This window comes from Sabethes cyaneus, chromosome 1 (genome assembly GCF_943734655.1).
Source record: "Sabethes cyaneus chromosome 1, idSabCyanKW18_F2, whole genome shotgun sequence".
Classification (NCBI taxonomy): Eukaryota; Metazoa; Arthropoda; class Insecta; order Diptera; family Culicidae; genus Sabethes; species Sabethes cyaneus.
The window spans coordinates 96513632-96629804 of record NC_071353.1 but is presented as its reverse complement, the minus strand read 5'-3'; the positions used below and the strand labels follow the sequence as shown (position 1 = coordinate 96629804).

At 40.0% G+C, this 116173-nt stretch overlaps 2 protein-coding genes across 4 annotated transcripts; one reads left to right on the top strand and one right to left on the bottom strand.

Annotated features, from left to right (window-relative positions):
• The first annotated feature begins 23806 nt into the window (after window positions 1–23806).
• LOC128733081 (uncharacterized) lies at window positions 23807–98625 on the top strand. Of its 3 annotated transcripts, none has more exons than XM_053826682.1 (9): window positions 23807–23983; window positions 24198–24537; window positions 60583–60966; window positions 67630–67830; window positions 67949–68068; window positions 89560–89668; window positions 89725–89984; window positions 90205–90267; window positions 97207–98625. In XM_053826682.1, the coding sequence occupies exons 3-9, from the start codon at window positions 60624–60626 to the stop codon at window positions 98067–98069; spliced, it is 1959 nt and encodes a 652-aa protein (XP_053682657.1). In that variant the 5' UTR covers window positions 23807–23983; window positions 24198–24537; window positions 60583–60623; the 3' UTR covers window positions 98070–98625. The 3 variants fall into 3 exon arrangements, with proteins under 3 accessions (XP_053682657.1, XP_053682655.1, XP_053682658.1); XM_053826680.1 differs by having other exon boundaries at window positions 23807–24054; XM_053826683.1 differs by lacking the exon at window positions 90205–90267 and having other exon boundaries at window positions 23807–24537.
• Window positions 48466–55799, bottom strand: LOC128745983 (uncharacterized). The gene is made up of 3 exons (XM_053843038.1): window positions 55582–55799; window positions 48584–50043; window positions 48466–48515 (listed from the first exon to the last, which is right to left on the bottom strand). The coding sequence occupies exons 1-3, from the start codon at window positions 55797–55799 to the stop codon at window positions 48466–48468; spliced, it is 1728 nt and encodes a 575-aa protein (XP_053699013.1).
• Window positions 98626–116173: the final 17548 nt, after the last annotated feature.

The window sequence follows — 116173 nt, the reverse complement described above, 5'->3', positions numbered from 1 at the left end:
GTAATTAAGCAAATGGAACCAAATTTGGCATGTGGGTGTTTTTGGAGACAAATTTTTTTTCTATGATGAATTGGGACCCCTCCCCGTTTTAGGAGGGGGGGATCCTATACACATGAAATACAAATTGCCTCATAACTGAAGAACTAATCAAGCAAATGGAACAAAATTTGGCATGTGAAAGTTTTCGAGGGCAAGAATATTTTGTATGGTGAATAAGGACCCCTCCCCACTTTAAGAGGGGGGGCTCCTATACAAACGATATACAAATTTCCTCATAACTCGAGAAATAATCAAGCAAATGGAACCAAATTTGACACGTGGGTGTTTTTGGAGACAAAAATTTTTTCTATGATGAATTGGGACCCCTCCCTACTTTAGAAAGGGGGGCTCCTATACAAATGAAATGCAAATTTCCTCATAACTCGAGAATTAATCAAGCAAATGGAATCAAATTTGGCATGTGAAAGTTTTCTAGGGCATGAATATTTTCTATGGTGAATTAGGACCCCTCCCCACTTTAAGAGGGGGGGCTCCTATACAAACGAAATACAAATTTCCTCATAACTCGAGAAATAATCAAGCAATTGGAACCAAATTTGACACGTGGGTGTTTTTGGAGACAAATTTTTTTTCTATGATGAATTGGGACCCCTCCCCACTTTAGGAAGGCGGGCTCCTATACAAATGAAATGCAAATTTCCTCATAACTCGAGAATTAATCAAGCAAATGGAACCAAATTTGGCATGTGAAAGTTTTCTAGGGCATGAATATTTTCTATGGTGAATTAGGACCCCTCCCCACTTTAAGAGGGGGGGCTCCTATACAAACGAAATACAAATTTCCTCATAACTCGAGAAATAATCAAGCAAATGGAACCAAATTTGACACGTGGGTGTTTTTGGAGACAAAATTTTTTTCTATGATGAATTGGGACCCCTCCCCACTTTAGGAAGGGGGGCTCCTATACAAATGAAATGCAAATTTCCTCATAACTCGAGAATTAATCAAGCAAATGGAACCAAATTTGGCATGTGAAAGTTTTCTAGGGCATGAATATTTTCTGTGGTGAATTAGAACACCTCCCCACTTTAAGAGGGGGGGCTCCTATACAAATGAAATACAAATTTTCTCATAACTCGAGAGCTAATCAAGCAAATGAAACCAAATTTGGCATGTGAAAGTTTTCGAGGGCAAGAATATTTTCTATGGTGAATTAGGACCCCTCTAAACTTTAAGAGGAGGTGCTTCTACACAAACGAAAAACAAATTTCCTCATAACTCGAGAACTAATCAAGCAAATGGAACCAAATTTGACATGTAAGTGGTTTTGGACGCAAGATTTTTTTCTATGGTGAATTGAGACCCCTCTCTTCTTTAGAAAGCGAGTTATGGCCCATCTCCCCTTTAGAGGGTGGGCTTCCATACAAATGAAATGCAAATTTCCTCTAATATCGAGAACTAATCAATCAAATGGAACCAAATTTGGCATGTGGGAGTTTTAGATGGCAGAAATTTTTTCTATGGTGAATTACGACCCCTTCCCCTTTTAAGAGGGGAGCTCCCATACAAATGAAATTCAAATTTCCTTATAACTTGAGAACTAATCAAGCAAACGGAACCAAATTTGGCATGTGGGAGATTTTGGAGTCTTGAATTTATTTCACGATAGTTAGAGACCTCTCACCCCTGTGGTAGGGGGATATGGACTCTCATACAAATAAAACAGAAATTTTTGCGAAACTCAAAAACTAATCGAACTCGAGAAATTCGAGACTCTTCCATAAAACATTAGTCAATACAAGACCACAAAAACTATCTATAGTAATAGGGGCTTGCAAAACTCGAGATTGTGACAAAGATCATCCGAGATTCATGATTTATGTACAACACAGGTTAATTTGTGGCAATACGAAGTTTGTCGGGTCAGCTAGTATATAATATAAAGGTATAGAAATCACTCGGAAAACCGAAAATGGAAAGAAGGTCCTGCGGGCCGAATGTCGTACCATTCGACTCAGTTTAGAAGTGTTTTTAGTGTGTGTGTGTGTGTGTGTGTGTGTGTGTGTGTGTGTGTGTGTGTGTGTGTGTGTGTGTGTGTGTGTGTGTGTGTGTGTGTGTGTGTGTGTGTGTGTGTGTGTGTGTGTGTGTGTGTGTGTGTGTGTGTGTGTGTGTGTGTGTGTGTGTGTGTGTGTGTGTGTGTGTGTGTGTGTGTGTGTGTGTGTGTGTGTGTGTGTGTGTGTGTGTGTGTGTGTGTGTGTGTGTGTGTGCGTGTCAAACGCTTTCAATCACTCACTTTTCTTGGAGCTGGCTGGACCGATCTCAATGTTCTTAGTGTCAAATGAAGGGTTTAGGTGTCCCATAGGTCGCTATTGAATTTCATACTGGCCGGACTTTTAGTTGAAAAGTTATGTATAAAAATACGAAAAATATGGGACCTCATGATCTCATAGTATTGGAATAGCAACATTCATGGCATCCCTGTTATGTGCACGTACAGCAACGTACCTATGTGTGTGTATACGCAACTACGCGCTTATCTGCGAAGCAGACTTGGCAACAGAGCAGCAGCAGCGGAAACAGTGGTGGTAGCCATTTTCTATCTTTATAACTAAATGTGCTTTCAATATGATAAGTTCGTTTTTCATTAATAAATCTTTTTTATGTTTAATTAATTAACCTTGGCTTTTAATTCTATTGCGACTTTAAACCAATAGGTTATGGGCCCAGTTGAGTGAAAGTGGTTAATTTGAATCTGAAACGTCGCGATTAGTGGTTTTTTGTGGAATATCGGGAAAGACTAAAGTGTGCTGTTGGAAACAAAATGGCTGACATGAAAGTTTCGATTGAAAAGTTAAACGACCAGAACTATGGTATCTGGAAGTTTAAAATGCGGCTTTTGCTAACTAAGGAAAAAGTGCTGAGTGTGGTGACCGAACCGAAACCTGAAAATGCGGATGCGACCTGGGTATCAAAAGATGAGATGGCGCAGGCATTGATTGGATTGGCGCTAGAGGACACGCAGCTTATTCACGTTATGCAGAAGACGACGGCGAAAGAGATGTGGGATGCACTGAAGGATTACCACGAACGTGCATCTCTCTCTAGCAAAATCCACGTAGTGCGTAAGTTGGTGTCCATTCGTATGTCGGATGGTGAATCCATGGCAGAGCACTTGAAAGCGATGGCGGAGCTGCGACTTCGGCTCTCGGCGCTGGGTGAAGAAATGAAAGATCACTGGTTTGTTGCTTTGATGCTTTCTAGCTTACCTGAATCGTACGATGGTCTGATAATGGCCCTCGAGAGTCGTCCGGATGAAGATCTCACAGTTGAGTTTGTGAAAGGAAAATTACTCGATGAAGGTCGGCGACGAGTTGAAAAGATTCCCGAAGAAGAAAAAGCACTTGCAACGGGATCGAACAGTGAAAAGCAAAAGTTTTGTGGTGCAAAGCAGAAAGTGAAGAAGAACTAAGTGTGTCACTATTGCAGCAAAGAGGGGCATTTTCGACGCGACTGTCGGAAATTTGCGCAAGATCGGCAAAATAGAGAGCGGGCTAATGTGACTGTCGAATCAGACGAAAAATTCGAAATGTGTTTAGTTGCTGGAAGTTTCGGTGAAGCTGGTGTTTGGTACCTTGACTCAGGTGCCACCTCGCACATGACAAGTGATTCGAAAATTTTAGCTGAGCTAGACAGGTCCAAAGAAGCTACTATTTGTTTGGCTGATGGAAACACGATTAAATCAACCGGTGCCGGTTCTAGCAAGATTAGTTGCGTTAATGGTGAAGGTGCTCGAGTGAAGGTTGGATTAGAAAATGTGTTTCACGTACCGTCGCTCGCGGGTAATCTATTGTCGGTAAGCAGAATCGCTGATCTTGGTTTCACGGTGTTGTTCGAAAAGTCTGGATGTAAAGTGCTCAAAGGAAACAAAGTAATGTTGATTGGGCAACGGAAGGGTGGCCTGTATCATTTGAAGCAATTTCATGATAAGGCACTCTTGAGTGAAGCAAAACACAGTAATTCGTGCGAACATTTGTGGCACCGTCGCCTGGGGCATCGAGATTCAAATGCCATGAAGAAAATAGTGAGTGAGAATCTCGGTCATGGCTTAAAGCTTAGTCAGTGTGATGCTACTGCGGTGTGTGAACCGTGTTTTGAAGGGAAAATGAGCCGGGAGTCCTTTCCGAAAGCGTCTACGAGTCGTGCAAGTAAAGTTGGGGAACTCGTTCATAGTGATTTGGGCGGGCCGATGGAAGTGGCAACGCCGCGAGGTAATCGTTACTATATAATCTTGGTGGACGATTATAGTCGCTATTCGATGCTTTATTTACTGCAACGCAAATCCGATGCTGAAGAAAAGATTCGTGAATATTGCAACATGATGAAAAATCAGTTTGGGCATTATCCGAAGTGCATTAGGTCGGATGGTGGTGGAGAGTATTCGGGCCGTGATTTGAAAGTTTTTTCTGGCAAATGGAATCGTACAGCAGATGTCGGCGCATTACTCGCCGCAGCAGAACGGTGGAGCTGAACGGAAGAACCGTTATCTTAAGGAGATGATGCGTTGTATGCTGGTTGAATCAGGTTTAGAGAAAAAGTTCTGGGGAGAGGCGATTAATACTGCAAACTATTTGCAGAATCGCTGCCCATCGGCATCGATTGTGTGCACACCGTACGAGATGTGGTCGAAAAAGAAACCGTCGTATAGTCATCTGAGAGTTTTCGGTAGTGAGGCATATGTGCATATTCCAAAAGAAAAGCGTAGAGCGCTGGATTTCAAATCAGAGAAGCTAGTGTTTGTTGGCTACGCGGAAGGGCGAAAAGCGTACCGTTTTTTGAACGTGCATTCGGGGATCATTACGATCAGTAGAGATGCAAAATTTCTTGAGCAGTGCAGTTTGAAAAGTTCCGTGCCTGTGCAGTCCGTACCGAAAGAAGACTGTTTGGATGTTCCGCTTGTTTCGCATCCTGTTGAACTGACTTTAGAAGAAGATTCTAGTGATGTTAGTGATGTTCAGGATGTTACCAGTGATTTACAAGATGCAAGTGTTACCGATGAAAATTCTTCGTTCCATGGTTTCCCGATGGACGAAATAGCAAGACGCTCTCGCCGTTCGACACGGGGGATTCCAGCAAGCAGGCTGATCGAAGAAATTTTCGCAGCTGAGACTGTAGCAGTGGAACCCAAGAATTTGAAAGAGGCGATGGCCTGTGAGCAAAAGAAAAAGTGGAAAGCGGCAATGGTAGATGAGTTAGAGTCCCACTCGCAAAATGGAACGTGGGATTTAGTTGATTTGCCTGAGGGAAGAAAACCCGTTGGTTGCCGCTGGGTTTATAAACTGAAGCAAAATGGGGCTGGCGAAATAATCAAATATAAGGCTCGCCTTGTAGCGCAAGGTTTCTTGCAAGTTTACGGTGAGGATTACGATGAGGTTTTTGCACCGGTAACCACGCACACAACTTTTAGGCTTCTGTTAGCATTGGCAAGCAAGAAAGGAATGACGTTGAATCATTTTGATGTAAAAACGGCCTACTTGCATGGTAAACTAGACGAAGAGTTGTATATGGTGCAACCGCCTGGATATGTAGTCAAAGGTAAAGAGAGCATGGTTTGTCGCTTGAGGAGGAGCATATACGGTTTGAAACAGTCGGCAAGATGCTGGAATAGGCGCCTGGATGCTGTGTTGAAAAATTTGGGTTTCAAGCAGAGCACAGCGGACGCTTGTTTGTACACGAAAAACTTAAAAGGAAAAATAGTTTACTTGCTCGTGTACGTAGATGATATTCTCGTGGGCTCCGTGGACGATTCCGAGATCAAAATTGTTTACGAACAGCTGAAGAAGCAGTTTGAAATGACTGATCTTGGGGAATTAAGTTACTTCCTTGGAATGGAAGTGTACCGTGATAAAAGTGGATATAGCGTGTCTTTGGAAGGCTATGTTAACCGGATTACTGAAAAATTCGGACTTCGTGATGCCAAAGAGGCTAAGACCCCGATGGAAATTGGGTATGTAAAAGAAGAAAACAAAAGCAGTGCGTTTTCTGATGGTACATTATATAGAAGCCTCGTCGGTGCGCTACTTTATATAGCGGTCTGTGCTCGACCTGATATAGCAGTGAGTGCGTCGATTCTAGGACGAAAGGTGAGTGCGCCCACTGAAGCAGATTGGGTGGCTGCGAAGCGTGTTGTACGCTATTTAAAGGCGACAAAGGATTGGCAATTACGGTACAGAAATTGTGGTAGCGAACTGGTCGGATTTTCTGATGCGGATTGGGCTGGTGATATCTGTTCCAGGAAGTCAACCACAGGTTTTGTTTACCTGTATGCTGGTGGAGCTGTGTCATGGTGTAGTCGGAAGCAATCAAGTGTAACACTTAGTTCGATGGAGTCGGAGTATGTGGCTCTAAGCGAGGCAAGTCAAGAACTTCTATGGCTACTGAAGCTGTTAAGAGATTTTGGTGAACTATATAAGGGACCGGTGACCATGATGGAAGACAACCAGAGCTGTATAACATTCGTGGGTTCAGAACGAACAAGTCGGCGTTCGAAGCATGTGGAGACGAGGGAGCATTACGTCAAAAATTTGTGTAACAATGAAGTGCTGAAGCTGGAATATTGTCCGTCGGAGCACATGGTAGCAGATATTCTAACAAAACCGCTTGGTGTCGTCAAACAAAGGAAGTTTGCTGAAATGATGGGGTTAGCTGCACGTGATGGCAACCAATGTTGAGGAGGAGTATTGGAATAGCAACATTCATGGCATCCCTGTTATGTGCACGTACAGCAACGTACCTATGTGTGTGTATACGCAACTACGCGCTTATCTGCGAAGCAGACTTGGCAACAGAGCAGCAGCAGCGGAAACAGTGGCGGTAGCCATTTTCTATCTTTATAACTAAATGTGCTTTCAATGTGATAAGTTCGTTTTTCATTAATAAATCTTTTTTGTGTTTAATTAATTAACCTTGGCTTTCAATTCTATTGCGACTTTAAACCAATACATAGGTCCTTGAACCGATTTGAAAGGGGTGCCTTTCAAACCCTTAACTTCCAAATTTCATGATGAATGGGCTTGTGGTTTGAAAGTGATAAAGAATAAATAAAAATATAAAGAAATGTTTTAATTAGACAAATTTTAATTAAATTTTAAGACAGATTTTAATATTTTCAACCTTCTTTTTTTCTTTTTTTTTATTTTATCTCAAGCTGTGTTTAGTTTACAAACCTCAAAAGTTATAAAGACTTCCAAGCCGCTACCTACATCAATTGCAGATTACCACCGAGCGAGAAGTTTTAATCTAACTGGTTTTTTACTGGCAGGACGACGACACTATGCCAGTCCTTACGACTTGCAAGGTACTGCACGTGACGTTGTTCGTCTGTCAGCGTGTGTTAGCCGCGTTTCTCGGTCGTCCTGAAAGTAAAAACTGGTTAGATTTAAACTTCTCGCTCGGTGGTAATCTGCAATTGATGTAGGAAGCGGCACAATATGTGTCGAGAACCCAACCAAACGCGTCGCTTTCTTGATAAGTGGATTTTGCAGTCTCCTTTTGTCCAGCGCCTTAATGGTTCAAAGGTACAAGTACCAGCGAACCACATGCCCTGGCGGGTGTTGTGGGTTCGAATCCGGTTATAATCTCAGATTATAGCTTGGTTCGACTCATGCACCTTCCAGCATTGGACAATAGGTAGGAGTCAAAATGACTACTTGTCAAGCGTAGTTACCAATACCCCCCCCACCCTTCCTTTCCGCTCTTCCTCTCCTTCCCCAAAAATTTTCATTTTTTCCCCCTACCGTCCCTACATCAATTGTAGAACCATCGTTTCAAAAAAAATATTAATATATATGTATGACCGCATTTTAAGGTCAAGACTGAAAACTTGAGATTAGTCTACTTTATATGACATATTTTGTTCAAAATTATACGTAGAATTTGATTTTGTTTGAGTTTTATCGAAAGTGAAATTTGGGTATTTTAGAAAAATTTGTCAAATTGATTTTTTTTAAATTCGAAGGAGTGTTCATCGATTACACTTCACCAGATTTTAGAGCATAATTTAGGCTATCTTAAAAAAAATATGTAAAATCTGAGGGGACATGTTTTGTGATAATTCACATTTTATGATCTTTATCATGATTTTTCATGAAATCAAGAAGTTTTTTCTGTCAGTGTAATTTTTTATTGAACATGCACTTAATTTCCGGCAACTTTCTTTGACGTCATTTTGAACAAATAAGTAGTTTTTGAGATCTGTTTTGTTTTTAAATATTGACCTCATTTCTAAATACGCTCTTTTGAACAGTTACGCTTGACGAAAAAAATTAAGTTCATGGAAAATGAATCCTTACATGGTATCCAACACATCAGCAAAATTTCATTTCAATTAAAAATAGTCGAAACAAAAATAGCTCCTTTTCAAGCGTTTTAAGCAGCAAGTGCTCTGAAACATTTCTGTTCGGGTAGCCCCTCTAACGCTACTACACAATGGGAGAAGGTTTGTCGACATAATTGGTAGCGTTGATATGTCATCGTCTTACGGTATCGTCATCAGTGGAGAAAGCTCTGGCCTCACTTCGAGTTGCACCTCACTCACGATCGGGTGTTAACAATCAGTGCCCTGATACAGATTCCTTATCGGTATTAATATAGTAATTAGTTAATTGTTACGTGTACGCCTTTTTATTATATATCACAACGTAACAAAGTGGCGACGAGAATCGTGACGCGTGTTAATTATCGGCTTAAGTTCGCGAGAAAGTCAGATTAAAATATCGATAAAAGTGAATACGGCGTCGTTGGTTACAAAACAAAATGTCGGTTCCGCCATCGCATTCCGTACATGCGGACCAGCCTTTTAAGGAAACGATCCTGCAAATTCTCAACAATCAGCATGCGTTGATGGCCCGCTTATCGGAACAAATGACGGCGATTCAAGGAAATGTCCAGGTAGCTAATAGGAACGAGCTTATACTCGACTCTTTAACATCGAATATCACCGATTTCGTTTACGACGGAGAAAAAAGATCAACGAGACGAACAACATCACCCTAGAGAAGGTAGTTGAAGAGTGCAAGTCCCTTATCAATCTAAAACGGGACACGATTCTTATCGGAGGACAGTCTTCAAGCTCCGTTGTGACCGCTGCAAAGGCCGTCAGATCACGCTCACCGCACGGCCAAGGCCATTCCAAATACAATACAGGCAAGAGTGACGAAGTTAGAACACCTTGCTGGGGATGTGGCAACATGCATTTCTTCAAACAGTGCACTTGCAAAGACCACAAATGTCGGGACTGCGGTCGAATAGGTCACAAAGAAGGCTACTGTGGCTGTTTCAAGCAGCGGCAACAGGCATACCAGGGGAAGAAGCAGAACAAACAGCACTCAAATAAGATCGTGATCGTGAAGGACCTTAAACGAAGTCGGAGATACGTCGAAACATGCATCAACGGGGTACCAGTTAGTCTTCAGCTGGATTCCGGCTCCGATATTACCGTCATATCAAAGCAAAATTGGATGAAAATCGGGGCACCAAAGACGTATCCACCAGACTGCGAGGTGCAAACAGCTTCCGGTAGCATACTGGAAATCGACGCGATGTTTCAAGCTACAATCACCATCGCCGATACACAACGAGAAGGTAACTGATACGTTTGTAATTCTAACCTCTCTCTGAACGTTTTAGGCTCAGACTTGCTCGAAGAGTCTGGGTTATGGGACGTACCGTTTTCGTCCTTTTGTAAGTTGATTGGGACACAACGAGAGGACAGACAGATTACCGACCTGCAAGCAGATTTTCCAAACATTTTCTCTGATCGCATGGGCCTTTGTTCGAAGACACAAGTACAGTTTACGCTGAAGGAAAATGTCCGGCCAGTGTTCAAACCCAAGCGACCGGTCTCATATGGAATGGAATCAGTCGTCGAAGGTGAATTACAGAGGTTGGAAGATCTTGGCATCATTACACCGATTACGCACGCAGATTGGGCTGCACCGATTGTTGTGGTGCGTAAACCGGATCATTCCGTTCGAATTTGCGCAGATTTTTCGACCGGATTAAACAACGCGCTCGAGGCAAACAGCTATCCGCTTCCTCTTCCCGAGGATATATTTAATCGAAGGGCAAATTGCACAATATTTAGCCACATCGATTTATCGCACGCTTATCTACAAGTTCCCGTCGACGAAGACAGCCACAAGCTGATTAATATAAACACACATAAAGGTCTGTACCAGTTCAATCGGCTTTCTCCTGGAATCAAAAGTGCACCAGGGGCCTTCTAACAAATTATGGACACGATGTTAGCGAGAATCCAATGCACCGCTCCTTACCTTGATGATATCCTGGTTGGAGGTCGCACTGAGGAGGAGCATAAACGCAATCTACGTCAAGTCATCCAACACATCTAGGAGTATGGGTTCACGGTGAAGTTCGAAAAATTCAAATTTTTCATGCACCAGGTAAAATACCTGGGACAGCTTCTGGATTCGGAGGGCATTCGCCCCGATCCGGATAAGGTGAAGGCAATAATTAACATGCCTCCACCGCATGATGTTTCTACTCTCCGGTCATACTTAGGAGCAGTAAACTACTATGGTAAATACATTCGGGAAATGCGAAATCTTCGGCAGCCGCTGGACGTACTTCTAAAAGAAAGGGTTACTTTTAACTGGTCGGAGGTTTGTCAATGCTCTTTTGACCGTTTTAAGCAGATCTTGCAATCCCCTCTCATGCTGACATACTATAATCCTCGCCTTCAAATTGTGGTGTCGGCCGATGCATCAAATGTGGGTATTGGAGCCCGTATTGCACATCGCTTTCCTGATGGGTCAGAGAAAGCTGTTTTCCATGCATCTCGAAGTCTAACGCCAGCGGAGTCTAGATACAGCCAAATTGAAAAACAGGCACTGGGCCTCGTATATGCAGTCATAAAATTCCACAGGATGATTTACGGCAGAAAATTTATCCTACAGGCGGATCATAAGCCGCTTTTAGCCATATTTGGCTCAAAACGTGGCATTCCGTTGTACACAGCTAACAGGCTCCAGAGGTGGGTACTTACGATGTTATTGTACGAGTTTGACATCGAATATGTTTCCACGGATTGTTTTGGCTATGCGGATATATTATCGCGTTTGAGCAATAGTCACGTAAAACCAGATGAGGACTATGTGATCGCGTCCATTGAAATAGAACGTGTAATGAGTATCTCCCTGTTTCTTACAAACAGATAGCAGCCGAGACTACTCATGATGAAACATTGCAGCAGGTGATTAAGTACGTGATCGATGGTTGGCCCAGCGACAAGAAATCTATCTCCGGCGGACCGGAGGTTCAACAATTCTTTGTACGCCGGGAATCGCTATACGTAGCCCAGAAAGTTCTTATGTACGGAGATCGCATTGTGGTACCAAAGAAATTACAGCATAAGGTACTGCAACAGCTGCATAAGGGCCATCTTGGTATAGAGCGAATGCGTTCCATCGCGAGAATGTATGTGTATTGGCCGAACATTGATGATCATGTTTCGGCTTTAGTGCGATCTTGTTCTGAATGTGCGTCCGTGGCCAAAACCGATACTAAAACGAAACTCGAATCGTGGCCTATCCCTGAAAAAACTTGGCAAAGAGTGCATTTGGATTTTGCGGGACCAATCAATGGAACATATTATCTCCTGTTGGTAGATTCATTGTCGAAGTGGCCAGAAGTGATCTCCACGAACCGAATCACTACGACAGCCACTATTGCTATTCTGCGTCAGATTTTCTGCCGATTCGGTATGCCTGAGGTTCTAGTGTCCGATAATGGAACCCAACTAACAAGTGATGCGTTTGAGAGATTTTACGAAGCAAATGGGATCATGCATCTAAAAACGGCACCTTTCCATCCCCAAAGTAATGGGCAAGTGGAACGGTTCGTAGACACATTCAAGCGGACCATGAAGAAAATCCAAGCCGGCGGAGAACCACTAGAAGAAGCGCTTGATACATTTTTACTTTGCTATAGATCCACACCATGTCGAAATACACTCAAGTCGCTTTTTACGCGCAGGATACGTCCCGCGTAAATCAAAATCGCGTAAAAAAACCGCGTAAATTCCGAAAACCGCGTAAAAAACCGCGTAAATTCCGAAAACCGCGTAAAAACCGCGCAAATTCCGAAAACCGCGTAAAAATAGTCGCGTAAAAAAACCGCGTATAAAAAAACCGCGTAAAAAGCTACTTCAGTGTACTCCAGGGGGGAAATCTCCCGCCAAAGTGCTTTTGGGCAAACCACTGCGGACGTCGTTTGAACTTCTTCGTCCGCCAAGCAGATTCTTCAAGGATAACAATCTGAAACAAAATAAACAGTTCGATGCTAAACATGGAGCAAAAAGTAAATCTTTTGATGTGAAGAGTAGGGTGTACGCTCAAGTGCCAGCTGGAAACAAATGCAACTGGATTCCAGGAGAAATTGTCGAACGAGTCGGCAGAGTAATGTACAATGTGTGGCTTCCGGAACTGCAACGGCTAATTCGCTCACATAGTAACCAGCTACGGAAACGCTATGGAGATGAAACGAGTGACTCGCGAGAAGCAGAACCGGTCGTTCCACTGGACATTCTGCTTGGTGCCTGGGGGTTCAGTCCTACTAAGCCAAGTGATACTACGGTCGAAGTTGGACCACCACCAGTTGCAGCTGAAGAATTAAACGAACTACAGCGAGAATTCTTAAGAGAGCTTATGGGCCTGCAAGACGACAATCCTCGACCTCGGTTACCAAAAAGGCAGCCTGTTTTAGATCCAGAGTCACACCGCCGATCGACATGCCAGCGTAGGGCCCCAGTTCGTTACGAGCCTTACCAAGTCTACTAAAAAGGGGAGATGTTCGGGTAGCCCCTCTAACGCTACTACCCAATCGGAGAAGCTTTGTTGACATAATTGGTAGCGTTGATATGTCATCGTCTTAGGCTATCGTCATCAGTGGAGAAAGCTCTGGCCTCACTTCGAGTTACACCTCACTCACGATCGGGTGTTAACAATCAGTGCCCTGATACAGATTCCTTATGGGTATTAATATAGTAATTAGTTAATTGTTACGTGTACACCTTTTTATTATATATCACAACGTAACAATTTCAATCGTAATTTTCTTCTCTTAAGGCCCGCGCAGAATTGGTACTTTATGGTTGCGTTTGCGTAGATTTGACAGATAATCTGTCAAATTGTATGGGAGAACTGTCAGATTTGCGCAAACGCAACCGTAAAGTACCAATTCTGCGCGGGCCTTTACTGTTATCCGCAATCGGAAATGTTTGTGGCGCTACTTTTGCAGTATTTCTTTCAATCCAGCAAGCAATCTCTTATTTTTATGTAAAACTAAGAGCAAAATAACTTTTTCTTGGAGCAGTGATTCTCTACGCAATGTTCAAGTAGTTTAACATATCGGGAAAACATTTATACAGTATATAAAAAAGTTTTCCTTAATAGTGTTGCCAACTTTTCAGTTTCCCGCATGATTAGTTAAATTATTTCAGGGAATATTAGTCTCTTAGCAACAATAAACAAGGAAGGTAAGAACTCATGTCTATTAGCGAGCTGAAAACATTTTACAAGGCTAGCATAGTATAGCATATGTCGAATTTGTTTATTCAATCCGGATAGGAACTGGATGAACTTTTTGTGTTCATTTGCTCCTATCTGATAGATAAAATTCATCCAGTTTCAACCCGGATTGAATAAACAAATTCGACAATAGTTTGACCGCCCGTGAGTTGCCCGCGGTTGATCTAGATCAGCTGAGATTGCACAAAGACCCATCAGAATGATGCTTAGGAGTAGCAGATCATTCTCAGTGTGCATTTTCTGGGGATCTAATTCTTTGTGATGATCAATAGCAAAGCTGGCCATGCCCATGCAGGTCAATTTGGGAGGGAAAGGAATGTTAGTCCGACACTTGCTGCTACTAGACACCGAGGAATTCTCTGCATCATCCACAAGTGTCACAGGAAGGAGTTGTTGTTAGTAGAAAGGATCACGATCACTGTTTCGATTCGTTCGAAATCGCGCGCGGTCAGTTATTAAATTCCGATAGACATTTGTTGCTATGCACAAAAGCTGTCCTGAGACAAATGTATATGGCAATTCATTAAAATATTCACTGTGCGAATTTTGGCATCCTTCGATCATAGAAGTTGCTTAAAAACTCTGACTACTTTATTAGGAAGCTGTATAAAAGCTATCAAGCTTTTGATATTTGATAATCATAAATTGATAGAAATAACGCGCGATGTTCCTAGGTAACCGACTTCACGATTAAAATGGACATTTAGGCCATTACAAATATTTTAAAAAGTTTTTGTCCCTCCGGTGTTCGGGGGGCGAAAAAAAACAGAGGATTTTTTAATCGAGCAAAAAAAATTTGGATTTTAGGCATTTTTATTTTAAGTTCAAACGTGAATATCAAATATATTCTTGCTTTCAATATACCGTGGACTCCCGTTCGTTTGACCATTTTTAATCTGAACACTTTAATTTGAACCCCGTTGGTTTGCACGACGTGCAAAATAAAAATGGTTCAAATGTCATTCTCAACATGACATCATTTGTTTATGCAGACAATGCACATAAACACGATTTGTTTGTACTGACCTAGCGTGTTTAATCAGTTTCACATTTCGTTTTCCTAACGATTAAGATAGAAATCCGATCGGAAAATGCAATATTCGCACTTGCAACTGCTAACTAAAACAAACCACCAAAACAATAACAATGAGCAGGGCGGTCAGTTCACACAGGTTTCAGCATATTTCGGGTTACCAGTTGTTCAAATTAAAAAGTAACCCCGTTAGTTTGCATGAGCAATCGTTCAAACGAACGGGGGTCCACTGTATACATTATTAATTTCCATGTAAAAATCTACGAAAAAAATTTAACTCATTTCCTACAAATTATTTTTTTGCCCCCCGATTTTTCAAGAGAATTTCCCAAGGGGGGGGGGGGTAATTTTGAAATGATTTGCAATGTCCTTATAAGGTTTCAATAAAAGTTCCGGTTTGTAAACGCACCATTGCTTAGTGTGCTCAAATGAATTCAAAATGGCCTTCTAAAACAACCGCTGTCAGAAAAATGCAATGAGCGAGACACGAAAGCAAACGATGCTAAATTACCATACGAAACGATTCTCAGTATGTAAGCACCGGTTGTATGAGACTAACCTGGATATTCGGAAATTTCCGTTAAAAGCCAGTAGAATTAAGAAAATTAAGATCAAAAATACAACTTTTTTTAAAATGAAATATAATGGTAATGGTACAACTAATGAACCATCGTTTGGAAATTTATATCGAGAAATATTATGCACATGCGAGATTTACGGTGGATCGAAAACCTCACGACAAACTTAAATTTATTTAAAATCAGGCACAATAAAGCGTGCCAATATAGTCCCTAAGTTGATAAGCATTTCCTCCTATCAACACTAATATGCAGAGATTGTGTGGTATGCTGCCACCTGATAAATAAGTGTATAACACGTATCGTGAAATATACGACAAACTGCGCATCAGCATATCCCTCAGCGCCAGCCCGAAGACGTGCTGTTCGTTCTTCGGTTTTGGATGCGCTGTGAGTTCGGACATCTTTCGGGCATTATTCGGGGATGTTGCCATCGTACGATGATCTTGTCCCTCATTGTGTAGTTAACCTCCTTGAAGGTAAGTTGTGTGTTTTAGATGCTGCATGTTGGGTGATTCCCAGCGAATGGCCGTTTTACACATTTGGCGACCGTGACAAGTTTTTTGCTGCTAATCTAATTAAGGGGGCATAGTACTTTTTCAATTCTAAAAAATCGAAATTTTTTTTATTGCATATATCAAAAGATTAACATTTTTACCATATGTGTTTGAAGCCGTTTCGATGAATTCCAAAAAATGACAAAGTTACAGTTATGTGTACCGCGCATGTCTGGAACGATTGCACAGCGCATAAAAACTTCAAAGCCGTTTTTCTCGGAACCAGGTTTTCAAAGTCGGTACCATAAATATCTCAAGAACGGCTCAATCAATTTTCACGATTCTTTTTTTGTTTTAAAGCCTACAAAATTATCTAGTGTTTGACCCATCCTTTTTTCGATATTGCAATTTTTGTAGATTTTAGAAATGTTTAAAGTCAATTTTTTCGACGAAATTCCTTACTTTTATGTTTGAATGTCCGCCATTTTGTTATGCGTTCGAATTTTAAAAAAAGGATGGGTCAAACACGAGATAATTTAGTATACTTTCATGTAGTTTTGGAATTTTTCAATTCGGATAAGCCCCCGAGCGCCAATCCATGGTACCGCAATTCATGTTTTTTTCGAATGATCATGTTCAAGGCGCCGTAGGGGAGGGGGGAGGAGGTTCCCATACGTAAACAAAAGTGTAAATATTAGTCTAAAATACAATGTTTAGAATGCAAAAAACCCGAATCGATTCGCCTTCCGCGTTATCGAGAAAAAAATATTTGAAATAAGGCCAAAAATATGGTGTAAAAAGTACTATGCCCCCTTAATAGCGTAATCTTACCAAACAGCGGCAAAAATGAATCATGGCTTCTGGGAATCACTCAATGTGTGGCTGTGGGCCCTATTCTCACAGTCACCTCACCTCACTTCTTTCACTTTCCTCTTACCACACCTACAGTCACCTCACCTTACAGGCCCATTTGATTTGTACAGTCACCCAGGTTAGCGGAGTCACCCAGGTGACTGTGAGGATCGCAAATTGTCACCTCACCTTAAAAATTTAGGTGAGGTGACTGAGAATAGGGCCCTGTAATAAACTCTGAAGTATCCGAAAAAAGTGAATGTGCAAATTGAACAGGGAATATGCACGAGAAAATGGCAGCCGCATGTGGAAAAGTACTCGGTACGGCCTGCGCCATTTCTTTTCTCTCTTTCTCCCAAGAAATACGATGGTAGTGAGAATCGATATCAACTCGGAACGAGCAGTGGTAGTTTTGGTGCACAATGGCACAAAGATTGTTGATACATGAAGACGCAGGGAGCTGTTCGTTAGCTCGGGACGAGCATTTGTAACAAGTTTTTTTTAGCTCGGGACGAGCATTTGCAGTGACGTTATATAACTCGGGACGAGTATTTGTAATGTGTTTTTTTAGCTCGGGACGAGCAATTGCAGTAACCTTATGCTTGTAAAATTGATTTTTTAGCTCGGAACGAGGAATTTTCAAAATTGTTTGCCAGCTCGGGACGAGCATTTGTAAAATTAGTTGCCAGCTCGAGACGAGCATTTGAAAAATTAGATGCCAGCTCGGGACGAGCATTTTTCAAAATTAGTTGCCAGCTCGGGACGAGCATTAGCAAAGTACTTTGATAGCTCGGGACGAGCATTCGGGGTATTGATCAATGGCTTGGGACGAGCATTGCTAAGAAATTTTACCTCGTTCGTAACGAGTAAATCGTCGCCCATGTTGTTTTGGGTAAATGAGCGAGAAGGGCGAATAAAGCACAAAAATAAATTGCATGGAAGCCATGGCAAGGAAGCAAATTTTGCGAGAATATCAGGATATTATATGCATTCAGTTACTTTATCTTGCGCTGATGATTTTTTTTACGCAAATAATGCCTATAACGCTGGAGTTCATTCGGTCATAAAAGTTTCGCCAGAAGAAGTCATGATGGGCCGGAAAATTAAACGAGGTTTGCCGTTACTGGTATACGAAAAGGCGGACTATGAAGATCAACAGCTGGATGCAAAAGACCGTGAAGTATAGGTGAAAGGGAAAGCACGTGAGGCTCAACGGCGAGGTGCCAAAAATAGTACAGTCAAACCTGGAGATACTGTCATTGTAGAGCGTCTAGTAAAAGGGAAAGGCGATTCTAGATTCAACATGAAACGTTTTACGGTTATGACGAAAAAAACGGCAGTTTGCTCCTTGCCGATGATGAAGGTCATACCGTGAAGCGACATGTGTCGCAAACAAAGAAAGTTCACAGTTGGAGGGACAGTTCGCGCATGGGTCACGCTATGTCTGAAGGGTGCGATTATGCAACTTTGATGTACATAAAATTTTCTTTCACAACGTGTTAGTACACGTCTTCACGATTCAGAATATGCTAATTTTAAAAAAATCCATCGGGAAAAAATTGAAAGAAGTCTATTTGATTTGAGTCTATGTTTTAGTTGTACCCGGTTGATACAGGTGTACGCACTTAGTAATTCCATGATAAAAAGTGCTCCGATTTTGTTCAAACTTTGTAGATTTGTTCTTTTCATGAACATTTTAGACACGTGTTTTTAATTTGGTGCTTAGGGTGCCCCCGCTTGATTTGGGATGGTCCAAAAAATCAGCATCATAGTCATGACACCTTCTTTTGAACACGGAACACAATTTTTAAATATTTAAATTTTCGTGCTTGATTGAATAAAAATTGTTAAATATGGAGAATTTCACTTGAAATAACTCGAAAACTCCTCGTTAGCCAAGTGGCCAAACAGTATTAAAAAGAGTTGATTTTTGGCGAACTTCAACATTTTTATCGTGTGATATTCCCTAAATTTGCTATATAAACAAATAACAAACGACACAGAACTTTGTAAAAAGAAAGGATGAGGCCTTCAAATTAAGTGAAACCAAGGTGAGTTAAAATAGGTGATCTAGTTTTCACAGTTTGTAGAACAGAAGTGCGCGGAACAATTGGTTTGCAACCATCGACGTTGTTTATACATTCAACAGTTTCCGCTTTGAAAATTTCGGTGATCCTCAAGGGTAACCCAAAGGGGGTGAAAAACAAACTTGAACATCAGAAAACCTCTCTTGACTAACCTTGAGTGAAACATTGACTTTTTGCTACATCAATCGATTTTATCTAAGATCTAAGATGGCCGCTCACATTATTTCCACTTAATTTGAAAGCACTATCTTTCTTCTTTATAAAACTATACTGTTTGTTATTTCTTTCATAACAAATTTAGGATATTTTACATTACGAAGATGTCAGGATTCGCTAAAATCAACTTTTTTGAAAACTGATGAGCAAGAGGTTCACTGTTTCCACTCCATTGAGGTCCACTGTTTGGTGAGCGAGAGGTCCAGTTGTTAAAAGTGTAATTCTTAGCTTTTAGTCATTTCCAGTTAACCAAGCATAAAAATTTCAATATGTAAAGACCCCTTGCCCGTAGTGGTCTCGTTTTAACTCCCAATTGATACTCATTCTATATTTTATTGTCTGATTTCGGTATGTGTCTATTCAATCGTTTGAATAGAAACATTGCAGAAGAAATTTGGGTTTTGGACAGTCAAAGTCTGATCAATCGGGTTAGATCTATCGGATATAGGCGAAACCACTTATCAAACTGTATCTCCAAAACAATCAAACAAATAAACGTGTCTAGATTTTTGACAAGTTTTATACAAAATTTAAAGCTTTTAAAAAATATAAAAGCAGGGATCTTATTGTTGTAGGTTTTTGTAATTATGCCATGGTTTGGATGGTTTGGATTTCAGACCAATATTATTCATAAAAGCTAATATAGATTACAATGCAACATTTTTATTAGATACTCATTAATGTACCTTTCGACTACTATCAAAATTGTTGTAATCGGTTGAGCGATTCAAAAGTTAACTATTTAAGAGAAGGTGTCATGACACAGATGATGATTTTTAGCACTACCCTAAGTGCTCCACACACCCTATCCCAAGAGCATGTACCCTAAGCTTCAAACAAAAACTACAGGTCTAAAATTTTCATAAAAAGAACAAATCCTCAAAGTTTGAACAAAATCGCAGCACTTTTTATCATGGAATTACTAGGTTCGTACACCTGTACCCAGTTGATTATAGCTAAAATATTCAAATTGACTTTTTTCAATTTTTCCCCGATGGATTTTTTTAAAATTAGCATATTCTGAATCGCGAAGACCTGGACTAACACGTTGTGAAAGAAAATTTTATGTACATCAAAGTTGCATAATCGCACCCTTCAGACATAGCGTGTGGGTATCGAGGAGCAAGCAGTTACTGAACCATTCAGGCGGTCAGGAAGGACCACAAAAGCACCATCATATCTATCGACTATGTTCGTCATATGGAAGATAAGGAATGATATGCTTTATCTTTTTTTTTAGTTTTAATAAAATCAGTTGTTTTTTCCCTTGTGGATGGTTTAATTTGCAAGTAACTTTTTTTTGTTTTTTTCCTGAGAGTAGAGGGAGGATGTGTGGTATGCAGCCACCTGATAAATAAGTGTATAACACGTATCGTGAAATATACGACAGACTGCGCATCAGCATATCCCTCAGCGCCAGACCGAAGGCGTGCTGTTCGTTCTTCGGTTTCGTATGCGCTGTGAGTTCGGACATCTTTCGGGCATTGTTCGGGGATGTTGCCATCGTACGATGATCTTGTCCCTCATTGTGTAGTTAACCTCTTTGAAGGTAAGTTGTGTGTTCTAGATGCTGCATGTTGGGTGATTCCCAGCGAATGACCGTTTTACACAGAGATATAGCGCTCTGCACGCGTCGAGCTGAAAAACGTTTTACAAGGCTATGATCAAACAACTAACATATATTTTACGCCTTTTTGAAGAAATGTTGCCTCATCAACATAAAACAAACAAAAACCTGTAAAGCTAGCAACACTGCTAAGAAAAACTTTGTTATTGTAACTTTCCTGATATGGTAAAGTCTTGTTACATTGCATAGAGAATCACTGCTTCAATAAAAAGTTATTTTGTTCTTAGATTTACATAAAAAATAGGGGATTGCTTGCTTTAAAACGCTGTATCTCGGGATCGGCAAAAAATACCTCGGGGCGAATATTTACATGCTATCCGCTTTATTTTATCTGGCTAAGCAATGGGGGTAGTGGTTTTCTGCTTTACCGTGAGGAAAAAACTGCCAATTTGTATATTAAACTACCCATGGTTTCATAGTTACGTAAAACTGCCAAAATGACCCATCTAACGTTGAACTCCTTAGAAACTTGCAAAACTCAAGATTGCGACAAACGTCATGAGATTCACGATTTATGTGCAACATAGTATAATTTGTGGCAATACAAAGTTTGTCGGGTCGGCTAGTTATGTATAAATATCTAATGCGTTTAATAGTGAAAATGTACGCAATTTCAAGGTCAAATTTCTCCATACATTTTCCTTGCAATTGCTTTGCTCCACAGATACTGACGAACAATTTGGTACACCAACTGATTCGGATCCAAATGATATGGCATGATACCGCTTTGTAAGCCACACCCCTTTTCAAAACGTGCCATGTTTTCTGCTATGTAACAAGCGGTAAGCTGTGAAAGTAAAACTAGTAACCTTCTCGGAGCAAGAGACAGTGAATCGACGCCGCTAGCTTACGTGTCTGTTACCATTCATGTGAAAAGAAAAGGACATTCAACTGGCACGTCATATTTGCGATGAACGTGCTTTGGCTTTAATGTTAGTTGTAACCAAAGGCCCTTTTAAAGGTCACAAGCGAGTTAACGTAAGATTATTGAAACATGTCAAGCTACGCGTAATCGTATTCAATACAAAAATCTGTGGGCTGGTTATTCATTACTATTTCAACCTTTGTGATGTACACAATTGGTTTTTAAAAGAAATCTCTATGTCTCAATGGTTGCATGCGTTGTAATGAAGAATTGCATCTGAATATATCGCTCTTCTAATTCACATTCACTTAAACAATGACACTCACAGTTCTTATAAACATACATATGCCAGAAATGCAGTTTACATTAGTCTTTGATCTAATGATCTGATACAGTCCTATGTTACTGTTTACCTTAGGGCTGTATGCCTTGAAGTTTTTGAAATTTTTATTGTTTGCAGAGTACATCTATGCAAAAATCAGGGGCGTTGTGTACAACACAACGGCTGCATAAGTGATGTAAGGACTACGTAAGTCTCTTTGTAGCGATAGTAGCATGTATCCTTGCATGTAATACAGGTATACCTCGATATAAGACAATTTATAATTTCTAAAAGTTGTCTTATATCGAAACATGGTTTTTTCAAAAAAAAAATTGCATTAGCGGTCGCCAGTTTTGCTCTGTTTTATGTGTTTACGGTTTTTGAACTATTTATTATTGTTTGAGCTATTAGTTTTTTACTATTTTTGGGGTTATTTTGAAATAATGAACAACTTCATGGCACCGATTCCAGAATGGAAAACCAGCTCTAGTATCGTTACCAGCTATGTCAAAGGGATTTGTTTCGATATAAGACAAAATTGTCTTATATCGAATTGTCTTATATCGAGGTTGTTTTATAACGAGGCTGTCTTATATCGAGGTATGCCTGTAATTCGATTCTTCATGTTTACATGCTACAGGCAGGCAGGTTGCAGAAATTCGAAAAAAATCGATTATTTTTAAATGAACGCTAATAGCGCCTCAAATCTTACTTCAACACCAAACACTATTTACATATATATATCTATTTTGATGATATATGTTAAAATGGTTTGTCTGTACTGCAGGTTGAGAAATCCAAATTTTTGCAATTTGATTATTTTTACAGTGTTTTATTCATTTTCATGATTATGATTCAGCTTTCATAATTCAGCTACTATATAAGTAAGTTAAAGTTGTTTGCAAAATGTTTGCAAACCCTTTTATTTGATACCCCATTTGCCATATTTCTGATTAAAACTCAAAACGGTCAATTTTGAGTATTACAGAAGAGAATTCAAAATGGCCAATTTTCAGTTCCGGTAGAACCGACAACGGATATTCCGGAATGTCCAGATCGGGTCAATATACTTCCAAAAGCCCACCTAAGAACTCGCGTTGAAAAACCCTTTTATTTGATACCCCATTTGCCATATTTCTGATTAAAACTCAAAACGGTCAATTTTGAGTTCCGGTAGAACCGACAACTGATATTTCGGAATGTCCAGATCGGGTCAAATTACATCCAATAGTCCGCGCAAGGACTCGCGTTGATATATCCTTTGGTTTGATACCCCATTTGCCGTATTACAGAAGAGAATTCAAAATGGCCAATTTTCAGTTCCGGTAGAACCGATACCGAATGTTCCGGATTGTGGGACATGAACTTGCGCTCTACAGGATAGTGTAAGATTCATTCTTATTGATCACAAATGAAATGGATAACTTTTGCGCACTATGTTAAGCAGATTTCAGGTTTTATTTCATATGCTACTTATGACGTCAAAAAAATCCCACTGCGATCTGGAATATCTCCAGGAAAATGGAACCAAAATTTATTAGCTTTTTTTTCGTTAAAGGCCAATCTAATGTGGTTCTTTTAAGACTAATTGCATAAAAATCGAATTTAAACAAGTGGAGATATAGCGAAAAGTGTAACTGCAAGTACCATCATTTCTGATGTCGGGGACGTAAAGGTTAAGGAAATAGCAACATTGCAATAAAATGATCTCATAGTTATGATGTCATGGTTTTTACAAGAATATGTCTCTCCATTCACTTTTACACGATGGGATGCAGCAAATTTGATCGAAGGGGAAACGACCAGTACGCACTAACCACTAAGCACTGCTGTTTATATGCTGCAGTTCGGATATTGTATGTGTGCGATTTGAACTGTGGCTGAGTTCGCCTAACGAGACGGGTATTTTTCTGCTCCTATAGTGAAGTTCAAGTGTTTGGAATTACACATTTACTCTAAATCCGAACATGATGATAAATGAGAAAATAATTTTAGGCAGCAATATTTTTCGCTTTATTATACTTCTGCTGCAAAATTCATCTGAACAAGAATAACTAAATGAGTGTTTGTTAGGCAACATTTGTTCAGAATACAAGCCTTTTTTACAACCAAAGCGTAAAAACGTTCCCTATGCTAGTGTAATGACGATTTATAAACTCGCTTGGCTCACAGCTGAAAATCGGACATATTAGTCCAGTGAGATACGTCGCGTTGTACGCACATAATAGTGTTTTCGTTTGCTGCTATCGGTTCAGATTTTAATTTAAAAACAGTTCATGGTTTTCCGGTGGAAACACATAGGTTAATTTTATATGTATTCTGACGACTGTGGTGCAACCGTATCAGCGCATAGAGCACAGAAACAAGTGAATGTATTGTTATTTAGATTTGTCGTTTGCAAACTGTATCTGCTGTTGCCAGTTGCCATTCGAAGGGAGCCGGTAACTTTTGGTTTGGTGTTTCTATTTCCCTGTGCTCAGTTCAAATGAATAAGAGATTCGGAGTTTATTTTTAGCGAAGCGGGCAGTGTTTGTGATCTGGAAAGTTATTCAATCGCATTGCGAAGTAGGCCGAATGGCTGTCTATTATATTTATCAAGACGCGCCATAACACACCAGAGCCAACAAAGGAGTTATCTACTAGTGTTTGATTTAATAGAATATAAACAAGTGTCTTTCTATCAGTGATCCTGCCACTGCCTGGGCACATATTGGTGGTTGAATAGTGATAAGAAGCCAAAAATATTTCTTCAACTTTTTATCGCGTGTTGTGTTTAGTTATTGGTTTCGCTTGTTTGAAGTGCATTGTTAGCTGTGACGCCATACATAAATTACATGAAATAACGATCATTTATGGTGAGTTCAGTTTGTATTTTTACTTGAAAAAATAATATTATATTCTAAATTATTGCACACAAGATATATCTTGTTTACTACAAAATAATTAATTACATTTTTGGGTATATATTATCATGTTCGATCACATTTGTTGCGGTCCCGTGATATACAGTTGGATTTCGAATTTGGCAACAAATGTGTGTCGCCTATGTTGCCAAAATCTAAAACCGTGCCAAAATTGAGACCCTTTTTTGGTATGAAAAAATTTAATATAAATGCGTTAAAAATTGAGTAAATATTATTAATCAACGATTGCATCCGTCCGGTGCAAGTAAGTTTTTGGCAACCTGCGGTAAGACGTAGTTCTACGGCAATAAAAAATTTATTGTTAGAAACATTCTATAACAGCAAATTTTTTTTCATGAACACACTGAGGGCATCATTTTTGCGTCATTTAAAGCATGCATGTATTTATGTATGTATGGGGACTACCACCTATTGCAGCACTGTTCATAGCAATGGGCTTATCTGACAAGGGGAATTGTACAAACATAACCATTGGTCACGTTCACCGGGTCCTGTATGAAGGGCCAAAAGGGAATCGGTCGGCAACCAACATCGCTTGCACGTACCAGGGGTGTTTAAGAATCTCCTTCCAGAAACTAGATCGCATGAGTCAATCGTTAAGTAAGCCCTCCCAACGCAGAATGGCCCCAATAGGTGGGGAGAAGGGCCCGCTCATCATCCACAATGTGTTGTTAGCCGGGCCAAGGTTAACCTTAGGAAGTTGACCACTTCACTCTCCCTAAGCACACTTCTTCAAACAAGTACCCTGTTGGACCCTCCCATTCATTGATGTAATTGTTTTTGTGTACTTTAAAAATTTGATTTGGTTAAGTGCTCTTTCGTGGCAATTATTGGGTTATAAGTAATATTGTATGCTCTTTTTTATCATATTGTTGTGTTATAATTGAGTATTATTGGATCATAGTTATGGATTAACTTTTAGATGCTTTCTATTTTCTTTTTTTAATACTTGGAGTGGTTATGTTTTTCTATTTTAGGAAAACCGAAATATTGATATAAGAAAAAACTACGAGAATTCAGTTTACCGACACCGAAGATTATGTGCTATCAACTTATTCGATCCGTCCGAAATCGCGCGCAATTAGTTATTAGACACCGATTGACATTTGCTGCTATACGCGAAAGCTGTCCTGAGACATACGGGTTTATTTTGTCAATTAAATCGAAAACGATTATAACGCTTCAATATAAGTCTCGATTTGTAAACACGTCATTGTTAGTGTGCCCAAGTTAATTCAAAACGATTTTTAGAAACAACCGCTGCCAGAAAAATTCAACGACTCTATGTAAGCACCAGTTATATGAGACCAGTCTAGATATTTAAACATTTTCTAGTAAAGCTAGTATTACGAAAATTAAGATATAAAATATACCTTTTTTAACAATTTAATACATATAATGGTTAAGGTTACTCATAAACAGCATAATTCATATCGAAAAATATTATGCTCATGCGAGATATACGGTGGCTCAAAAACCACATAACAACTTAAATTAATTATTCCTGAAAATAAAAATCAGGCACAATGAAACGAACCAATATAGTCCCTAAGCTGTTAAGCATTTTCTCTTACCAACACTAATATGTATGCAGAGATATAGCGCCCTACTCGCATATTGCGTCATTTAAAGCATGTATGCGGAAACTGACTGATATTTAAGCATATTTTTCCAAGGGAAATATTTTGTATTGCCAAAAACGGATTCTTTTGTTGTCAAAATCGAGGCATGTCAAAATCGAACCATGCCAAATTCGAAGTCCTACTATATAGCAAAACAATGTGCTATAGTTTTATTCAAGTTTTAATTAACACTAGATTTACCAGCTATTTAGCCATTTTGACTGGTATTGGTATAAATGTGAATAACAAAAAAATATTTCTTACTAATGTATATTAGTACGTAACGTAACATTAAGTTATAGCTACAAAAATCTTAACATCATTTCTGAAAACAAATGTTATACGTTGCGAAGTTTTGAATTGAAATTGCACGCCCAGTCAAAATGAGTGGTCTGGTAAATCTCGTGTTAATTATATGATGAATAAATCAAATATTAAGGATTTTCACGTAGCGCTTGATATTCCGTGTATATACTGCCGCTATTTGCATTACAGTCCCACTTCCTATGGAGATGGAACGTTATGTGAGTAGCGGCAGTATAACTACGCAATACGCCGTATACGCAATATAGCAAACGCTACGTGAATATTTGTCAAATCCAGTAGTCTCTTAATCGAAACCGAAATTCAAAATACCATAGATTTTTGAACGGTTTGTCAGATAGAAATCAGTGGCTTTATTCTGTGAGTTGAGTAACTCAATACGCACTGTCACGCCGGTATCACTTCGCCAGGAGGAGTGAATGACGTGATTGTTCATTCAACTGCGGCGTGGCGACTGCTGTCGATAAATGGGTAAAAAATTCTCGATGCGATACGTCACTACAACTTAAAAGTGCTTTATTTGTCAGAGAATAATTCAATTTTTGGTAGCATACAGCTGAAATTTGTTAGATTTTCTACCCAAAATTTGAGTTTGTACAGTTGTTTGGACATTTTGAGTAGTTTTAAATAAGTTTTAGCTAAATCCAACATATTTATATCTCCAGGGCAGGACAAGTCGTAGAGGGAACAGAGCAGAAAATTAAATAAAGGAAGGTTGAACCAGTTTATAATAGGAGACAATTAACTTTGTTAAAGATTTGATACGTGTTTAACAAAATCATGAAAATAGACATCTATGTTTGCTTATCAAAACACACCATTAATATATTACTTCCGTTCTTTCTTTTCTTCGTTTTCATGCGTTCAATCTAATTTAAATGAAAATATTTGCACCGCTCAAAATATGGTTTAGTAGAAGTACATAATAACGTATTTGATGAGTCACTACGCTTGGTTACTGCCATTGATTTAAATAAAGACATTCAATGTCTAACTTTTACCCTGCCATGTACCACTGTTATCTTTTATGAGTAACTTGAGTAAGAAGATAAACACATCAATCTACTGCAAACGTGGAAACATTTCCCCTTCTGCTGGTGAAACACGTTGCGTTGACAGCGGCATTCAATTGAATTTGAAAATAACAAAGATAAAACGCATGGCCAGGTTGCATACAATATTATTTATAATAGTGAACATTTTGATCTAACCAATGAATATCCTTCATGATTTAATGACTAATCCTTTATAACTTTTTCGGCCATATCAATACTACTCGTATGATTCGTATGGGTTGTATGATTTTCAATATGATGACATCATCAGCGGCTTGTGCTCTCAATGGTGCTAAACAACTTATTACTATCAAGCACGCATTGCAACCGATAGCGAATACATTCAAGTTGCCCCTTTGTTGTATTATTGTATTTCAATGCTGAATACGGTCAAACAAGCTGTGCCTAGTTTATGTGAATTTCAAATGAGCTTCGATCGGTCGAGGCCGCGAACATTTAGATTTAATTTAGGTTGTTGTTCTGGTGAATAAGTCACTCGTTCTGCGGATCGTTTCTAGCAATCGACCTTCATCTCATAGTAATAGGTTGACTGGAACATGCCATTTTTAAACTCGCTGATATTTATATTAACCACCATTTTGTAGTACCATTCGGTTAAAAGGTTATTGAATAAAAACAAATAAACAAACCGTTTTGTAGACTTTCATTTTATTCATATTATTGTTTACATTTTTCTTAGTTTGAATTGTTACATGTAACATTATTGAGTTCGTAGCAATTTGCTATAAACAGCAAACATTAGCGACATTTCCTGTCAGGATATGCGAAAGCAACCTTGGGTGCGGTACAAGCACAGAGGATAAGTTTACCTATTCTCTCCTATATGGTAACACAGGTGATTCATGACTTCCAATACTAAAATCAACCGATTGAATTTTTATAGCATTTAAATCTGCAAATGTCGAATTCAGAACGCAGTTAAAACGGTTGTGAATCGACTCTGGAAAAATAAGTATCAGACAATAAAATACCGAAGAATATTCCCCAGAAATAATTATTCTCCAGAAAATCAATCCTTAGAAGGTGTTAAATACTAGAAAACCAATGCCCAGAAAGAACTAAATTCCAGAAAACCAATACATACCTAGAAAGTTGTTAATTCCAGAAAACCAATACCCACAAAATACTATTTGCCAGAAAGTTATTGACAAGAAAGAACCATTGTCTAGAAAAATATTTAACAACGAATATCCCTAGGTTAAATATATCTGGAGTAAAACTATTCTGCAGTATCTATTATAATCAATGGCGACTCGTCCGCATGTTCAACCTGTCCATAAGACAGGTAATAAAATTCAGTCGAATAAAAATATTTTCGTCCTTTTTGCTTGCTCCGACGTACACGCAGTACGAATTTTATTTAGATAGCATAGGGCACGGGAGGATATTTTCGGCCCATTAAGCGACGGCATCTACTTTTTCGGCCTATAGCCTAGTTCTAGTGGAAGAACAGGTTGTCTTGACGTTCTTTGAATAAAAAATAATAGATTACTTACGGTCTTGAGAAAATAGTTATGACATATTAAAATTGTATGTCGGCAAAGTATTTTTATTGGCGAAAGAAAAGACAAACAGGCTGAATTTAGAAACCTGCTGAAAATACCCTCCCGTACCCTACTTTCTTAATTAAATGCTTCTTATATTGATGCAAACACGCTATAGAATTTCTCATTAGCTGTTTCAGGGACTCCACTGTATTTCTTTTTCTTCTTCAGCAGCATAGAGCCGGGGTGGCTCGTGCTGTTTCAAGCACTCGTCTCCATTCAACTCGGTCTTGGGCCACTCGTCGCCAATTTCCTAGTCGTCTCAGAAGTCGCAAATCGATTTCGACCTGGTCGAGCCATCGTGCACATTGGGCCCCCCTGTTCCTGGTGCCGGTGGGGTTGTTGAAGAGGACTATTTTCGTCGCACTGTCGTCCGGCATCCTTACGACGTGTCCGGCCCACCGTAGCCTGCTAACTTTCGCTAGATGTACGATGGGAGTCTCCCCAAGCAGTGCCTGTAACTCGTGATTTATACGCCTCCGCCACTCTCCGCTTTCAGTTTGTACTCCGCCAAATATCGTCCGCAGCACTTTCCGCTCAAACACGGCAAGGGCGCGTATGTCCTCCGTAAGCAGCGTCACGGCTTCAAGCCCATAAAGAACTACCGGTCTAATAATGGTTTTGTACATTGTTAGCTTCGTGCGGCGGCGTATGCTTCCTGATCGTAGCGTTTTACGAAGGGCAAAGTAGGCCCGATTTCCCGCTTGGATGCGCCGCTGGATCTCCTTACTAGTGTTGTTGTCCGCGGTCACCAGCGATCCCAAATACACGAACTCCTCTACCACTTCTAGTTCGTCGCCGTCAACGGTTACCGTCCGTGGGAGGCACGCATTTGTTTCCTTTGAGCTCCTTCCTTTCATGTATTTGGTCTTCGACGCATTTATTTTTAGCCTAATTCTCCTAGACTCCACTTTCAGTCTGGCGTAGATTGCCTCCGCCGTCGCAAAGTTCCTGGCAATGATATCGAAGTCATCTGCAAAGCCTAGAAGTTGGCTACTCTTGGTAAAAATCGTGCCTGTCGTTTCGATGCCCGCTCGTCGGATCACCCCCTCAAGAGCGATGTTGAACAGCATGCAGGATAGACCGTCACCTTGTCTCAACCCTCGTCGCGTCTCGAAGGGACTCGAGAGTGTCCCAGAGATGCGTACGAAACACATCACTCGATCCAATGTAGCTCTGATCAGTCGCGTCAGTTTGTCCGGAAAACCGTATTCGTGCATTATCTGCCATAGCTTGTCTCGATCGACTGTATCGTATGCTTCTTTGAAATCAATAAAGATGTGATGCGTGGGCACGTTGTATTCCCGACATTTCTGCAAGATCTGTCGGATAGTAAAAATTTGGTCCGTAGTTGCGCGAGCCCCCATGAAACCCGCCTGATAATTCCCTACGAAACCTTGTGCTATCGGTGACAACCGGCGTAACAGGATCTGAGAGAGTACCTTGTAGGCGGCGTTTACCAGCGTAATACCACGATAGTTGCAGCAGTCTAGCCGATCACTCTTTTTGTAGATGGGACAAACCACTCCTTCCATCCATTCCTCCGGTAGCTTTTCCTCCTCCCAAATCCTAGAAATAACCCAGTGTAGAGCCTTTGCTAGCGTTTCTCCGCCATGTTTATAAAGCTCTGCCGGTAGGCGGTCCTTCCCAGCGGCTTTATTGGTCTTCAGCAGCCTGATTTCTCGTTTGACTTCTTGGAGATCAGGTGATAGGACATCACTATCTTCCATGGGCGCTCCTAGGTTAATTTCCGTTCCGCCTCCTTCTGCGACTTCGCCATTGAGGTGTTCATCGAAGAACTGCTTCCACCTGTCGACCACCTCGCGCTCGTTTGTAATTAGATTCCCTCCCTCGTCCCTACACATGTCAGGTTTCGGTGTGTAGCCCTTTCGAGTTTGGTTCACCTTCTCATAAAACTTGCGCGTGTCATTAGCTCGGAATAGTTGCTCTAATTCTTCACGATCTCTGTCCTCCTTTTGGCGCTTTTTTATCCTCAGGATCGTGGTCAACTGGTTCCTAGCTCGTCGGTACTTGGCCAGGTTCTCTCTAGTGGCAATACTTAGATAATTTCTCCAAGCATTTTTTTTCTCTTCCACCGCTTGTTGGCATTCCCCATCAAACCAATCATTTTGTGTACTCCGAGGCTCAATACCTAGTGCCGCGGTAGCGGCCTCTCCGATGGCCGAGCGTATTCTGCCCCAACCGTCTTCGAGGTTTGAAGCACCTAACTCCTCGGAAGAGGGCAGTGCCTCATTCAGTACTCGCGCGTAGTTCTCGGCAGCATGTGGGTTGTCTAGCTGCCTGATGTTCAGCCGAGGAGGGCGGCTTTGACGTGTCCGGTATACAGTGGACAGCTTTGAGCGCACATGTACTGCTACTAGGTAATGGTCAGAATCAATATCCGCACCCCGACGGGAGCGTACGTTCGTGATGTTAGAGAAGAACCGGCCTTCTATGAGAACGTGGTCAATTTGGTTCATTGTACGTTGGTCAGGTGATCTCCAGGTGGCTTTGTGGATATCCTTGCGCGGGAAAAAGGTGCTTCGGATCACCAGGCCTCGGGAAGCTGCGAAGTTTATACATCGTTGGCCGTTATCGTTTGTGTCGGTGTGCAGGCTATGGGGTCCTACCACCGGTCTATACATTTCTTCCCTACCGACCTGGGCGTTCATATCCCCGATGACGATCTTGATGTCTCGTGACGAGCAGCTGTCGTACGTTGCCTCCAGCCTCGCGTAGAACGCTTCTTTCTCATCGTCGGGTCTACCTTCGTGCGGGCAGTGCACGTTAATGATGCTATAATTGAAGAAACGGCCCTTTATCCTCAATACACACATTCTCTCGTTGATCGCCTTCCAATCAATCACGCGATCCTGCATTCCGCCCAGCACTACAAAACCCGTCCCCAGTTCGTTGGTAGCGCCACCGCTCTGGTAAAACTGGGCCTTTCCGCCACGGATCTTCCATACCTTCTCTCCTTTGCGACAGATTTCCTGCAGAGCTACGATGCCGAGTTTGCGGGGTTCCAGCTGTTCAATCAGCACCCGCTCGCAACCTGCGAAATTTAGCGATCTGCAGTTCCAAGTCTCCATTCGTCGTCCTTATTCCGTCGCCTAGGTCGATGCCGAATATTCCGCTCCGTATGTGCTTGAATGTTGTTAGTTTGTGTTGTTTAGGTGTGTAACCGTACTGGGGCAACACTACCGAGTCTCGTGATGGGGCTGCCATCTTATAGTGCCGAGACTCACTACCTCCTTCCCGGTTAGTATACGACCTTAGTTTCCACCGGGGTTGGTTACCCGATCTCCGCTAAGGTTGCTCGTATTCCGGCTGGTACCACGAGGAGGTCGGGATCGGAGTGGCTGGATAAGAGGCTAACGACCACTATGGGGTCTATATTCCGCATTATCCAACCGTTTACCAACCACTGTATGCCTTACTAAAAATACATATTCCTATGGCCTGCGCTTTAATTCTATCTAATTTAGCTACATAGCTGATAAGAAAAACGTTCAACATGACGGGAGCGTTGGTTCAGCGATCTCATTGAACAAGCAAACCAATAACCAACAATAACCATATTCTGTGTCAATAAAGGAGGTAAAAAATAGTATATAAAACGATTTGTGCTCGATATGAAAATAGAGCACGGTTGCCTCATCTGCATGCAACATTCGCAAAATTCGCATTTTTAAAGATATTTAGCAGCGCTGCCGCTAAAAACTAGGGCACGGGAGGGTGTTTCAGCCCATTAAGCGATTGCATATATTTTTTCGGCCTATTGCCGTACAGGTGGTTTTGACGTTCTTTTAATAAAAAAAAAAATAGTAGATTACTTACAGTCTTGGGAAAATAGTTATATAACATATTAAAATTGTATGTCGGCAAAATACTTTTATTGGCGAAAGAAAAGGCAAATAGGCTGAATTTAGAAGTATGCTGAAAATATCCTCCCGGACCCTAATATTTTTTTGGATTCCTTGGGCAATTTGCTTTGGAAACATGATAATATTGTTTTTCTAAGCCTAATATTTCCAGAGATATAAGCAAAAGGAAATAAGAGGATTTGATAAAAACGTGCCTTTTCTTAACAAATGGAAGTTCTGCCGATCGAGGGGACGTCCAATCGGCATCAAACTTTGGGTTTTTTTGCTGACCTGTCGATAACATGGCACTCGGACACCTGACATGGAATGACCCATAACATATACATTAAAAAAATTAACTTTTAAACTAACGAAAAATGAAAAACTGCTGTTAAAAAATCTATAAGGTATACAGTCCCTAAGGGTTGTAAGAAAGGGTGACGTAGGCCTATGTTAGCATTATTGTTGTATTGAAAACATGTTTTACTCGATGAACTATCCCTTTATGTCAGTTCATTAGAGCAAGGACTAATGCAGACTGCAGAGTATGTTTATGAGTATCTATTGTCTATAGTTACTATATATATAGTTCGGCGGATAGAAAACCAGTCGAATTGGCATCCCTGATTTTTGAAATTAAATTTGAAATTATGGAGAAATGTGCAGGTTTTCACGGAAAATAATCGTTAGCGGGTGTTGAAAATGACTAGTTCTATGAAAATAAAGTGTGTTTATTAACATTACTCCCGCAATGCGAATTTTCAAAAACGTTTGGCTCCGCTTTTGACGTTTGATTGGCTCCCGATTTTTGTATCCGCCGAACTATATATATATAGTAACTATACTACATTGCCTCCCGCTTGGTTCACTAAAATAGTGAGCACGTGCGCTACGGAAACCACCCGAAGGTTCAGACCTTTGTTTGTTTCGTGTTGCTGAGTGAATTAGCCAATATTCCGTCTCAGAAGGTACGTAGTTATCATGATATTCTACACACTTAAAAAAAAGTGCCGAAATCAGCAAAATTTTGCCGAGATTAGGACAGCCGAGCGTTCGGTAAAATTTTTTATAATGCCAAACGTTAGTAAAGATCCGTAAACGTCGAATTGCAAAACTGAACTTTTTACCTAACGCTCGGCTGTCCAAATCTCGGCAAATTTTGCTGAGTTTTTTAAGTGTGTAGTTCCTAGTAAATGTTTCAGGCTAAATGTGAATATCATTCATCAATCGGCATTGGTGACCTTCAACAGCAAGTAATAATTGAAGATAAAATTGAATTTTCTTTCAGATAAAAATATCACTTCGATGTTTATTTGTTTATTTGTTGGTGTAAAAATCATCGGACATCTTGTGGTCTTAATGATAAAAGATACTACGTATAACATAAAACACATAAGGATATATTAGATTATCCACGCAGTCGCTGTGCCGTTGCTGTTATGTGGAAGTCAAATGAAGTCGCCACCGCGTTGAAGCTTGCCGACATGAAGCGGATGGGGTCATGTTGTCCATATGACACATTACGCTGCGGTAAGAATAATAGATTCCTGGGCCGTAATGATCTTTCTGGTGCATATAAGTTAAGCTGCTGCAATATATTCGGGGCATCGGTTTCACCGCACAAAATTTTCCCGACAAATACGGTTTGTGCTTCGAATCTTTTTCGCTCTAATGTTTGTATTCCGAGTAGCTGGCAGCGATCCGCGTATTCTGGCAACTGGTGTTCGTTACGCCATGGAAGAAAGCGTAAATCATACCGTACAAATCTTTGTTGCACGGCTTCAATTTTCGCTGTCCAGTTAGCGTTGAATGGACACCAAACCATTCAGTTAGACTCAAGAATAGAGCGCACCAGCGCACAATACAGTGATCGAAGACAAATAGGATCCCGAAATTCTTCAGTGATCTTGCAGATAAATCCGAGCTGTCTATTAGCCCTGGCAACTATTTCGTTGTAGTGTGGCCTAAAGGTGAGTGACGTATCCAGAGTTACACCCAGATCACGAACCGTATCTACTCTAGCTACAATCTGATGACACATAGTATAGTTGAATATAACCGGGTTGGACTTGCGATGGAATGAAATCGCACAACACTTCTCGATACTGACGCACAGTGGGACATAGCACATAGCAAGACATAGCATAATAGTAACTTCAGAAAAGTTTCTTCATTTATAAAGCACTTTCTAGTGGTGAAAATATATTCGGACGTTAGGGTGTCCCTAATCAGATACAAAAAATATTTTCTCTATTTTAAGTCAGAAATGATTGTTACCTACCGAAAAGTTGTAGCTAAACTATTTTTGAGAAACTTTGTTGAATACTGAAGATTTCTATCTCTTATATGAAAGAAGTTATAGAGCCAAACTCTTAGGGACACCCTTCAAAACAGTTTTTACGATCTAGCTCTTTAATAACGCTTCGTATGCTTTTCAAATGTTCTAAGAAATTATTAATCACATTAAATTGCATATTTTCGTTGAAGACAGTAGAGTTCTATCTTTTTCCCTTTAGCAGCTGTCACTGCTTTTTTAATTTTTACATGAAATCTTTAAGGGGGTGTAACTCGGGGGAGAGCAGCTATGAGCAGCTAATCTCACTAATTTTTTGTGAATCAATTCATGCTGTATCCTATCATGTACAACTTAGGGCGGAACATCTGAGAAAAGTTACCATGAAGGCAACCGTTTCTAAAGCTGAAAACTATGGAAACCATAGTTTTGTACCGCTTTCGCATGTTCTTAGAAATAAATCAGCAAATTTTCTTATGGTAATCTGGTGACCAGATACAAAACCTGTCAAGGCTTTAGTCAATTGTTTTTTTCGCGAAAAACTAGTGATCGTCAAAATATATAACCTACGGCAAAATGTGTAACCCGCCAGCGCACACCGCATTTTAATCCATGAGGCAGCAATCGTTCTTCCGATTAGTACTTTGTCGAAAAAATCGCAAGATTGTCGAAATAAGGACATCAAAAGGATTTGGGAACCCAGAGCAAGAATGTGTGCACGGTATGAATGTTTGATTTAACATGGTTTTTGCCTTTCTACTATATAAATATATAGTATAAAGGTATAGAAATCACTTGGAAAACCGGAAATGGAAAGAAGGTCCTGTGGGCCGAATGTTATATACCATTCGACTCAGTTTCGAAAACTGAGCATTTTCTGTGTGTGTGTATGTGTGTGTGTGTGTGTGTGTGTGTGTGTGTGTGTGTGTGTGTGTGTGTGTGTGTGTGTGTGTGTGTGTGTGTGTGTGTGTGTGTGTGTGTGTGTGTGTGTGTGTGTGTGTGTGTGTGTGTGTGTGTGTGTGTGTGTATGTGTGTGTGTGTGTGTGTGTGTGTATGTGTGTGTGTGTGTGTGTGTGTGTGTGTGTGTGTGTGTGTGTGTGTGTGTGTGTGTGTGTGTGTGTGTGTGTGTGTGTGTGTGTGTGTGTGTGTGTGTGTGTGTATGTATGTGTGTGTGTGTATGTGACGCTTTTAATCTCACTCACTTTTCTCGGAGATGGCTGGACCGATTTTAATGTTCTTAGTGTCAAATGAAAGGTCTAGGTGTCCCATTGGTCGCTATTGAATTTCATACTGATCGGACTTTTAGTTCAAAAGTTATGTATAAAAATACGAAAAATATGGGACTTCATTATCTCATAGGTCTCTTAACCGATTTGAACAAAATTGATTGCATATGAAAGAGGAGCCTTGCAAACCCTTAACTTCCAAATTTCATGACGATTGGACTTGTAGTTTGAAAGTTACATAAAGAAATGTGAAAAAATAGTATTTAAAACATATTTATGTAACATATAAGGATTAATTTAATGAAAAACATCACACATTTTATGATTATTTGAAAATTACTGCTGAGATCTATCAAACGAAACCGAGTTATTTAAAATCGGACGGTTCATTCAAAAGTTATTCAAACTTTAACACTTAGGCACCATATATTAAACCGTTAAAACGTGTGAAATCAAAACATATCATTCAAATGTTGATTGTATTCAATGTATGAGATGTTTTTTTTTGTATTGTTTATGCAGGGAGAAAATCTTCATAGACAGCACCTTCACGATGCCGAATAGGATTCACATGGTGCCAACATGCGCCTACCTACTAAAAACTATCCTGCTGCCCATTCCTGAACCCCTCCCGGAACTACCGTTAGGTTTTACTTCAGGAGGGAGGACGTGCCGAAGCACTCCGACTTGTCCGTTGCGTGTGTGGGTTCACACAACACCCTTGCCATTTCGTACCGCCACTACCTTTCACTTAGGGCCTGGGCTGCCCAATCAGCCAATTACTGACCCTAGCAAGCTATGTCAGGCCCTGTCGTTGCAAACGTTCTAGCCGTTGCAACTCCGTTATCACCGACGTTGCCGCCCTATCGACGGCACCCCATGCGCGCTGCTCAGCGCACATTCTCTGCACAATGTTGTCGGCGTTGGTGTCTTCCTCAACAACCGCAAGCATCACCCGCCGAGTGGACGTAAACCGCGGGCAGTGAAAAATCACATGCTCCGCCGTTTCCTCGGCTACCGTGCAAACGGGGCAAAAGGGTGAATCTACCCGCCCGCATGTATGTAGATACTTCTTAAAGCATCCATGACCCGACAGAAACTGGGTAAGGAAAAAGTTTACCTCACCATGTCCTCTGCCGATCCAGGACGATATGTTCTGGATCAGCCTATGGGTCCACCTACCATGGTCGGTGCGATCCCATTCCGCCTGCCAACGCCTAATAGAGTCCAGCCTAACTCTGTCCCTAGCGCCCCTGACGTTCCTCTGCCTATGGCACTCGATATCCTCACCTAGGAGTATGCATATTGGAATCATGGCTGCAATAACCCCAATCGCATCCAACGATATGGTACGGTAGCCGCACGCAACGCGCAATGCTAACAGCCTGAACACCTTGTTCAGGCATGCCTGATTGCGCTTACTCTCCAAATCCGGGGCCTACGCCGGTGCACCGTATCGTAGCACCGACATGGCAACGCTGGCCATCAGGCGTCTCTTACTGCTGCTAGGACCGTAGCCGTTCGGCATGATCTTAGACAGCGCAGTGACCGCCGTTGACGCTTTACCACAAGCATAATCCACATGGCTGGTGAAGTTCAGCCTGTTGTCTGTCATGACAACCAGGTAATTCACACTTCGTTTGGAGACAATCACCTGTCCCCCAACGATTATTTTTGCCTCTAGGGCCGACTTACGGTTGCTGACCATCACAGCTTCCGTCTTATGGTGGGCCAATCGCAGATTGACGCCCGCCGTCCAACCCTCTATTATGCTTATGACGTCTGATGCCAGCATTTCCACCTCCTCCAGAAACTCGCCTACCACTGTAAGGACGATATCATCGGCGAAGCCAGTGATATCGACCCCAGTGGGTAGTTCGAGCCTCAGCACCCCATCGTACATGGCATTCCAAAGCGTGGGGCCGAGAATCGAACCCTGTGGAACACCCGTTGTCACTTTGTACCTCTTCGCCCCGTCCGCCGTGTCGTACACTAGCGTCCGGTTCTCCAAGTAACTCTTAAGCAACCTGCATAGATGATCCGGTACCCTCATCCTATGCACCGCTAACGCAATTGCACGCGTTTTTGACATCGATTGTGACTATGGCACAATACCTGTCGCCTCGCCTTTTCCGTTTCATAGGCTTCTCGGCCCTCTCCACCATGGACTTTATGGCATCTACAGTGGACTTCCCCTTACGGAAGCCAAACTGCGTGTTTGCCAGTCCCACATCATCTTCCGTCACAGGCGTTAGCCTGTTTGGGATTACCCGCTCTAGCAATTTGCCTAGCGTGTCCAATAGGCAAATTGGCCTGTACGACGAGGGATCGCCAAGCGGTTTCCCCGCCTTTGGCAGAAGTACCAATCTTTGGACTTTCCATTTGTCTGGAAATTCGCATGCTTCTAGGCAACTCTGAAGCGTCTCTCTAAACATATCGGGATATGCTTGGATCGCCACTTTGAGTGCCTCGTTCGGAATCCCGTCAGGACCGGGCGCTTTCTTCGTTTTTAAACCCCTGGCAATTACGATGAGTTCTTCATTCGTGACCGGAGTGAGGACATCATTCGATTGACCATACGGGGTCGGAGGCCACCAAACTGGATCGTGTTGCGGAAAGAGCCCTTCCACGATGACTTTCAGCTTTTGGGGGCAGGTTTCCTGCGGCGCAGATGTACCCTTCATCTTTTTCATTACCACCTGGTATGCACCTCCCCAGGGGTTTGAGTCCGCATCGCGACATAGCTCCTGGAAACAGGATTTCTTGCTACGCCTAACCTCCTTCTTAAGCGCCGACCTTGCCGCTCTAAGTTCGACTCCCCGAGCTTCAGCATCTGCATCGGTCCGGGCCCTCTGCGCTAGCCTTCTCGCTCTGTGGCACCGGGAACGGAGCTGGGCAATGGTATCACTCCACCAGTATACCGAGCGACGACCGTTCATTGGCTGCCCCGTCCTAGGCATAGTGGTATCACATGCCCGTACTAGGACGTTGGTCAGCTCACGAGCACTCAGGTTCGAGCGGGTGCTCTCTGCACTGAGTGCTTCAACGAACAGGTCTTTGTCGAAGGACTTCACTTTCCACCTCCTCCCTGTCGACTTCGCCCCGCGTGGCCGTAGCGCCCGTCGTTCAATCGTGTACCGTATAGCTTGGTGATCGCTATGCGTTTACTCATCTGACACCCTCCAGCCCATGTTGGCAAGCAACGTTGGGCTGCAGAAGGTGATGTCGATGATCGATTGTTGTACCCCCCTACAAAAGGTACTGACGGATCCCACGTTAGCCAGACTTACATCCAGCTTGGACAGAGTTTCCAGCAAGCTTTGTCCCCTCGGAGTAGTGCACCTGCTACCCCATTCGACAGCCCAAGCATTGAAGTCTCCTCCAATGACAACGGGCTTGCGGCCCGTGAGTTCGTCGGTGAGCACGTCTAGCATCCGGTCAAACTGCTCCGGCGACCACCTAGGTGGAGTGTAGCAGCTACAGATGCAGACGCCATCGACCACCGCAATCACGAACCCCTCTTGGTCGGACGACACCACCTCCTGGATCGGGTATCTACCCATCACGGCGATCGCTGCCATGCGACCCTTGTCGATTACCCAGTTAGTGCCGCCACGGGGGACCCGGTAGGGATCCGCGATAATGGCAATATCGCACCCCGTTTTGGCTGCCGTTTGCCAAAGCAACTCCTGTGCCGTCTCACAGTGGTTTAGGTTAATCTGTATAACCTGCACCTTTATCGTTGCAATGCCCGCCTATAAGCCGCACACAGTGGGCCACCTGTGGCATACTTATTTCCCGCTTCGACTGTGCAGAGCAGGCACCTGGGGGGTTTGCTACATCCCCTGGCGAAGTGGCCATCTTCGCCGCACCGCCTGCACAGCTTAGACCGATCGGGGGCCTTACACTTGGCCGCCCGATGGCCAAAGCCCATACACCTGAAACAGCGTTCGATACGCCGTTTCGACACCAGTGTACACACTGACCACCCTACCTTAATTTTGCCGGACGCCAACATCTTGTTGGCGATTTCCTCCGGCACGTTTAAGGTCGCGGTTTGCATATCTCCATATGCCTTCCGCAAGCGGATGTCTGCGGGTGCCACATCAACCTTAAGCTGATCCCGCTGAGCATCACTCAGGTCAACTGTCGTCGTAATCTCGTCGAGGTTTTTACACTCGACCAGAAGGCGCTGCGACAGCGCCTTTACCTGGCCCGCTTCGTCCAGGGACTGCTCAACCAGTTTCTGGTAATTCGAACTCTGGACCGTTTGGTCCTTTTTAAGTTCGAAGAGCATATCCCCTGCCTGGGTTCGGCGGGTCTTTACTACGTTGGCCCCAAGCTCCTGCAACTTGGGGTCCACCCGAACCTTATGCAGTAGTTCAGCGTACGACAGCTTACCTGTCAGCTTCACTACTAAGGCGTCGCCCTTATGGACGCGCCTTGGCTTTGGCTTTGCAGCCGCAGCCTCGCTCGGTTTCGGCTTCGGCGGTTTAGGCGGTTTACGCCTAACCACCCGCCATTCATCCTCCGCGGTACCGGCAGCACCATCCGGGATCGCCTCCGCGCGTTCGCTGGTAGAGGCGCGAGCCGAAGTCCGCTGCCTCTTGGCTACCAGCGTTGGTCCATGGTCGGGCGTAGCCACCTTGCGCTTGGCAAGCGGCGTACGCGCCTGACTAGGCATGGCCACAGCCTTAGCGGCTATGACCAGAGCTTCGATTCAGCGATTTCGCATCGCTGCAGAAGCTCTTGCCTCTCCACCTCTGCAGCTATGACGGTAGAGCGGAGGCTCACCGCCAGCTTTTTAATGTCGAGGTGGACATTTGACCTAGAGTTGATGAACGAGTACAACTCGTCCACCAACCTTTTGGCTTGCTTGCTACTGGCTGGAGGAAGCCCAACTTCGCCCTCCAGAGGGTGCACCACGCCCTCCGTTGACATTTGCCTACCGCTGTCGCTCGCCCTCTTGGCTGAGCTAGCAGCGGTGGCCACCTGCGTTCTAACTGGGGTGTTAGACTTTGGTGGAGTCAACTTCCTCTTCGGTATCGCCCCCGTTTTCGGGGGGCTTCCCTGTATGGGCTGTGCCCCCGATTTCGGCGGGCTTCCCTTCTTGGGTCGCGCCCCCGATAACGGGGGGCTACCTGTCTTTGCTGTTGGTGACCTTGCCAACTTACTACTTTTGGCAAAGATATCATCTTTGCCACTAGTAGCACCCGTATTCGATCCCTCATTAAAATTTAAAAATTTTTCCATTCGAAAGGGTCCCAACTCTAGGCCGCTATCTCCACTTGTAATTGTGTAGTCGCCTTAACGATCCCATGGTGATCTATGCAAGCAGGGAGGCCATGGCTAGGGACACTCCCCCCTACCCTTCATGGGGGCAGGGATGTCAGCATCCGATCAGCGTTAGTCAGGAATGTATCATCTGAGCCTACACCACCGCACTTTGACGTGAGTGACGAGCTTTGAACGTACCTAGAGACCAGCCACGGTTTTAACGGGACGGAAGGCAGCTGTACCATTAGCCTACTCGCCGTTTCGGGAAGGTACCACCCTTCCTTACCTAAGGTAGTAGAATAGCACAGCCGTTAGCCCTGTAGCGCCGAATCCAAACGTTTATTCCCGCCTGGACGGGCCTGGACACCATAATTAGGATCTTCCTGGAACCGATCCTAATGTGCCCATGGCACTCCTGACCCGGCTTTTTTGCTTAAAGTTCTGAGCTCTAACAGGACACTACGGCGTCCGCAGCCGGCTTATAGGAATTGAGCCCCGCTCGCCTCTTTACACCACTGTGCCACGCTATCCGCAAGCACTACGGCGCCCGCAGCTGGCTTATAGGAGTTGAGCCCCGCTCGCCTCTTTACACCACTGCGCCATGCTACCCTCAAGCACAACGTGCCCCCCATTTCCCTGTTAGCACACAACTGAGGGTGCAACCAAAGACGGGTATTTGGTCGACCCTAGGCCCAGTTGCGTCCCGGCCGGTACCGCGTGGAGGTAGGGATAAGAGTTCCCGCTCCCATCTTAATGGCTATACGGAGTCGTGCAAAGTCGAATGCGACTTTGTTCGGCACCTTAACCTCGCTGGGTTAGGGCCTTAACCGGCCAATGTATGAGATGTGTGTGATGTATGTGTGTATGTTACATGTATGTATGTATGTATGTATGTATGTATGTATGTATGTATGTATGTATGTATGTATGTATGTAGGTATGTATGTATGTGTGTATGTGTGTATGTATGTATGTATGTATGTATGTGATGACAATTTGCAATTTTAAAATTTGCAATGAAATTCAAGAAAAGTGAGAATCATGGCAATTGTCTGAAGTTTTTGAAGCCTCTTAGTGGAATACGAACTCTGAAATTAAAGAAAAGAAAAAACTTTTACCGACTAAATTGCACTATTTAATATTTATTCGCGACAGATACGTATACGCTTTGAAATAAGACACTGATGAAGCCTGCAGGTCGTAGGCGAACTACGTATCTGTTGCAAATAAATATTAAATAGTGGGATTCAATCGAAAAGTTTTTTCTTTTCTTTGATTTTAGATTTGAATTGTCATTTTGTTCACTTGCTGTTACTCACAATTGTACAAGAAAAGCAAAAAGCGAAGAAAAGCAGTTAATTTAAGTATGTAGGTATAGTAGTGTATAGGATTAAAAATACTAGTGAGTCGATTTTCCAAATAAATTTATACAAATTTCAAACAAATTCTGTTTGATCAATAGATGCTCTTTTCAATCAATAGATACTAGAGCTTAGAAATGTTATATGAAAAATAGGAAGTAAACGTTGCACGGTAGATATTTTGTAAGATTTGTTTTCGTTAGTGATATTTTAAAGGACAGATGTCTTATGTCATGTATCATGTTTTAATAAATAAATCAAAAAAAGACAAGCACTGGGAATCATATCGATCGTATTTCCCATTCTCAAGCATGTTCATGGCGCAGCTTTGGCACTATTTTTCGACCTCATCTTGTTTTCCTAACCCTCTAACATTGTAAAAACGATGCGATCAAGCTAATGACTATCTTTTCATGAAAGTACATTCAAAAGAAGCTTAAGTTTTGATTTTCATGCAAAAATAATTATCTGAAGGAGCGCTAGCTAAGAAATAGTTCCATTTCTCGTCATTTCCATTTCATATCTAATGCTCTATTCAGTAATTTTTTTCTAATTCAGATAGGGTAGTTGATCCAGTAGTTGTGGTAGTACGAATAGTTGCCCTACTATTCATTATTAATGCATATTTTCGTCACCGTAGCATTTTAGATAAAACAATTACATTCATTATATAAGACAGGTTTTTAGAAGTATTGGTAGTTAGACCATTTAAAATTAAAGCATTATTTGCTAAAATGCCAATTTTCCAAAATCTAACGCACAGTTGGAGCGCACAACTATAGGCGCACATCTATAGTTTTGCTACGATGTTTTTTCACTTAGCAATCTAGCAATGTATATGGAATAACACAATTAAAGGAACATCAAACTTAATTAAGGAAACATTAGCGCAACTGTTGGTACAATATTATTGAATCGGAAAATTCATTTTTTCTTTATAAAGCTTCTCGTACAACGTAAGCATTTGTCTTACCTTGTGACAAATACCTTCTATTTCATTAATTTATATCCCACAAGCATTAATTGAAGCATATACCTCAATAAACAAGCAAAATGAAGGTATATTGTGCTTAGTGGCGCAACTAATAGATCATCTACCCTATATTGCAAAATTGAAGCCAAGCAAACCAATAGTAAAATTTTGAGGTCAATCATTTTGTTGTAGATATCCTTTTTCTTCAAAAGCGAAATATAATAATAATTTTTCTGAACTCTTGTTTTTCAAAGATGCTAACTTTTGAATGCATGGTATTAATATCAAAATATCAAAAAATCTGCTATGAACAAATACTTCATATTGTCAATTCAAAACAAGTTTCGTATGTGGCTCTGAAGCCTGAAAGTTAAAGCCGTCTGTAGACCCGTTAGAGGGTTAATTTCTAATTTTCTATACATATTCATTCAAGTCTGTAAAAATTATCTTTTGTGTTTACATTATTTTTCTATAAATATTATAAAACTAAATAAGGTGTTCATCAAGTAACATAAATGACGCTTACATGTATTTACGCACCCAAGGAAAGAAAATATAATTATTCTACACAATACGTTGTGAATTTTACTGGCAAATAAGGATTTTGAGGAATACGGAACGGATATTTAAAAATATAGTCTAATATAACATCTATACATCTACAATTAAGTTCCTGTGAAATTAAATAATGATTATTGTGGCAGTAGAAAGGCTAGGTCACGCCGCTAGGTGGATTAATTCGGGTTTTTACCTTTGTTATACTATAACAAAGGTTTAAAAATTGGTCGAAAAACACGAAATTGATCCGAGGCCCGGAGGGCCAAGTCACATATACCAATCGATAGGGTTCGACGATTTGAGCAATGTCTGTGTGTGTGTGTGTGTGTGTGTGTGTGTATGTATGTAATGATTTTTTCTATCGCCTGTTTCTCAGAGATGGCTGAACCGAATGGTTCGCTATTACTTTTGTTTGAAAGGTGTTATTGTCTAGTAGATCACTATTGAGTTGTTTCGTGATACGATGTTTCGTTTAAAAGTTATAAGCAAAAATGTAAAAAATACGTGACACGGGTTTCTTCGGAACTACATGACCGATTTCAACGATCCTAGTATCAAATGAAAGCCCTTATTAAAGCTAAATTGTTCAGGAATTTTTAATTGAAAACAAACAAGTAGTTTAAAAGTTATGCTTAAAAAACCTGTTTTGACAAGGTAATAATTATCGCCTGTTTCTTAGAGATGGCCAAACCGATTTATGCGCTATTAGTCTCATTTGAAAGATAATATATCCTAATAGATCACTATTGAATGGTTTTTTGATTGGACGTTTAATTTGAAAGTTATGAGCAACCGTATACACCACACCAAAATTAACAATAATTTATAATGATTTTAACCAAGATAATTTACCTAATTTGAATTATTTTAATATCAAACGAAAGGTTTTGACACTACGAATATATATGCAAAATTTCATAAGAATTGGTTTTACCGGTTAAAAGATATTACCCCTCGAACACTCGCGCCAACTTTTGTAACACAGTTACTCGCGCGCACAATAGCCTCAAACCAAAGAAAACGTGTGCACTAGAGTTTTGACTGGGAAAACTTGGTTTTAGGTTTATCGAACCTTTGGAAGAGTTTCTTGAAATTAAAAGCTCGATCGTCTGGTGGATTTTAAATTTTGATTAATCCCCCTAAAAGTGAAATAAAAAAATTATTTTTCTTCAGTGTCAATATAACACATTGATGTGTTCTGCAAAGTTATAGAACATATTATTACAAGAAATTTTGCTAAAGACAGTAACCATCTATCTCTGCAGCGAAGATAGAAATATCTTATTTATTGTATATTAATTTGTAAAATCAGTTTTTCTATTTTTGCTCTTTTTGTAATTGTTGTATGACTTTTTCATGTACTACAAAATTGTACAAATAGTAAAAATACACAACTTTGCTGAAAATACTATACCTCTATGTTTGCTTGTTTAGGATCTGTAGAACTTTGATTATAAAAAATACCCTAATTTTGACTCCGCATTACTCGACTACCAGCAGACGGATACATTTTAAACATTTTACATTTGCTGATAGATTTGCTGCATACATTTTCCCAACAATTTAAATTATTAATGCATTGAATAATTATGATATTTTGCTCACAATAAGTTTGTTGAAGAATATACGTTAGTTAAACAACGATTTGTAACTTTATAACAATATGGCGTTGAAAAACCTACACGTGTTGTATAAAATGCAACAGCGTGAGTTAATAAAGTTGATGAAAATTATTCAAGAAAACTCTATTGATGTGAGTCAAATAGAATGGCGTTACAGGAAACTATGCATAGTTCAAAAACCTATAAACTAGACCATTACTAGACAACGTATATGCTAAAGGATAAGATTTCCTCTTACAACTTACTTTTATTTGCACACTCAGGTTAATAACAACTTACTTATCCTAACTCGGCAATTTCATGAACAAAGGATTTATCAAAATTTAAAAGTGTTCCTATTTTGTTCAAATTTTGTAAACTTATTCAATTTTCAAAAATTTTATGTAAATCAACGCACTACGCAACGATAACCAATAGATGAATTATGTTCCGAAGACGTGTCGATTTCTACCTCAAATAGCAAGTAATACCGTATAACAAAGGTTCCTTTCACCACTAGGTGGATTAAATCGGGTTTTTAATGTGCTTTCCATTCTCAATAAGGAAGCCACAAATCGAAATAATTTTAACAAACTTACGGTATGCTCTGATCCGTTGATATCTTCCATACAGAAAGTCTGTAAAAATCTATGCCGTTCAGTGAAACTGCACCGACACTGCTAAAAGAACCAGTTCTTTCAATCAATACTATAAATGAATATAAACATCTTCATCTCATCTTGAGTAAGGTGAAAATAAAAATATAGAAAAAAGAAAAAAAAAATACTAAAATTACAAAACTAAACTACAACACATTCATCGACTTATATATAATGCTATTTAACTGCAATATATTGATTGTTTTGCTTTGCGGAAACAGAACAAAACTATGGTTTCCATAGTTTTCAGCTTTAAAAACGGTTGCTTTCATGGTAACTTTTCTCAGATGTTCCGCCCTAAGTTGTACATGATACGATACAGCATAAATTGATTCACAAAAAATAAGTGAGATTAGCTGCTCATAGCTGCTCTCCCCCTAGTTACACCCCCTTAAAGATTACATGTAAAAATTAAAAAAGCAGTGACAGCTGCTAAAGGGAAAAAGATAGAGCTCTACTGTCTTCGACGAAAATATGCAATTTAATGTGATTAATAATTTCTTAGAATATTTGAAAAGCATACGAAGCGTTATTAAAGAGCTAGATCGTAAAAACTGATTTGAAGGGTGTCCCTAAGAGTTTGGCTCTATAACTTCTTTCATATAAGAGATAGAAATCTTCAGTGTTCAACAAAGTTTCTCAAAAATAGTTTAGCTACAACTTTTCGGTAGGTAACAATCATTTCTGACTTAAAATAGAGAAAATATTTTTTGTATCTGATTAGGGACACCCTAACGTCCGAATATATTTTCACCACTAGAAAGTGCTTTATAAATGAAGAAACTTTTCTGAAGTTACTATTATGCTATGTCTTAAGGTTTCGATGCTATAACTTATGTCTCACTATTTTTGAAGCCGTCCCACTGTGTGACGGTTAGTAGATTATTGGAGCACCACTGCAGAAAAATGTTAACTAAGTGCTGGAGCTCTAAGCAGTCAGCAGTATTTCTGACAGTTTTAAATAGTTTGATATCGTCTGCATAAAGCATGCGGCAATCTTTTGGAAGCAGGAGCGATATGTCGTTGATAACCAGCATAAAGAGCAGCGGACCTAAACTGCTGCCCTTTGGAATTCCGGAGAGGTTGGAGAAATACTCGGATTGCACTTTACCAGGCTTCACGTAGAGCATTCGATCTAATAGGTAGGATCGAAACCATCGTACAAGGCTGGAGCTGATACCTAGTTTATCCAGTTTAGCCAGTAATATGCTGTGGTCAACACGGTCAAATGCAGCTTTTAGTTCGGTGTAGACAGCATCAATCTGGGCACCTACGCTCATGGTTTGTAAACATTTTGCTGCGAACTGCACAAGGTTTGTAACAGTGGAACGTTTTGGATAAAACCCATGTTGATCCAATGAGATGTAATGCCTACAGCTGGCGAAGAGGGCATCACGTATTATTATTTCAAATACTTTCGAACATGCGCAAAGAGATGTGATGCCTCTGTAGTTTTTTACATTTCTTTTGTCACCCTTTTTATTCACTGGAAACATAGCTGAAAACTTCCAAGTTGTAGGAAATAGGCTCTGTTGTAGTGATAAATTAAACAGTAGGCATAATGGATGGATAAACACAGCAGCACATTTTTTCAAACTACATGATGGAATTCCATTGGGTCCGGCGGCAAATGAGCATTTAAGTTTGTTAATGGCAGCTTCAACATAACGATCAGTAATTGCGGGTAGACTGAAATCCAAGACGTCCGCAGGAGTGTTGCATAATACTGTATTGATTTGCGCGGTTATAGCAACGGAATCACGGCAATTGTGCTGAAAATGTTGGGCGGAAAAGGCACATTTATCTGGCATACTGCTGCCATGACTATCTCCCAAAAACATATCTCTAGGCAATCCTTCCTCTTTCCTTTTGCTGTCAACGAACGACCAGAAGATTCTCGGATTTGATCTGATATTATGTTGCATTCGATTGGTGTACCGTTTGTATAAATACCGGTTGTATTTGCGATATAGGTTACTAGCACGATTGAAATTCTGTTTCAGTGAAGCATTTCGCAATCTGCAGTATTTCCATAGAGTCTGAGCTCGCTGCCGCTTGAGTTGTCGTAAACGTGGATTCGACCACGGTGGTTTACGTAGCGGTCTGCGGGGAGGAGTGCAATGAACTAGTGCATTATTAACAGCATCGTTAAAGATTGCATCGTTGACAGCGGGATTGAATTCCAGAAATAGCCAATCATTACGAGACATGACATTGCTCAAAGACTCAAAATCAGTTCTGCGAAAGTCCAAACACGGTTCAACTGAAGTATCTTCGAATTGTATGGGCAAGTTCTGGTTTACCGTTACATTCAGCGCTGGGTGATTAGGATAGAGAGGTACAAGTGGCTCAACAGCTTCGAACAGTTCACATAGAGTCTCGTTTGTTAGAATTAAATCAAGAAGACGATCGTTGGAATTGATCACGTGATTGATTTGTGATAGACTGTGCAGATTAAAACCATCTAACAAATCGGAACTAGCAGCAGTAATATTTGAATGGAGATAGTCAATGGAAGTGGCGTCATTATTCAAGCGAATCCATTGCAGTCCGGGTTGATTATAATCTCCAAATAACAACGATAAATCATTAGGCTGCAAACTAGACATAACAGAGCCGATGGAATTAACATGGTCTTCGATAGCGTTGGCGTCAGTTCGGCGATCCGGGGGCAAATACATTACACCGATACTAATTTTGCGAGTTGGTGTTTTGATAATCACCCACAGTTGTTCGATTTTGTCACTTACTGGAGTCGGGTCAACGTAGCTAATTAGCCGAGTGGAGACAGCAACTAAAACTCCTCCACCACGTGTCTTGGTACTGTTAAGGTGATTGCGATCGCATCGGTGAACGTTAAAAAAACTACCAAATAGTTGCGCAGAGTGAAACTGGTCGTCTAGCCATGTTTCGGTTAATACAATGGCGTCATAGTCACATTCGGTAGCGGCCAAGGAAAAGTAATCGATTTTGGTCCGAAGCCCGCGGACGTTTTGGTAGAGAATCCGAAGCCCAGGAACATCATTGTCGGATTGGTTGAGGTTAACTGATGAATGCCTGCAAGGTGCGGAGGGATCAGGTACCGAATTACTTTTGAAAGTAGTATACTTGCCCGTAGTAGCAAGCTGGAAGACCCCTTCTCCGTACTCAAACACTGGACCGGGACGGCTGATGAGCGCTGGCAGCAGTGACGCGACTGTGATGAGCGGATTAGGGGCTTCCAATTTGCTTAAATCAGTGCGTCCCGGGTCAGATCCAGTCAGTGGGTATTCAGAATTAGTTGAATCAATAACGGTGCGAGGCGAATTCATAATGGCGATTAGTTTACAGGTGTCGAACGAGGGCTCGTTGAGGACTGCGGTGGGACTGATTGTACTATTCGTGGAAATTTTGGTGCTTTCGGTCCCCGAAAATCCTTTGAGCTAGTTCTATCTTCAAATTGACGGAAATAGATCCATTTCGGCCAGTTGTTAGCGTCTAGTGCAATTTCTTTAAAGTTAAGGTCAAAGCCGACTTTAAAAGAAATGAAAGCAAACGAATTTAAATCGGCTTCTTTTTTACAAGCTTTCGAACCATTGCACTATGGGCAAAAACGAGAGAAAAAACGGACGCAATTAAGATACGGCCTGCAGGCTTATAAAATGTAGGTGATCTTATGTAAAATTTTCCGGAGAATCACGTGGTGCCCACCCTTTTCCTGTTCGTCATCGGGAAGTGCCCCATTTTGCACATTTACCCCTATTTTTAACATTTTTCACCCTTATTGGATTATTCCAAGCAAGGTTTTGACAAATCAAACCGCAAAAATCTACTAATTTTGTGTAAAAAAGTCCGCAAAATCGAATAGGGTTATCTCATTTATTTTAGAGCACATTAATTTTTTTGGTTGAATTCTCGTTTGGTATGGTCGGTTTGATAACGGGAGCTCAACTAAAAAAAAAAATAATGTGCTTTAAACTAAATGGGCTAAGCCCTATTCGATTCTGCGGAGTTTTTCACACCAAATTATTTAAGTTTTGTTTTCTCAAAGCCTTGCCTTGCTCCAATAAGGGTGAAAAATATTAAAAATAGGGGAAAATGAGCAAAATGGGGCACTTCTCGATGATAAACAGGAAAGGGGTGGGCACCACGCGATTCTCCGGAAAATTTTACATAAGATAACTTACATTTTATAAGCCTGCAGACCGTATCTTAATTGCGTCCGTTTTTTCTCTCGTTTTTGCCCATAGTGCAATGGTTGTGCACCAGGCACGCATTCCTTTACAAGTGCCGATATATCATCCTCAGACACATGCGGAGCAATGCGCGATATATAGAGCCAGAATTTTTCCGCCGGTTGGGGTACCGTATCCACCAGTTTTGGAAAATTTTCTAAATCCTTTGCTCCACTAATCAGATTGCTTTGGATTCTTGATCGCTTAGGGGTGTTATTAGGCGAGATAACTCTCGGGCGTTTATTTCTACGGTTGATAGGCATGAAATCAGGTGTCTGGTTGTCCGAAAGCTTATTAGAAATAGATCCAATAAATGCATTACTTTGAGCAAGCTCATTTTTCACTTCATTCTACAGCCGTTGATTGATTCAGTAACAGATGATACAACAGCAACAGCGTTATCCGGTGTATTCGCCTTGAGATTTTCGACAGAAGGCAAACACTCGTTGCAAAACCAAAGTAAGTTCATTTGTTCGTTGAAAAAGTCCCAATTCGAACGAACCCAACCGCAGCATTTCATGTGAGCAACACAGTCACATAGATGGCATTTAAGGGGAAACCGAAAGTGGCTCAAAGATGGCTGGATAAATGGCTACCATTCGAAGCATGTATTGTTTTGCGCCTTAAAAATGCATCTGTATTGGCAGAGCACGCTTTCGCCACGTAACCAGTGCTTCCAGCGCTGTTATAATTTCCTAAAACTTGTAATTCAATTTATCGATCTGCTATAGTGCTATGTATCAATAGACGCTCAGCAAAACATAATTGCTAATGGAAAATAAATTTAACTGAACATATCGATCATTACGTCTTCATAAAAGCGACCAATGTATAATTTGGAATTAGTTAATAGATATTAGGTTACGCACATATTTCGTTGAACTAGCGATTTCCGAAAAAGCAGCAACACAGTATCAAACTTTCGTCACATCAATGAGCTTTTAAAGAGCTTTTAACTTTCGCCGCATCGATGAGCTTAGAGTGAAGTAAACAAACAAAACGCAAACGCAGGAATCAAAAACGCAATCCGATGCAAGCGGATTAATTAAACATCCTAGTGATCCTACGCATTATTCAGTTGCTGCTGTTAATTTTGATTGAATCGGAATGCCTTGGTAAAGAAAACAAACCCTTTTTCGGGATGTTTGTAGTCAGTGCGGTTGGCTGCGGATCAGCTGTTTATGTTTGCAAGCTCCGCTATTTGACATATATTACCAATACTAATGCAATATCCAAATAAACGTTTAGGTTTTTAACGAACACATGAGATGTACAGTACAGTGTTTGTCGCACTAACACAATAACGTTAGCCACTTTCGGTTCCGCCTTAACTAGGTTGAGGTTCTTAATAGGCTCGGAACATTTATAACAGCTTTTTCTCATCTCTGCTGAAGCTTTACGATTATCGGGTTGCATGGATGAAGGCGATATCAAAATATGCTCGAAACAGTGACTTGCTATGCGAAACCACAGGCGGCGCTTCCGTAGAATAAAAGAATTGACGAAGCTTTCAACTTTTACCTCCAGATGGCGCTTCAGGAGAAAAAATGCGCGTAACGGTAAAGATAAGTATATGTCAAAATAACAACAAAAACCACTTCACTCGGAATTACTCGATAAACGCAGAATAAGCACGAAATCCACCACTTGCACTATAAATGCTATCGCAGTACGTCGATTACACGGTATTACACGGAAAAAATACTTCTCAAATGACCTAGTGTACGTTGTTATTCACACCTAGTACATCATAAAAACACATTTGAAATCTTCCTAACACTTCACTCAAAATTTCAAGTTATTGCAAAAAACGTTTTTTGGCTAGGTGTACACATACTATCATGAATAACTCAATAATTTTCCAAGCAATTTTAAGTTTTTTATACATTTTTGGAAAGCTTAGAGGATAAGCTTTCAGGATATGTATACATTTACTATAAATCTACAAAAGTTAAACGAGATTTTTTCAATTAAATATAAAATTTCACTAAAAAAATAAAAATTTTCTCACTTTAGGGGTCCTTAAAGTGACTTTAAAAATGACCCACATTTCTAAGCTCAACATCATTTGTTTTATATTCAATCCTACGACTTTGGTCAAAATTTCAGCCAAATCGGTCAACATTTGCAAATTTGAGACCATTTTTAAGAGTTGTAGAATTTGTTGCTTCTCATATATCACCCGCCTAATCTTACATCGTGTACAAGATGCTCAGTTGTAAGTTTAGGCGGGTGATATATGGGAAGCAACCAATTCTACAACTCTTAAAAATGATCTCAAATTTGTAAATGTTGACCGATTTGGCTGAAATTTTGACCAAAGTCGTAGGATTGAATATAAAACAAGTCAGATTTCCGTTGATTCTATTATATTATGTCATCCCTGTTAAAAGAAACCACTGTTTATGAAGCTTTGTGTTATTACTGTTCAAAATTAAACTCAAAGCGATTTTATTTCATATATCGAGTAAATATTTCTTTAAAAAAATTAATAAACTTAATACCGGTTGCCGTTTTTTCCCGTTTTTCGGGTTGATAATAATGACGAACAATCTATGATAATGGTTTTCCTGCTGGAAGTTCGTTTCGTGGATCTAATTAAAAGGTTTTCAAAAATTGCCTAACAAAAACAGAACGTCGAGCTGCAGACTTTGTCTCAAATTATGCCACAGAAATTATTATTTACTTTTCCGCTACGAGTTACTTACTTACGTATGTGTCCATGTCCGCCGGTCCGGCAGAACAAAGGGATGAAATCAGAGATCTCCACTGCTGACGGTTACCCGCCATGGCTTTTACCTGTCGCCAGGACAGGTTCTCGTCTACAGCCCGGATGTCGTTGGCTAAGCTCCGTCGCCATGAGCCTCTGGGTCTGCCTCTTCTACGCTGTCCTTGTGGATTCCAGTCGAGTGCTGCTCTGCAAACCTCGTTCGCTCCTTTCCTCAAGGTGTGTCCGATCCACTTCCACCTACGCTCACGAATTTCTGTGGTTATCGGCCGTTGATGACACCGACGATGGAGTTCCTCATTGGATATCCAATTATCAGGCCACCAGGCACGAATAATATATCGCAGGCACCGGTTAATGAATACCTGCAGTTTTTTTTGTTGTCTCCGCTGAGACGCACCACGTTTCGCAGGCATACAGCAGTATAGATTCAACGTTTGAATTAAAGATTCGGGTTTTCGTACGTAGAGTGATCTGGTTTGAGCGCCAAATGTTTCGCAGACCTGCAAAGGCACCCCTGGCCTTCCTGATCCGTGTGGCTATATCAGTCTTGGTACCACCATCGGGCGTTGTTTGGCTACCAAGATATTGAAAGGCGGCCACCTGCTCAACTTGTTGTCCCGCTACTGTAAAGTTGGTGGAATTGTCAGTGTTCACTACCATAGACTTAGTTTTCGCTACATTGACTGTGAGACCTGCTGCCTGGGAGCTCTCGGAGAGGTCGTCTAACTTGCTCTGCATATCGTTTCGGCGTTGTGCGAGCAAGACAATGTCGTCGGCTAGGTCGAGGTCATTTAGCTGCTCCATCGTTAGAGGATTCCAAGGCAATCCTCGATTTGGTCTAATGTCAATTGGTCCAACTAATATCTCATCCATAACGATGAGAAACAGAAGCGGTGATAAAATGCAGCGCTGTCTCACGCCAGCAGTAACCCTTATGGGGTCGGACAAGACACCGTCGTGCAAAACCTTGCACGAGAACGCCTCGTACTGAGCCTCGATGAGATGGACTAGCTTATCTGGAACTCCTCTACGCCTAAGTGCGCCCCAGATGTTTTCGTGATTGAGTCGGTCGAACGCCTTTTCGAAGTCAACGAACACCAGCAGAAGAGAGTCCTGGAATTCGTTGATCGACGAGCTACGAGTGAGAATGGTAAAAAAGGCTTAAGTATTACTTAAACACTAGCTCTGTTCACAGATATAGATTTGTTAGTGGGAAAGTATATTTTGCTTAGAAATGCTTAAACGTCTTCCATAAACATAGCTTTCCAAGTTTTCATGCACTGAAGAAAAACTTTTCGATTACCAAAATTGCAGCCAAGGTTGATCTTCGAGTGCTGCTTAATCTAACACTAGATGGCATTGCTGAATTTACCAAAGTATTTCTAGTCCAAATGCCGCTTTCACAAACAACTTTGGTAGTTATATAACCGATGGCAACCCATATAATGATGAAAAACTTTTGCAATGCTTGCGTAAAAATTTGGCGTTTAGGACATTTTTGCCATTATGTAGATATTCTCTAGCTTCGATTATCACAAATTATCAAATTATCCTCCTTGTTCCTGGTGTCGGTTGGGATGTTGTAGAGAACTATTTTTGTCGCATTATCGTCCGGCATCCTTACGACGTGTCTGGACCACTCTTGCTTACCATTTTTTCGCCAGATGTGCGCTGGGAATCTCTCCAAGCAGTGCCTGTAGCTCGTGATTCGTACGTCTCCACCTCTTTCCGCTTTCAGTTTCTACTCCGCCAAACATCGTTTGCAGCTCTTTCTGTTCGAGCACGACAATGGCGCGTATGTACTCCGTGAGCAGCATCCCGGCTTCAACTGCGTAAATAACTATCGATCTAATAATGGTTATGTACATTGTTAGCTTCGTATGACAGCTATCGTAGCTTCTTGATCGTAGCGTTTTGCGTCACAAAGTTCCTGGCTAGGAGTTGACTACCCTTGGTAACAATTGTGCCTCTCGTTTCGATACCCGCTCGTCGGATCAACCCCTCAAATCAATGTTGAACAGCATGCAGTATAGATCGTCACCTTGCTCAACCCTCGCTGCGTCTCAAAGGGACTCGAGAGTGTTTCCGAGATATGCACGAAACACACACTCGATCCTATGTAACTCTGATCAGTCACGTCAGTTTATGCGGAAAACCGTGTTCTTGCATTATCTTCCGTGTAGGTAGTCTCGATCGACTGTATCGTATGCTGCTTTAAAAACAATAAAGATGTGGTTGGTGGATAGATTATACTCCCGACCAGAGCTGCCACAAATACAGATATTTGTGCATGCATAAATTTGGGACCCATCAATTATTTCAGATGCTGTGATTTCTTGCTCTACTAATGTTCCTGAATTTTAAAGTACTCCATAAACTATTTATGTTATTTTAAAGATTAGATCGAGAAAATAAAATACGGAGGAAACGGTAGGGTCCCAAATTTATGCATGCACAAATATCTGTATTTATGGTAGCTCGGCTCCCGACATCTGATATGTCTGATCTGTCGAATGGTAAAAATATGATCCTTAGTTGCCCGAGCCCCATGAAGCCTGTGTGGTAATTCCCTACGAGCACCCAGTACCACACGCTGTATCTAGGAGAGAACTTTGAGATGGCTTTACCAGTGTTATGCCTCTTCCAAGCAGCACACATTTGGCACTTTTAGTTGCACCAACTCATTTATGACTAAAATTGGACATATATTGGATGCCACAACTTATTTGCAACAACTATACTCCCAAGCAACAATGTGAGTTTTATTGTACTTTTATCGTGGTTTTCAAGACTAATTTTGGTCTTAAATGCCATCATAAGAGCGTAATAAAACCCACATTGCTGCTTGGGCTGCCAGGGTTCCTTCCATCTGTTCCTCCGGTAGCTTCTCCTCCTCCCAAATCTTTGAGATAACCCAGTATAGAGCCTTTGCCAGCGTTTCATGGCCATATTTATAAAGCTATGCCGGGAGATGGTCCTTACCTGCGGCTTTAATGTTCTTCAACAACTCGATTTCTTAATTTATTGCTTTTTGGAGATCAGGTGCTTGAACATCTTCCATAGACTCTCCCAGGTTGACTTCCGCTCCGCCTCCCTTTGTAACTTCGCCATTAAGGTGTTCATCGAAGAACTGTCTCCATCTGAAGACCACCTCGCGGTCGCTTGTGATTAGATACCCTACCTCGTCCCTATCACATGTAAGATTTCGGTGTGTAATATCATAACTACAAAGCTGTTGATATTCGTTTGGTTTTTGCACGAGAAAAATAAGGTAAAATAATTCCTTATTTTAGGGACATACACACTTAGATTTTATCACCGAGCACGGTAAAATAAATTGCCGAGATCCCAACAGCTGAGATCTCGGTGAAAATCTCGGTAAAACATTGAAACACCGAAATCTTGGAAATCCAAAACATCAAACAACTGTCAAACTTTACCGACAATCTCGGTATTATTTTTCCAAGATATCCGGTAATCAATACTGAAACTCGGCTGAAATTGCCTAATATTCGTAAAGCGATACCGACCCAAATTGTAAAACTTTAACGAGATTTTCTGTAAAACACTAGCTGAAAATGCCGAACTACGGTATTAATATGCTGAAAACTCGGTATTTTTAATAAGTTTATGAAAATCAATAAAATTTTGAATAAAACTATCATAATTAACCTTTTTTTATTATAAACAATTATTGTTTAACAGTTTAACACTGTAATAGTATAGTTGATAGTATAAACTATTGAAATATAACGGCACAGTTAATACGTAGAACCACGTAGACCGAGCAAATTTTTCATCTGTAGTGGTTAATTTGCCTACTGAAAAAATTGTTGCTCTGATAAACACAAAGAATTGCTTGTCTTTGGGCATGCAGTTGGTGGCAAATACATCGTAATCGTAACATTCGCATACTCTAAGAAAGCCTACTACTACATGGCAGCCAACGGGGATGTTGTATTCTTTCCATGAGATGACGCATTGGCCTCCACACTGCAACATCTCACCACGAATTATTAGCACTGGATTCACGTTATGGGTTGGGAGGGAATCGTCAACCTAGAGAAATGTTTTTCATATTTTATCTTCCAAAATTCAGTACAGTAATTAAAAAAACTTACTCCAATCCATTGCACCAACCCGTTCAAAGGATTTTCCTGTGTTGCGGCTGCATCACGCGTGCGCTTACAGCCTCTGGTAGGGTTCTTAGACCGAATGATAGCCAGGAATCGAAAAAAATCTGCAAGAATTTATGCGTTAAGTTAAAACATTCACACATTCATAAACATTCCATTTACCATCCGAAATTTCTTTGAAGAGATGCCGATACGCGGTTAGAATTTTCTCCTGCCAGATCCGCCATTGATCTATAAATACTGTCGTACACTTGTGTATTTGATGAAAATCGCTGTCAATCTATGAAAAAAATCATCCATTTTCACAATTTTAATTTCACCGGTAACGAAACTGCTGTCGATCGCGCACAGTTAATTTTTGACATTGCTTTCCGAAATCTCGGTAAAACAGTTTGTGGCTTTTTTCAGTAACATTTTACGAAATTTCGTTAAAACGATATTGAAGTACCTAGATTCGGTACTTTATTTTACTGAGCTCGGGGGTTTACTGTTTTACTGATCTTCTCGGCAAATAAGATTGCAGTTTCTCGGTAAATAAGCTTCATTTCCGATATCTCAGTAAAATAATATTCCAAGTAACGGTAAAACGAGAAATGTTTACCGATATCACGGAAAACAGACCTATTTTTGTGTAGTTCGGTATTTTACTTTATCGAGATTTTATTTTGGAATTAAGTGTGTATACACTGAATTTTTTCCGGTTTTCAATTTCCACTGGTGAAAATTTCTGGAAGAGCCTGGTCCCATAGACACTTCCTCTAGCTACGTCAATGCTTTCAGTAAGTTTAAAATAGTCTGTTATACTAGTTTGCGTTTGTTCCTTCGTAGTCTGCGTTTTGATGGTGCTCGCATGCATTTTTTGTCGCTTCCTGTTCATTCTTCCCAGTTAGCTTCGAGTTTGGTCTTCGAGTCTAACAGTTGTCGTATGTTCGAATCTCGGCTGAGCCGTGCTGCTAGAGTTAGTAGTATCATTGCACTAGCCTCGTAATAGTCCTGTACTCTTTTTAGGATGTTGTCAAAAATCCCGTATCTACCCGTATCTAACTGGAGTTGCAACTACCTTGCACAATAGTTTAAGGGGGCATAGTACCTTTTAAGCCATATTTTTTGCCTTATTTCAACTATTTTTTTCTCAATAACGCGAAAGGCCAATTGAATTGAATTACTATTTACAATTTTGTTTTCATATGGAAACCTCTACCTTCCTCCCTTGCGGCTCCTTGAACATGATCATTCGGAAAAAAAACATGATTTGCGGTACCATGGATTGGCACTGGGGGGCTTGAAAAATTCCAAAATTACATGAAAGTACATTAAATTATCTCGTGTTTGACCCATCCTTTTTTAAAATTCGAACGCATAACAAAACGGCGGACATTCCAACATAAAAGTAAGGATTTTTGTCGAAAAAATTGACTTTAAACATTTTTAAAAAATACAAAACTTGCAATATCGAAAAAAGGATGGATCAAACACTAGATAATTTTGTTGGCTTTAAAACAAAAAAAAAAGAATCAAAAGAATTGCTTGAGCCGTTATCGAGATATTTATGGTACCGACTTTCAAAACCTGGTTTCGAGAAAAAAGGCGTTGAAGTTTTTATTCGCTGTGTAATCGCTCCATACATGCGCGGTACAAATAGCTGTAACTTTGTCAATTTTTGGAATTCATCCAAACGACTTCAAACACATATGGTCAAAGTGTTAATCTTTCGAAATAATGAATAAAAAAAAAATCGGTTTTTAAACGTTGAAAAGGTACTATGCCCCCTTAATTTATTCCGATACTGTAAGAAACTGTGAACTGGTAGCAAAAAGTGTGCTCATTTGGCTACCAACCGGGTAACATTCCCATAGCGCCGTAAATACAAAAGATAAAACTATACTTTCTTCAGCAATATTTTAGATAATAATTAACTCTACAAATTCCCTTTATAGTACTCTTTCGAATTCTGTTTCGTTGAGGCGCTGTAGTCAAATGAGCATCTACTTTGCAAAAAACCGAAAATGAAGCCTGCAATTTTTAATGTGTCAGGCTCATAAAAAGCAAAGCAAAGCCTAGGTGCTGCATTCCGTTATCGAAACTTGACCTTCTGTTTTTTTATACGACAGACTTCGCAGCCAGCTGTTAGAGTGCAGGACAATTGCATGGCCAGTTGCTACGATCCTATTGATTCTAACAGCCTTTCCCATTCGAGATTAGAACACACGACAATTGGCTTATTAGGCCAGCGTCATACCTCGAAACCAACTGGGAGGTAACAGGCTCATACAGAGTTCAAAATGAGTTATCTATAACCATTTTCTTGTAAATCCAACTTGAAACATAATCGATTTTTGTTGTTCAACGGTTTTATGAAAGAAGATTGCTGTATATGTCGTCGTTTGTTGATGTGAACATTTACCGCTTCTGAATTTGTCATGTAAACTCTTCGTGACAGACTACCATTACCTATTCCTAAACTATCATGAAATTCAGTTTTAATATTACCCCCTTTTTCGCTTTTTTATTGCAGATATATAGATAAAACATATCCCTGATCCTTACTACTCAGTGATGGAATCGCTAGCACCAACAAGAAACATGCCACCCCCTCCTCCTCCACCAAAACCGCACAAGTCACCTACGTTGAATGGATCTAGTGAAGGACATATATACCAAAACAACAACAACGAACCGATTGAGAATGGAGCTAGAAGCGTTTCCACAATTCCTTTCGGTGTCAGTAGTCCACTGCTTCCACCTGAGGATGAACAAGTAGTGATGACTCCGCGAGGAAAGACCGCTAACTCGACAGTTTTACTTATTGAGCGCAAGCTGGTGCAGCAAATCGGCGAGAGAACACACGTAGCAGGTGGTGACCATCGAGGTATCATCATAAATAAAGATGCTAATACAGGTGAGTGAGGTAACGATTTTCTCCAAAAGACAATCAGAATTGTGGCCCAAATAGTATTATAATTTAACAAAAAAAAATTAAGCGACATTGTCAAAAGATACACTTCTAACAAATAACATGTTCTGTACTTTTTATGACGGAGTAAATGTGTTTTTGTGAAGCACTGGGAGAAATGATATGTAAACTGTGAAAAATAATTATCTTCCTCATAAAAAGTACAAAGTAACTTGGCCAGTATACTGCCCATAAAAGCATAACTGTCCCATATGGAAAAACGTGAAGGGTAGGAAAATGAGATTGAAAGTGAGTGGCTGATTTATAGATTGTGCATCATGATACAAGAATTATTTTACTTTATTCGAAGGATACATTACGTTACACTAATAATTTAACTATCCACATAAATTTTGTTGTAAAATTAAACATCAATGTATTTTTTCTCAAAATTTCGAAGATAGGACAATTCTGCTTTTATTTCAAAGCGCAAGTTGCTAAATAAAAGTATGTCTGTACTATATTTTTTTTAAACTTTTGTCGGTACATAGTGCAAGATAGTTCCTACGCCAAAGCATGCGCTACAGAAACGCTCCTATAATATTCCAGGATCTTAAGGCCGTGATTAAAGTAGCCAAGTAAGCCGTCGCGGTCCTGGACATAAAGTCGTCGATCATTTTCGAACCAGTGATGCTGGCTTCGTAATATACAATTTATAAATCCTAACCAATGCTATATCCCGAAGATATTCGAAGGATAATATTCAAAAAGGGCAGCTGCGCTGTTAAGTACAGCAGCAAACTAGACGAAGTTCGAATTTCGAACTTCAAGTATGCGCTGCTGTTGAAGAAACAGCATAAGTTTTTGTTTTGAAAACTTTTTAATCGAAATAAAAAATTAGCATAAAATCAAAGAGAAAAGCTGCTCTATTAAATATTTTTCTCCCCGTCAACACCGAAGAAAATTGTGTCTGTGAGAGCTTTATCGATTAACACGTTGAAAATCGTGGTCGAACATTGACATAAACTTGGAAACAAATATTATTGTCATATTTCAGTTTTTATCGTATTCAATAAAGGTGGAAATTGAAAGAATATTGTTTTATCAAAGTTATAATGCCTTATGATTACCTCAACTGGTAGAAAAAAAAACCTGATTTAATCCACCTAGTAGTGAAAGGAACCTTTGTTATACGGTCTTATTTGCTATTTGAGCTATTGGTTAACGTTGCGTAGTGCGCTGGTTTACATAAAATTTTTGGAAATTGAATAAGTTTACAAAGTTTGAACAAAATTGTAGCACTTATAAATTTTGATAGATCCCTTTTTTCATGAAATTGCTGAGCAAGTATAAGTAAGTTGTTACTAAATTGAGTAGGTGCAAGTAAAAATAAGTTGTAAGATGAAATATTATTCTTTAACATATACATTGCGTAGTAAAGGTCTAGTTTATTGGTTTTTGAACTATACACAATTTCCTGTAATGCCATTCTATTTGATTCACATCAATAAAGTGTTCTTGAATAAATTTATTCAATTTGTATTAACCTTCAGATTCTGACGCTGTTGTATTTTGTACAACACGTGTTGGTTTTTGAATGCCATATTGTTATAAACTTACTACATATAATCTTCAAACTTGTTATGAACAAAATATCATAATTAAAAAAATAATACTTTAAATTGATGGAAAAATAGATCAGCATAAGCTGACATCACAGAAACGAAGCAAGTATCATGTGAGGTGTACTGCGGCCCCAACTGTAATTTTCTCTCGTTTCTTCATATGGGAAAATGGTGTCTATTTGCAGCAAAACTATCAGCAAATGTAAAATGTTTAAAATGTATCCGTCTGTTGGTATTCGAGTAATTCGGGGTCAAAATTAGCGTATTTTTTTATAATCAAAGTGCTGCAGTTCCTAAACAAGCAAACATAGAGGCAAGGGGTTTCCAACAGCAATGATTACTACGCACCTTTGTAAAAAATTACTTTTGATTACTTTACTGATTACCTCGGATTACCAGTAATCAATCTCTTGTGATTACTATAAATTAATCATGATTCCCAATAATTACTTAAGATCATTGATTACTATACTGATTACCGTTGATTACCTAATTAATTCGTAAATGATTACAAAAGTAATCTCTGATTACTACGCACTTATACGCCTTACTGGAAACCCCTTGCATAGAGGTATACTATATTCGGCAAAGTTGTGTTTTTACCTTTGTTTACTATTTGTACAACTTTGTAATACATGAAAAATTATACAAAAAGTAGAAAAAAAGCTAAAATAGAAAAACTGATTTTACAAACTCATATACAATAAACAAGATTTTTCTATCTTCACCGAAGAGATAGAAGTTTACTATCTTCAGCAAGATTTCTTGCAATAATTTGCAGAACACATCATTGTGTTATATTGAAACTGTAGCAATTTTTTTTATTTCACTTTTAGGGGGATTAATTAAAATTTAAATTCTACTAGACGATAGAGCTTTATATTTCAAGAAACTCTTCCAAAGATTGGGCTATTGTGCGCGCGAGTAACCGTGTTACAAAAGTGGGCGCAAGTATTCGAGGATTAATATCTTTTGACCTGCAAAACCAATTCTTTTGAAACTTTATAGATATAATTGTAGCATACAATACAATAATTTGTACTAGATAAATTATCTTAGATGAAATCGTTATAAATTATTGTAAATTTTAATGTGTTGTATACGATATATCATATTTCAAATTAAACGTCCAATCAAAAAACAAATCAATAGTGATCTATCCGGCTATATTACTTTTCAAATGAGATTAATAGCGCATAAATCGGGTCGGCCATCTCTGAGAAACAGGCGATAATTATTACCTTGTCAAAACACGTTTTTAAGCATAACTTTTAAACTACTTGTTTTTTTGCAATAAAACTTCTTGAAAAATTTAGCGTTAACAAAAGCTTTCATTTAATACTAAGATCGTTGAAATCGGTCATGTGGTTCCGGAGAAAATCATGTCACGTTATTTTTACATTTTTACTTATAACTTTTAAACGAAATGTCGGACCCCGAAACAATTCAGTAGTGATATACTAGACAATAATACCTTTCAAAAAAAGTAATAGCGAACAAATCGGTACAGCCATCTCCGAGAAACAGGCGATAGAAAAGTTGCACCCCGCACATACATATTTGAACAGCATTTTTGACATTTCCCTATTACATCGCACGTTTTCTTTCCGTACATTCCTTTAGTTTTACCGTGAACACGCAGAAAGAAAACGTGCGATGTATTAGGGAAATGTCAAAAATGCTGTTCGAATATTACGAACACGTCCGCCATTATGGATCGTAAAAAGCTGGATAGAATGAAATGTCGTTTTGGGCAATGTTGCAGAAAATTGAGATTATTTTATGTAGGGTCTTTTTCTAATTCCCGTCGTAATAAGTAAAGTCATTCTAATTTTCATCATTTGCTGGATAAATTTAATGAATACTCCAAAAGTTCTTGTGCTGATTTGACTAAAACACACTTACCTTCGGATCCGTGAACTTTGAAATCACTGAAAAGCGACTATTAAAGCATATTATTGAAATTACGAAACTGACTTTCTAAAATACGTCGTACCGTTTTAAAATCCGTCCATCAACATTTTTCATCGTCCAAACTTAAAATCACAACAATGTTTACGAAGCTAACACGCATATATTTGTGTATGACGGCATGACAAATGTTATTCTACAACATTTCTGCAGGTCAGGCAAGTTTTCCTGGCTGTAGAAGAACGACAATGCCTTGCGTGAGTTATTTTCATTTATGAATGACGGAAATTAAAACGATTAGTCGACATTGTCTTCTTCGTCGCATAAGAAAACGTAGGAAATTTGGCTGGTAGGACTTCTTTAATGATAAAAAGCATTTAAATAGATCTCAGCTCACTTTGATTGATCGCGTATGATAGACAACTAATTAAAATATTAGGGAATAACTAGTTTTTCATTGTGTGTCATAAAAATGCTGATAATTTTTATAATTTGTGTTGGATAGGACGGGAATAGGCAATTACGACGATGTAGCACCATACCCTACCATCATTTTCAGTTAAAAATAAGGATAGAAATGATTTTTTTCAACACTGTGACAGATACTTAACGATTAATAAAGTTTGTACAAATTTGAAAAAAAGTTTATGTCGCCCCCCCCCTTCAAAAATTTTCGAAATGTGATGGGGCAAAAAAATAAAGTGCTATATTTTTATGTTGCATTCTTTGGTGAAAAGCAGATTTTGTACAGTTTAACGAGTTTACATCTATAAATTATTCAATATGTGCAAAGTTTAAGCAATTATCCCCTTAGTATTGATCAACTTTCTTTCACCAACTCTAGTATGGTTCCAACTACAAGTTACAGGCGACTATTTTGCGTTCGTTCATTCGTTCCATTTTAATTAAACTTGTTTTAAAAGAACCGAATTAGATTGAGACAAAAATCCATCAAACAATATCTAAGTGAAATTCGGTACCGCTTTTGACGGAGAAATTCCGAATTGCAGTTGGATTATTTTTTTCCGTTATAGGTACTAGATAAGATAGAAACACGACAAATTAGACACTCCGGAATATCAGCTATTGGTGCTTGAGGAGCTCCAAATTGGTCGTTTTATTCAGTAAAGTGTCCAAGTACGTACACTAATTTTAGATGTTAGGAACGTAAAACACAGAAATATAGTTCTTTACCATGAATTGGATGCATGCAGGGAGGATGTCACTGAACTGTTCGAAACTTGAAATTTACGAAACGGTTTGCATCCTTAATATACAAAGCTGAACACGTTATTGTTGGAGAACAAGCATCAACAGAGGAATGAATGGCCTGATATTCATGACTAAAAGGCTGACCTAGAAATAAGCGGTTTCAAACGTGAATAGTTTCAGAGATTTGTTTACTTAAAACATGTTGGTAGCATAGTATATGCGTTTCAAGTAGAAAAGTAGTAAGGACCTAAACTGCCATTTTCACACTAAGATCAAACTGGTTCATCTCTACCAGGATCCTTACGTTATGTGTTTGAGTCGAAAAATATCGAAGTTTGGTTCGGATTGAACTAAAATTTAAGTACTGTACAAAATATCTGTATTAAATTTTTGATAATATGGAAAAATATACGCTGGTTCCTTCTCTTTTCTTTAGTTTTGATAATTGACAAGAGTGCATGAACCGATTCAACCATCTCGCAGAAACAGACGACTAAAGTTTAGCATCACACACAAACAGACACATTGCTCAATTCGTCGAACTCTATTGATTGGTATATGACACTTGGCCCCCTTGGTCTTGGTTTTATTTCACGTTCTTCGACCAATTTCAAAACTTTTAACATATATGTACCTAGTTTCATTGTGTCCTGTCCATGTAACGCTAACATACAATCTGTTGTATGCAAGCGACTTTTCGAAACATGCCTGTTGAACAGAAAACACTTTCTGTGGTATTCGAAACATGTACTTAGATAAGTTAAGATAACGCAACCAGTAGGTGGGTGGATAAACTCGGCAATACCATAATACTCCAACGAGTAAGGTTGAACCAGAATACTTGATTAAAATAATATTTGAAACTAAACGTATGATTTGGCGCCTGGAAGTTCAAGGCGTAGACAGCACTAGCATCAAACAATGTTGGTGCGAAAGAGAAAGATGGTATTTTGAAAATCTGGAATCTAAATAGGGTAGATGTTCTAGTAATGGAGGGATTATGTCGGAGGATAGTGTGGAAAGACAATTTAAACGTTCAATTTATCATTTTCCAATTGAACTAAATGATAATATGGTGCACCATAATGTTGGCTTTAAATACATACCAAAATTATACCATTCTGCTGGTTGATATATCAAAAATATTGCTTTTCCTGACATTAGTATGTGCTCCTAAAGTAGTGGTAATGTCCCTATAATAGTGGAAAATTTGCCTATAATAGTGGAATGTTGTTTACCGCCTTAGTAACGCTTGCAATGAGCCTGGCAGCAGGTGGATAACAACGTAGGCTTGGTAAAATGTTGTGGTTTGTTACGAATTTCTTAGGCAATTGCACTTTATTGGTCTGCTCAAAAGGAATTTGTTAATTTATGATCCAACATCTTAAATTTTAACTGTGTATCTTAGATAAAACTGTTAACAAATATATATTTAACAATAGAAAACTGAAATTATCTCGAAATCAGCCACAATTATGATATATTTCGAATTTCCACCACAACTGGTACTACCACAACTACTGGAGCAACTACCCTAGTCTAATCAAAGTGCATTCTGATTTAACGATTTGCCTCGCATTCTTTTTCTTTCTCGTGCGTTGCTTGGTCTTAACTTGTTGGTCAATGGAGGCTCATGACGCATGTAGCAATATTACCAAAGCACGTAAGCAATAAATATCACTGTTTTGATCATGCAACAATTATTTCAAAATACCCTTTCCAGGGTTAATAAACTTTTCTCGTCGTATATATTATTTCGGTAATTGTGGAGCAAGTTCCTCTTTAATCGGTCAGTTTTCAACTGGTTGCCGCATCTAATAACCCAATTCAGTGAAATTTATCCTTGTTATTCCTTCTTTCTCTCAATACGACTGGATCCTACAATTTACAATAGAAAATTAAAATATTTCTACATTTTTAGATCACAGGCTAGAGCGCAGCCCACCACAGCTGAGTTTAGAATTTCGCGTGTTTCTAGTCAGTGCCAACACAGGTCAACATTCACAAGAATCGCGAAAAATACGCTTCTGGTTTCGTAACTGGCTCCAAGATGGTGATATACAAGCGCACGTGGCACAGGATTTCTTTCGTGAATTAGTTAGTCCTAAAGAATTTCCTCGAGGTAATTTAAAATGAAATCATATACCTATTTATGCTGTACTTCATAGCAGTGAAGACAATTTTCAGCTGCATTGAAGATTATCTTTTATTAGTGGCTACTAAAATATTCTCGTTTTCAGATTATGTTGGATTCATCAAGAAAATTATGAAGCAACTCCAAAAGGGGTACAACGAAATCCAAGCTATTGAGGTGGAACTCAGGATTCTTGAACAAACGTCTGCACCCCCTTCTCGTCCACGTAAGAATAATGCTACTTCCTTGATATAACACTTGTTTCATCAACAGCTTTTCGTTTGGTATTCTATTCTTAAATGTTAAATCTGAAGCTCGCCCTGGTCATGTAATATTCTGTTATGGAAATTGCAACAAAAATCTACAGTCTAATAATAACTGTGCCAAAACTCCAAACTCTATCGGTGGAGGCAAACCAAATGATAGTGGTGATGGTGGTGATGGTAGCATACATGCTTCTCCTATTCCGCTGCCTGCAGAAAACCCTAGTGGTGAGGTCATGATGAAATCACTTTGGCTCGAGATGTATAACAGCAATCTAACCAGTGTGCAGCGTGAAATTGACGTGCGCTCCTAGAGCTTGATAACCAAACAAACTAACCTCATTTGCTGTGCTTATTCCATTTCTGTTTGTAGTTCGTCTTTTTTTGTTAGCTGTGCTTGTCCATAATTATTTATCAAATTCCGTCTTCTATAATAAAACAATATTTGAAATAAATTAAAACAAATAGTTTTCACAGTTGTTAAAAATTACTCAGCAGTGTTTGCTATGCTCAGTGTTTCCATTTGAATAACACTGCTCGGTAATAGAACTCATCATATTGAGGTATAGAATCATCAAGCGAAAATCACGAACTGTGTAAACACTCCCTGAATGATTTCTAACTTCTCATGAGTGGCAAAGAGTGCATGCAACTAGCATGTTTCTAGCAGCATCGTGTAAGGTTCTCTAAACGAGCAGAGCCTAGATGCTACATTCAGAATTCGAAACTTTACCTCCAGTTTTTATTCGATAGACTTTACCGCCAGCTGCTATTGTACAGTACAATTGCGGGGCTAGTAGTGCTACGATCCTATTGACTCTACCACCGTCTTCCCATCCGAGATATGAACATGTAAAAAATGACTTATTAGGCCTTTGTCACTTTGTCATAACTTAAGGCCAATAGAATGCTGTTATTCTTTGTCAAAACTGTCCTGCCATACTAGTATAGCACTAAATACATCAAAACCAGTAAAGGACTTTTGCGATAATCAAACTACTATTGTTCTAGTCTTGACCTGCTTTACCTGCAGTCACCTATATTTTATTCTCACAGTATTTAGGGCTTTTGAATATCTATACCTATAAAAAAGGATTTCTGTCTGTCTGTCTGTCCTTATGTTCCTTATAAAATCGAAAACTACTAATCCGATCGGCGTGAAAATTTGCATATAGGGGTTTTTGGGGCCAGGGAAGGTTCTTATGATGGTTAGATACCCTTCCTCCCACTAAGAGGGGGGGCTTCCATACAAATGAAACACAAATTTCTGCATAACTCGAGAATTAATCAAGCAAATGGAACAAAATTTTACATGTGGGTGTTTTTGGAGACAAGAATTTTTTCTATGGTGCATTGAGATCCCTCCCAACTTTAGGAGGGGGGCTCCTATACAAATAAAATACAAATTTCCTCATAACTCGAAAACTAATTAATCAAATGGAACCATATTTGGCATATGGGTGTTTTTGGAGGCATGATTTTTTTCTATGATGAATTGAGACCCCTTACCTTTTTAGGAGGGGAGCCTCCCATACAAATGAAATACAAATTTCCTTATAACTCGAGAACTAATCAAGCCAATGGAACCAAATTTAGCGTGTGGGTATTTTTGCAGGCATTTTTTTTTCTATGGTGAATTGAGACCCCTCTCCTCTTTAGAAGGGGAATAATGACCCCTCTCCCTTTTTAGGAGGGGGCCTCCCATTCAAATGAAATACAAATTTCCTCATAACTCGAAAAGTAATCAAGCAAATGGAACCAAATATGGCATGTGGGGGTTTTGGAGGCAGAAATTTTTTTAATGGTGGTTTGAGACCCCTCACCCCTGTGGAAGGGGGATAATGACTATCATACAAATAAAACAGAGATTTTTGCGTAACTTAAAAACTAATCGAACTCGAGAAATTTTAGACTCTTTCATAAAACATTAATCAATAACAAGACCACCAAAAACTATCAATAGTAACATTAGATGTATCAGCGCGAGACCGCACCACAGGCCGCGAGTGTTGCCGGCGACCTGCCGTCGGAAGCGCTGGTCACTGCGGGGGCAGCCCCTCGTAGAGATCACCTCTATCTAGGTTTATTTATTTTCCTAGATCTACTGACCTCTATTACTTTCCTTCAGTTGGAACCCCTGCGAAAAGATACCGTAAAACGGGGCGAATAGAAACAGTGAGGTAAATAGAAGCAAAACTTTCCACAGTTAGAAATGTCATTGCTAGTCTAAGATTTTCTTTAAAAAGTATGCAAACATATTTTTTCTGTTAATTTGAAACTAAACAAATTTCACCAACATATTTTTGGATTTCGAAAATTGCCGAAATTTTTGGGACGATTTAAAAAAATTAAGCTTCATGTTTCAAGTGTTTATTAGTGTGCAAAAACTTTAATTGTAAAAACCATTATATTACCTTCAAAATTTCTTCACGTGATTTATTTGGTGTGAAATAAGTTTAGCTCATGTTCTACACTGAAATTACGTATGTTCGTCAGCTATTTGTCTTCTTACTTATATACTTATATTTTATTAAAAAACTTAATTCGCACTCTAGCGGGGCGAATAGAAACAAGATCCTTGCTAAATTTGTTTTGCGGAAAGTAACTGAAAATGATGAGTAATGGCACTCTTTTGATGTAATTGACGTCAAAAATGGTTCTCGTATATTTTCTGCTAAGCTTTTGTCAGTAGTTACAAATCAAAGGGTCAAAAGTGTTATCCAAAACATCCGAACTCGCAAATTCAGGTCTTTTTAGTTTTTTAGACAAAAAAAATCTTGATAAGCCAAGCGGCTTAGCAAAATTACATCAGCCCCTCAGTGATTCACAGGCATCCAAAAAAGCGAATTTGGGAACCGCCTTGAAATTCCAAGGCGAAAAAATAAAGGCGAAAAAATCATAGAGCAACAAACGAAGATATTATTGCTACCAGGACTAAGCTGTACACAAATTTAACGAAAGCGCAAGCTTTTCTAGAAAAAATCCCTAAGAATCCTGAGGAGATAGAAATTGTTGATGCAGAATTAATTTCGTCTAAGAAAATTGCCAGAGCATATCTGTTTTTCCAAAATACCCCGCACAAAATAAATTAATTAGGATTATTCTCGTTTCTGGCATCTACAGATGTTTTAGTGGTTATTTCTCTACATCAAATTGATAAATTTTAATCAACGAATTAATATAATGTTCGTTTGTTTACATTAAAACAAAAAAAGCATGGATTTCTAAAGTACGTTTCTATGTTCTATGTATGTTCTGTAGTAAAATCAAGCCATTCGATGTCAAGTGACTTTAGTATGGCTTTATTCTCAGGCCCCTCATTTACCCTCCCTTCATGCTGTTTTCTATATTTACCCACTGAAGCCTATTGACACTGCAAAAGTCCCTTCTGTATAGTTAAGTGAACTTGTCAGAGGAACGAATGAATCCTCGCCAGGGACGGCTATAATATGGGATAGTACTGGCAGCAAGGAATAAGTGGGTAAAGTAGATCAAGCTTTGAAGGAAGGGCAAACCCCAATACACACAAGCACGCATAAAATTTAATAAGCATATCGCTCATTTAATAGCGATTATAGCAAAAAGCAAGTCATACAGGTTGTACAGTAAACACCCGGGCGATATCAGAATAGCTCAATTATACTGGTCGCAGTGATGAGTCCACACAGGAAAAAAAAAACAAAAATACTGATTTTTTCAATAATTTTCGACTGGTAAGTTCCTTTACAAATTCCTATTATTCTTGGTACACGCATGAAATAAATGCCGTCAACGCGGATTGCCCAACAAGAGGCTTTAGAGTAAAGTGACCAGATTTTTGAATGAATGCGGGGCATATTGAATGGAATGGGTTATTTGCTAAATCGGTTCGGTAGTAAAGATGGGATCATTTAGGGATTGGGCAATTCATTTTGGCGATAGCGGTGCTCCCAGTGGCCGTGAATGCTAGCTTTTGGTAGCGTTGTGTTATTTGTAAACAATTATGCTCGGTATATATTTTTCGCAGTTTTATGGCAACATGGTTTCGAGATATTCATCATGTAGGAGGAGAAATGAAAGTAATTACGTGCGGTCACCTGCAGAATCCATCAGCGTAGGCTCGGGAGCTGGCGGGACTGACGGATTATCCTAAAAGAGCTATGGTATGAGTAATTGAAGGATGCAAGGAAACTCTCGTTAACTGCGGTTGAGGGTCATTCGGAAAGTCAAGGTTGATCTCAGCATCACGGTTTGTGCTTTAGCGAAAAAACTGAATACTGACCGCTGTACTGTACGGCGAATCCGTCTCAAAATGGCTACAAGTGTTACCGAGCAAGTGGGGATCCCAACAAAAACCTCAAACAATAAACAAAGGCTAGAATCCAGTCACGTGGGCCGTGCGGTCGGGTGGTGACGAAACGCGATGCATGTGTCTGACTCGATGATGAATAAGCTTCGGAGAAGGCCGATTTCAGCCAAAGTCCAGGGGTTAAATTCTTCATGCTCTGGCTCGCGGTAGGGTTTGTAGTAGTTTCGAGATTGGTTTTTGAGATCGGTTCGTAATAAAAGCGTGGTCATGACTTGGCACAGAATCTGTTTCATTGGCATCCGCATGAAAAACCAGTATTTTATGACGAATAATAATTTGGAGATACACAGGGCTAGGTGCCTCACCAGGCGGATTTTGCCCTTCATCAAGTCACATGATAGCCTGCCGCAGTTTCAGCATGCATGCTACAATGGACAATAGACTTCAGTTCATACCAAAAGAGCTGCGTGCACCAAATTGTCCCCGGGTTCGTCCAATATTGAAATATGAAACGATAATGAAACGAAAGCTCAAGATTAAGAGAACAGTCACCAGCGATATTGGTCAGATGAGGAGTTCGAAGTGCTGGCTGGGCGGGCCGTGACTGGGGAGGGTGTGCACCGGCTAATGACCGCTAATGTCAGCAGTAGGTTTTTTCATGCAATGTAACATAATTTCTTATGTTTCATCTTTAGAATTTTTTTCGTTTCAAAAAATCAGAGCGGTTGTGTACAAGACACGACCGCATATATAGGTGACGCAGGACTACGTAAGTCTCTTTGTAGTGATAGTGGCATGTATTCATGCTTGTAATCATTCGATTCTTCATGTATACATGCTATATGCAACATATATACATGCTTCATGCGTTGTATGTAACATTTATCAAAGTAGTAACATTGCATACGTTCAATTCTCAAAAGATTGTGCATTTGAAAACAATTTAACAAAATCAAGAACCCAAACTTTTGCTTTCCTGCTACCTTACTGAAATTAAAGATTGTTTTTATTATCCATGGTTTCCCACGTTGAAGGGATTTTACCAATTCAATTCTATTTTATCAACTGCACATCTTTTCACTAGAAGTGTAGTGTAATGAAACGGCAAGCATGCGTATTCATACAGAGTCGTATTATAACCGTACACTACAGCTGTAGCACATTTTTCCAATACAGATATCAAGTTCGCTGAGGTTTAATCGTCTCGCAGTAAAGAATTTGCGACCTGTTGGGACAACAAACTTGTGTCATTTTTTCTGGCACACTTCCCTAACACAGACATCAAATTGGACTAGGTTTAATCGCGTTCGTAAGAAATCTGTTGGCACGAGGGGGCTTTGTTACTCTCTCTGGCGCACTTCCCAAGCAATGACATCAAAATGGTCTAGGTTGAACCGCGGTGTTAAAAAATCTTGTTGAAATGAGGAAACTTTGTCACTTATTTTGGTTTACTTCCCAAGCACAGATATCAAATTGGTATAGGTTTAGATCATCGTAAAGAATCTTCCAACCAATCACGAAGCGAGAATTCTTGTAAAACATAAGTTCATTATTTTCAATTTTTCAATAGTTCAACATCAAGAATTCATACTTTTCTTCATTTAGGTCAATTCTTAGAAGATTTTCCGATCGATTGGTGTAAGAATATTGTTTTTTTGAAACGATGGTTCTACAATTGATGAAGGGACGGTAGGGAAAAGAAATGAAAATTTTTTGATTAAGGAGGGGAAGAGCGGAAAGGGAAGGGGGGGGGACCTTGAAATGCGGTCATACACATATATTAATGTTTTTTCGAGTTTAAAGTGGATTTTGCAGTCTCTTTTTGTCCAGCGCCTCTATGGTTCAAAGGTACAAGTACCAGCGAACCACATGCCCTGGCGGGTGTTGTGGGTTCAAACCCGGTTATAATTTCAGATTATAGCTTGGTTCGACTCATGCACCTGCCAGCATTGGACAAAAGGTAGGAGTCAAAATGACTATTTGTCAAGCGTAGCTACCAATATCACCCCCTTCCCTTTCCGCTCTTCCCCTCCTTCACCAAAAAATTTGGTGATGGTGGTGAATTGTAGAACCATCGTTTCAAAAAAATATGATTAAATATGTATGACCGCATTTCAAGGTTAAGACTAAAAACTTGAGATTAGTGTAAGAATATTGAAAATCGATCGGAAAACCGCTGAGCTATTAGCGCTCAAAACCTATCATTTTTCGTGACGCTCGCATTTTTCGATTTTTTGGAATGACACCCTATCTCAAAACTTGCCGTAAGACGTAGTCCTACGTCAAAATTAATGAATGCGGGACATTTTCCGGGACACTTAGTAATCCGGGACAAGCCATCCAAATCCGGGACAGTCCCGCATAATCCGGGACGTCTGGTCAGCCTACTTTAGAGTAAACAAATTGTTACGAGATAAAGAAAAGTTTACCGTTTTATTCTTTTCCTTTAACTCGTATTCGAGATTCTACTAGGACGCTCGACGTAATAACTTTTAATTACTAAAATTTAATTACTTTGTCCTTCCGATGTTGGGCAGCTGAAAGGGGAAGGTGGTGCTGAAAAAACACTGGGCGAGTTTACAATCAATATGCCAACTCGCTAACTAGCAGCCAGCAAACTCGCCTAATTGAGGCTTTAGCAAAATAATACATAAAATAATTATTATTATTCAAATATGAACTTGCGTATAGAGCCAAACATAGGAAACTTAGGGAAAACGTAGTGGAACGGAAAAGTATTTCATATTTTTGTTGTTGAGGATCGTTTATAAATTGTTCAGTGAGTGAAAAATCAAATTTTATGACGATGTAAAGAGATGTTGGCGTTTTTGGCTAGTTCAAAACGATTAATGAACAGCGTGATTCGTTCATATTCGGTAAAATAATTTTCATATTTTCTATTCAAATTATATTCTACTTTTTAAATAATTCATCTAACCGTCCCTCGATAGAAAATATGCGATGTCAGAAATGACGTTTGGCTTCGTTTTAGATGGGCTTTAGCCACCCTATTGACATCTTTATATCGAGCTGCAGTGAATGACAGAGGCAGCATGCCATGGACTCAGAATTTACCAGCGGGCCAAAATTAGACTGCCGGTAGTCGAGTGAAACGCAGCGGCGAAATGCTATTTCATTTTCGTACACACGAGATGTTGGCGGCGAAAACGGATTACCTACGAATAACCGAAACACAAATGGCCGAAGAAATAACTACAGATACTATAGATTACAGAGGCGTCGAAACACTCAAAAACCGCTAAATTTTGAACGAAAGCGGAGAGTTACCTTTATTTATGATGGTACTCTCTGTTTTGTTTCAAAATTTAGCGGATTTTGAGTGTCACGGCGCCTCTGTAATCTATAGTCTGCAGAAATTACAAATGGTATAATACATCTAGGCATTTAGATCCCTTTAGCCCGATCAATATGTAGTCCAAAGAACGAAAGCTGACTGTTTTTTTCGCGAATAACATTCGACATTATAAACTCATTTTTTGAGTTCTTTGGGCTATCTTCAAGAAGTTATAATAAAAGAAATGTAGAAATGAAGAAAAGTAACTCACACTGATTTGAATAACCAATCGAGCATGAAATTTTGCAATTATATAGGCAGTGTTGATGCTTGATTAGTTTGGTTCAATACAACATGAATCGCGTGTCATTTCTTTTATTATCCACCTTTTCGTGCACTTAATGGCAGCTAGTGGGCAGAGCTGCCACAAATACAGATGTTTGTGCATGCATAAATTTGGGACCCATCAATTATTGCAGTTGCTGTGATTTCTAACTCTACTTATATTCCTGAACTTTAAAGTACTCCATAAACGATTTATGTTTTTTAAAAGATTAGATCGAGAAAATAAAATACTCCGGAGAAAATGGTAGGGTCCCAAATTTGTGCATGCACAAATATCTATATTTATGGCATCTCTACTAGTGGGTACACTTTTCAAAAATGCTTATTTGAAGATAGAATTAACAAAAGGGCGAATTTCGCAAGCGTAAACAAATGAGTGAGGGTTGATTTTCCTATGCTAATCCAGCAAAAAATAACTCTCACCCATTTTGTTTACATTTGCGACATTCGCCCTTTTGTTAATTCTATTGCCCGTTTCTTTGGTAACAAAACGCGCTGCTCACTTTTTTGATAGCTTGAAATCGTCGCAGAGAGAATCTGCTTGGCTATATGTAAGTTATAAGTATATATTATGCTTGTCTAGCATGTAAGCTATTGATTTACTTGACAAAATAAACGATATTTGTCCCCGCGACGATTCTGGCGACGGTTTCGCCCGCGATGGTTATAATTCATCGCGTACGAAACGGTGGGAAATTGATCATATCTAGATTTGCTTTTGGCAACTTCGCTCACGTATACGCTTGATATAGCTCTACAAGCTCTACAACAACAATCAAAAGTAGAAATGTCAGCTTGACGTAAACAAAGTTGCCAAAGGCATGCTAATATTTTCCGAAAGTTGTACCCACTAGCCTCCTTACCTTTCCGTGTAGTGCATGCAGTTTTCCACGAGCGAACATGTTGGCTAGTGGGACCAACCTATTCGCGACTACGAAACTAAAAGAGATTTTTAAGCCTGTTTGCACTTACACGAAATCCCATACCGAATTGTCAAAACTTGCATGAAAACAAAAGCAAAAATACTTCTTTCTTTTTAACCCATAGAGCGGTCGCGCTAGTGTACTGGGTACACGCGTTTTCGAAAAACGCGAAAAAATCATCGAAATTTTAATCAAATCATACCAGGTTTTGGTTTTATTCGAAGATCTACTCTTCCTCTTTCTAATGATGCCAAAATATAACAAAAAGAAAAATAAAAAGTGGTCGAAAAAAAGTAAAAATAGTGTGTCCGCGCGCGTGTACTCAGTACACTAGCGCGACTACTAACGTCACTTTTTTGAAATGAAAAAAGTTACACAAGCGGGCAATAGCTCAAGTTTGTGAAGAGAGAGAAGGTTGCGACTTTCGACAAAGTTGCTTATCTAGTTAAGACACATCCGGTGCATACAACAAAGTTCGGAACAGATTCGCTAGATGGCGCTAATAATGAAGAAATTAAATTCATTTAGGAATATTTTAGAACCGTAATGAGCTAGAAGGTTGCTATTTACTACAAAGTTGTTTGTAAAGCCAAGACGCATTTGGTAACGAACACTGAAGTTTGGAACTAGTCCGCTAGATGGAATATACGGTGAAATTTAATTCATTTGGCGATATTTCCGAACCATTACAAGATAGAAGGTTGATGTTTTCGACAAAGTTGTTTATCAGATCAATATACTTCCGATGATGGTAAATAAAATTCGGAATTAAGTCAGTAGTAGGTGGAGATGATGCGAAAATCAATTTCTCTTCGGAATATTGCGGAACCATGATGACATAGAACACTGGTGTTCGCTACAAAGTGATTTCTATAGTCAAAACACGTTAGATAACGCATCGTTGTCCTTTTCACCATTGATTGCGTTGTCAATTCCAGTCAATCAACAGCTATTTTTATGGTTTCCTGACAGAAGCAATTGATACGTATTGCTTCAACTTTTATTAAAAGACAAGATGAAGAGCACAGGCTGATCAAAATTCTTTTGACGAAGCAATTTCGTCGTCTACAACGTCTAGCCAGAAAGATCACCAGGAAAAGATACCTGGAAACCCGTGCTGCGTTTCCATCACATTGTTTAAAAATATTTTAAGAGTGTTTGAGTCCCTATTCTTCCCAGGGTCGCTAATTGGTTTATTCGAAAATCTGGCAAACACAAATAAATGTCTGGTCAAAATCTGACGATCAATTTGACCGATGGGGAAAACTTTTTTTTCGGGAAACGTCTTGCCAGTTTTGTTCAACGCAGATACAAAATGTTGTCTGAAATTAGGAGTGATGCCTTTTTGCAGAACGGATAAACAGAAATCTGGCACATTTCCAAATATCTGGAAGATTTTGAACTTTGTCGGGTATGCAATAAAAAATCTGGTAAAATCTAGATTTATCAGCCAAGCAAAATCATGGGTATAAACATACTTGAGAACTTGACCCTTCTATATCGATAGACTTCGCTGCCGGTTATTAGAGTACAGGAAAATCACGGGGCTAGTGCAAAGATCATATTAACTCTGTAGCGGCACCACCCAGTCGAGACTCGAACATACGATGACTGGCTTGTTGGGCCAGCATCGTACCCCGGAGCTAACTTGGCGGGCAGGCCTAATGGCAACGTTGATGCTTGCAATTATTAACGTGTGCGTGATGATAAAACCAAAACTATTTGTTTTGCTAACGCGACAATACGACTGAAGTGCACTCTCTTGATACTCATTTGCATACAGCTTGTTTTTTTTCATTGGGCTCGAATACTTTACTCTTTCCTTGTATTACGTATGTGCAGGCTTGGCATACACTTTTCGCTTTGATTTTGCTCTTTTGATTACTGCTCCTCAGTCAAGCAGAATTTGAAAAAGTGGTGTATGGGTCATTTGTAGAGCTAGTAATTATCTATAATATTGCTGAAGAAAGTGAAGTTTTATCTTTAGTATTTACGGCGCTGTAGGGCAGCAATGCCGTTTGTAGCAAAAAGAGCGCTCTTTTTGCTACCAAGAGGGTAGCAGCCTTATAGCGCCATAAATACAAAATGCACAGTAATGCTTACTTCAGCAATATTGTAGATAAAAACAAATTCTACAAACTCCCCATATATCACTTTTACAAATTTTACTTGGCTGAGATGCAGTAATCAAAAGAGCAAAATCGAAGCGAAAAGTGTATGCCAAGCCTGCGTGTGTGTTATTTCTTGTATGATATAGGTGACCGTATAAGAATACTATAGGATTGTTAGGAATCTAATGCACATTTTTTATTCTCATTATCATAGCAGGAAATAAAACAAACAAATGCTCGTTTTGTATTGTTTTATCGTGAGTGTCAACATAATTCTAACATTCTAATATTTAAAGCATTACCATACATTTCATTATCATACTCATTATCAAACTGTACACCCGATTGTTATATAACTAATGTGAGTCATTAATAAATTGGTATAAATAAGAGTATCGTAAGAGTGCTACATGGGTAAGTTGAATTAGTATCATGTATCTCTAGGTGAGATATGTGCATTATTCAGTTTGTCAACATTGTCGATGATTCACAAACTCTGTTTTGGGAAAATCGCCAAGAGAATACTATTTACAAACATTTTGGTGTTCCTTTCCAGACCAGATAAGCCATTTTACCGTTTATTCGACATAAGCTGAGATCGCAAAAAGAAATATGATTTTACCAACTGCGACATCTAACGGGACAGTTCCGAATGTAACTGATCATTTTCAAATTCGTCTTGTCTAGACACACAACTTTGTCAAAAACCGCAACCGTCTATCGTATCATGGTCATGAGATATCATGATAAGATTATAATTTGACCACGTGCGCCACCTAGTGAGACAGTTTCAAACTTTGTTATGCATTACCAAATGTGTCTTGTTCGAACAAATAACTTTGTAGAACACAGTAACATTCTATCTCGTCACGACTCTGAGCTATTCCAAAAAAATCAATATTCTCATTATAAGCGTCATCTATCGTATCAGTTTCGAACTTTGTTGTCAGATTGATCTCGTCTAGATAAACAACTTTGCCAAAGACAGCAGTGGCGACTCGTGGTGGTTTAGCTTACCTGTTCAACCAGCGAAAAATACAAATTAATATGCAACTTTTTTTTTATTATCGAAATTCTATATTTTATTTATAAAACAAACATTAGGGGTATTCACGTAGCGCTTGCTAGGTTGCGTAAACGGTGTATTTCGTGTATACGCTGCCGCAATTCGCATAGCAGTTCCGGTTTCTATGAAAGCGCCAGAGTAACGGCAGTATAAATACGCAATACTCCGTATACGCAACATAACAAGCGGTACGTGAATACCCCTATTATTTAAATAACAACCGAACACGGCGGTTTACTTTACCAGCAAACTCGTCTCTGAATTTTAACTACGAACCTAAGACTTTCCGTTCAATTTACCTATTGAACCAAATTCAAGAATAACCACCACACGCACCACAAGCAATATGCGTAAGTTGTTCAATGCTAAAGATGAACGAGTTAATGAGAAAATTTTGCGAATAATGCATGCCATCCCCTTCGTACCAATACGTTGTTCCTGGTGCTAATCTCTAAAGCAACGTTCAAGCGTCGTATTGAACGTTTTGCTCATTAGCTTCGTGACTAGATAAAATGGAATCAAAGCGCAGGCCATAGGGATATGTGGTAGTAAGTTGTTCAATGCTGAAGAGGAACGAGTAATGAGACAATAATGCGCGCTTTCGAGTAAAAGCTGTTTCACATTCTTTTTACCTTTGTTATACAATATAACAAAGGTTTAGGAATTGGTCGAAAAACACGAAGTCGATCTGAGGCCCGGAGGGCCGTGTCACATACACCAATCGATCAGGTTCGACGAATGAGCAATGTCTGTGTGTGTGTGTGTGTGTGTGTGTGTGTGTGTGTGTGTGTGTGTGTGTGTGTGTGTGTGTGTGTGTGTGTGTGTGTGTGTGTGTGTGTGTGTGTGTGTGTGTGTGTGTGTGTGTGTGTGTGTGTGTGTGTGTGTGTGTGTGTGTGTGTGTGTGTGTGTGTGTGTGTGTGTGTGTGTGTGTGTGTGTGTGTGTGTGTGTGTGTGTGTGTGTGTGTGTGTGTGTGTGTGTGTGTGTGTGTGTGTGTGTGTGTGTGTGTGTGTGTGTGTGTGTGTGTGTGTGTGTGTGTGTGTGTGTGTGTGTGTGTGTGTGTGTGTGTGTGTGTGTGTGTGTGTGTGTGTGTGTGTGTGTGTGTGTGTGTGTGTGTGTGTGTGTGTGTGTGTGTGTGTGTGTGTGTGTGTGTGTGTGTGTGTGTGTGTGTGTGTGTGTGTGTGTGTGTGTGTGTATGTGTGTGTGTGTGTGTGTGTGTGTGTGTGTGTGTGTATGTGTGTATGTGTGTGCGCTTCAATTTTCAATCACCTATTTCTCGGAGATGGCTGAACCGATTCGTCTGCTATAACTTTTATTTGAAAGGTATTTTTACCTAGTATATCACTATCAAATGGTTTCGTGGTCTGACTTTTAGTTTGAAAGTTATAAGCAAAAATGTGAAAATTACGTGACACGATTTTCTCCGGAACCACATAACCGATTTCATCGATCTTAGTACCAAATAAAAGCTCTTACTATTGCTAAACTTCACACCAATTTTTATTGAAAACAAACAAGTGGTTTAAAAGTTATGCTTAAAAAACCAGTTTTGACAAGGTAATAATTATCGCCTGTTTCTCAGAGATGGCCAAACCGATTTACGTGCTATTAGTTTCATTTGGCAGGTAATATAGCTGGATAGATCACTATTGAATGGTTTTTTGATTGGATGTTTAATTTGAAAGTTATGAGTAATTCAATACACCACACCAAAATTAACAATAATTTATAATGATTTTAACCAAGAAAAATAACCTAATTTCAATTATTTTAATATCAAACGAGAGGTTTTCACACTACGAATATATATGCAAAATTTCATAAGAATTGGTTTTACCGGTCAAAAGATATTAACCCTCGAACACTCGCGCCAACTTTTATAACACAGTTACTCGCGCGCACAATAGCCCAAAACCAAAGAAAACGTACGCACTAGAGTTTTGACTAGGAAAACTTGGTTTTAAGTTTATCGAACCTTTGGAAGAGTTTCTTGAAATTGAAAGCTCTATCGTCTGGTAGAATTTGAATTTTGATTAATCCCCCTAAAAGTGAAATAAAAAAATTATTTTCCTTCAGTTTCAATATAACACATTGATGTGTTCTGCAAAGTTTTAGAGCATATTATTACAAGAAGTTTTGCTGAAGACAGTAACCTTCTATCTCTTCAACGAAGAGATCTTATTTATTGTATATGAATTTGAAAAATCAGTTTTTCTATTTTAGCTATTTTTGTAATTGTTGTATGACTTTTTCATGTATTACAAAGTTGTATAAATAATAAAAATAACTTTGCTGAACATAGTATACCTCTATGTTTCCTTGTTTACGAACTGTAGATCTTTGATTATAAAAAAATACCCTGATTTTGACCCCGAATTACTCGACTACCAACAGACGGATACATTTTAAACATTTTACATTTGCTGATAGTTTTGCTGCACACAGGCACCATTTTTCCATATGAAGAAACGAAAGAAAACTCAAGTTGGGGCCAATTGCGGTACACCTCACATGCTACTTGCTTCGTTTCTGTGATGTCGGTTTATGCTAATCTATTTTCCTAACAATTTAAAGTAATAATGCATTGAATAATTCTGACATTTTGCTCATAACAAGTTTATTGAAGAATATACGTTAGTATATATGTAATATATGATTTGTAACTATATAACAATATGGCATTCAAAAACCTACACATGGTGTACAAAATACAACAACGTGAGTAACCGCAGGTTAATAAAAATTGATGAAATGAGAAAATTCGAGAAAACTTTATTGTTGTGAATCAAATAGAATGGCAATACACAAAATTATGCATAGTTCAAAAACCTATAAAATAGACCTTTACTACGCAATGTATATGTTAAAGAATAATATTTCATCTTACAATTTACTTTTACTTGCACTTACCCTCATTAGTAACAACTTACACAGCAATTTCATGAGAAAAGGAACTATCAAAATTTATAAGTGCTTCTATTTGGTTCAAATTTTGTAAACTTATTCAATTTTCAAAAATTTCATGTAAACCAAACGTGTCGATTTCTATCTCAAATAGCAAGTAAGACCGTATAACAAAGGTTCCTTTCACCACTAGGTGGATTAAATCAGGTTTTTTATCTCCTTCGTACCCAGAATCAACACCAGGAATAATGTGTTGGTATATGCTTGTGCATTGAGATCAAAGCAACGTTCAAACGTCGTGTTGAACGGTTTGCTCAGCAGCTTCGTAAACTAAACTAATAATTTACCGAATTAATCGTATTGCATATGCGTCGGTTCAAACGAAATCATGAACTAGTGATGAAAAAAAATATTGTCGGGTTGAATTTTGTTGCCTGTCCTATGAACAGGTTGAACATGCGGACGAGTCGCCACTGAAAGACAGCAACCTTCTATCTCTTCTCAGTCCCGAGATATTAGAGATTTTAGTATCGAGATTCTAGAATCATTTATTTTGGTCGTCATTTGCGCCACCTAGCGAATCAGTTCTCAAACTTTATTGTTCGTTTCTAGATGCGTCTTAAATAGATAAACAACTTTGTCGAAAACCGCAATCTTCTATCTCATGCCAGTCCTGAGATATAGACAGAATGTGTACTCAGTACACGACGCGACCGCTTACGCAACTTTTTTATGCGACCGCTCTTGGGTTAATCTCACACAAAAACCAAGCAAATATCAGCAACTTGATAGTCTCGAATTGACAAGTGCGTCAGGTTTGCCCTGACGGAGTTACTATGGAAACATTCATGACTCTTTGCTGTTCGAGTGCAAAAATGTAAACATTGTTTAGTTTTCGCAGATTAGCTGAAAAGTAACAAAATTGAATGCAAAGTTTTGAGGCTTGTGGTCATAATTTCCAGAACGCACCGGGTTAATGTGATAATATTTTCTACAATCGAGCAAATTAAACACTGTAGTATATTCAGAAGCAAACATTAACTTCCCATTGGACGAACCATGGCTCTCGAACAGCGTCTTGGCTTGATAAGCATCTTTCTGTAGTGTATTTGGACGTTTATTTATTTATTTATTTATTTGAGAAGGGAAAAGCCCGCTGGAGTGGAACAGCTTTGACATTCCTTCTCCAGTAGGCACAAAACCTCCTATCTTTTTGTACCAACAGTTTCTACCAAATGATACATAGCTCTTTTAACGTTCTCCCTGAAGTTGGCATAAACTATGAAACTGCAAATCACAAAGCTGCACTTTCGTTCAATTATGTTCTACTTCAGCTGGTTTGCGAAAACTAAATAAAATGTTTAAAGTTTACCACACAAACAACAAACAATTAGAGATGTTTTCATAGTGTTTAATTTATAAATACTGTTCTAATATAATGTGGACCCCTTCTAATAACGTTTGCATTAAAAATGAACTTTTTTCGGATGGTGATAAAAAAAGAACAATGACAGCTAATTAAGTGTGATAAATTTCCCATAGAAAGTTATTATATTAGTTTACAAGCAAAAAATTCTACGCCCATGCGAGCGGCCCGCCAGCAGTATACCAGAAGATTCGCCATGGCGGTTGAAACCATACGCGTAGGCATGTATTAGAGTTCTTTCTTCGTTTTATAGATCAATTCCTTCTCAGTTTTAGCGACAAAATGGTTGGAGTAGACCTTACGCTTCAGGGTTGTCCGGAAATTCTTGATGGGACGCTGGGCGGGTTGGCCGACTTGGGTACCAGCCGCTCCATATCCTCCAACGATCGCTTCGAGTAGTAGTAGTAGTAGTAGTAGTAGTAGTAGTAGTAGTAGTAGTAGTAGTAGTAGTAGTAGTAGTAGTAGTAGTAGTAGTAGTAGTAGTAGTAGTAGTAGTAGTAGTAGTAGTAGTAGTAGTAGTAGTAGTAGTAGTAGTAGTAGTAGTAGTAGTAGTAGTAGTAGTAGTAGTAGTAGTAGTAGTAGTAGTAGTAGTAGTAGTAGTAGTAGTAGTAGTAGTAGTAGTAGTAGTAGTAGTAGTAGTAGTAGTAGTAGTAGTAGTAGTAGTAGTAGTAGTAGTAGTAGTAGTAGTAGTAGTAGTAGTAGTAGTAGTAGTAGTAGTAGTAGTAGTAGTAGTAGTAGTAGTAGTAGTAGTAGTAGTAGTAGTAGTAGTAGTAGTAGTAGTAGTAGTAGTAGTAGTAGTAGTAGTAGTAGTAGTAGTAGTAGTAGTAGTAGTAGTAGTAGTAGTAGTAGTAGTAGTAGTAGTAGTAGTAGTAGTAGTAGTAGTAGTAGTAGTAGTAGTAGTAGTAGTAGTAGTAGTAGTAGTAGTAGTAGTAGTAGTAGTAGTAGTAGTAGTAGTAGTAGTAGTAGTAGTAGTAGTAGTAGTAGTAGTAGTAGTAGTAGTAGTAGTAGTAGTAGTAGTAGTAGTAGTAGTAGTAGTAGTAGTAGTAGTAGTAGTAGTAGTAGTAGTAGTAGTAGTAGTAGTAGTAGTAGTAGTAGTAGTAGTAGTAGTAGTAGTAGTAGTAGTAGTAGTAGTAGTAGTAGTAGTAGTAGTAGTAGTAGTAGTAGTAGTAGTAGTAGTAGTAGTAGTAGTAGTAGTAGTAGTAGTAGTAGTAGTAGTAGTAGTAGTAGTAGTAGTAGTAGTAGTAGTAGTAGTAGTAGTAGTAGTAGTAGTAGTAGTAGTAGTAGTAGTAGTAGTAGTAGTAGTAGTAGTAGTAGTAGTAGTAGTAGTAGTAGTAGTAGTAGTAGTAGTAGTAGTAGTAGTAGTAGTAGTAGTAGTAGTAGTAGTAGTAGTAGTAGTAGTAGTAGTAGTAGTAGTAGTAGTAGTAGTAGTAGTAGTAGTAGTAGTAGTAGTAGTAGTAGTAGTAGTAGTAGTAGTAGTAGTAGTAGTAGTAGTAGTAGTAGTAGTAGTAGTAGTAGTAGTAGTAGTAGTAGTAGTAGTAGTAGTAGTAGTAGTAGTAGTAGTAGTAGTAGTAGTAGTAGTAGTAGTAGGGTGAGCTAGGTCTCGTCGTCCATCACCACCGCCACGTCGCGATTTGCCGGGAAAATCATCTTGACCATCTTATTCATCCGCTGTCGTTGCGTCATTGCTTGCAGCTCCGAGACCAGTGGACGGGACATGTCGCTTCCTGATATGTATGTCCATTTTCACCAGGTACTTTTTCACTGTTTGGCCGGTTGCACCGACCTCCTGACCAAGCGCACGCAGTGATGTAGCCACTTTTCCCTCGGCCTTTCTCTTCAGCATCCTTTAGAGCTTCTTGTCGCTCGGGGTCGTCGGTCGTCCGGAACCGGGCTTTCTTTCAATGCTCTGATTGTTGTCAAATAGTGCCAAGATATTGTAGATGCCAGAACGGGCGTATCTGGCGTCCACAAAGTGCTGCACGATGTCCGTTTTTTACGCGGAGGTACCGTACTTTGAACGCGCGCACTTCTGAACGGAATAGCTTCACTGTTTTCGCCATCACGGTTAAAGTTCGACTGCTAGAGCTCTAGAATTTTTTTGCTTGTAACTAATATAATAACCTTCCATGGGAAATTTATCAAACTCAATTAGCTGTCTTAGTTTTATATATCACCATCCGAAAAAAGTCCATTTTTTTAATGCAAACGTTATGAATAACACTTCATTCAAATTAGGCGAGTTCATTTTTAATTTGAATATTTGGTAACTATTCATATTCGCAAGCGCGCACCCTATGAATTAGTTGTTAAGATTTGACGAAAACAAACGTTTTGAAAACGTGTCGCGATCCCTACCTTCCGGATTGTAGATAATAGAAATCTAGGCAATTTCGGCTAAAATCATTTGTTTTGGATGCTGTAGAGAGGTAAGTCGCATATGGTCGGTATTAAGTCAGACCGAACCAAGTGACAAAAATCTGATTTCAAGAAAAACGAAGTCAAAGTTTACTACTGCTATGTAGTTTAAAGCTATCAATCGAATCAATTTGAAGTCATTTCGAATATCTGGCTGTTTGCGTCATTTATGTATTCTGTTTAGATTAAAATGTAGCTTAAGAAATTCTTAATCGTTTGCTGTCATAAAGTTATTTTTTTAAATAATTTTGCTACTTGGTCCGGTCTGATTTCACAATTTAACATCGACCATATGAGCTATACTTTTTTTGACATTTTGTTCAAAGCCCACCTCCCCCTAGGGTTGTCAAGTCTGAAAATTACAAAATTACAAAAACCGGCCGGTCGGTCCTGCTTTCAAAAAATGCGGAGGGAGAAGCGGGGGGAGGGGGGGGGGGATGGCATGCTATTAGAGGATTTGCCTGGAATGTGTAATGTGCGTTTAATGACATATTATTTGGGTAGTCGCCGGAAATCGGTTGACAGTTTTTTGTGTAAATGGGATGAGCAGTCAGTTGTGGAGATAGCGAACGGCAGGACATCACAGTTGAAACCACAATGAACGTTGAATAGATTATTAAAGATAGCTAGCTTCAGAGTGACAACTACTTGCTTTTGGTGCTAGTGGACAATTTAATGTATATTACCGCCAGAAGCAAAGTATTGTCACTGCAAAACTGGCTATCTTCAATGATCCACTGCTCAGGATTGTTAATGAATTTATCAGAAAATTTAACAAATCAGGCAAAAAGTACAAATCGTGCTTCGTATGTCAGAATACCGGCCTTTTTGCAGGATTGACCGGCCACCGGCTTTGAAAGTAAAAAACCGGTCGGGCCTGCCAAAAACCGGCCACTTGGCAACCCTACCTCCCCCCCCACTCCAGGTTTCAGTTCGCCAAATATCGTCCGCAAAGGCGCGTATGTCTTCCGTAAGTCTTGGCGAATCTATAAAATCTGCCAGTCATGGTGTTGTACATTGTCAGCTTTGATGCGGCAGCTAATGCCTCTTGATCGTAGCTTTTTGCGAAGGGCAAAGTAGACTCAATGTCTTGCTTGAATACGGCGTTGAAACCTTTTTATTTGTGTTGATGTTCGCGGCCACCAGCTATCCCGCAAACACGAACTCATCCATCACTTTTGGTTCGTCACCGGCTGCAGGTTCGTCTCGTCTGATCATCTAGAAATCATGTATTTGGTCTTTAACCCTCTAATGGGCAACATCGTAAAAACGATGCGATCGATTACTTTATCATGAAAGTACACTCAAAAGAAGCTCGAGTGTTGATTATCATGGGAAAATATTTATCTGGAGGACCACTAAGTATGAAATAGTCCAATTTCTCTTTTTAGTTTTTCATGTCTAACGCTCTACCCAATGCTATACGCTATGGTAAAGCTATTGGCTTTAATATCAAAGGCACCTGCGTAGCCAAGACGTTTGCTACCTTTACTGAAAACCAAACCTCTTGTTACGATATCTGCTCGTCAAATCAGCCCTCAAGAGCGATGTTGAAAAGCATGCCGGATAAGCTGTCAGCGACATTTCGATCATATATTCATATGGACTCTAATAATGTCGTTTTCGTTTTTGTGGTGTAGCTACACCGTTTGGTGCTACGCTTTTCGCTGGATAACCGAACGCTCACGGTGCAGCAGCAGTGATGTGGTATGGGTGTGTTGGTGTTTTCCTATTTGCGCTAGCTGCACTCTCTTTTTTTCTGGTGTAGCTGGTGTAGAAAAAGTGTAGCAATGGTGTAGCACAAAAATCGAAAACGAACAGTTTTGGTGCAAAAAAAGCTACACCGGTGTAGCTACACCGCAAAAACGAAAACAACATTTATTATTAGTTGAGATTCGAACATCTATACGTATCTCAATGCCAACTTGAAGGCAAAATTTTAATTGACCTATTCGACAGAAAATTATGCGCTGACGGTGGTGGTCTTTGGAACCAGCCGAACGGTAAGAAAGTTGACAGTTTGCTTGAAGAATCGAAAAAAAGTTCATTTTTTTTAATTTTCTTAATGGAGTGAAACAATGTACAAGTGAAAATATTATTGCAAAATGTTAGAAAATTGTGTCCTTTATTTTTAGTATATACTTTTTCAATGGTTTGTTTACAGTATATACAAGAAAATAATGTTTTTGTATATTTGTGCGACAAAAGACAGGTTATATATTACGTTAAATTATAAAAATCGGCGTGCTCAAGTGGTAAAAACTTGTTTTTTTGTAAAATAACAGAAACCAGGCTATTGCAAGCAAGATGCATGATAACCAAAGAGAACATTTTCCTAAAATTAAAAAAGAAGAAAACTTATCCAATTTAATTCTACTATGTATATTTTATTCACGACAGATACGTATTTCGCCTACGACTTTCAGGCTTCCTCAGTGGCTGTTTTCGAACCAAAAACGAACAAAAAAACATGTTCCTAGGACCTAGGAGTGTTCTTTATGGGTTGTTGTGTCTAGATGAGGCATTTGTCATGCATTTTTTTGAAAAATTGTTACTACTGGTGTTTTCATGCAACTGAAATGGTGCTTGGAATAACAATGATCTCATACTTTTAAACATTCATGATATATCCAGATCCAGAATCAATATGTTCTTTACATTTTTTCCTTTTTTTATTTTACAGTATCATTTGAAGACTCGCAATTTGAGATAATTCCTCTTACCCCTGACAAGGTTCTTGAAATGATCGAGCAAGCGTATCCTAATCCGATCACAGCAGAGGATTTGGCGAAGTAATCAATTTATGTTTAGATTATTATAGAATAATATTAATTTCGGTCGTTTGCAGGGACAATGGTTGGGAGGAGGAAGAGGTATTACAGATTATGCTGCTTTTGAAAGATCGCGGCCTAATTAAATCGATGGAATTCAACTCGTTTACTCGTATACATCATGACGACAAAGAAATCAAGATTGTCAAACAAATGCCAACGATTGCTTCGAATAAACAACCAACTATTGCCATCATTACTGCGCAATATTGCGAGAAACTAGCGGTCGATGCGATGCTAGAAAATAAAGAAACCTTCGTTCGTTACACTACTGTAGGTAAGTATTTAGGTTTCTTTAAGTAAATAGCATGATAAAAAGTAAAACATGTACTACATCATACCAAAGTAAATCGAGATTGCATAGTTATTGTGAATACCTATTGTCTGATGCCTATATGATAAACAGTTGTTATAACCGCATACATGTATAGTTTTCAATTTACTTTGGATATCATGTTTATAAAATTAGTTAAAAAAACTTAATTCACTACTAACAGGGACATCTCCTGAAACACCAATTAATGGGCTGCAGAGAAATAGGAAAAGAAGAAGACGTTTTGGTAAGATAATTGCTATCAATTCAGCCCAATTCGAAAGCTGGATTCACTTGAATATCTTCACATTTGTGTGTTCACGCTTATCCATGTGTTGCTTTAGAGCATATTTTTGAAAGCACAATTAAACGTTCTTCTCTGGATGTAACAGTCCAGTGTGGTCAAGTTATGTGAAACCATTACATTAGTTGTTTCTTTGCACTATCTACTATTGCGCCAGCGAAAACCTGCAACATTCTCAGTTTGTATGCGCAGGTTAACATATACCCGCCGCAACTTTGACAGATCTTGATTTGTAAACGTAAGAAATTTTCATCTCATTTACTATGGCATATTCTGTTAATCAAACGCAGTGATGTTTCAAACTCATGCACAGATATTTAAGGACCTTAATGATGGGGAGGGATCTTGCGATGGCTTCCTGGTTGACTATTCGAAGCGTTTTTGACGTTTATAGTTATCATCATTAACATATGGTCCAGTAAAAGGTTGTGTACATATAACATTGAACTATCCATGTTGGCAGCATTCGATTAAAAATCATTAGAATATTTTTTAGTTATTATTTTTTTATTATTATTTGAATTGCTTAACATTGAGCGAATACGAACCAGAGCGGTTACGACAGCCACCAGTCTACGATACGTCGATACACCCTATCCAGCTTTCCACGAGCGATAATGGCGGCTGATGGGTACAACTTGCTGAAGGACACAGTTCGGTTTTGACATTCAATGCGGGAGCGGTTACTGCGGTTACTATGGAAGCCTCTACGGTTGTTTGCTGGTTGAGTGGAAAAATGTAAAAATTGTTTAGTTTTCGCAGACAGCCGAAGAGGAATTTAGTTGAATGGAAGCGAATTTTTGTGCTAGGTATCATTTTGTGGTATCATTTTGTGAAATAATCTTTGCATTGGATCAATGTGACAATATTTCAGCAAAGAATAACCACAAAACTACGCTTTCGAATACCTAGCTAAATTCCTTTTCGGCTGGTCTTCGAAAACTAAATAATGTTTACATTTTTCCTCTCAACCGGCAAACAACCGTTGAAGCTTCTATAGTATGCGCAGTAATCACTCCTGTATTGAATGTCAAAACCGAACTGTGTCCTTCAGATACTTGTACCCATTAACCGCCATTATCGCTCGTGGAAAGCTGGATTGTCATCTCTATATCGAGTTGCAATAAGTGACAGCGTCCGGATGTCCTGGGTTCAAAATTTGACAGCGGGCCCAAATAAGACTGCTGGCAGTTGAGTGAAACGCAGTAAAAGTGGTATTTCATTTTCGCACACACGAGATGTTGGTGGTGAAACCTTGGTTGCCTGCCGATGGGGTGCGTCGATACGTCGCAGTGGAGGTAACAACCTTGTAGGCGGTACAAGCTACAAGAGAGCCTAAACTATCTCCATAGCGGAAGCTCATCTCTGCTCGTCGATCGTCCTCCACCTACACGAAAACCACTCCCTCTGCCCGCTGTGAACTTTGCCGAGGGTAACTTTTTTATATTTTAATTTTATTTCCTAATGTTCGATTATATCGTACAGACAGTTCTTTAATATAAACTTATTCTATTTTTAAAAGTTCTTCTAGGTACATTAAACTCATAACAGTCAGATACAACATTAAATTCGCGGAAACACACATGAATCGGGTTGTTTTGGGCGAAAAGAGTACGGTGTAAACAAGTAGCTGGAAGGCAGCCATGTTTTCGATGCCATGTTAGCGTTAGCGTAAACGAGAAATCATATATTCGCCACTCTTCTCGCAAGTTTGCTCTTCAGCTGTCAGTGGGGCCCACGACTCCTGAGCCCGCCTGATGTTAGGTTTCGTCAACGCAAAGCAAATGAGATAAAGGTACCAGTTAGCTGGGTGTAAAGGAAGCCGAAAAAACCCCGCTCGCCGGGTAAGCCTAGGAGGTACGTTGAACCGAATCTGGCCTAGTAGCTCCGGGATATCCACGTTATTTTCCAGAAGATCGTAAAAAATAATCGTTGCAACATACTTCTCTTATTTGTCAGAGTGGGTAGACGTATAAGCACGTATCTATTTTCGTACGAAGGTAGACGAACAGGATCATCCTAGGGTAACCTGCGCAGAGTGTACCGAACGAATTGTCGCTGGATTCGTTCTATCCGGTTGATTTGAACAGGATAGTAAGGTGTCCACACAAGCACCCCGTATTCAAGAATACTGCGCACGATTGAACAGTAAAGCGATTTCAGACAGTAGATATCACTAAACTGCTGCGTATTCCTTCTGATAAAGCCTAGCATAGCGTAAGCCTTAGCAGTAGTAACCGTAACGTGTTGAGCAAAACATAATTTACTGTCCAAGAGGATGCCCAAGTTCTTTACAGTTTCGACACGGTTGATGCTATCCATTTCCATCGTGTAGTCAAATGATATGACATTCCTATTCCTACAGAATGAAATAATAGTGCATTTCTGCACGTTGACGTCCATTCCATTCAACACACACCAATTTAGCAGGGAATCGATGTCAGATTGTAAGGCACAACAGTCAACTCTTGATGCTACTACACGAAAGAACTTCAGGTCATCTGCGAACATATACTTGGCAGATTTTATGGTGCTACACCAATCATTTACAAAAAGGACAAACAGCAATGGGTCAAGGTGACTTCCTTGGGGCAGACCGGATTGAATCTCAAATGGCTGCGAACTAGTTCCATCTATATGTACAAACGCACTGCAAGCGGTAAGATACGACAGTATCCACCGTGTTAGCCACTCAGGAAATCCCATCCTTTCTAGCTTCGATACCAACAGAAAATGTGGCACCCTGTCGAACGCTTTAGCAAAATCGACATAAACAGCATCGACTTGCTGACGCTTTTTAAGTGGGTTTGTCAGTGAAGCGACATACGCCATCAAGTTGGTAATCGTAGAACGTTTTTTCACAAACCCATGCAACCATTCCGAAATGATATGATGAACTTTCGGGTAAAGCGAATCGTGAATAAGGCTTTTGAAAACCTTTGGTAAGCAGCTCGGAATCGAAATACCGCGGTAGTTGGTGACGTCATGGGTATTTCGTGCTTTATGAACGGGCGTAATTGCGGCAGTCTTCCACGCACTCGGGAAAATTTCCTCCGACATGGATAAATTAAAAATAATCCTCGCTGGAATCGCAAGCGTTGTAGCACAATTTCTGAAAAGGAGCGGTGGCAATTTGTCAGGACCGGCACCTTTGGATGCGTCAATTGATTGCAGCTTCAGCACCACATCACTTAGCGAAAAGTTAAACATCAGCATGTTCAGATCGAATAGCGGCAAACTGCTCAAATACTTTTGAGACGAAGGTGGTCGGTTATTACTTTGCACACTTCGAAAGAAGGACGAGAACAAATTTGCACACTCTAACGGTGACTCTGCTTCATTGTTGAAATAGCACACACGTTGAGGGATTCCGCCTTGTTGTTTCCGATTCCTTCAGGGACCGAAACGGTCTATTACATTTACCAGTATGCAATGCCATGTTAGACTCTTAACTAATACCATCGCTCTGTACTGTTTCTGTACCGGCAGTGTCAGTGTCGAGACTGACCAGAATATGTACATGATAATAAGCAAACATTTTCATACGTTAGCCGACCATTCACACAAAATGTCGTGTAGAAATGACATGCATTAGCCGCTTTTTGCTTACAGTTATAGTTGAAATAGTATGGAGAAGTGATAGAGAATAAGTTGTATTGGGAACCTTCTTATTAACCGTGTTGTTTGGGGGAAAGCTGTATGTTTGGCTTACGGACGCAAAGCAGCAAAAGAGAATACAAAAAAGTGTCTTCAAGACTGGTGACACTCTTTCCCCCATATCGAAGAGTGTCTGACATGTAGAACAAAAGATGTTTTCGTTATCCTTGCATTTCTTTTCGGTGCTTGTGTACTAGTAACATGTCGCAAGACTGGTAGCAAGATAAAATGGTAAAAGTCTTCAAATTTTTGTCACCAACCAGTACATTTAACGTCCCTGTTCCTTACATATGTCCAAAACGATGCTGGGTCATGCCTTATGTTGTCTTCCATACGACGAATATAGCAGCGAAAGCAGTGCGCATGAAGTGAGTTATATTCGCTCTCAATATCACGCAGCTCAGCTTTGTGCCTTTCATCTCTCGAGCGAAAGAATTTCTTCCTAGCCTTTCGGAGTTGATTTCGTAGATGCCGTAGTTGACTGTTCCACCACGGTTGTTTACTACCACGCTGCCGAGAATGTTATTTCATAGGGACAGCACCGCGAAGTGTACCGTAGATATGTTCGTAAAATCGTGACACAGTCTCATCTGCACTACAACCTGCAAGAAGATCCTCCCAGCGAGTATCAGCAAACAGTCCGTTAACCAATTCGAAATTGCATCGGTTAAAGTCGAAGTTGAGCGGGTCCGTAACATTATAATTATTTTTCTTCACGTCGGCAAGTTCAAAAATTAAAACGAAAGGACGATGGTGTTCATGAAATCATTTATTGTTACCAACAGGCAAAGTTTGCCCTAAAGGCACTTATTAACTAATACAAAAAACGTCGAAACATAGACACAAATCTTGAACGTAATACTTGTTGAGACAAATTAAAATCGAACACTGATGAAACTCGGTTGAACGACCTCTGCAGACCAGTGATGGCACTGTTGGCACTGTAGTTGGTGCGACGAAAAGGTAGATTTAGTAGGGGTAGCTTCCGCAGTACTCTCGTTGGTGCATTCAGGTTGATTTGACGAAGGATGGTAGGGCAGTCGATGTTGGATGTCAAGGTGTCCAAGACAACCATGGCGCGTGCTGTTTCTCAGCGAAGTTCGAGAGTGTCGAAACGAAGGAGCTGGCAACGATCCTCGTATCGCGTGTTTCTCATTGGTTGACGCCATGGAAGCCTTCGAAGAGCGTAGCATACGAACCGACGCTGGATACTTTCGATGCGGTAGATTGCGTTGTTGTAGTGAGGGACTACAGAGCAGTATTCTAGAGAGGCTCGAACTAGTGACCCATAGAGCGCTACCAAACATTCTATGCTTTTGAAGTCACGTGTCATTCGCATAATCAGGCCTTGTTGTCTACAGGCCTTGGCAACAATGAAAGAAATGTGTTGTTTGAAAGTGAGCTTTACATCAAGTAACACGCCGAGATCCTTTACTTGTTCCACGCGCTGAATTGGAATCCCATTTAGTGTATATTGAAGTGTAGCGGATGATTTTTCCTCGAAAACGTGATGAGCGAACATTTGGTTGGATTTAGCAGCATTCGGTTAGTCTCGCACAAGCTAGCAAAGGTATTAAGCTGTTGCTGGAGAAACAACGCATCGTCACTGTTATGAACTGCGTAAAATAACTTCAAATCATCCGCAAATGCGAGACGTGGACATTCTAGTGAATGGATTATATCGTTAAAATACAATAGAAATACCAGCGGACCCAGATGGCTGCCTTGTGCAATCCAGGAGGTAGCGAGGAACGAATCGGAAATCTCGTCACCGATTTTCACACTCAGCATTCGTCCCGTTAAATACGATTCTATCAAGTTCAATAGATCACCGCTAAAACCATAACGGTCCAATTTAGCGACAGCGATGCAATGATTAATCTTATCAAAAGCAGCAGAGAGGTCTGTGTAAATCGCGTCGGTTTGAGATCGTTCAATAAAACTGTACGTTACATAGCTCGTGAAGCAAAGTAAATTGGTAGCGCAGGACCGCTTTGGCAGAAATCCGTGTTGCTCATCTGCCATCGCTTGCTGACAGTGCGAAAAAAATTGTTTGATGACGACTAACTTGAATAATTTCGACGTAGCACACAGCGCTGAAATGCCTCGATAGTTATCGATCTTCGACCGATCGCCTTTTTTATGAACCGGATACAAAAACGCCTGCTTCCATGCTAAAGGAAATCTACCAGTAGAAAGCGATAAACGAAACAGGAGAGTGAGAGGTTGGAGTAAACCAGAAATGCACTTCTTAAGCAGCGTAGCCGGGATCCCATCCGGCCCTGAAGAGTAGGAATGTTTTAGCTTAGCGGAAGCGGCCAGAATCATGTTATCGTCGATGTTGATCGAGGCAAACGAGTGGTCAAAGCGAGGAACGTTGCTCGCGGCAAGCAGCGTTGATCGATTGCAAGCAGCGACACCGGCGGTTCAACTATTTCTATACGATTGTTATCATTGTTAAAAGCGAGATCAAGGAGCCTTCTATTTGAATTCGCTATATCATTTATTTGATATTGCTGATTGCAAGGAACATTGTACCATTCAAAGTGCGATATCGCTCATAAAAGTGCTATTTTGCATTAAATCGTTTCAGTATCTTCGGCGCACTTTTTCGTTATATTCCAAGCAACAAGTGCACCGAGGAGACCGAAACGATTTAATTCAGAATAGCACTTTTATGAGCGATATCGCACTTTGGACTCAAACTTTGGGTAAAAATTTCAACCAATTTTGGCTACTTGCTACCGATAATTGAATTATTCTCTATGACAAATAACGCAATTTTAAGTTCCTTCTACCAATTTTTTGGTTGAAAAACTACTCAAAATCTGAGTTTGTACACTTTAAGGGCATTTTGAGTAGTTTCAACCTAACTTTAACTAAATCCGACCAATTTACAGGTAGAATCATTTAAGAGTGTAGACCAAGATAGCGATGTCGTGGAGGTGCCTTTTTCGCGGAAACTGTTCTTTTTGTCTTTACCTATATATTATACCTTGTCCTTGCCTGTCCTTGTCTTAGTTCTCTTTCCTAACTCTCTTCGTTATCGCCTCGTTGTGTCTTCTTGTCTCTCTCTTTCTTTGTTTTTCCCTTTCTCACTATTTTACCATGTTATATTCATATTCATTGTAAGGTTGGTGGTGGGTCTGCCATTATTATTCGTCGCCTCGTTTCCTCTTACTTTTGAATATTCATACTTAATCCTTCTATTTGTTATCGTTGCAGGCGAATCCAACGTTTACACTTTGGGCAACATAGGAGCACATCGCATCGTTAGCACTAAACTACCCTCAGTAGGAAGCTCTAGAGAGGCAATGACTGCGGCCGGAAATACAACTACTCGGTTGTTGGGGACATTCCAGAAAGTGGATTACGTGTTTATAGTTGGATTGGCGGGCGGCATCCCTCATTACACTGACTATAAAAAACATGTACGCTTGGGCGATGTAGCCATTTCTTCTTTTTCCGAAAATAACAGGAACTTGCTGGAAACAATCGAGCATAAAATAACATCCAAACCTTACTGTTATGTTTATAGCAATCAGGGAGATGTTAAAACGTATTACCCGGTTGATGATGGTCTACAAACAATTGGAAAGTCACTTCAGCTCAATGAAGATGGTAAAAAACCATGGGAAGTCTATATCAAAGAAGGTCTCATAAATCTCAGTAACAAAAGTGACAATGATTTCAACCGACCTGCTCCAAATACAGACAAACTGTATATGAACATCGGCAATAAAGATGTAATCGAAGTTGCACATCCTGTACCGCAAGATGACGTTGATGGAATCCCTCAAACCCGGCTGCATATCGGTCCAATTGGCTCTGGATTTGATCTTATTAAATCTGATAATCTTAGGACACTGTACTCTCAGCAGTACGGTCTAGTAGCAACGGATGTAGAAATGAATTCTGTTCTCGATAGCGTTGTAGGAAACTGCAGAGACAGTTTTATCGTAATAAAAGGTATTTCTGACTATAAAGACGGTACAACATCAAAAAAATGGCAAAACTATGCTTCACTTGCGGCTGCTGCAGTTATGAAAACTATTATCTGTGCAATGGACGCACCCACTAATGTTTGAAACAATACAATGAACAAAAGAGTAAAAATTTCTAGCCTCAACCTACAGCCGTTTTAATTCGTGACATGAAAGTACCAAAAAACTGTTCTAGTTTGTTTTAGCTAATAAGTGTTTTTTACTTTTTACCATAATTTAATGCGGATAGCAAACATTCTTGTGAAAACGAAGAAGACTATGTATAGTATATTCGATTTATAATTTTTATTTATTCTGAATGGCGTATATTTAATACAAGTCTATTTCTAAAGAATCATAAATTATTTTCAAATGTCAGAGTAAAATTTCCGAATCATCAAGAAAGTTAGGAAAAAATCCATTGAATTCTACTTCACTCAATATACTGCTGCTGGAAGCATGTCTGTCCCATGAAAATCGAACTCTAAATTGTAAAACTGGTTTTGCTAAAATTGTTTAAATACGTCGCTGTTGTTTGTTCCTTTTTGAGAAAATGTTGAAAAACTCATACCAATTTTGGATACAAGTGGGAAACATTTTACGAGAAATGTGATATATTCAGTGCGTCCATATTTTTAGTGAGACAAATGGTCTTCAATTATTATACACCATTTTTCGATTTATGGGGTTATATACAGTTAGAATGTTAGAAAAATCGATTTTCTGTTTATTTCATAATCGTAGTGTACATATATTTAATAGCGTTTTTGTTTTTCAACCTGGGTTAGTTCCAACCGGACCACTGAATAAAAAAACATTTTCGGAAGAATAAACAAACGTTTTCGGATTGTGAATGTATTGCTAATAGCGGGGTTGTAACTGTAAAAATATCCAGCGCGAACTCGTCGTCTAAAAAGTTTAACCCATAAAGCGAAACTAAGTTCAACCTGAGTGAAAAAAACAAACGGTTTGACAGCCGTTCGATTGGAACTAGGGCGAACCAAGGTTGGATTTAAGCAAACACAAAAACTATCGTGCACACAGAAAATTTGGGTTGGTACCGAATGGCCGAATCACGAATGGCCAAAATCCAAATGGCCGAATTTCAATAACAGTCACAGAAGGCCTAATCACGAGTGGCCGAATCACGAAAGGCCGAATTTTTTTCGGAATATTTAAATAACTATTCAATAAAAAACTTGAATAAGCAAACAGTTAACTAATTACTTTAATCCAACAAAGAACAAAATAAGCAACACAACTATTTACTATCCAGCTTTCCACGAGCGATAATGGCGGTTATTGAGCACAAGTGGGCACAATCTTTTGACATTCATTGCAGGAGCGTCGAGTTCGCCTTGATGGAGATACTATGGAAATATTCATGATTGTTTGTTGTTCGAGTGTAAAAATGTAAACATTGTTGAATTTTGCAGCTGAAGAGGAACATAATTGAATGGATAAGAAGTTTTATGGATTGTGGCTTCGCATTATTCGCAAACTTCAGGGAGAATGTCCAAATACGCAACAGAAAGTTTCTTATCAAGTCGAGACGTTGTTCGAGAGCAAACTTGGTAACGGCTCGATCAATGTGAAGTTAATGTTTGTCTCTGAGTGCACTCGATTGTTTAATTCGCACAATTGTAAAAAGTATTTTGAAACCACTACAAAAGTTTGAATCCGTTCAGTTATGTTCCACTGAAACAATGTTTACATTTTTACCCTCGAACAGCAAACAATCATGGATGTTTCCATAGTCACTCCGTCAGGGCAAACTCGACGCTCCTGCAATGAATGTCAAAAGATTGTGCCCACTTGTGCTCAATAACCGCCATTATCGCTCGTAGAAAGCTGGACAGGGTATAGATGATTGAAAGTTCTTTCTTCCCCTGTGTGTACGCCGGTGACCTGCCATCGGATGCGCCGGCCACTGCGGGGGACAGTACACCCCGCAGAAACCACTACTATTTAAGTGCATGCACTTTCCTTGGTTTACTGACTAGTAGGGATTATTCCTTAAGCGTCGATGACACTGGGCGAGTTTTTAGGTTGCTAGTAAGCGAGTTGGCGAGTAGGTCGTGAACTCGCCCTGTGTCATCATACACACTAGCTGACTAGCAGATTGTTTGCTAGTAGCGAGTAAAGTTGAATGCTGCTCAACTTTACTTGCTACTCGATGGCGTGTGCGCTTGTTGGCTAGCACACTAGCTGTGTGGCATCATAGTTGCGAGTAACTAGCGACGCAGCGAGGGGTTTTTAATTTAATTAATTTTATAGCACCAGAAATGCCAAATATTTTTACTAATTTTGAAATTGTAAATGCAATGTTAATTAATTGAAGTAATTCCTCGTAATACTTCATATTTACCAATTAAACATGTATGAAGAAGTTAGAATTAAATAACATGAGATAACTCTTATGTAAATTGTACATTGTGTACGTTAAACTTGATCGTTTATCTAGCAACGATTTGTTTGTATGTACGGCATCACTGCCTAATACGTTTTAGATTTATCAAAACCCCTCGCTTACTAGCTTACTTGCCGATTTGTGTGTCATCATGACTCGCGCATTCGCCAACTCGCCCACTCGTGAAATCGCTGACTAGCAACCTTAAAACTCGCCCAGTGTCATCGACGCTTTAGTCAAGTCCGAACGAGCGGCAGCGAGTAAGGACAGCATGTACCCAACGTTTGTGCAGGTTGAAGGCCGTCGATATCTTCGGCCAAATTTGAAGTTCGTCCATTGGTGTTTCGGCCTTTTGTGATTCGGCCATTCGTGTTTCAGCCTTTAGATATATTATGCCGTTTGTTATTTTGGCCAATTGTGTTTCGGACATTCGTGATTCCGCCATTTGTGTTTCGGCCATTCGTAGATAATCCGAAAATTTCATGTCAATGTTAGCCTGTAACTGCTTAGCGGTTGGGGAGGGGATATCCAAATGGGAAAGGATGTAGGTTTCTTCGCTAGAATAATCATTGGCGGAACTAGCGCTCATTCCTAGGGGGGGCTATAGCCCTTGGGATTTTTTTCAACCGTTTTATTTCGTCGGCATATTAAAATTTAATGCACATTAATGCCTGGAATCTTATAATAGTCATGCAAATAAATTTTACTCTGAAGTTTTTCGTACCTATAGTTATCTAACTATTGGTTTTTCAAAAATTAAAAAACTTAGTCAATTTTTCTAGGGGGGCTAAATCTTTTCTAGGGAGGGCTTAGCCCCCCCCCCTAGTTCCACCAATGAGAATAATACAAGTGCGTAACTTCACTCGGGAAAAGTACTGTCGAAACCAACCAATTATCACGGATGACACTTTTACCGAAGAGAAAATCTTACCATGGACCTGGATAAACCCATAATAAGTTAAATCAAACCAAATAATCCAACGATATTCGAAGCGGAAACGAAACGACGAGGACTGATAACTCCTTTCGAGTTCGTATACCAAAAGAATGTAAAATTAGTGATAATGTTGTGTGTTGTGGAAAAGACGTGTTTAGCAATCTACTGTACAGATTTATTTCCCTATCCATTCTCTCTGTCTCTTTGTGTCTTAATCTATTCTACTTGCACGCTTTGTTACTGGCTGGTGTATTACTAGGTGCGTTGATCCTCCTGGCAACGTCGATCTTGCTGTTTCTCCACACCTGGCAAGCGTGCCAAGTATGGTTGCCTTGGTTACGGCCTCGATAATCGAGAAGTTCTTGATGAGGCTGGCTTTACTAGCCTCGATTGTCGACTGGCTTGGAGGGTTATCACCCATACTGTTGCGAGTCTTCGTAATTGTATTAAAGAAGCTGTCCACCGTGAGTTATCGCTCCGTCAACGGACATGAAGTGTTATAACCCATAGGTCATTGTTTTCCATTTGGTAGAGCGGTCCCGCCTGAGTTACCGCTCCGTCTATAAGACGTGGAGCGTTATCACCCACACAGATGACAGCTCGCCCAGCGATGGATACTCGCTATCCACATTGGAGCAAACTTTCCTCTCGGAATCACGTTTCCGTCCAAAGACTTGGAGAGCTATCACCCCTACTGTAAACAGTTTGCTCAGAGGTGGACCTAGGAAGTGGGGTTTTCGAGCAGTTTGAAATACTAAATTGGCGGAGACAATACAAAACAAAACAGATCGTGAAGAATTAGAGCAACTATTCCGAGCTAATGACACGCGCAAGTTTTATGAGAAGGTGAACCAAACTCGAAAGGGCTACACACCGAAACCTGACATGTGTAGGGACGAGGGAGGGAATCTAATTACAAACGAGCGCGAGGTGGTCGACAGGTGGAAGCAGTTCTTCGATGAACACCTCAATGGCGAAGTCGCAGAAGGAGGCGGAACGGAAATTAACCTAGGAGCGCCCATGGAAGATAGTGATGTCCTAGCACCTGATCTCCAAGAAGTCAAACGAGAAATCACGTTGCTGAAGACCAATAAAGCCGCTGGGAAGGACCGCCTACCGGCAGAGCTTTATAAACATGGCGGAGAAACGCTAGCAAAGGCTCTACACTGGGTTATTTCGAGGATTTGGGAGCAGGAGAAGCTACCGGAGGAATGGATGGAAGGAGTGATTTGTCCCATCTACAAAAAGGGTGATCGGCTAGACTGCTGCAACTATCGCGGTATTACGCTGATAAATGCCGCCTACAAGGTACTCTCCCAGATCCTGTTACGCCGGCTGCCACCGATAGCACAAGGTTTCGTAGGGAATTATCAGGCGGGTTTCATGGGGGCTCGCGCAACTACGGACCAAATTTTTACTATCCGACAGATCTTGCAGAAATGTCGGGAGTACAACGTGCCCACGCATCACATCTTTATTGATTTCAAAGCAGCATACGATACAGTCGATCGAGACAAGCTATGGCAGATAATGCACGAATACGGTTTTCCGGACAAACTGACGCGACTGATCAGAGCTACATTGGATCGAGTGATGTGTTTCGTACGCATCTCTGGGACACTCTCGAGTCCCTTCGAGACGCGACGAGGGTTGAGACAAGGTGACGGTCTATCCTGCATGCTGTTCAACATCGCTCTTGAGGGGGTGATCCAACGAGCGGGCATCGAAACGAGAGGCACGATTTTTACCAAGAGTAGCCAACTTCTAGGCTTTGCAGATGACTTCGATATCATTGCCAGGAACTTTGCGACGGCGGAGGCAATCTACGCCAGACTGAAAGCGGAGTCTAGGAGAATTGGGCTAAAAATAAATGCGTCGAAGACCAAATACAAGAAAGGAAGAGGCTCAAAGGAAACAAATGTGCGCCTCCCACGGACGGTAACCGTTGACGGCGACGAACTAGAAGTGGTAGAAGAGTTCGTGTATTTGGGATCGCTGGTGACCGCGGACAACAACACTAGTAAGGAGATCCTGCGGCGCATCCAAGCGGGAAATCGGGCCTACTTTGCCCTTCGTAAAACGCTACGATCAGGAAGCATACGCCGCCGCACGAAGCTAACAATGTACAAAACCATTATTAGACCGGTAGTTCTTTATGGACTTGAAGCCGTGACGCTGCTTACGGAGGACATACGCGCCCTTGCCGTGTTTGAGCGGAAAGTGCTGCGGACGATATTTGGCGGAGTACAAACTGAAAGCGGAGAGTGGCGGAGGCGTATGAATCACGAGCTACAGGCACTGGGGAGACTCCCATCGTACATCTAGCGAAAGTTAGCAGGCTACGGTGGGCCGGACACGCCGTAAGGATGCCGGACGACAGTGCGACGAAACTAGTCCGCTTCAACAACCCCACCGGCACCAGGAACAGGGGGCCCAACGTGCACGATGGCTCGACCAGGTCGAAAGCGATTTGCGACTTCTGAGACGACTAGGAAATTGGTGACCAGGAAATCGAGACCGAGTTGAATGGAGACGAGTGCTTGAAACAGCAAGAGCCACCCCGGCGCTATGCTGCTGATGATAATGAATACAAAACTTGTAACCAACGGTTACATCAGTTCGTTAAATATTAAGGAGAAACCGAAAGTGGCTAACGTTTTTGTGTTAGCCATTTCCGAGCCACCATTTTCACCACAAGGAACGCAAAACTTTGAACGTGCTCCCCCTCTTCTTCTCCCTCTGAAAGTGGGAGCTCCCAAACAAATGAAACACAAATTTAGGCATAACTCGTGAACTAATGCAAATGGAACCAAATTTGGCACGTAGGGGTTTAAGGAGGCAAGATTTTTGAGACCCATAAAAATGAAACAAATTTCTGCATAACTCGAGAACTATTAAGCAAATGGAACTAAATTTGGCATGTGAAGGAAGGAATTTTTTAAGATGAATTAAGACCCCTTTCCCTTCAAGAGGGGAGACTCTCTTACAAATGAAACACAAATTTTCTCATAACTCGAGAACTAATCGAAATGGTATTACGCGAAACTGGTAATGAGGCTGGTAAACGGCTTGGTAATGCGTACCCTCGGTGCCTTGTGCACTGGGCATAAAATAGACCCCACAGTGGTTCACAGCCTCTTACCTAGCAACTCCTACCCCTACCTCCTCGTGGTACCAGCCGGGATACGAGCAACCTTGGTGGAGATCGGGTAACCAACCCCGGTGGAAACCAAGGTCGTATGCTGACAGGGGAGGAGGGCTCCTTCGAGCTACGTTGGCCCTCCGGCGATACTGTACTACTTTGCAAGCCTGAACCACTAAAAAAACCAAAGCAATGTACTCCGTAAGTAATAATAATAACTCTAATCGGAACAATCGGCAAAGACCCAGGCGACGAAAACGGACTAACGATTGGAAATTAGGAACATGGAACTGTCGGTCTCTAAATTTCCTCCGAAGTACTCACGTGCTTTCTAAAGAAGTGAAGAGCCGTAAGTTCGACATCGTAGCGTATGCTGGAAAGGAACGATGGTACGTACGTATAGAGATGGTCATACCATCTACCAGAGCTGCGACAATACACACGAGCTGGGCACAGCTTTCATAGTGATGGGCGAGATGCAGAAGCGGGTGATCGGGTGGTGGCCGATCAACCCCCGAATGTGCAGATTAAGAATCAAGGGCCGATTCTTCAATATAAGCATAATTAACGTGCACAGCCCTCACCTCGGAAGTCGACACAAAGACGAATTATACGCGCAGCTGGAGCGTGAATATGACCGCTGCCCAAGACATGATGTCAAAATTATCATCGGGGACTGTAATGCTTAGGTTGGTCAGGAGGAGAAATTCAAACCGGTGATTGGACGGTTCAGCGCCCACCCGCAAACGAACGAAAACGGCTTAAGACTTGTCGACTTCGCCGCCTCCAAGAACATAGCCATACGTAGTACCTTCTTCCAGCATAACCTCTACCATCGGTACACCTGGAGATCACCCAACCAGACAGAATCACAAATCGACCACGTTCTGATAGATGGTCGGCACTTTTCAGACATTATCGACGTCAGAACCTATCCGGGCGCTAACATTGATTCAGATCACTACCTAGTGATGGTAAGAATACGTCAAAAACTATCTGTTGTGAACAACATACGATACCGCCGCCCGCCACGGTATAATCTAGCGCGACTGAAGCAACCGGAGGTCGCCGAAAACTACGCGTTATCTCTCGAAACCGCGCTGCCGGAAGAGGGTGAGCTGGATGAAGCCCCTCTTGAGGACTGTTGGAATGCCGTGAAAACAGCCATTAACAGCATAGCGGAGAACGTCCTAGGCAGTGTGGCACCGAATCGACATAACGAATGGTTTGACGAGGAATGCCAGCAGATATTGGCTGACAAGAACGCAGCGCGGGTACAAATGCATCTTGACTGACGACCGTGCGGTGATCGAAAGGTGGAAGCAGCACTACGATGAACACCTGAATGGCGTGCAGGCGGAAGACCATGATAGCGGAGGAAGTGACCACATTGGTGCAGCAAGCGACGAAGATGTGCCACCCCCATCGATAAGGGAAGTTAAAGAAGCCATCCAGCGGCTGAAGAACAACAAAGCAGCGGGAAAAGATGGCATTGGAGCGGAACTTATTAAAATGGGCCGGGACAAGTTGGCCGGCTGTTTGCATCAACTGATTGTCAAGATTTGGGGTACGGAACGACTACCGGAGGAGTGGAAAGACGGGGTTATCTGCCCTATTTACAAGAAAGGTGATAAGCTGGATTGTGAGAACTACCGAGCCATCACTATCCTGAATGCCGCCTACAAAGTGCTGTCCCAAGTCCTCTTTCATCGACTATCGCCAATAGCCAACAGATTTGTGAGAAGTTACCAGGCTGGCTTCATGGATGGTCGGTCTACAACAGACCAAATCTTCACCCTGCGGCAGATCCTCCAGAAGTGCCGCGAATTCTGAGTCCCCACGCACCACCTGTTCATCGATTTCAAAGCCGCATATGATAGTGTAAACCGACAAGAGCTATGGAAAATTTTGGACGAAAACGGCTTTCCGGGTAAGCTTACTAGACTTATCATGGCTACGATGGATGGGATCCAGTGCTGTGTGAGAATCTCGGGTGGATTGTCGGACCCATTCGAATCCCGCAGGCGACTTCGACAAGGAGATGGTCTTTCCTGCCTGCTATTCAACATTGCGCTTGAAGGTGTTATAAGGCGAGCGGCGATCGAAATGCGGGGCACGATTTTCAATAAATCCAGTCAATTTATCTGCTTTGCTGACGACGTGGATGTTGTCGGCAGAACATTTGAGGCGGTGGAAGATCAGTACACCAGACTGAAACGCGAAGCAGAGAAGATTGGATTGAAGATAAATACGTCTAAAACGAAGTATATGCTGGCGGGCGGGACCGAGCGCGACAGGGCTCGCTTGGGCAGTACCGTGGTAATCGACGGGGATGAGTTCGAGGTACTCGACGAGTTCGTATACCTTGGCTCACTGGCAACAGAGGACAACAATACCAGCCGTGAGATTAAAAGACGTATTATCAGCGGAAGTCGGGCTCACTACGGACTCTACAAACACTTGCGGTCGAACAATTTGAGCCCCCGTACAAAGTGCACACTGTACAAAACGCTAATTAGACCGGTTGTCCTCTACGGGCACGAAACGTGGACACTGCTAGAAGAGGACCTACGAGCACTCGGAGTTTTCGAACGGCGGGTGCTAAGAACCATCTTTGGCGGAGTGCAAGAGAACGGTGTGTGGAGGCGAAGAATGAACCACGAGCTCGCGCGTCTCTACGGCGAACCAAGTATTCAGAAAGTGGTTAAAGCTGGACGGATACGTTGGGCAGGACATGTAGCTCGAATGCCGGACAACTATTCTGCAAAAATGGTTTTCGCATCAAATCCGCTAGGAACAAGACGAAGAGGGGCACAGCGAGCGAGGTGGCAAGACCAGGTGGAGCGAGATCTGGCAAGCACTGGGTGCCCGCGGAACTGGAGATCAGTTGCTGTCGCTGCTAGAGCGGAATGATAAAAATAAATAACTTAGCTGGAGGCATTATCGCTTCCAGAGGTAGAGCAAACAGGCTGCTTAGCTAGACGCGCCAACGATGTAAAAAATAAACATGCCAGCAAAACGATCCGTCTGATCAGGAGTAGAAAAATCAGAATATGAAAAGGAATCTGAAAAACCATCTCGTGCAGGGATTATGTACTGATTAGACTACCTGCTTAGGGCATGAAAGATAAAACCACTCCCATTTGTTGCATTTAAAATTTCTTTCTCTTTTTATCGTTAGGACGCAATGAGCAGTGTTCAAACAATTATAGTGTTTTAGAATAAGCGCCCGTTAGACTCCAGAAGGAAAATAAATGAAAATTATAGATATTTGAAGAAAAGTCTGGCATCTAAAGGGACATAGTATATAAGTAAATTTTTCTGGGATGCTTTACATAAGTATCCATCGATTATTCAACGCGTAGCTTTAAGACGACAATTGTAACTTTTTTCAATAAAGTTAAGTTTTCCTGGGAACAGTTTCCCACATAGCAGTATAATGAAGTGAAATCAGCACGATAAGTAAGTGAATATCACATCCAATTTCAAAGTACGACCTAGTCGGAAAAGTGACTTTGGAGCAACAACGAAAACCACCGGCTAAGACCATCTTTAGCCAAAATAAGTGTTGCTCGCGACAGCATTTAACGGTGGCTATCCAGAGAGGATAGTAAGGAAGGCGAACTCACGGAATAAAACCAGGAAGCTTCCAACCAGACTGTTTGGTTGAATTTTTGTGTCGACTTCTGCCACTGGCGGTGGAAGTGACAATTCTTGACCCGCGCTAGGGTAAGAAAGTAAAAAAAGACCTGTCGCAAGCGTACAGGCACTAAGTCGAGGAAAATAATACTCGCAATTTCAGTCAGAAAGCTGACTGTTTTGAGTCGACTTCTACCACAAGGGTAGAAGTGACAATTGTTGGCCCGCGCAAGGGCAATCAAAAGACCTGCTGCAAGCAAGCAGGCAAAAGACGGGACGACTTCTACCAGATTGGGGCAGCACCCGCTATCATTGGCGCTCAAGGAGGCCGGTGATATCTACCGACAACAGGCGTCGGTGTTAACCTAAAATCTCAAGTTCAGTGAGCTGCTTGAGTCACTAGCAGGCGCTAGTGTAATCCGAAAAAACACCGGCACACGAGGAGGCCGGTGCAACCCAACCGACAGAAGGCGTCGGTGTTATCTAAAATCTCAAGTTCAGTGAGCTGCTTGAGTCACTAGCAGGCGCTAGTGCCATTGTAATCGTCGGTCAGCAAGGAGACCGGTGATATTTACCGACAGGCGTCGGTGCTATCCAAAATCTCAAGTTCAGTGAGCTGCTTGAGTCACTGGCAGGCGCTAGTGCAATCCGAAAAAACATCGGCACACAAGGAGGCCGGTGCAACCCAACCGACGGAAGGTCGGTGCTATCCAAAAGCTCAAGTCTAGTGGGCTAGCTTGAGTCACTAGTAGGCGACTAGTGTAATCCGAAACATCGGCGCTCAAATAGGCCGGTGACACTCCAACCGACAGGCGGTCGGTGATTCCAACACATCGGCACCCAGTCGGTGGCAAAAGGTCGGTGAACCGAAGCAGCAGCGTAGCAGCATCGGCAATCAGCTGGTGGCAACCGCATCGACGAACGGTCGGTGAACCCTAGAATCAACAAACACAGCAGGCGCAGGCAAAGGCAAAGAAAAACATCTGGTGAGTGAAAATGCACAAAATTTTAGTAAATAATAAAAACGGCAATTGCCGTCTTTGTGAAAAACCCGATAGCATCGGCACGTTGGTAGCCTGCGACGAATGTGATCGCTGGTTCCACGTGTCATGCGCGGGATTAGATCATACTCCCGGCGAAAAGGAGCCGTGGATTTGTTTTAAATGTAAGAGACTCTACGACGAGATCTCGAGTAGGGACAAGAAGATTTCTCGATTAGAAACTCCCGACAGCTCGCATGTCGAGGCATTTAACGAAATTATTAATAAAATAAAAGAAATAAATGTCGAAAAGCATTCATCAACTGACAATTTCTTGATGAAACAGTCGATGATTGACTTGCCATATTTTGATGGGGCATATAATCTTTGGCCCAGATTTAAACAAACCTTTATCGAAACCACGAATAAAGGTAATTTTTCCGATTTGGAAAATTTGTATAGACTGCAAAAAAGTCTCAAAGGAAATGCATTGAAATTAGTCAGTGCACTCCTGTTGGATTCCGCCAACGTCGGAATAATTTTGAATAAATTAGAAGAACATTTCGGCAGTTCCGAAATGGTCTATAATGGCTTATTAAGAGAGGTACTTTCGTTAAAGGCTCCTCGATTAGAAATGCCTAAAACGGTAGTCGATTTTATATCAGGGATTGGAAACCTGGTAATAACTATGAAAAGTTTAAATAGAGAGGAATATTTAAATGACCAACGTCTGATTAAAGACTTGGCCTTTAAATTACCAACAACATTGCATCAAAAATGGTTGATGCACCTTAATGAGGAGAGACTCATGTCAACTCCTAAAAACCCCTATACGGCTCCAACATTAGAAAATTTTTATAAGTGGTTGAAACCACAAGAAACTCTTGCGAACATGTTAATCGCGGAAAGAGGCGTTAATTATGAAAGGACAAGACCAGACCGGGTGAATTTCCTCGGTAATAAACAGTCCAGATGCTTTGCTTGCAAGGGCGATCATCGTTTATCTGATTGCTTAAATTTTAAAAGGATGCCACTTGACAAAAGAAGGCAATTCACAAGGGAAAGGAAAATTTGTTTCTCTTGTTGTAATTACAGCAACCATAGAATGCAGGATTGCAAGATTGGTAAAACATGTGGTGTTGACGGTTGCACATTGAAGCACCATCCATTGCTGCACGCGCCCTTTAATACAAGAAACAACAATTCAGACACGTCAAGAAGACAACCTGAAAATGTAAATTGTCTTGTGCAAAATAACAAGACTATCTACTATCAAGTAGTGCCGATTACAATAATCGGCGAAGACTGCGAATATAAAACATTCGCTTTCTTTGATACAGGTTCGTCTGTAAGTTTGATCAAAGAACAAGTTGCAAATGATGTTAAAGCAACAGGTTCATGTGTTCCGCTAACGCTTGCCTGGACCAACGGAGAAGTCCAGGAAGAACGGAATAGTCAGGTAATACAAATTAAGGTCCAAGCCGATAATGGACAAATCTTTACCATTAAAAACGTGAGAACAGTTGATGAACTGAATTTACCTGTTCAATCAATAAATATGAAACAATTAAAATCACGATATTCTTACCTTCGTGATGTAAATATGCGATCATATGAGCAAGCGGTACCCACCATACTATTGGGGCTACCTCATGCTTATTTATTTAAGGCAATAGCAGAACGCTCGAGGGGAAATAATGAGCCCATTGCCAAACAAACAAAATTGGGATGGACTATTTTTGGTGGTAGCGAAGTTAATACTAACACCAAAAACTTGTTCTCCATAGATGAAGTTATTGAAGAAGAGAAGTCAATTAGAGAAATGATGTCGAATTACTTCTCAACAGAAGCCTTTGGGGTAAAAGTCCCACAAAGCAACCTGATTCCGAAAGCGGATGAGCAAGCCATTAAAATAATGGAAAACACCTTAACAAAAACTAACCAGGGCTATGAGATTGGCCTGTTATGGAAAAATGAAGACGTGAAATTTCCAAACAGCTTTAAAACTGCGTTGGGACGTCTTCTAATACAAGAAAGAAAGATGGATAAGGATCCAACGCTAAGAGATTGGTATAATGCCAAGATAAAAGAATATGTCGAAAAGGGATATATGCGTAAATTAACAGTTGAAGAGTATATGAAAAGTACTCCAAAAACATTTTATCTCCCTCACTTCGTGACTATAAACAAAAATAAGCAGCCGCCGAAACCAAGACTAGTATTCGACGCAGCTGCAAAAATGGAGGGCGTTTCCCTCAATTCTCAATTGCTATCAGGACCAGATATGACTGAATCAGCCTTAGCAATCAAGATACGCTTTAGAGAAGCACCATTCGCGATTTCAGGCGACATTCAGGAGATGTTCCATCGAGTTGGAATAATAAAAGAAGATCGGCAAGCCCAACGAATCCTCTTTAGGGAAAGTTCCAAGGTTCGTTTGGACGTTTACGAGATGCAAGTAATGACGTTTGGTGCGACATGCTCGCCAGCTTGCGCGCAATTCGTAAAGAACACAAACGCGAAAAACTTCTTAAGCGAAAGTCCTGATGCAGTAGAAGCAATTATCAGAAATCATTATGTAGATGATTATCTAGATAGCTTCCATGACATAACTAATGCGACAAGAATAGTTTCAGATGTAATTCGCATACATGATGGGGCAAGCTTTAAAATAAGAGGCTTTGTTTCAAATTCTAAAGAACTACTCAGCAAATTGCCGGCTGATAGAATATCGCCAATAAAATAAGTCTCTCTTGATGAAGAGCAAAACTTCGAGAACATATTGGGCATGTATTGGAATACACAATTCGATACATTTAAATACAAATTAAAAATACCTGAAGCAGTCACATTTGAACCAACGAAAAGAGAAGTTTTGTCTTTCATTATGAGTGTGTATGACCCATTAGGACTCATATCTCACATAACGATAGAGTCAAAATTAATAATGCAAGATTTGTGGCGCACTGGTATTGAATGGGATGATAAAATTCCCGACAATTTGAATAAAACTTGGCAAAACTGGATAAAAAAGCTATCGGTACTTGAGAACTTGAGTATTCCAAGATGTTACTCTTTTCAACAAAAGGAATCTAGAAGAGAACTTCATATATTTTGCGACGCATCATTAAAGGCATACGCAACTGTAATATATATGAGAACTATGTCACATTTGCAAACTGATGTCACTATAGTCGCCGCCAAAGCTAGAGTCGCGCCTACGAAAATTATATCGGTGCCGCGACTAGAGCTGCAGGCAGCAGTTTTGGGAAGTCGTTTATTAAACACAGTACAAAGCGAGTTAAGATTAACTATTCACAAAACAATCTTTTGGACTGATTCGAAAACAGTCTTGAGCTGGATAAAATCAGATGTTAGAAAGTATAAGCAGTTTGTGCAATATCGAGTAAGTGAGATTCTCGATAGTACAATGCACAGTGGTCCAGAAACGAAAGTTAAGTGGAAACTTACTTTTGCGGCTAAGCGATTTATAATAGCTCCCCACAATGTTCAGCAAAGTTGTACAACTCTAAAAGACAAATAATGTGAAATCAATGATTGAGTTCCAGTTTGACTTGTAAACACATAATCAATAATAACTTTTTATAAGAAAGAGATAGAAAGATAATTTCTTCGATAAAGTTGTAGCTAAAGATTATACGAGTAACTTTGCTAAAGACATAGTAGGCGTATTTTTAGGCGTTTCTAACTTACAGGGTGTTTTACAACAAGACCTCTGAAAAATCACTTTTTTGCTGATTTCTTCCAATGCAATGGTTTTATTGCATTATAATGTTTTACAAAGTTGGTTATCTTATCAATAGACATATTTTTGTAGAACATTGTATGTTGAAAACTCATACGTATAACGAGTTCTAACGTTTTTCCTGTGTTTTTTTAGTCTTTTTGGGAATAGAATATCTCAAAAAGGGGCAAACGAAAAAAATCAAACTTGGCCGTTTCTGAAAGCTTGGAGTTTTATCTCAAGCATATGTGAAAATAAAAAACTGGTTTTTCCTCTAACTCGAATAATTTCAGTTTAATTATTTATTAAACTTTATGACCATTTTCTACTATGCAGTATTTTCCAATATCTTCTTGAAGACGATTAAAGTCAACATGTCAATAGTAAAACAGAAGTTTGTCGTACTTTGACACAACTTCTTCTGATTGTCACGTTAAATAGTGTTCGAACTCCAGATATGACATCAGTTATCTATCAGCACCAGCTGTTTTTGATAAATATCTATCTTTCAATTTTCATTACTTTGCAAATATGCTCAATCTACCATCAATAATGTTTTAAAAATAATTTTCAATAAAAAAGCAAAAAAATATTAGTTATTTCATACGTAATATTGTTAACTGTTATTTAAGTTTTATGTCAATTTTTAATCGCAGGTAAGTATATCAAAACAGGCAAAGAGGTAAAAGAGAAAATTAAGTTTCTATAGACCCTTTTCGAACTTCAACCACCTTATATCAGTATATCGTTGATTTGGAAAACATAAAGGGTAGTCATTTATTTGAGAGATTCAATAAATGTTTTGTTTTCGAAATATTTTATTATTGTTAGCAATATAATAATTTATTATATTAATAATTGGTTTGCGCTTGGTGGAAGCTCCAGAGTACGTGCACAATACGAACGATTTTGTATTGCAATGACTGGATCGGACGACAGCAGAAGGCGTTTGAACACATCGTCCAAATTGGCAATCCGGTTAAATTTTCTAGCGTGAAAATCCCTGAACTTACAAATACATTTATTTCGCGTTTCCTGTACCTCTTCGCTTAATAACCCTATGGGTTGTACCGTGGCCTGAATAATATCTGCGCCGTGTACTAGCATTTTATTAACGGTTGGCGATATAGCTAATATGGAATTGAATGGGAAATAATCTCCTAAACTACCGAATTACTTTCACGAACATTTTAGATACTAATTTAAAATAACAGTAACGGTACCCTCAAATCTTTTGACAAAAAACTCCAGGACTCTAATAGGATTTGCTTGAAAGCGTTCCTCCTTTTTTACTACGATCATAGTCATGATCCTGTTCCTGAATACGTATAAGACATCAATTTTGAAGACTTCTCAGCTTTCTGACACTAAAGTAATTAAAAAATTACTTTAGACTAGAATCAGAAATATCAATATAAAATTTAATTTCATGTGCATATATCCAAGTGAAGATTTCCATGACTATTTGTAAAAAAATGAAAATTGTAAGATAGATATTTATCAAAAACAGCTGGTGCTGAGCTCCATTTGTAGAGAGGACGATACGACAGTGATTATTTGAAATCCAGGATAACTGCTAACCAGAGTATAGTAGTTCTGTGGAGACCAAGGCCCTTCACTCTAAACCACCGTCGAACTAACTACGCGCGCAATAAACCAGCCTGCCGCTGTATGCAGCTAATGAACAATTTTAGAAACATACTAAGCTTAAACATGTCGACTGATACTATTAAGAAAAAACTTTCTGACTATTTCTGAGAGATCAATTACATGTACACACTGCACACTGCATTTTATATTATTTTGTATTTGATATTATAATTTATATTTATATGTATGGATTGGATGACGGGCGAAGTCCGACAATAAACAATCGTAAAAACTACCGTTATAAAAACTTATTTGATGAATATTTCAGCAGTGGTTCGAAAACTAGCACAAGGTCGAAAAACTAGATCTCTTAACTTATCCGGAGTTCGAAGATTATTTTACGTGACAATCAGAAGAAATCGTGTCATGGTATGACAAATTTCTTTTTTACTATTGACATGTTGACTTTAATCGTCTTCAAGAAGATATTGGAAAATACTGCATAGTAGAAAATGGTCAAACATTAAAAAATTAAACTGAAATTACTCGAGTTAGAGAAAAAACCAGTTTTTTATTTTCACATATGTTTGAGATAAAATTCCAAGCTTTCAGAAACGGCCAAGTTTGATTTTTTTCGTTTGCCCCTTTTTGAGATATTCTATTCCAAAAAAGACTAAAAAAATACAGGAAAAACGTTAGAACTCGTTATACGTATGAGTTTTCAACATACAATGTTCTACAATAATATGTCTTTTGATAAGATAACCAACTTTGTAAGACATTATGATGCAATAAAACCATTGCATTTGAAGTAATCAGCGAAAAAGTGATTTTTGAGAGGTCTTTTTATAAAACACCCTGCAAGTTAGAAACGCCTAAAAATATGCCTACTATGTCTTTAGCAAAGTTACTCGTATAATCTTTAGCTACAACTTTATCGAAGAAATTATCCTTCTATCTCTTTCTTATAAAAAGTTATTATGTGTTATGTGTTTACATGCCAAACTGGAACTTAGCTGTTGATTTCGCATTAATTGTCTTTTAGAGTTGTACAACTTTGCTGAACATTGTGGGGAGCTATTTTGAACCACAAAAAACTTTCCACTTAATTTTCGCTGCTGGACCACTGTGCAATGGAATCTCAATGGAGATATATAGATTCCGCATCAAACCCTGCTGATGAAGGAACAAAGGTAATTTCATCAGAGTCTAAATTTATAGAAGGCCCATCCTTTTTAAAACTACAGGAATCCGAATGGCCAACGAAATTCAATGATATATCAATTAAAGAGTCGTGTCATGAAGAATTACGACCCATGTATACGTTAAAGGAAATCGATAAGCCACAGTTCGATATTTTATGTATTACTTGGTGCTCTGATTGGAATCGGTTGAAAAGAGCACTCTGCATAATTAAAAAGTTCGCGCAATTTATTAAAAGTAAAAGGCGAAACTTACCCTTTAATAGCATAATAACCGCTTCTGATATGCAGCAAGCTGAAGAGTTTTTGATTCGAACCGCTCAATGGAATGCGTTTCCTGATGAGATGGTGGAATTGCAAACTACTGGAACGGTTGATAAAAGCAGTAGGATTCGAACTCTCACGCCGTTTGTGGCAGACAACGGTATAATGAGATCAGAAACACGTTACAAAAATACGAAATTTGTTCCTTATGCGGCTCGATATCCCTACATTTTACCAGATAAACATCATGTATCTGAGTTAATACTGAAACACCAACATGAGCGTTTCAAGCATAAAAAA

Coding starts and splice junctions, on each gene's coding strand:
- LOC128745983 (XM_053843038.1), bottom strand. CDS start 55,799: ATGTACATAACCATTATTAGATCGATAGTTATTTACGCAGTTGAAGCC. Junction 50,044..55,581: donor GCACATCTGGCGAAAAAATG/GTAAGCAAGAGT, acceptor CGCACCTTGCAG/GCATTCATCAGTTAACCTCA. Junction 48,516..48,583: donor CAATGGAATTCCATCATGTA/GTTTGAAAAAAT, acceptor TCACTACAACAG/AGCCTATTTCCTACAACTTG.
- LOC128733081 (XM_053826682.1), top strand. CDS start 60,624: ATGGAATCGCTAGCACCAACAAGAAACATGCCACCCCCTCCTCCTCCA. Junction 89,985..90,204: donor CGTTCGTTACACTACTGTAG/GTAAGTATTTAG, acceptor CACTACTAACAG/GGACATCTCCTGAAACACCA. Junction 90,268..97,206: donor GAAAAGAAGAAGACGTTTTG/GTAAGATAATTG, acceptor TTATCGTTGCAG/GCGAATCCAACGTTTACACT.